This window comes from Triticum urartu, chromosome 1A (assembly GCF_056163025.1).
Source record: "Triticum urartu cultivar PI428250 chromosome 1A, HENAU_Tu73, whole genome shotgun sequence".
Classification (NCBI taxonomy): domain Eukaryota; kingdom Viridiplantae; phylum Streptophyta; class Magnoliopsida; order Poales; family Poaceae; genus Triticum; species Triticum urartu.
The window spans coordinates 17,880,597-18,024,775 of record NC_141873.1 but is presented as its reverse complement, the minus strand read 5'-3'; the positions used below and the strand labels follow the sequence as shown (position 1 = coordinate 18,024,775).

The window sequence follows — 144,179 nt, the reverse complement described above, 5'->3', positions numbered from 1 at the left end:
GTCTGCGTTGTGTGAAGTGCTCTGCTTGTTGTAATACGCACGCTAGTTACTTGGCCCTATGTGCTTCTATTCTCTTGTTGTGGTTGCATCCTGATGCAGTAATTGAGAAGAAATGGTAACGTGAGATGTGTGTGGCATGTTAAATGTGGTACGGGATGTGGATCCTGCTGAGGTGTGTAGGCCATGTACCGTAATGGAAGGCCCGGACGGCGTCCGCGTCCGCCGGTTGGAGCCGTGTCACTTCATAGGCAAGCCGACACAGCAGGCCACCGTCCCCCGTTGGCCTCTAAAAATTAACTCGGTGATTTATGTTTAATTTACTTATTTTTTGTCCTAAACACAGAGATGGTACTCTCAAAAAAACTATGGGTATTATAGAAACATTGTTTGTAGCAATTCATTGTGTTTATTAAAAAGATAGAAGTTCAGCATGTGAAACTCGCGCAGTTCAATTGTACTAAAAAGAAAAAAATAAAACAACAATAAAGTTCACTAAAAAGTGCGACTTTTCACGATGCATAAAAAATCACCGCCGGGCCTAAAAAGTGAGCTCACCTAATTATGATTGTGGTGTAGAAAACTTGGACAAAAATAATGAAATATGTTTGCAAATCAAGTCCTATTTTAAAAAAATGCATGCAAGATGTAGAATAAAAAACTGTGAGCTTAGTGATTTTGTTGTCTTTAATTTCAGCTAAAATGATACAGAAAATTTTCAACCACTCTCTCTCTCTCTCTCTAAATTTCACGTGAGAAGATCAAATATAAAAAAGCGTAAGTTCATATATAGTAAAAATGGTGCAATTAAATTTTTCAAAGTGAAAGAATACATTCTAAAAAATTGGAGAGCTCGTGAAAACAAAAACTGCCACCAGAAAAACACCACCAACAGTTCAGAAAAGCGGCTCTTATGGCGTGCACAAACACACACGCTTTGTTGATGATTTGCATATTCTCTAAAAGAAATAAAGAGAAGAACGATAAAAGTAAATGAATTATTTTATGTCTAAAAAAATAGAAGCCACTACTTCTATATGAAAAAAGTGAGCTCACCTAAAAAATCGAGAAGTTCAATAAACAATAATGAATTTTAGAAATGAAGTTCTTTGATTTTTATAAAAATCTTAGATTTTCCCTGATACTAAAGACTAAAACCACGAAGTTCCATTTAAAAAATGGAGTAGTTCAATGCATATTAAAAACTTAGTTTTTTCTCACTAATAAATAATAAAACAAAGAAGTTCAATTTTTAAAAGAAGAGCAGTTTGATATTTATTTGAACTCAGTTTTTTCCGGTTACAAAATAATAAGACCAATAAGTTCTATTAGAAATAACAAAGAAGTTCGATCTTTCTAAAAACCTCTAATTTTCACATTTCTAAAAAACACACCGAGAAGTTTAAATAAAAAAAGTTAGAGCGGTTCGATGTCTATAAAAAACTCAAATATTTTCCATTACCAAAGTGAAATAGAGAGAAGTTCAAAGTGATAACAGCCAAAAGTTCACGTATTGCACGGTGTGTGTTTTCATATGAGAAAATAGAATAAAAAGTTAAAGTGTAAAAATTTTAGTGCTAGAAGCTCAGGTGCTCAGCACGGGGAAGTTCAAAAACTTCTTGTGAGAGAGGCAATCGGCACCATATATCAGTTGTGCAACTTTGATGAACGGGTGAGAAATTACGAACAAAAAACATGGTAGAAGTTCAAGCGAAAACAGCGGGAAGTGCGATGATTATAGAAAACTTAGATTTTTCTCGTTATTGAAGAATGAAAAAAAGAAGTTCCAAAATAAAACAACAAGAAGTTCAACATTTAAAAATAGAGTGCTTCAAAATTTCATAAAAAGATTAAAGAAATAAAATCAGGAAGTCCATATTAAAAAGATGAAGAAATTCGATGATTATAGAAAACTCAGATTTTCCTCGTTATTAAAGATTGGAAACAAGAAGTTCAAAAATAAAAAACAAGAAGTTCAACTTTTAAAAATAGAGCGCTTCAACATTTTATAAAAAAGGATTAAGAAATTCAGATAAATATTTATAAAAACTCAAATATTTTCACGTAACCGAGAGAAGTTCGATTGATAACTGCCAGAAGTTCACGTACTACACGGTGTGCATTTTATATTAAAAAAAGAATACAAAAGAAAAGACTAAAAGTTTTGTTGTTATAAGTGCAACTCCTCGGTCAAAGAAAGTTAAAAAAAATATTGCCAGAGAGGTTTGTACAAAAGGAGTATCATTTGTGTAACACTGACGGAATGGATGAGGAAATTACAAACAAAAATACGTCACAGAAGTTCAACGTGAAAACAGCATGAAGTTCAACTACTGCGCTGAATGAATTTCAGATAAAAAACTTTTAAAACCATCGCGAGTATGAAAAAATGATCAACACGGGAAAGTTATGTGCTTACAACAGCTTTCCACCGGTATATCACTTGCTCAATTCTGGTGAGTGGATGGAGAGTTACGAGCAGTGGATGGAGACCTACGAACAAAAAAATCACGTGAAAAACAGAGTGAAGTTCAGGTACACGCGCCGAGAAATTCAGGTTCTTCATGCGGTGCATTTTCGAAGAATCTGTTTCGCGATAAAGGCAGAACGAATGATCTCGCCATTTTCGAAATTACAGGAAAACGGATAGGAATCAGAGAAAACCATGAACATGGAAAAGTTTCGCATTTTCCGTAGTTTTTCAGAGGTATATTATTTGCCTCATTCCGATAAAGTTTGTAGAAATTACGAGAAAAATACGTTTTTAACCATTTTCCAAATTAATTAAAACCGTAAGGAATTAGGACAAACAATATATACAAAAAAGTTTTGCAATTGTTCAAGCTTTCCAACGCCATATCATTTGCCGCATTCGGACGTACGGTTAAAAAATTAGCTTAAAAATACGAACTCGGTGGAACTTGTATCAGTTTCTAAATTACTTTTAAACCGTTCAAAATTAGAAAACACTTTTAACAAAAGAAAGCAGCGCATTTTCATAAGCTTTCCAACGCCATATTATTTGCCTCAATTGGATTAGCCGTTTAGAAATGGCATCGAAAATACAAACTCGGGTGTTCCATTTGCGAAATTCTACGATTTTCCGAATTACTCTTTAACCATAGGGAATTAGAGAAAACTTTCAACATATAGAAGGAGCGGTTTTGCAGCAGCTTTCCAACACCATATTATTTGCCTCATTCCGATAAACGGTTTAAAAATGCGATCGAAAATACGATTCATGTTTTTTGTATGAAGAAAAAACGGTTTTCAAAACTGCTTTTAAACCGCTTACATTTTGCCAAAAATTTAACTTGGGTCATGACACTGATGTCCATAGCTTTCCAATGATATATCGCAAGCCCCATTTGGACACCTTTTAGCTGAAGTTCAACCTAGTACTCGGGGAAGGTCAGATGCGTTACTTGGAAAGTTCATGTTGTGATCAGAATGTTATTCTGATCCCGTGACCAAAGAGCTTTGCCATCAGCCAACAGACGGCAAATATGCCACGTGTTAGTTGCCTGTGCAACCTAGGGCAATAGGCTGGCTATTTGGATGCTTTGTCGTCTGCTGGCAGACGGAAAAGACCATTGTATTTTTGCCGTCAGCCAGCAGACGGCAAAGAAATCAAATGGGCCAGCCCCCCAGGTGCTGCCACGTGGACCGCTATGTCGTCCGCTGGCAGACGGCAAATTTGCAAAGGTCTTTGCCGTCTGCCAGCAGACGACAAAGCACGCCATTAACCCACTAACGGCCTATAGCTGACACATGTGCCGTCCAGTTACTTTGCCGTCCGCCAGCTGACAACAAAGATGCCTTTGCCATAGCTCATTTATCTGGACCTGTTGCCGTCTGCTGGCGGATGGCAAAGGCCTTTGCCGTCTGCCAGCTATGCCTTTGCTGTCCGCCATGGCTGACGACAAAGTTCCTGATTCCTATAGTGCAAGTGTGACTATCTATAGACCCTCCTAAGGGCACACGATTGTAGCTGGGAAAATAAGCTACTCGTCATCATTGATGTCTTGGTAGAAACCACCTGTAGTGTTGGGGAACTCCTATGCAATAGTTTAATTAAGAAAACATGAGTACGAAGGTACTCAGCAACACGTACATCAGAACTAACTACATATGCATCATTATCAAAAGAGTGCTGTGGAGTTTAGCTGCAACAAGCCAACTTTGACTAAGTGACTATCTTGTACTACGACTACCAGTATTTTCTTTATGGTGAGACAACGCACACAGATCCACCAGCTAGCACTATAGAAAAAAGACACATCCGTGACATTTTGGCCCGAACGATAAGTTTTTCTGTCATGCTTATGACACTTCTATGACGACAATTGTGACAAATACACATATCATCATAGATGTGGTGGGCTCCTACTTCTATGACAAAAATCATGACAGAAAATGGGTTTTTCGTCCTAGACGAGCCGGAGACGCGCCTGCATGACATTCTTTGGGCCGTCCATGATGGAAAAAAATCATGGTAGAAGCGAGAGCGAGGAAAATATCAGGGAGTTCCCGGTTACGATGGATGGTCAGGGCCGAGCGATGCACTGTCGCTTGCGTGTTTCTCTCTTATGTGTGTGTGCGAGGGCATTGGCTAACTGAATCCGAGCGATTACACTAGCTACGTTACTGAACCCGAGCGATCGATCCCTTAACAGAACCCAAACGATTCATTCGCTGCTTACTGAATCCAAGCGAGTCCTTCGCTGCTGCTAACTGAACCCGAGCGATGGATCGCTACTGCTGCTTACTGAAGCCGATCAAGCCCACATGCGAAACGTAGCCAACCGGTATTGGGTTGCCTCTCGAGGAACAGTGACCGTTGGTACCGTGCGTGCGGTGCATAGAACGAGGCGAGACGTGGTGAGTTGAGCCGGTTGGTTGGCTTTGGATGAACAGTTCCCGGTGGGGGTTGGATGAACAAAACCCCGTGGTAGTAGGCGGTTGCCGCTGGATGAACATGACCCCGATGAGGCTGCACACCCTAGCCGGTTGGGGGTGGATGAACAGGACCCCGTGGAGGCTCTATGAATAGTAGGCAGTGGATCCTGGAGGATGACGGTGGATAAACAGTACCCCGTGAAGGCTGGAGCGAGAGGCAGTAGACAGTGGATGAACAGTAGCCAGTGGAGTCCCGTTTTACGGTACGCCACACCCCTCACAATGAACAGGACCCGTTTCAACCGTAGGTACACAAGATCCCTCCCGATCAACAGGACCCCATTTCAACCGTAGACACTCGAACAGAAGTCCGTTTTTTCAGTTAGGCTCCATGTGTTTTCGAGTTTGATATATCTAGCGCCTGCCTTTTCAAGGAAGAATGGTTCAAATGACCAATGGGTTCTGCGACCAGATGAAGTCACTTTCATTGGTGTACTCTGCGCGTGTACCCGTTTAGGTCTCCTGGATGCCGGGAAGGTATATTTCAACCAGATGACCACGACGTACAGTCTCAGGCCAACATTCGCACACTATTGGTGCATGGCGAATCTGTATGTGAGTGTTTGCCTTTTGGAAGAAGTAGAGGGCCTCTTGAAGAGCGTGCCAGAGGAGCTGAAGGCACGTGCATTGGGTGGTTTGCTCGGGCTGTGCCGGTTCAGAGGGGAATGGAAACTTGGGGAACGTATAGCCCTCAGGTTGATCGAGCTGGAACCAAGCAACTGTGCTCACTATGCTCTGTTGTGTAGTGTATATGCTTCGGCGGGAAGATGGGAAGATACTCACAGGGTGAAGGCTATCATAAAGGAAAGCGATGAGAGGTTCAGTCCTGGACACCGTCTTGTGGATCTAAATGAGATTGCTAACGAATTCAAAACTAGGGAGAGGCAACCTGAGAACCAGGAAATATATGTTATCCTGGATGACTTGGTGTCAAAGCTGCAGTTTACAAGCAGAGAAGATGAGCAAACTGAACCAGGGATAAAATAGTGCAGTATACGAGCTGCACGGGTTTTGAGCAGGCAGGCAGGAGGCAGCTAGCTGAAACAGTAAGCTATGTTGTGACCCCACATGTAAGACACAGGGTTGCAAGAAGTGTATTCCCCAGGTGTACAAGCCGTTTAAGATTCTCGAGTCGGAAATGTTTGAGATGATATGTTGCATATACAGATGCATACAAGTGACACTCCACACACAGTCCATATAAGAAACTCAGGGTGCCCTGTTCTTCATGAAAATCCTCTGACAGCATGGTTCTGCCTGGGAGGATAATAAGATCGAGCACTTGAGATATATTACCAAAATGACTGTGTTGCCGCATCTCTGCTGGTTCGTGTGGATGGAGGGTACAAGTTTGGGTATACTGGGGATGAAGGCAACAGAGCTGAAGGGCTGGCCTGTAGTTATTTGGTGAGCACAAAATATTGGTCATACATTTGGCACAGGATGAAGGTTGCAACCATGAGATTTTCTTTTGCCTTTCTCCCATACTGACAGTTGACTGGAATTAGTGCAAGGCAAGTTTAAGAGAAGCCAAGTCTTGTGTAGAGTATCTTACCCTTTTTTCCTACACCTTTATATGGTCAGCTTGTCAGGCCAATGTCTCCTGATGAAATTTTGATAATGATTCCATTCGAATTTTGGTCATACTTTTGGCATAAGATGAAGGGTGCGGCCACGGGAGTTTCTTTTGCCTTTTTCCTGCACTGAAGTTGACTGTAATTGGCACTAGGCAAGTTCAAGAGAAGTCAAGTCTTGCGTAGTTTTTTTTCTTATTACACTTTCTTATGGTCAGCTGGTCAGGTCAATGTCTCCTGATGAAATTTTCATAATGATGCCATTCAAGCCCTTGTTGTAGAAGTAGCAAATAACTGAATACATGGATTCATTGTAGTTCTGTTGTTGATGGACAACTTAAGTTAATGATTGATAATACCAGTGCACAAAACCACCATTGCACCGATATGGAACCTGAATGTTAGTATCTTTTTAGCATTTGCTTTCTACAGCTCTTTTTAGCTTTTAATTAGTGACTACTTGAATGCCTACACACTAGTAGAAAAACGACCTAATGTGAAGCACGTTAGTACTGGTTCGTGGCGAACCTCTAGTACCGGTTCGTGCCACGAACCGCTACTAAAAAGGTTGTGGCACGCCGTGGTCCGGCTGGGGCCCCACCAGCACCTTTAGTACCGGTTCATACCACAAACCGGTACTAGACGTTTTTAGTTGTAGCCGGTTTTTAGTCACACCTCGCTCCGCTAACAGAGATTTTACCACCTTAAATATGTTACTTCTCAAACTATCATAACCACTTGGTCTTCATTGAACTCTATGTGTAAAATGTGTGGCCACAATATGAGTTTTCTCCGGTTTCTAAACCAGTGAGGACTCATATTGTCAATTCAGATTGTACACAAAAAGATCATTGATGATCAATGTATTTTTGATGTATTTCTCTATAAAGAAATATAAGAGCATTTAGATCACTATTTTAGTAATCTGAATGCTCTTATATTTCTTTATAGAGGGGATATATTTTTATATTTTTACGAATCGGTGCAAAAAAGTAGAGATGGTTACGGCAAAAATAGATGCACTTTGTGTACAAACTGGACACTCTCTTTCGAAGTATCAGGGTTTCGGATGAAAACTCATCTGTTACACCGGCTATTCAAAATTTTAATTAATTATTACAACTCCAGACTTTTTTTGCGTTCATTATGCACCATTCAAAGCCACATCATCAACTTTCAACCCTTTCTGACATAATTTGATATTTTTGATGCATTTACTGATTTGTTTTGAGCTAAATGACCCTGAAATTGAAAAGCACTACAAATAAACTCTGAAAAGGTTGAAACTTGGCATGGTATCATCATTTCACTCACATGGCATGTGCAAAAAAGTAGAGATGGTTAGGGCAAAAACTGGATGCACTTCGTGTACAAACTGGACACTCTCTTTCGAAGTACCAGGGTTTCGGACGAAAACTCATCTGTTACAAAGGCACTTCATTATTTTAAACTTATTACAACTCCGGACTTTTTGTGCGTTCATTATGCATCATTCAACGCCACATCGTCAACTTTCAACCCTTTCTGACATAACTTGATATTTTTGATGCATTTACTGATTTGTTTTGAACTAAATGACCCTAAAATTGAAAAACACTATAAATGAACTCTGAAAAGGTTGAAACTTGGCATGGTATCATCATTTCACCCACATGGCATGTGCAAAAAATTAGAGATGGTTACGGCAAAAACTGAATGCACTTCGTGTACAAACTGGACACTCTCTTTCGAAGTATCAGAGTTTCGGACAAAAAATCATCTGTTACACCGGCTATTCAAAATTTTAATAACTTATTACAACTCCAGACTTTTTGTGCATTCATTATGCACCATTCAGAAATCCGTGCACCCTCTTCATTCTACACCATGTTGTCGCCTTGAGCCAATGTAGCAGCGTTGCCGCTCGCTCCGGCTTCGTCATTTGTCGGTCCCTCTTATGAGGGTATTTTTACCCCCATTCGAGGGTTTTCTCCCCTATGTCCGGTGCTTTTGTATTTCTATGAGAAGAAATATGGCACCCACGATTCCTAGTAGTAAGTCGTCGGCATATCGCGCGTAACAAATCCTTATTAATGAGGAATGGCTTTTAAAGGGGGCTAGCTTACGGGCCCGGCCTCTCTCTGAATTGATAACTAGTATCGCCTCCCCGCCCAGCTCTATCAGCAGGCCCCTTCTTTTGCAATACTTAAGAAGGTCTCTCATGGCCAAATTCTTATTAAAGCCTTCTCTACCATTGATTTCAGCCTTCGGGGTCAACCCAGCGGCTAGGGAAGGGGAGCTTGAGGACGTCGGGGTCCTCGTCCAGCCAGTGTGTGACGAGGTCGAGGGCACATGCCATCGAAACGGTCGGTTCTTCTTCTTCGGTGGCGGCACCCCTCTTCCCGTCGGGGTTTTCTCCACGGCCGGCGTATGCTCCACCGGCACCCCCACAGTAAGCTCATCTAATCTCCCCTTGCTTCATAGTTAGGTTTCTTAGGGTAGATTAGATTGTGGACATCGGATTTGATTCGATTCGATTCGAGCGGACTCGATCCGAATCCATTGTTTTGGGGATGAATCTGTGTGCATGCCTATCATGTTGATGTTGTTTTTGCCTATCATGTTGGTGTTGTTTGTGATGTTTGTGTTGAATGCTAGTGTTAGATTAGATTGATGACGGTGAATGCTAGTGTGTTCACTCCAAATGGTACTGTTGATGATGTTCTTAGTATTGTTTTGCTGTTGTTAGTGATCTTCTTAGCATTTGTTTTGCTGTTGTTAGTATTGTTCTTCATGTTGTTACTGCCATATTGTTAGTTTGTTCACTCCACATTGTTCATGCTGCTGTTCTTAGCATTGTTCTTAGTGTGTGTGTTGTTCTGTTGTTGCTCTTCTTGTGTATGTTAGTGATGTCTTCATAAGATGATCAACATAGTGTGTATGTTATGCAAGTGTGTTGCATGTTATTCTTGATGTTGTTAGGCTACTTGAATGCATGATCAACATAGGACATTGCATGTGCATGCTAGTAGGACATACTTGGAGGCCAAAAATAGTAGTAGGACATACATGATTAGAGTAGGACAATGAATTTGGCATGTGCACTTGGAATGATATGTTAGCACTAATCATTGTTTGCTCTGATCATTGTTTGCTCTTATCATTTTTAGATCTGGCCATTGTTTGCATTGATCACTATTAGCACTGATCAGTGTTAACTTTGATCGGTGATCACTGATGATTGCTAGCTCTGATTAGTGGTATTTGCACTGCCAATGATCATCTCTCATTGTTGCTTACCGTCGTCCACCATGATGACAAGATAATGAAGACGGAGTGGGACAGAGCCGGCCGAGGAGCACATGTCATTGTCGGCGCAGAGGGTGCGAAGGACCTCATCCCCATGAACCAGTGGCTAAAGAGGGTGGTGGTTCCTGGCAGGGTGGAGTACATGAGCATATTGTTGGAAATATGCCCTAGAGGCAATAATAAATTGATTATTATTATATTTCCTTGTTCTTGATAATCGTTTATTATCCATGCTATAATTGTATTGATAGGAAACTCAGATACATGTGTGGATACATAGACAACATCATGTCCCTAGTAAGCCTCTAGTTGACTAGCTCGTTGCTCAACAGATGGTTACGGTTTCCTGACCATGGACATTGGATGTCGTTGATAAGGGGATCACATCATTAGGAGAATGATGTGATGGACAAGACCCAATCCTAAGCTTAGCACTAGATCATGTAGTTCGTATGCTAAAGCTTTTCTAATGTCAAGTATCATTTCCTTAGACCATGAGATTGTGCAACTCCCGGATACCGTAGGAGTGCTTTGGGTGTGCCAAACGTCACAACGTAACTGGGTGGCTATAAAGGTACACTACAGGTATCTCCGAAAGTGTCTGTTGGGTTGGCACGAATCGAGACTGGGATTTGTCACTCCGTGTGACAGAGAGGTATCTCTGGGCCCACTCGGTAGGACATCATCATAATGTGCACAATGTGATCAAGGAGTTGATCACGGGATGATGTGTTATGGAACGAGTAAAGAGACTTGCCGGTAACGAGATTGAACAAGGTATCGGGATACCAACGATCGAATCTCGGGCAAGTATCGTACCGCTAGACAAAGGGAATTGTATACGGGATTGATTAAGTCCTTGACATCGTGGTTCATCCAATGAGATCATCGTGGAACATGTGGGAGCCAACATGGGTATCCAGATCCCACTGTTGGTTATTGACCGGAGAGTCATCTCGGTCATGTCTGCATGTCTCCCGAACCCGTAGGGTCTACACACTTAAGGTTCGGTGACGCTAGGGTTATAGAGATATAAGTATGCGGTAACCCGAAAGTTGTTCGGAGTCCCGGATGAGATCCCGAACATCACGAGGAGTTCCGAAATGTTCCGGAGGTAAAGAATTATATATAGGAAGTGCTATTTCGGCCATCGGGACAAGTTTCGGGGTCACCGGTATTGTACCGGGACCACCGGAAGGGTCCCGGGGGTCCACCGGGTGGGGCCACCTGCCCCGGGGGGCCACATGGGCTGTAGGGGGTGCGCCTTGGCCTATATGGGCCAAGGGCACCAGCCCCAAGAGGCCCATGCACCAAAGGGACAAGAGGAGGGGAGAGTCCTAAAGGGGGAAGGCACCTCCGAGGTGCCTTGGGGAGGATGGACTCCTTCCCCCCTTGGCCGCACCCTTCCTTGGAGGAAGGGGCAAGGCTGCGCCCTCCCCCTCTCCCTTGGCCCTATATATAGTGGGGGAAAGGGAGGGCAACCATACCTAAGTCCTGGCGCCTCCCTCTCCCTCCCATGACACATATTCCTCCTCCCCCAGCGCTTGGTGAAGCCCTGTTGGAATCCCGCTACTTCCACCACCACGCCGTCGTGCTGCTGGATCTCCATCAACCTCTCCTTTCCCCTTGCTGGATCAAGAAGGAGGAGACGTCGCTGCTCCGTACGTGTGTTGAACGCGGAGGTGCCGTCCGTTCGGCGCTAGGATCATCGGTGATTTGGATCACGACGAGTACGACTCCATCAACCCCGTTCTCTTGAACGCTTCCGCGCACGATCTACAAGGGTATGTAGATCCACTCCTCCCTCTTTGCTAGATGACTCCATAGATTGATCTTGGTGACACGTAGGAAAATTTTGAATTTATGCTACGTTCCCCAACAGTGGTATCAGAGCTAGGTCTATGCGTAGTTTCTATGCACGAGTAGAACACAAAGTAGTTGTGGGCGTTGATTTTGTTCAATATGCTTGCCGTTACTAGTCTTATCTTGATTCGGCGGCATCGTGGGATGAAGCGGCCCGGACCGACCTTACACGTACTCTTACGTGAGACTGGTTCCACCGACTAACATGCACTAGTTGCATAAGGTGGCTAGCGGGTGTCTGTCTCTCCCACTTTAGTCGGATCGGATTCGATGAAAAGGGTCCTTATGAAGGGTAAATAGCAATTGGCATATCACGTTGTGGTTTTTGCGTAGGTAAGAAACGTTCTTGCTAGAAACCCATAGCAGCCACGTAAAACATGCAAACAACAATTAGAGGACGTCTAACTTGTTTTTGCAGGGTATGCTATGTGATGTGATATGGCCAAAAGGATGTGATGAATGATATATGTGATGTATGAGATTGATCATGTTCTTGTAATAGGAATCACGACTTGCATGTCGATGAGTATGACAACCGGCAGGAGCCATAGGAGTTGTCTTTATTTATTGTATGACCTACGTGTCAACATAAACGTCATGTAATTACTTTACTGCTAACCGTTAGCTGTAGTAGTAGAAGTAATAATTGGCGAGACAACTTCATGGAGACACGATGATGGAGATCATGATGATGGAGATCATGGTGTCATGCCGGTGACGATGATGATCATGGAGCCCTGAAGATGGAGATCAAAATGAGCAATATGATATTGGCCATATCATGTCACTATTTGATTGCATGTGATGTTTATCATGTTTATACATCTTATTTTCTTAGAACGACGGCGGTAGTAAATAATATGATCCCTCATAATAATTTCAAGAAAGTGTTTCCCTAACTGTGCACCGTTGCGACAGTTCGTTGTTTCAAAGCACCACGTGATGATCGGGTGTTTGATTCGGACGTTCACATACAACGGGTGTAAGACAGATTTACACATGCAAACACTTAGGTTGACTTGACGAGCCTAGCATGTACAGACATGGCCTCGGAACACAGAAGACCGAAAGGTCGAGCATGAGTCGTATGGTAGATACGATCAACATGAAGATGTTCACCGATGTTGACTAGTCCGTCTCACGTGATGATCGGACACGGCCTAGTTGACTCGGATCATGTAATCACTTAGATGACTAGAGGGATGTCTATCTGAGTGGGAGTTCATAAGATGAACTTAATTATCCTGAACATAGTCAAAAGGTCTTCGCAAATTATCTCGTGGCTCACGTTTCTGTTCTACTGTTTAGATATGTTCCTAGAGAAAATTTAGTTGAAAGTTGATAGTAGAAATTATGCGGACTAGGTCCGTAGACTGAGGATTGTCCTCATTGCTTCATAGAAGGCTTATTTCCTTAATGCACCGCTCAGTGTGCTGAACCTCGAACGTTGTCTGTGGATGTTGCGAACATCTGACATACACATTTTGATAACTACGTGATAGTTCAGTTAAATGGTTTAGAGTTGAGGCACCGAAGACGTTTTGAAACGTCGCGAAACATATGAGATGTTTTGAGGGCTGAAATTGGGATTTCAGGCTCGTGCCCACGTCAAGAGGTATAAGACCTCCGACGATTTTCTTAGCCCGCAAACTAAGGGAGAAAAACTCAATTGTTGAGCTTGTGCTCAGATTGTCTGAGTACAACAATCATTTGAATCGAGTGGGAGTTGATCTTCCAGATGAGATAGTGATGTTTCTCTGAAGTCATTACCACCAAGCTGCTAGAGCTTCGTGATGAACTATAATATATGAGGGACATATATGATGATCCTTGAGTTATTCGCGATGTTTGACACCACAAAAGTAGAAATCAAGAAGGAGCATCAAATTGTTGATGGTTGATGAAACCACTAGTTTCAAGAAGGGCAAGGGCACGAAGGGATACTTCATGAAACGGCAATTCAGCTGCTGCTCTAGTGAAGAAACCCAAGGTTGAACCCAAACCCGAGACTAAGTTCTTCTGTAATAAGGGGAACAGCCACTGGAGCAGAATTACCCTAGATACTTGGTAGATGAGAAGGCTGGCAAGGTCGATAGAAGTATATTGGATATACATTGTGTTAATGTGTACTTTACTAGTACTCCTAGTAGCACCAGGGTATTAGATACTGATTCGGTTGCTAAGTGTTAGTAACTCAAAATAAAAGCTACGGAATAAACGGAGACTAGCTAAAGGTGAGATGATGATATGTGTTGGAAGTGTTTCCGATGTTGATGTGATCAAGCATCGCACGCTCCCTCTACCATCGAGATTGGTGTTTGCGTTGAGCATAGACATGATTGGATTATGTCTATCGCAATACGGTTATTCATTTAAAGAGAATAATGGTTACTCTGTTTATTTGAATAATACCTTCAATGATCTTACACCTGAAATGAATGGTTTATTGAATCTCGATCGTAGTTATACACATGTTCATGCCAAAAGATAGTAATGATAGTACCACCTACTTGTGGCACTGCCACGTAAGTCATATCGGTATAAAACGCATGAAGAAGCTCCATGTTGATGGATCTTTGGGCTCACTCGTTTTTGAAAAGTTTGAGGCATGCGAACCATGTCTATTGGTGTATATGCATGAAGAAACTCCATGCAAATGGACCGTTTGGACTCACTTGATTTCGAATCACTTGAGACATGCAAATCATACCACATGGGCAAGATGACTGAAAGCCTCGTTTTCAGTAAAATGGAACTAGAAAGCAACTTGTTGGAAGTAATACATTTTGATGTGTGCAATCCAATGAGTGCTGAGGCGTGTAGTGGATATCGTTATGTTCTTAATTCACAGATGATTTGAGTAGATGTTGAGTATATTTACTTGATGAATCACGAGTCTGAATTATTGAAAGGTTCAAGTAATTTCAGGGTGAAGTTGAAAGATCGTCATGACAAGAGGATAAAAGATCTATGATATGATCATAGAGATGAATATCTGAATTACGAGTTTGGCACAGAATTAAGACATTGTCACTAGTGCAGAACCGGGCAATAGCACCGGTTCGTAAGGCCCTTTAGTGCCGGTTCAGGAACTGGCACTAAAGTTTCGGCACTAAAGCCCCCCCCCTTTAGTACCGGTTCAGCACGAACCGGTGCTAAAGGGGTACCACGTGGCATGAGCCAGCTCCGGGGGCCGGGAGCCCTTTAGTACCGGTTGGTAACACCAACCGGTACTAAATGGTTGTGGGTTTTTGTTTTATTTTGTATTTTTCAATTAAATTTGTGTTATCAATTTAATTTAGGATTGTTTTACGTTATAATGAGTTGTAGTCGTCATCATCATCATCATCATCGCATATTAATAAATAAATAAATAAACTCTAGCTAGCTAAAAATCATCGTAGTCGTCTAATTACCACTATTTAATCATCATAGTCATTACCGCTAGCTATGTAATCATCATCAACGTTGGCTAGCTTAAAGAGGAAACATTCACTTTGTAACAGAAGCAAAGAGATATCATCAAGTTCAACATAATCATCACCAACATCGAAGTTCAGGACACGGATCCATGAGACAAGTACTAATTAAGAGCATGAAGTAGTAGCTACTGATCCTGCTGCTCCCTCTCAGGTAGAATAGCATAGAACATGTATAGCTCTCCTGATTCATCATACTGGAGCATGCAGATGAATCTGTCTCCTAATCTTGGGTTGCGCTTCTCCTTACTGCCCCCTAGTACTTCTCTGCGATCGTTAACAATTTTGCTCCAATCTTTCACTATTAAGCATTCTTCGCTTTCAGAAATCCTGAATGCACTCATGTGCAATGTAGGAAATCTTGGTCGTAAGCTAACCATTGACATGCGACCTTTTGTCTCGATCCACTGAGGCACAACTGTCATCGGAAGTCCCTGTTGAACAACATCGTATAGTAATTAATATACTAAGCAATGAAAGTTTTAGCTTCAAAAATAATGTATGCAAAAGATGCACTAATTAAGGACAAATATTTAAAATCTTACCATCTTTTGATTATAGATGTGACCGTAGTTCAATACGATCACCATTGGTCGCACGTTTTGAGTACTAACATTTCTAAGTTTAGGAAAAAAATTTCTTGACAGTATTAAGATCCTCAAGCCATGAAACATAATGACTTATCTCCTCGCAGTTTAGTTGAGCCCCGGGGCAGTAGTAGGTCCTGTCTACCAAGCGCCGGACATGTTTGCTTGCACCGAAATAAGCTGACAATACAAATTAGTTGTCAACTATTTTTGAATAAACTGTATGAAAGACATAAACATATGCATGCATGGTTGAGAAAAACTCACCAAATGGTAGAACTGGAGGCGTTTGCACATCGACCCATATGTCTATATTACCTTCAATATCATCTTCCAGACGAATATCAAAGGTGATAACCATATCAGGCTCAAATGCATAAGCCTTGCATAGTGCTTGCCAAGTTTTGCATTCAAAATGGGTGTATGTGTCTCCATTATATAATTTGACGTTGAAAGTATACCCATGCTCCGTCTTCAAATAAACTCTCTTTACCTCCATATCATCTATAACACTAAAACCTATCTTATCCAAGACAAAAATTCTTGCATGGCAGGGGATGCGCTAGTAGAATAGTGAAAATTTAAAATTATAAGTTGAAGCAAATGAAGCATAAGTTGTGCATTCAAATAATAATTGACAAAGTGACTTACTGTATCAACTTCAAATGTCTCATCCAGCTTGATGCTGAAGCGCCTACCATCAACAAGGAAATTTTGGTCGCACAGGCCGCGCTGGTCTTCACAGTGTTCGCACATAATAAAATATTTTTCGTTGTTAGATGACATTTCCTATGTTCATATAGGTGAAACATTAAACACCTATATCTAGCCAAATATATATTCATCTAACATTTGACATTAATATATCTAACTATATATTCAATTGACATTACTATATATTTAACTTTTCTATCTAATTCATCTAACATTCGACATTAATCTAACATTTATATAAACTCAAAATATATAAAAAATTAAATAAACAGAAAAACTCATTAACAAATAATATTTTAATTAGATCATCAAATCTCATATACCTAAATTTTCTTACTAAAAATAAACTAGTTATATTAATTATTCAACTAGTTCTAATCTCATATACCTAAATTTTCTTACTAAAAATAAACTAGTTATATTAATTATTCAACTAGTTCTAATCTCTAGTTCGACAATTTTTCTATCTAGCTAGCTAATTCATCTAACATTCGACATTAATCTAACATTCGATCATCTAATTAACTTTTCTAAAAAACAGAAAATAAGTAAAAAAAAAGTGTGTGTGTGTATGTGTGTGTATGCATGTGTGTGTATATATACGTATATGTGTGTACGTACGTATGTGTGTATGTGTGTGTGTATGCGTGTGTGTGTGGTATATGTGTGTGTGTGTGCGGCCCTACGCCGCCGCCCCGTACGTACGAGCGGGGGCGCCGGTGTGTGTGTATGTGTGTGTGTGTATGTGTGTGTATGTATGTGTGTGCGCGGGAGCGAGAGAGAGACGTACGGCCGCGGCGATGACGACGGACGGCGGCGGCGTTCGGGGCGGCAGCGCGAGACGACGACGACGACGGGCGGCGGCGGGGACAGCGACGATGACGACGGACGACGGTACGGGCGACGGGCGGCGACGACGGGATCGAGCGGCGCGCGCCGCGGAGGTTGGAGACGAAGTGGGGAGATGAAACTGAAATTTTCGTAAGTGCTATATATATAGGACGGGCCTTTAGTACCGGTTGGTGGCTCCAACCGGTACTAAAGGCCCCCCTTTAGTACCGGTTGGTGGCTCCAACCGGTACTAAAAGCCTTCGTTTCCCGCCGCTTGGCCTGGCGAAAATAGGCCTTTAGTACCGGTTGGAGCCACCAACCGGTACTAAAGGGGTGTGCGCTGCCAGGCGAGGGGCGCAGAAGTTTAGTCCCACCTCGCTAGCCGAAGGGCGCTCACACCTGCTTATAAGCCCCGCCGCCGCTGCTGTCTCGAGCTCCTCTCTAAAGCAAGCCTTCTGGGCCTACCTCTGCTACTCTGCCCTGTGGGGCCTATTGGGCTTGCGGGCCTGCATCCTGGCCCAACAACAGGTTGGGTTTCTAGTCGTATGCAGGCCGCTGTGGCCCGGTAGGTGGGCTTTTTTCATTTAGTTTTTTTCTTTTCTGCTTTATTTATTTTGTTTTATTTATTTTTAGTTGTTTTTTTGCTGTATTTAGAGTTTCTTTGTGAATATTTTTGATAGTTTTTAGAAACTTTCAGTTAGTGCCGGTACTTTTTTAATTTAAATAGTTTAAATTTTGAATTATTTGAAATTTGTGTGAATCACTAGTTTGTGAATAACTTAACTTTAAAAATACATTTTTCAGTGATTCTTTTTTCTTATGTTTAATATTAGTGTGTTTTATCATTATATTCAATTTGGTAATGCTTAAGTTATTTAAAAAATGAAATGCCTTTGTAACGGATGAGTTTTCGTCCGAAACCCTGATACTTCGAAACAGATTGTCCATTTTGTACACGAAGTGCATCCAGTTTTTGCGGTAACCCTCTCTACTTTTTTGCACATGCTATGTGGGTGAAATTATGATACCATGCCAACTTTCATCCTTTTCTGAGTTCATTTGAAATGCTTTTCAATTTCAGGGTCATTTAGCTGAAAAAAATCAGTAAATGCATGAAAGAATTTGCTTGCACATAAAATTTCTTCGCGTTTCAAATGCCAAAACACATAACTAGCTACCCTAAATATTACAGAGATTCCCTCCTGGGTGTGAAACACAGAAGAAAGTGATGATAGTTAAGCCGATCACATCCCAGATCTTTGGGTGTGAAACTTTTTCTTCGCGTGTGTCCAGTTTTTGCCGTGACCCTCTCTACTCTTTCGCGCATGCTATGCGGGTGATATGATGATACCATGCCAAGTTTCAACATTTTCAGGATTCATTTTGTAGTGATTTTCAATTTCACGGTCATTTAGCTCTCTAAACAATTAGGTAAATGACCGAAAAACAACAAATGATGTCAGAACATGTTGGAAATTGATGACGTCGCTTTAAATGTTGCATACTAAACACAAAAGAAGTCCGGAGTTCAAATAAGTTTAAAAAACATTGAAGTGGCCATGTAACAGATAAGTTCTCGTCCGAAACCCTGATACTCGGAAAGAGTATGTCCAGTTTGTACACGAAGTGCGTCCAGTTTTTGCCGTGACCCTCTCTACTCTTCCGCGCATGCTATGCGGGTGATATGATGATACCATGCCAAGTTTCAACATTTTCAGGATTCATTTTGTAGTGATTTTCAATTTCACGGTCATTTAGCTCTCTAAACAATTAGGTAAATGACCGAAAAACAACAAATGATGTCAGAACATGTTGGAAATTGATGACGTCGCTTTAAATGTTGCATACTAAACACAAAAGAAGTCCGGAGTTCAAATAAGTTTAAAAAACATTGAAGTGGCCATGTAACAGATAAGTTCTCGTCCGAAACCCTGATACTCGGAAAGAGTATGTCCAGTTTGTACACGAAGTGCGTCCAGTTTTTGCCGTGACCCTCTCTACTCTTTCGTGCATGCTATGCGGGTGATATGATGATACCATGTCAAGTTTCAACATTTTCAAGATTCATTTTGTAGTGATTTTCAATTTCACGGTCATTTAGCTCTCTAAACAATTAGGTAAATGACTGAAAAACAACAAATGATGTCAGAGCATGTTGGAAATTGATGACGTCGCTTTAAATGCTGCATACTGAACACAAAAGAAGTCCGGAGTTTAAATAAGTTATTAAAAATAAAAAAGAGGTGCAATGCTGGTTAATTTGCTTCAAGCCATTCGGAATAGTATAGATTGCACTAAGCCACTGCACATAGCTCAGTGCAATCTATGCTATTCCGCAAGGCTTGAAGCTAATCAACATGTAGGTGAGCATTGCAACTCTTCGTCATTGTCTGTGCACTCACGGCTTATAAACCGCTCATACTGCCTCTCTCTTGGCGAGGTGGGACTAAAAACAGCTTGCCATAACCTCATTAGTACCGGTTCGTGGTACGAACTGGCACTAAATGGTGATGGTGGGGCCATAGCCTGACCGCAGGCTGACACAGCCTCTTTAGTACCGGTTCGTGGCATGAACCGGTACTAAAGGTTTGCCATGAACCGGTACTATTGATCGCCGCCACGAACCGGCACTAATGTACACATTAGTGCCGGCTCTAATGCAAACCGGCACTAATGTGCTTCACGTTTGACCCTTTTTCTACTAGTGTGTGGAAATTGTTTCACAACTGATACAGCCTGGAACACCATAGTATGGTGTGTCCGAACATCATAACTGCACCATATTGGATATAGTGCATACCATGATGTCTCTTATCGAATTACCACAATAATGGGTTAGGCATTGGAGACAACCACATTCACTTTAAATAGGGCACCACATATTTCCGATGAGATGACACCGTATGAACTATGGTTTAGAGAAACCTAAGCTGTCATTTCTTAAAAGTGTGGGGCTGCGACGCTTATGTGAAAAAGTTTCAGGCTGATAAGCTCGAACCCAAAGTGGATAAATGCATCTTCATAGGACACCCAAAATAGTTGGGTATACCTCCTGTCTCAGATTCGAAAGCAATAAGGGATTGTTTCTAGAATCGGCTCCTTTCTCGAGGAAAAGTTTCTCTCGAAAGAATTGAGTGGGAGGATGGTGGAGGCTTGATGAGGTTATTGAACCGTCTCTTCAACTAGTGTGTGGAAGGGCACAGGAAGTTGTTCCTGTGGCACCTACACCAATTGAAGTGGAAGCTTATGATAGTGATCATGAAACTTCAGATCAAGTCACTACCAAACCTCGTGGGATGACAAGGATGCGTACTGCTTCAAAGTGGTACATAATCCTGTCTTGGAAGTCATGTTGCTAGACAACAATGAACCTACGAGCTATGGAGAAGCGATGGTGGGCCTGGATTCCGATAAATGGCTCGAGGCCATAAAATCCGAGAGAGGATCCATGTATGAAAACAAAGTGTAGACTTTGGCAGAACGGCTCGATGGTCATAAGGCTATTGAGTACATATGGATTTTAAAAGGAAGACGGACAATGATGGTAAATGTCACCATTAAGAAAGCTCGACTTGTCGTTAAGATGTTTTCCGACAAGTTCAAGGAGTTGACTACGATGAGACTTTCTCACTCGTAGCGATGCTAAGAGTCTGTTGGAATTATATTAGCGATTACTGCATTATTTATGAAATCTTGCAGATAGGATGTCAAAACATTGTTTCCTCGATGATTTTCTTGAGGAAAGGTTGTATGTGATACAACCGGAAGGTTTTGTCAATCCTGAAAGATGCTAATAGGTATGCAAAGCTCCAGCAATCCTTCTAAGGACTGGAGTAAGCATCTCGGAGTTGGAATGTATGCTTTGATGAGATGATCAAAGATTTTGGGTGTATACAAAGTTTATGAGAAACTTGTATTTCCAAAGAAGTGAGTGGGAGCACTATAGAATTTCTGATGAATATATGTTGTTGACATGTTGTTGATCGGAAATGATGTAGAATTTCTAGAAAGCATACAGAGTTATTTGAAAAGTGTTTTTAATGGAAAGCCTGGATTAAGCTACTTGAACGTTGAGCATCAAGATCTATAAGGATAGATCAAAACGCTTAATGGTACTTTCAAATGAGCACATACCTTGACATGATCTTGAAGGTGTTCAAGATGGATCAGTCAAAGAAGGAGTTCTTACCTGAGTTGTAAGGTATGAAGTTAAGACTTAAAGCTCGACCACGGCAGAATAGAGAGAAAGGACGAAGGTCGTCCCCTATGCTAAAGACATAGGCCCTACAGTATGCTATGCTGTGTACCGCACCTGAAATGTGCCTTGCCATGAGTCAGTCAAGGGGTACAAGAGTGATCCAAGAATGGGTCACAAGACAGCGGTCAAAGTTATCCTTAGTAACTAGTGGACTAAGGAATTTTCTCGATTATGGAGGTGGTAAAAGAGTTCGTCGTATAGGGTTACGCCGATGCAAACTTTGACACTAATCCAGATTATTCTGAGTAGTAAACTGGATTCGTATAGTAGAACAGTTATTTGGAATAGCTCCAAATAGAACGTGGTAGCTGCATCTAGGAGATGACATAGAGATTTGTGAATTACATACGGATCTGAATGTTTCAGACCCGTTGACTATAATATCTCTCACAAGCATAACATGATCAAACCCAGAACTCATCGAGTGTTAATCACATGGTAAATGTGAACTAGATTATTGACTCTAGTAAACTCTTTGGGTGTTAGTCACATGGGGATGTGACCTTGAGTGTTAATCACATATCGATGTGAACTAGATTATTGACTCTAGTGCAAGTGGGAGACTGTTGGAAATATGCCCTAGAGGCAATAATAAATTGATTATTATTATATTTCCTTGTTCTTGATAATCGTTTATTATCCATGCTATAATTGTATTGATAGGAAACTCAGATACATGTGTGGATACATAGACAACATCATGTCCCTAGTAAGCCTCTAGTTGACTAGCTCGTTGATCAACAGATGGTTACGGTTTCCTGACCATGGACATTGGATGTCGTTGATAACGGGATCACATCATTAGGAGAATGATGTGATGGACAAGACCCAATCCTAAGCATAGCACTAGATCGTGTAGTTCGTATGCTAAAGCTTTTCTAATGTCAAGTATCATTTCCTTAGACCATGAGATTGTGCAACTCCCGGATACCGTAGGAGTGCTTTGGGTGTGCCAAACGTCACAACGTAACTGGGTGGCTATAAAGGTACACTACAGGTATCTCCGAAAGTGTCTGTTGGGTTGGCACGAATCGAGACTGGGATTTGTCACTCCGTGTGACGGAGAGGTATCTCTGGGCCCACTCGGTAGGACATCATCATAATGTGCACAATGTGATCAAGGAGTTGATCACGGGATGATGTGTTACGGAACGAGTAAAGAGACTTGCCGGTAACAAGATTGAACAAGGTATCGGGATACCAACGATCGAATCTCGGGCAAGTATCGTACCGCTAGACAAAGGGAATTGTATACGGGATTGATTAAGTCCTTGACATCGTGGTTCATCCGATGAGATCATCGTGGAACATGTGGGAGCCAACATGGGTATCCAGATCCCACTGTTGGTTATTGACCGGAGAGTCATCTCGGTCATGTCTGCATCTCGGTCATGACCTCCTAGTCTTCAGGCTCTCCGGGATTGGGCTGAAGGTGCAGATCTTCAACGCCAACAACTCCAACATCTGCAAGGTCCGGTGCTCCAAGCACATATGCGTCGGCGACATCACGCATGCCATTTAGTTTGTCTGTCTAAACTATGAACCGAAGTAGTTCAGGCCTGAACTAAAGTACTTTGTTGTGAACATGTCTATATTTTTTCCAGGGACTAGCACCCCTAGGGTCCAGCAGGGGCATGGGATGCCTTGCTGTTTAAACTTATGCCTAGTAGTTTTCTTATGCTACTTATGCCTAGCTTAGCTGTCTGTTTTCATGTTTTTTGCTTTGTTCTTCTGTTGTTGTTCTTGTCTTGATCATCCTTTGTGTTGTGTGTTGTCAAATGGGTGGTAAGTCCACCACGGGGTGAGCAAACCAAGTGCTTGCACACATCCAAATAGTTGTGCTTTGCATCTGCTCACACCTAAAGCACAAACACATGCAAACAAACAATTTGCACCCATATGGGCCTCGATGCAATGCAGGCAACCAATCAACATGCAGATGTTGTTTTTTTGCCTATATATGCTCAGCTAGACCCAACTGGGACAAGCATGCAAATTTCTCCCCCTTTTGTCATCAAATGACCAAAAGGAGACAATGCTGAGAACTAATGCCGCTGAAGAAAATCATCTTCATGAAGGTGGAGGAGCGTCAGCGTCAGTGTTGGGGGTTGTGTGAACCAACATGGCCTGAAGTAGTGTCCTTAAGGTTCTCAAATTCATCATTAGTGTGCAATGAGGAATATGATTCAGGAACAAGTGGAGGAACTATGCATTTCCTGAACTTCTTCTTGGGCGTATGTGACCAATCGAAGTCTTGTTGAAATTTCAACCCCACATGTCTTCATCTGATTTGAGGTGAGAGAGGATGGCCAAGATGCAGTCTAATATCTCATGGGCATAGTAATGGTTCTTTACTAAGTTCTGCGTCATAGTCATGTTATGAAGAATTGCTCCAAACTGACGCTTAACTCAGTCATGATTCTTGTAAACCTTCTCATACAGACTGATAAGTAGCTCTCTGTTAGTCATCACACAAGGAGCTTCAGCTTAAGGAATTTGCTCTGAAGAATGGAGCCCCAGTGTTCTGGATGTGTTATCTTCTCATGTAGACTGAGAGGCTGGTTGACAAAATTGACCATCCAATGGATGAAGACCTTCAACAATCACAGTCTTTCCCTTGCCCGGGACTGAAGCAATTGTGTTTTGAATAACTTCCATGTGTGGCATGAAGCTTATGATTCTTCTTGTCAGCCAGATAGTTGATATGCATGATCTTTACCTGATGAATCTCATGATCCAGGGTGCATAAGGCTTCAATTAAAATGCTTTCTGGGTAGCATTCACCAAGTTGCGGATGAAGAAATCATAAGTGCCAAACGGGATAGAATGACTAATGCTAAAAAAGCACATTCTTCATAATTCCCACAACTTCATCAACATCTGAGTTGTAGCCTTTGATGGGGCAGAGGGTCTTGGCAAAAATGAGACAGAGAGTCTACGTCATATATGGCAAATTTCTCACCAAAATTTTTGGTCCCCCAGGATCAGCAGAGGGGGATACATGCTTCATCAACGATTGCATCATCTCATCCTTGAGGGGTTCAACCACAAACAGATTAGTAGAATCTTCACGTGGAACTTGAAGAGAAGTGCGCCGAAGCAATTCCATTGCTGATGCCTTGTAATGTGTCGTTCCTGTCATCCAATCTAGTGCCCACGAAGTATAATCATCTGGGTCGCCAGAGATGTGATGTGTTGCATGGAATTGGATGATGACTTCTTCATTCCAATCGCAAATTTCAGAACAAAAGCTCAGAATGCCCGCTTCATATAGGCTTTGAAGAACTGATGTGAAGCATTTGATGGACTCCATATCCACATGAGGAATATGCCGATGACAAATAACCTGATTCTTCTGACACAAAACCGAGGCATAATAATTCAGCTGTGATTTGTCCAGAAATTATTCCGCCGGTGGGCTGAGTCATATGGTGATTCACCAACGAAGAAATTCTTCTCAACATAGAAGTCTTCACCCTTGAAGGCTGGCCTTTTGCCAGTTTTCTGGCCAGTCTGCCTTGGAAGGAAGGATTTGGGTTGAATGGTGACAATCTTCTCCCCTTTTCCTTTTTGTTTTGTTAAAATACATGTCGATTTTTTTTCACATGTGTTGTATATAGTTCGTATTATGCTGAACATTTTTTATGCACGTTGAATACTCTTCAAAGCCATGATGGGATTTTTTAAAATACATGTTCAAACATTTTAGGAATACTTGTTAAGTACTTTTAAAATACACGTTTAAGAATTTTCGAGTGCACATTGAACATTTCTTGAACACTTGTTAAACATTCTTCAAGTAGACCTTCAACATATTTGTAAAATACACGATGAATTATTTTCATATACACCTTGTACATTTTTCCAGTACACTTTGTATAATCTTTGTATACACACAAACGTTTTTTTCATACATGCTGAACATTTTGCAATACGTGATGAACATTTTAATGACATACATATTTGAACATGTGACCATTTTTAAATGAAACGAACATTTTTTAAATGGATTTATTTATTGTAAATTCATGAAAAGATTTTTTTTACACAGAATGAACATTTTATAATGAGTTATTTTTTCTTGAAATGCATGGATATTTTTAAAACAACGAGAACATTATTTTTACAGTCCATGAACATTTGTACAACTAGGTGAAACCCCGCACGTTGTTGCGGGAATATTCTACAATATATTCTAATGAGATTTGCTTATATGTAACATGAAGATTTGGAATAATATGACAACTAAAATAAAAAATACAAATGGTTTATTGTGTAAAATTATTGTATAATTATAAATATTTACTAAATATGAAGAAAATGAAATTTCCATGCATGTTTGCATGTTGAGGTAGCTTTTACTTATGCATGGGTGCATGCTAAGGTGGGCTTTTTTCCATCCTTGTTGAATCGTGAGGTGGCATGCTTGTATGTTGAGAGAAATAGATTAGTCGAGGCTAGCTATTTAGATATAGAAGATATGCAGTGAATGTTTTCTGAAAACAAAACAAAATAAATTGAACATATAATATTAATATTGTAAGCATTTTCAAAATATCAATATGTAAAAAAAGAAAACAAAAGGCCTCCCTTTGGAAAGAGAAAAAAAAGGCTTGTCTATATATGTCTCGCAGCAATCGAGATAAAGCCACACCCCGCATTAATTTTCAAAGTGTCGGCCCTTCGTACTGGGAGCTCTCGACCCACATAGCAAACGTACTTAACGAGCGCTCTAGCTGGTTCGTGAGCTGCTATTTAGCACTGCAAGCGCTGGGAAGAGGGGTAAACACTTTCCGCACACTAGAGAGGCGTTTTGACACATGGGAGCGCGCATTCCTGGTTGCAAAAAAAGAATTTGGCGCGTACATCTCGGTATTGTACATGCTTACAAAGTTATTTCACGAAAAACTGACAACTTATGTGTCGCGTGTGAAAAAGAAAAAATCCGATGTCAAAAATGTTTTTTCACAAGACATGTTTTGTCTTTTTACACAAAACACAAAAAATGTCGGTTTTCTCTAGATGTATGTGCCAAAATTTTATTTGAATTTTTCTCACACTTTGATTTTTTTTTTCACGTGCAGGAGCGCACCCTCCCGGGAGCACCAACGGATTTCTGCACGCCGCCAGGGCTATATCCCGCTGGGACCTCCTATATGCCGCTCATTGTGGCAAAGAGTCGGGGTTTCACATAGGGCGGCTCACCTGGACCGGCTCATTTGTTCAAACACGCGACTTCGACATGGGTTGCGCACCGTACTAGCCACTGCGACAGACAAGTTCTGGTGTTAGATAGGCAGCATGTCGCTTAAAGAAGTAAATGACTGCGGCAAAACTTCGGGCAGCGCAAATTCCCATAAACACAAGTTTATATGTGAGGGATTGAATTGAGGTCCTCTTGCTAGTGAACAACGCCGCTAGCCAGCATCATTACTTTGATTACGTGTATAAAATGGCACACCGTGTGTATGAACTATAAGCCGCAAACGTGATTTTCTTTTTGAAAAAAGTAAAAAAAAATTATCACAAAAAATTTCAACTGTCTGAAATTTTTATAAAAATTCGAACATTTTTTGAAACCCAGACATTTTTATTAAAAGGAACCAATTTCAAAGGGAGAATTTCTTTAAAACTATGAAATAATTTTTGAAAATGCAAATATGTTTGAAAAACCAGAACAACAATAAATAATGAAATTTATTTTCAGATTAAAAATAAATTTATGAAAATATGAACAATTTTCGAAATTCCCTGAATAATTTTTGAAATCACGAACACATTTTGAACACATAATTTTTTTTATTCGTGAACATATTGAAAAATTGAAAATTCCTAATATTTTTTCAACTTGTGAAAAAACTCAAAGGCGAACATTTTTTCACATCCCTGGAACATTTTTTTATTTTACAAACAATTTTTAAAAACATGAATATTTTCTGAATTGGCAATAATCGTTTTGCAAGTAGGAACATCTTTTGAAATTCTCAAACATTTTCCGAATTTGTTAAAAAATGTAAAGTGCAAAAAATTATAAAACTTGAAATTCTAATTTTTTTGAATTTCGAACATTTTTAGTAAAGTTTCTGAATATTTCAAAACAAGAACATTTTAGAAAAAATGAGAAATGTTTTAAAAATGCCTACATTTTAAAATTTCTGAAGATTTGTTTAAAAATAAAAATAACATCAAAATGGAAAGAAAAACGAAAACGAAAAAAAAATAATGGATAGAAAAGAAAAAAGAAACCTGTGTAAAAAAGAAAGAAAAAGACATGAAATTGGTTCAGGAACCGGCTATTATTGTAGCCCGTTCTTCACTGGTAATTAGGCCGGTCTGTGCGAATTACGACAATCTACAATAGAATGCTGCAGATAGGATTTTCCTGTCCGGTACTGATTTGTATTTTTTTAAGGCATGGTACCGATACCGATTCCTATTAGAAATCGTCTACCGACCAGTGCATTCACTTTCTGCCGCTTGTACGTCGCTGTAGTTCCCTCGCTCGCTCAAGTTTTTTCTTCCTTTTTCTTTTTCTTTGCTTATACTTTTTTTTGTTTCTTTCTTGGTTGTCTTCGTATTCCTCCGTTTTCTTCACTTTAATTTTTGATTCTATGTTGGTTTTAATTGGTTTTCCTTTTGAAGACACTCTATTTTTTGTGAGCGCACAATGTGCACTTTATAGCATACACGTGAAACACTTTTTTGATACACTTTGGACATTTTCTAATGTTTTTATTTACTGAATAAAGGGTGACGTTCTTGAAATACATGTTGTACGTAATTTTATTGCCAATAATTTTCGTAAACTTCTCGGCAGAAAAATACATTATTTAAACTACACGAACATTGTTTTACATTATGTAATTTTTAAACTCTTGATAGAAATTTTGTTACATATTTTACAATTTTCATGAAATTGTCACAAATGCATTTTTTAAACTCGCTGACGTACAGTTTTTCAATGTACAAAATAATTTTATTGAATTATTGTGTGCACTTTTTTAAGGGTATACGAACATTTTTTTAATGTGTGAGGTTTTTAAAATGTCATAAAGAATTCAGACACAAGATTAACATTTTTCTATACAAATTCATATAAAGTATTTATTATAATGTATTTTTAAAATACTTCGATATAAACATTGTACAAAAGCATCAGTATGACGCGGCCATGCAGTTACCTGGTTGGGCCATCTTACTCGAGAGCAAAGACAAGGAGTGTCCTCCCATCTGCGACCTTATGGATCGGCCTATGTGCGGGTTGGGATACCCGCTTTTTTTCATTTCGATTTTTTACCATTTTCTTTTTTTTCACAAGAAAATAGTTCAGGATTTTAAAAACTTCCTATTTTTAAAACAGATTACGAACTAGGAGAATTGTAAAATATTCGTGAATTTCATTATAATTTACATTTTGAAAACAGCTGAATTTTGAAACATTGTACAAAATTCATAAAATGTTCATGAATAAATAGAAATGATCAAAAACCAAATATTTTGAAAAATGTTCAACACTTCATAATTGTCCCCAAAATAAAAAGAATCATCAGTTAAAAAAACTATTTTTGATTCAAAACATGGTCATGAATTCTAATAAGTGTTCTTCAAATAGAAAAACTATGCATGAAATTCAAAATTGTTCCCAAGTTTCGATAAATGTGTGAATATTCATGACTTTGAAAAAAATCGTCTTGCCAAAACAGGTCACGATTTTGTAAATATTGTTCATGAATTTGAAAATCTTCATGATCACAAAAATATATTCGTGTATTCAGAAAACGTTCATATTTTCAAAAAATATACACGAATTTGTAAACCGAATTGCGCAAATGTTCAGCATTTCAAAATGGTCAAATCTTTTAAACAATGTATTTGTATTCAAAAAATGTACATGATTTCAAAAAAATAGTTTCCTGATTCGTGAATTGGAAAAATGTTTATTATTTGAAAAATATTTTCTTGAATTAAACAAATGTTCATAATTTCACAAAATGATGACGAATTTGGAATGTGTTCGCATAGTGAAAAAGGAAAAGAAAAGACATATAAAAGATAGAGTAGAAAGGAAAAAAAATAAGGAATTCGATAACTGCCACACGTGTGGGTGTTAAGAAATCTGCCCACACGTTTTGTGTGGTGCCTAAGAGGACCAGCCCACATGTCTGTGTGTGGGCAAAACAATTAGCGCCCACACGCCTTTTTTGTTTCCTCCCGGCCCTTCTTACACGCGTGCATGTGGGCGAAATAGATAACGCCCACACGCACGGTACGTCAGGCCTCGTACCTCGTGGTCTCGCACGCCCCACGTGACACGCACGCCGCGCAGTTGCCATGGGCCGGACCCTCGTCCATGTTCGTTTAAGTGCAGTTGCCATGGCCATGTCGCTGAACTACGGTTGCCATGTCGGACAACTACAATTGCCATGTTTGCTCAACTGCAGTTGCCATCTTAGGTCAAAGTTCCAGATTGCCATTTTTTGGACAACTACAGCTGTTGCCATGTGTGGTCTGGTCTACTGCAGTTGCCATGATTTCAAAATTTTAGGAGTTGCCACCTACTAACACTAGGCAGTTTGCCATGTAGCGCTACAAAAAAGGCATGGCAAAAACATGTTCGGGTAAAAGAGAGAGTTGCCATGTGCTCACAAGCACGCTAGGGCAGTTGCCATTTAAAAAAAAAGAGTTGCCATCTGCTTACGTGCACGCTAGGGCAGTTTACCATGTACCATGCAAAACATATGGCGACTGACATGTTCAGGTAAAAAAAGAGAGAGTTGCCATCTGCTTGCAATCATACTAGAGTTGTTGCCATGTACAACACTAGGCAGTTGCCATGTAGCGCTACAAAAAAAGGCATGGCAAAAAACATGTTCGGGTAAAAGAGAGAGTTGCCATGTGTGCTCACAAGCACGCTAGGGCAGTTGCCATTTAAAAAAAAGGAGTTGCCATATGCTTACGTGCACGCTAGGGCAGTTTGCCATGTACCATGCAAAACATATGGCAACTGACATGTTTGGGTAAAAAAAAGAGAGAGTTGCCATCTGCTTGCAATCATATTAGGGCAGTTGCCATGCGCCATGTACACTGCAAAACGCCTGGCAACTGGTAACTTGGGTGTGGGAGAGGAGGCGGGAGTGTGGGCGAGATCGCAAACGCCCACACACCAGCCTTTATGCGTGACTGAAAACTGGTGTGTGAGCGAACTGTTAAACGCCCACACATCGGCCCCTCCGCGTGGTAAAACGGATGCGTGGGTGACCTCTTTCTCACACACCACACATGTGAGTTGTTCTACGTGGCATACAAAATCAGCTAATTCGTGCCAAGATTCGTGCAGAAGTTACTGGACGGTGATGGAGGCGTGTGGACGAGTTGGTTAACGCCCACACGTGTGCGCGTTAACATTTTTGAAAAATAAAAAAAAGATAAAGGGGAAAGAAAGGAAAAAAGGGGAAAGAAACAAAAAGAAACAAAAAAAATTACAGAATAGATGAAGAAATGGTAATAGTAGAATAAAACTAAAAGAAAACACTAGAACAACAACAACAACAAAGGAAAAACGAGTTCTAGATTTCGTTTTTATTGTCTTTCCTTTTCTAGGTTTTTAATAATTTAGGATTTTAAAGATGTTTCAAATTTCAAGAAAATTATGACTTTTGGAAACAAATCTTCGATAAAATCTTCATGAATTCATAAAATGTTCGCAAAATCAAAAATTGTTCATGGATCCAAAAAAAAGTTAGCATTATCTATAGAAGTTTCTGAATTTGAAAATCGATCAGGATTTCTTAAAATGTTTAAGAATTTAAAAATATTTTGAAATGAAAAAACATACTTTATACTCAGATTTATTAGAAAATATCTCTGAATTTGGAATTTCTTTCCCAAATTTGAAACAAGATCATCGATAAAAAATTTATTCACTAAAGAAAATGATGCATTGAAAAATGTTTGTAAATGAAAAAAATGTCTGTAAATTTCAATGTTTTTGCCAAATTCTTAAAAAATTATCTAATTTCAAAAATGTTCATGACTTTCGAGAATTTCTTTCACAATTTCAAACAATGGTCGCCAATTTTGAAGTTGTTTACGGTATAAAAAATTGTTCAAGAATGTAAAAAACAAATGTCAGTATTTCTAATTAAAAAAAATTATAACTATAAAGATGTTCGCAAGATGAAAAATGGTATTAAAAACCAGAGGAAAGAAAGAAAAATAGAAAATAAAATAAGGAAAATCCAAAGGAAAAAAAGAAAAAAATGGTTCCGGGAAGGTTCAAGATCCTTCCCAATACCGGTGGAAATAGTATTAATGGGCTGGCCCATACAGAGGACTTGCACATGGGAGGCTACGCGCCAGGTTGCTATTTGGTGACCGACGTGGCAAATAATACTGGCGAGCTGGTTCGGGTTTTCATGATTGCGGACATAAAACGTGCAAAGCGATCGCTCTAGTTGGCTTCTCCAGTTTCCCTTATAAAACACATCCCTTTTAATTTTACGCTACTAAACATTGAAAAGGAGCGTAATCTCTGAAAAATGAAAATCTTTCTAAATTTTTACGGCCCCATTTACGACAGAATCAGACATTTACTTTCTATACGGAAATGTGTAATTTATTAGATTTTGGAGAAATAGACTAATTTGTTAAAAATTAAGGACGTCTTTTTGAACCATATATTTTTTAACTTTTAACCATTTACTCTCAAAGGGAACTATTTTAAAAATTGTGACATTTTCTGAAACTTAGGTATGGTTTTAAGTAATATGATTTTTGTTGAAAATACAAATATTTTTAAAAAGCGAACAGTTTTTTAAAATGTTCAAATTTTCTTTAAAAAGGTTAGCATATTTTGAAACTCAAACTTTTCTAACTAAATAGAAAATATTTATAAAAAGTCCAATATGTTCCCAAAGTTTCGTAAAAACTTTAAGACTTGTAGTTTTTTTGAAAACATGAACATTTTTCAATCTAACAATTTTTGAAAAACTAAATTATTTTGTAATATGAGATCATTTAATGAAATAGTGAATGTTTTTTATAAATTTTAAAAAACCTTTTTTGAATGGGAAAATTTGTGGAAATTTTTGTGAAAAGGAAAAGAAAAAACACAAAAAAACCAGCAACTGATAAACAGTTTAAATAGAAAAAGGAAACGGAATAAACAGGCCAGGATCATTGTAGGAGGTTCCCAAAATCGAAACCCTGTGTATACTGCTATTGTGCGGACCCATCATGATCATTAGATATGTTTCCTCTGTACGTTTGGGTGGCATTTTGCCGTGACGAGCAACAAATGGGAATCGCGGTCAGGCCACCTGTCTTGTCCGCAATCGCCAGTGCTATATCTTTTTTTTTACATCCCTGGACAGTTTAGCTAGAAGCATATAGCACTGCCGATTTTTACAACTCAAATGATCCACAAGGACTTTATCAACTTAAATGATTTTTACATCCCTGGCCAGTTTAGCTAGAAGGAAACTAAGAACGTCTTGGAACAACATTTAGAAGTATTCTAGTCATACCAGCGTTGAGAAGCTTGGAGATCCAAGCGATCCATTTGTTAGGGAAGCCTTGGGTTTGTAGAATTTTGTGGAGGGAGGGCCAGTAGACTGAGTCGAAAGCTTTTCTAAAGTCTAGTTTGATGACACTGGTGGATTGTTTTGTTTTGGCACAACAGACCGAGTCAAAAGCTTTTCCAATTTCGTGCTATAGTTTGGCCAAGATTTGGCGTGCCCATACAAAATGCGCTATGCATTCTACAACCAGATTCTCAAGTTGACATATTGCCAAGCATATGTCACTATATCGGACATGAGACTCATTCAGTCATTGGTGCTAGCAAGTTACATCTGGTTTTGCCGGATGACAGATAAACTTATATAAATTCTGCATATCAGCTTTTTTCTTTTGAGACACAGACAACTCTGCATATCAGCTACAAGGAGAAGATGAGCCCAGCTAGCATTAGAGAAATAATTGGCCCACACATCGGAAGGCCTACATCACAAATGCTTCTCACCATGCCTACTCTGATGTTGCTGTTGACAACATAACTATGGATGAGAACTACAACAGCGCACCACATAATCAGTCGTGAGTCTGCCATGTGGAGATTGGTGTGGGCATTATCAACACCAGTGTGGGGTGTACAAGTAATCAAATATATCATCTTTGTACTAATAAACAAGGCTGTGTTGTTGCATATCTCTCACCATAGTTATCCTTGAGCACATGATGTCCATAGAAAAGGACAAACTTAGATGGCGACATCTCAAACTATATCGTGTGGAGAGATGCTCAAAGCTGCGGACAGTCTCATTGCTAACTACGACTACGATACCGACAAGTAATTTTGAAATGCTTGGACACCGGAAGACTCGCCCTTCCATCCATTGGCGAAGGCAGATCTGATGCTAACCACTCGATCTTACAATAATTTGGGCAGGTCGATGAAGCTATCATCGGACACATCAGCCAAATATTATATCCGCAAGGTGCCATGTGCCCATGTGGTCGGTGCCGTCCGGCATATCTAAACGAGCGCTGCTATACACACGACATGTGTAGCCGAACTTTGGACGATCCTATTGATCAAACCGTGCATACATGGCACAAGGTGGAGCGCATCCGCTGGATCAAGCATCGTCCACTCATCGTGCAATGAGCATCGGCTGCACAGTAGTTCCGTATCTAAACCAAACGATGCGAATCAACTGTCATGGAATAACAATATCTGGCAGCTAGTTTGCATCACCATGAAAGAACCGAATCCATATACAATCCATGTAAAAGAACATAGAGTTGTCTACGTATACAAGCAAGTGTGCCGTGACACATCCACACATGCAACAACGGCAATCACAATTTACATAGAACAAACGTTTCTTTTATTCAAAATCGAATCTACATAGAACAAAAAGATGTCATATCACTACATATGCTGCCTTGTGCCCTGCTATAAGCCGAGTGTTAATTTACCGGCCGCTTGGTTTATAGCAGTGTAACCTGGTAGGCAACCCTAAAACACATGATAACAACAGGACCCTCGGCTTACAGCACCTTACACCTAGGGCGGCGGAAAAATGCTCGGCTTACACAAGGATCTCGACATACTCCTCGAAAAACACTCGACTTATACTCCATGCTCGGCAAACTACCTTGCCACATGGCCATGCTCCCGCACACTTGACAGCTCTGTGACGGCAGGCCATATAAGCCAAGAGCCCTCTAACGGCTCACTCGCGTATATTTTCTTTTTCTTTTTTAGATGCTCTTAAGTAAGCCAAGTACTTGATATATATAACAATGAGCTACAGTTGCTATTTTATTCATTCCACACCTTTAATTTGATACAACACATGGTATTTTCTTTAGGCTTTTGTGTTTCTTCATTGCATTTTATTTCCATTCCCTCTCTTTCTCGCTCATTCTCTCCCACCAAGTTTTCGTCACCCTTTCTATCCCCTAAATTTTCTGCTATATCTCTTTACAGCTACTTTGCCACTTTAAAGATGTGGTATTGCCTTTGTACTCTTCACGCCACCCCAGTGTACCCATGTTAGGACCCCATACAAAAAAGAGAAGTTACTCACACTATTTTTTATCCAAAGGGGTGATTCCATGTAGACCTTCATCTTTGTTTGTGTTATAATAGGTTATATGATCATTATAAACCAAAAATAGGCCAAGCACTTATAGGAATTGGGTCGGTAGCACCACAGGGGGAATGCTCCAGTTTGTGAAGGAGGTGCCACTTGAAAGTTGTGTACTAACATTTTACTCATCCCACCACCCTTGTATACCCATGGTAGGACCCCATACTAAAGGGGGGCTGGTTCCAACACTTCCTCAAACAATTTTGCGCCCCTCCCCTCTCCAGCGGGGCCTGCGTCGTCTAGTCCTAGTTTTTTATTCGAAATGGGCAACTCCTTGTGAGATTTACTCCTTGATTGTGTTTGAGTAGGTCATACGATCATGACAAACCCAAAGAGGGGACTAGTCCTAGCATTAGCTGGCTCGGCTACTCAAGAAGGGGGCATGTTCACACAAAGCCGTGGATCTTCGTCTGGGATGTTCCAGTTCGTGAAATAGGTGCCACTTCAAAGTTGTGTATTGAAGTTTTACTCATCCCACCACCCTTGCATATCCATAGTCGGACCCCATGCAAAAGGGAGCCTGGATCTGACACTCCCTCTCGTGCCACCCTCTCCGCTTGGTCCCGTGTCATCTAGGCCTAGCTTTTATTTAAAAGGGGCTGCCCCTTGTGAGATTTACTCCTTGATTATGTTTGAGTAGGCCACAAGATCATGACATACCCAAATAGGGGCCTATTCCTAGCATAAGCTACCGCCAATACCATTGGTACGGTGGCAAACGTGGTCGGAAGTACTAGAAGGGAGTTCAAACAAACGGGTTACCCAGGTTCAGGCCCTCATGGTGACACAACACCGTGGAAGTCACATCAAGCCACATCCGAGGCTCTCTTGGTCACCATTGGGGTACCATCCAAGACCAATGCAACTGATGGTCCGGTTGTATTGGTCAAGTCAACCATGCACCACCGAGTGGAATGCCCAACACGGAGTATGGGCCTATCATCCAATACCTATTTAAGAAACTCAACAAGAAGTGCGGTCACAAGCCCTCCACATTGCACCATTGCTACAAAGAACTGTGTCAATGAGGTGGATTAGGAGAAACTCCGAGACCGCACTGAAGAGATCAAGGTTAAACATACCCAGTGATGAAGATGGCGGGGAGGATGAAAATCCCAACAAGAGGTCAGATGGTAACAAGATTGCAAAAGAGAGGAAGAGGAGAGGAGCCTTTGATGGCACCTAAAAAGAAGAGCTCGTGGCCATGATTGAGGCCCAGAAAGCCTTGGTAGCTGTACACAAAGAAGAGAATGTTGCAAGATGGAATGAGCTCAAGATCTTGGAGGACGAAATGGAGGCCAAAGTTGGCGGCAAAAGAGAGAAAGTTCAAGGCGGAGGAGCATAGGATTGCACTCGAGGAGAAGAGGCTTGTGAAAGAGAGGAATGTCGAAGAACATGCTATCATGTTCATGAACCCAACCACAATGGATGACACAGCAAAAGAGTTTTGGGAGCTCACTCGTGGAAAGATCTTGACCCAAACAAAGGTCTTCCTTTGGAATGATGGTGGTGCCGTGTGGATGGTGGTGGTGGTCTTGGATATGTTGATGGACAAGGAGGAGATGGTGGTGGTGGCCGTGTGGAACGTGGTAGACTTGGAGGTGGTCATGCTTTGTTTGGTGACGATGGTGTTTGTTTTCGTATTGCATGCCTTTGGTTGGGCTTGATCCACGACATAAGACATGCTATGTTGTGGTGATTTTGGATCAAACTTGATCGATGTGGTGCCTATTGGATGAACTATTTGCAAGTTTTATTTGAATTGCTCTATCCATGCAACTATATGCGTGTTCATGGTTTATTCGTTGTGCATGTTTAGTTTGAATTATCTGAAGATCAAATAGTGGGTGATAGTTTGAAATGTATGTGGCAAGGCCAAAGGAATTGAGAAAAAAATATCCTCTAAAGATACTTGGCCATATCCTTCTCTAAATTATAGTGGATTGGTTAGAGATGCTCTAAGACGAGGGGGGAGAGGATTTTCTAGGAGAGAAGTGCTATACACACGACAGACTACGGATGATGCACGCACAATGGTTAAATCTGGCCGGACATATGTGTGATTGAGCAAGTCATAGGCCACTGGATTGTTGCATCGTCCATAAATCGTGCACTTGTATCGTGCATGGAGCAGTTTCGTTTCTAGGAGAACCGATTTCTACCGGGTTGTGGGATGCCGCCAATTTCATTTGGGGATGTGTGCATGGATTACTCTACTATTGCTATGCCATGTATTGTCTGACACACATATATCATACTACCTTCTCTCTCCATCAATCCGGCTAACTTTCTTACCCAACTCTGTGACGTGTGGGACAGCTAGCGAGGAGGTCACACAACAGAGTGACTAGTGGGTATGTTTGAAGTAAAAAGGTAGTATTACACCCCTCCCACCCATGCTTTTTAGTGTGATTATATTGTTTGTATCAATTATATCTTTTGAATAAAATATCGATTGACAAACCATTTGGATATTAGTACTCATGGTATTTACATTTTCAAAACAAGATCAATTGTGGACATGTTTGAAGTTATTTTAAAATTCAATTATTGTTTTCGTTGCATGTTTTTACTGCTTTTTCATTCCGGGTATCAGTATTGTTTCATTCAGGTTTCATTCTAGTTTTGGAGTTTGAAATCAATTTTCATACTATCATTTTGTAAAATTATCTTTCATGGTTGGGCTGAGTTCTAGAAGTGTTCTTTTCACTTTTTTTCCTATACGATTTCATTTTTGTGTCATTGCTATTTTACATGTTTTCATTTTTTTCATGCATTCCCTTTTGCACGTTTTCTTCATTGTTTTATTCCATAATTCATTAGTGTTTCATCTGGGTTTTGATATAAGTTTAATTATGGTAATTTTTTTTGCATGTTTTCATTATTGGTTCATTCCGGTTTAGTTAATGTATCATCTCATATTTCATATAAGTTTTATTATTGTATCAACATTTGAATTTAAACTGGTTCGAAACATGTTGAGGATTGGTCTCGTTTTAAAGCTTTAAATGTCATGAAACCAAATCTGCAAACGGATTGTAATGGGATCATTGGTTCGGAAGTTAGAAGTGGTACAGATTGTAGAGTCAACTAAAAGTATTGGTGGATGTACGTGGGGTGAAAGAATAAACTATGTTAAATGCAATAAAGTCCTATGGCTAAACAGTGCCTGGGTCCCAGCAAAAAAGAAAGAAAAATCCCATGTGATAAAGGAAATTATGAGTATGTGTACGTGGACAGATGGCACACAATAATTGGCTGGCAGGACCTCGGTAGAACCCGGTTCCGCTAGTTCGGATCTTGTATGTAGTCCTCAGTGAGATTCACCTGCTGACTGTTTATTAGGCTACAGAAGTTTCAGCTCATTACTTGAGAATTCAGAGCCTTGGAAGCCACAACTGCAAACGGAATAACAGCAATAAAAGCGTACACATGGGTAAACAAAGAAGCAAAATCAGCAGCTTTGACCATGGCACTGGGCGCAGGCGTCTTGTGCGTCAAGAGTCTCCATCCGAGGCCTGCGGTGGCAGCTGCGCCGCTGAAGAGCACGAACGCAGAGGCGTAGCTGCTGACTGGAGTGTTACTGCTGGCCGCCAAGACAACCAAGAAGCCCGCAAAGGTGACCTTGGTCAGCTCCATGGACGCCGGCTTAACATCTTCGCCCACGTTCTGCTGGAAAAGAGTTGCGAATATCCATGCGAAAAATGAAACCAGCGGCATAACCCACACTAGCAACGCCAGCTCTCCCAGCAAGGCAGCCGTGAAGAAGAAGACGTTGAGGGCGAACGCGAAGGCCAGACCCAAGTTGAGAACCTCGACGATGTTGCACGCGTCGTTGCTTTCCTCTTGTGTTGTGGTTGGAGGCACCGTGGCCAACAGCATGATGAATACGCCCGTCAGGCAAGTGCAGAAGCTCAGCGGAAGCGACGCAACAAGCAGTCCTGGTGGTGCGTCGCTGCTGCTCGGTAGCTCTAACGCCGCCAGGCCTTCCAACCCCAGAAACAGAAGCGCAGTGACAGCGGCTGCGAAATCGATCGAGTTTTCCAGCCTAGCTTGTTGATATTCCGTGTACAGCTGTGCATCCTCATTACGGCCATTCCGCCTGGTCTTGTTGTAGCACCACAAGATTGCAAATGTGTAGGGAAAGAGAACAAGCATGTAACTGAGGTTTTCCAGATCGATAAGAAGTATGATGCCATAGACCAGGACCGTCAGCAGAAGGGCGCAGAGGTGGATGAGCAACTTCGAGGCCACAAACAGGAAGTCCGCGACGAACGTGTGTGTTAGCTTCGCTAACGAGAGGCAGATGAAGGGTAGTAAACCGGCTTCCAGAATGGAGGTGACTAGTGTAGAGATGCTGAATCGTACGAACCCGTCTCCCTCGTTCTTCACGTCGACCTTCTTCAGTGAGATGGCAAGAAGAACCGGGCATACCATTATCACGGCACCTTCGGTGAAGGCTCGCACCCGGTTCTTCATGGGGTCCTGGTGCACAACAAATACAGCGTGAAAAAAATTAGAAGAACAGCTTCAATCTTGATGAGCTCGAAGAGAAGATTAGAAGAGCAAAATAAACGCGACAAAAAGCACACCCACGATGAACTATGCATCAATTCAATTCATTCAAACAAGGCTGAATAAAAAGGAAACCAAATATGCTTCAAGACTGGATTCTTACCATGTGCTGGTCACTTCTGTTTAATTCAACCGAGGAAGTCCCTAGCAAAGATTTTATCCCCCTCCATTATTAGCAACCAAGTATGATGATAGCACATATATAGCCTCAAGCCAACAGAAATTACAAGGAAATTACCCTGCCGGAAGCTGGCCGCCCTTCCAGAAGCTTCACTGCATCTGCAGGTACAACACAGAAATCCTAGCGTAGGGACTGCCGGTCCCGTCTAAACTATTTGGCGGAATGGAAACTGAGCAACCTAACATGCTGCCCAGAAGATATCATGGGTTCATGGATGAGCGCCTACTTGAGTGCACGGCCAGGTCAAGTCAATCTGGTTAAGTCAGGCTGCATTTTTTTTTGCTTGTCTCCTTGCTCAGTTAGGCTAGTCATAGTGGGAGTAACTTAGCTAGTAACATAGCACACTTCGAGAAAATTCTGCTTATGTAGCAAGTAATTAATGAGAGGTGGTAACATAATATGTTACTGTAACATAGCGCTTCCAAGACAAGATGAGTCTATGAGCTAATAAATGAAGTCATCTATGATACTACTATTATGTTACTTTGCATTATGAAGGTAGTAACTTAGACTAGTGTCATATGCATGACACTAGTCTAAGTTACTCCCCACTATGACCAGCCTTAACAATTCAACCAAAAAAAAAAAAACCGAAGGTACATTGCAAGTGTGGTCCTCTGTCCAACAACTCTCAGATTACTTGTACAGTTGTACCTGCTTCACGCGGTTGTTGCTGGCCGGTTCCAACTTCCAAGGGCATCTCTAGCCAATCTCTCAAATTGGCATCTTTTGAGGAGATAAAATGCACCTAACCGAAGTCTCAAAACAATAGCTCCTCAAAAAATTTAATTAATTCCTAAAAGGTATCTTTTTGGCCTCAAAACTGAGGGAGCTTTGCTGTTTGCCGGCTTCCGGGCACTCTGGTGGTATTTTTATTGGTGCGAAATTGGACTCCTTTGATTTTATTGCGTTTGAGCATGGTATCTTCTGGGCTAGCATGGTGGTGCTACACAGAAGTCCCAATGTTTTGTGGGAGCTTATGGTGGATTATGGCCCGGCGGACCATTTCCTTTCCTCGCTATTCTTGGATGAGCTCACGGCCAAAATTGATTCTTGCACCCCTCCCCTGCTGATTGGCGGCGATTTTAACTTGCTCAGGTCCCCAGGTGACAAAAATACTTTGAATTTTTCTTGGCCCTTGGCGGATGCATTTAATTATTTTATTGTGGATTGTGCTCTTCGTGAGATTCCCAGGACCGGCTCACGTTTTACTTGGTCTAACCACCAGTCCAATCCTATCCGCTCTGTCTTGGACTGCGTTTTTACTTCCTCCTCGTGGGACACTCTTTTCCCGGTGCCTCTCTCTCTGCCCTGCCTCATGTGGGATCAGACCATTCCCCTTTCACCCTCGATTTGGGTGTATTTGCTTCATCTAAGGCTTCCAGGTTTCGATTTGACACCTCTTGGCTGCTGGTTGATGGTTTTCCTGACCCGGTGGCTGGGAAAATTGTCTTCCTTCTTAACTCTAGAGAGAGGTCATTTGGGCCTATGGATGATTGAAATTTTTGTTCTTATCAACTTCGGAAATTTCTCAAAGGTTGGGGCCATAATTGTGCAGCTGAAGACTGGAAAGAAAAACGTGATCTGCTGGGCCAGGTGTTTGCGATGGATGCGGTCGCTGATGCCTCCGGGCTGTCTGCCATGAGATGGCAGCCGCGTTACGACCTTGAGGCTCTCCTCATGAAGCTCCACCATCAGGCTGAGGTTTATTGGAGGCAGCGTGACACGATTAATTGGTCCCTGATAGGGGATTCTCTTACTGTCTATTTCTTTGCTATTGCTAATGGTAGACGTCGCCGGTGCTCGATTGATAGTTTGTTGATTAATGGTGTGCATGTGGTTGACCCTAGCCTCATACTTGAGCACGTGCATGATTTCTTCGCTTCCTTGCTTGCTGCCAAGCCGACTTCTAGTCTTTTGGTTTCTCCCAACTTGTGGGATTTGTGCAGACGTGTGTCTGATGAGGAAAATCTCGCTCTCTCGCTTCCTCTTTCGGTGGAGGAAATTGAGTTGGCGATCAATTCTGCTAACATGAACTCTGCTTCGGGTCCAGATGGTTTCTCGATCCCTTTCTTCCAGAGATTTTGGCTGGCTTTGCGTTCTATGGTGTGTGCTGTAATTCAAGGGTTTTGTTTGGGGACTGTGGATATCTCCAGACTTAACTATGCTATCTTGTTTCTCATCCCAAAGGTCAAGGGTGTAGATTTGATATCTCAGTTCCACCCGATCGCCCTGATTAATAATTTTGCCAAGTTTCCGGCCAAAGGGTTTGCGGCTAGGCTTTCTCCTGTTGCCCATCGTACTATTAATCCTACTCAATGTGCCTTCATTAAGGGCAAATACATTATTGATGGTATTCTTTGTTTGCATGAGATTGTGCATGATCTCAGGATTAGAGGGTCTCGTGCCATTATTCTTAAGCTTGATTATGAGAAAGCTTATGACTCCGTTAGTTGGGATTTTCGTAGACAAGTTCTCCTTGCTAAGGGGTTTGAGGTTGCGTACGTGCATCGGGTGATGCAACTTGTCTCCGGTGGTCATACTACAGTTGCAGTGAATGGTAATATTAGTAAAATATTTGTCAACGACGGGGGCCTACGGATGGGCGGTCCGTCTTCACCCTTCCTCTTTAATTTTGTGGCAGATTCCTAATCCTGTATGTTGGAGCGGGCTGCCTCCGCTGGTCACATTTCACCTATTATATCCCACCTGCTGCCGCAGGGTATCACCCATCTCCAATATGTTGATGATATGACTATTATGGTTGAGCTGAATGATGCTTGTGTTGCCCATCTCAAATTTATTCTGTTATGCTTTGAGGCCTTGTCGGGGCTCGAAATTAATTTCTCTAAGTCTGAGGTGATTGTAACTAGTGTGTCTGATGATGAGGCCCTGATGGTTTCTCGGCTCCTCAACTACAGTCTAGGTTCCTTTCCTTTCAAATACCTCGGTCTCCCCATCTCTCCGTTCCATTTATGTGCAGAAGAGTTTGAACATCTTGTTACTAAAGTGGGCAATAGGGTCATGGCGTGGCATGGCAAGTACAACACGTCTGCTGGGAAGGTTTTCCTTATTAATGCGTGTCTTTCTTCTCTTCCCATGCTCACCATGGGCTTCTATAGGCTCTCCCACGGCACTCATGATGGTTTTGATAAGCATAGAGGACCTTTTTCTAAAATGTTGCTGATAACAAGCGCAAGTATAGGTTTGTGAAGTGGAAAATCGTCTGCAGACCCAAAAACCTTGGGGTGTTGGCCATTTTGAACACTGCGATAATGAACAAATGTTTGATTATCAAGTGGTGGTGAAGGATTATGACATCTTCTTCCAGTACCCTTTGGTTTGATCTCTTGAAAGCTAAGTATTTTCCTTCTAGCAGTCCCATCTTTGCATCGGCGGCTCGGGGATCCCAGTTTTGGAAAGGCTTGGTCAGAGTTCATGACCTGTTTGATGAGCACGTTAAGTTCGTTGTGGGGTATGGTGCCTCCACTCGCTTTTGGTTGGATTGGTGTTCTGGCGGCTTTTCTTTAGCCTCTGCTTTTCCTGTGTTGTTTTCTTACTGTTCGAACTCGGAGCTCTCCCGTAATAACTGGGACCTGGGCCTCGGGAGACCCCTCTCCCCTGCAGAGTTGGGAGACTGGCATCGCCTTGCTGCTTTGTTCCCTGTGCTCTCAGAGGAGGAGGATACTATGGTCTGGCCCCACGTAGCTTCTAGGAAGTTTTCTATCGAGTCTTTGTATTCTTGACTTATATCTGGGCCCCCCTACTTCTAAATATAAGTTTATTTGGGCGGCCAAGGTCCCTCCCAAGATTAAAATTTTCCTTTGACAGGCATTCAGGGGCGGGCTACCTTCGGCTGACCAGATCCATAAATGGAATGGGCCTAGTTCTGAGCATTGTGCTCTTTGCTCTCAGTTGGAAGATGCCAACCATATTTTGTTTGGCTGTGTGCTGGCCAAGTTGGCCTGGTGTTGTGTTCGTTCTTGGTTACAAGTTACCCGAGCCCCCAATTCATTTGCTGAACTCCGTTTGCTTTCTTCTAATCTCCGGGGTGTTTCTAAGAGACTTTTTTGGGCGGGCTTTAGCGTCCTTTGCTGGGCTCTTTGGATTACTAGGAACAAGTTCACCATTGAGGGTGTATTCCCTAACAAACCTGTCGATTTCCTGTTTAAAATGTGTATCGTCTTGCAACAGTGGAAATTGTTGACTAGTCGGCTGATCGAGACGATGTGGAGGTGATGATCACTAAAGTTCGGGCTTCTGCCAACCTGTTATCCTCTCTAGCTGCTGAGGCCCCTGCGTAATGGCGTCGTCCTTTTCTCTTCTTAGGAGTAGGTTGTTGGCCTGCGCTCCTCTTCTTATGTTATCTGGGCCTGCATGCCTTTCGAATTCTCTGCCTGTGTGCCACTGGTTGTAGGCCTGATACTCTGGTATGCCTTCTGTGTTGGGTTCGGTTTGTTATGGTTGTTACTCTGCCTTGTGTCTTTATTTATAAAGTCGGGCGTATGCCTTCCCTCTAAAAAAACTGAGGGAGCTATACCAATTCCCCTCCAATTCCTAGCTAGCACTTGTTGAAAAAAATCAACAAAACAACCGGCATGGCGGCTAATTGACTTTCCACTGCTATAAATTCGTACTGGCGACTAACCCAGACCATATCTCTTCCTTGTCGCCACCTATTTTTCGGAAAAGTCTCCACCTGAAATTACCCCCCCCCCCCCCCGATTCGCCATGATCGTCGCCCAAAAGTCTCGCCATCGTCGATTCGCTCGAATCTTTGTCGTCGCCATTGTGAGGCTGCTCCTCACCCATCGCTATGGCTACTCATGGCAACACTTCTTTTCTGGTTGTCATGCGGGGAGCCACCTCCTAGGTAAGGGAGGTAGAGGAGGTGCAATACCACACAGGCACCGAATCGTGGGAGGAGGAGAAGGGAGGGGGGAGCAGCATCACGTCGTTGCGATAGTGCCTGACAATGGGGTAGTGGTGCTTCTCAAACCATGGGAGGAGGAGGAGGATACAGAGGTGGAGCAACCTCACATCGGGGTGAGTGACGGCGGCGTAGTGGTGCCTCTCAAACCATGGGAGGAGGAGGAGAATGAGAAGGAAGAGGGGGAGCAGCCTTACGTGTTATGGCGGTACATATCGTACCACGCAGTAGTGCTCCTCCAACCATGGGAGGAGGAGCGGGAGAAGGGAGAGGGGAGCAACATCACATCGGCGTGATGGTGCATGACATCCGCTTAGTGGTGCCCCTCCAACCATGGGAGGAGGAGGAGGAGGGATTGTAGAGGGAAGTAGCCTCACATCGGTGCGATGGTGCATGGCATCGGCATAGTGGTGCTTGTCCAACCATGAGAGGAGAAGGAGGATGAGAAGGGAGGGGGGAGCTTCACGTTGTTGCGGCGGCGCATGCCATCGGCATAGTGGTGCTCTTCCAACCGTGGGAGGAGGAGGAGGAGAAGGGATAGGGGAGTAGCCTCACGACGGTGCGATGGTGCATGGCAGCGGCATACTGGTTCCCCTCCAACCATGAGAGGAGGAGGGAGGATAAGGGAAAGGGGAACAGCCTCAGGGCGGTGAATGACAATGGCGTAGTGGTGCCCCACCAACCATGGGAGGAGGAGGAGGAGGAGAAGGGAGAGGGCAGCAACTTCACTTTGGTGTGACGGTGCATGACATCGGCGTAGTTGTGCCCCTCCAACCATGTGATGAGGAGGAGAAGGGAGAGGGGGTGTAGCATCATGTTCATGTGATGGTGCAAGACAGAGCGGTATTGTGGTGGCCCTTCAACCATGTGAGGAGGAGGAGGAGAAGGTAAAGGGAGAGAAGCCTCACGCCAGTGTTGAGGTGCATGATAGCGACATGGTGGTTCCCCTCAACCATGGTAGGAGGAGGAGCATTATGATGTCGAGTTAACACTCACCTATAAGAAAGTCGACGTTGCGATCGTTGCCGCCCTTCTTGTTGATGTGAGTATAGTGACGGAGCACCACGTTGCAGAGGCACAACTCGCCTCTTTGCATAGTGCATTGCCACCGCCGCTCGTTGTCACGAATCTCTATAATGACGAAAATGCTGAAGTCGATCAGCTATAAAAAATACGCCCACTACGCAAGGCATCAGCCTTCGACTGGTAATTAGTGATAAACCATGATGTCGGCTCCGATAAACCACACGCCCCTTTAGTACCTTTTACCTTTCAAAACCTTTCTTGTGCTCTATTGGCCATGCCGTCGGGGATGTGGCCAAGAACGGCGAGACCGAATGCCTCGAGTTTGTGATATTAACGCATCTTGCGAGACCTAGCAATGCCCAACTTGTCTCGTTTGGACAGCGGTTCATGTCTCTTCCACTCTTGCCCTGTCGCCTTCAGATGGCTCACAAGACTAACTCTCCACAACCTTGCATTTGGAGACTCGGATGTCCCCAATCTCCTCAATGCTTGTGATAAGCTTCAGTTTCTTAACTTGAGATGCTGCAAATGGGTCGGAAATCTGTCCTCAGCATAGATGCCCCGTGCTCAGAGCTCCAGAAACTCGAACTATTTTGCCTTGAGTGCGTGCGGGTTGATCTAGTAACTCTTCCTAAACTGAAGCAAGTGCTCTTTGATACCTGGTGGGGTGTATGTAACCACACCTGTGTGTTGTGGCTTTGTTCCCCAACTTGAAAAAGTAAGCCTCGCCTCTGCTGCCCTGTCTGGGCAGAAGCCATTCACGTTGACCAAGTGTTTATCCAGTAGTAGTACAAGAAGCCTCTCGACTTTGTGTCTGGATTTTTGCTCTCAGATGGTATTTTTCTACTGCTACAATTCCCTCTGCGTCTATGCCTTGTCCATTTATCATTTCAATGCAAATGCATATATACACATTGCATCGCTTCATGTCTCATGCTCCATAATTATTTTTTTCTGAAGATATGGATTCAACCGGAAGATCCTAAACAGCTCAAACGTATATTCAGTAGCCTTAGAGATGTGTATATCTACAATGTGTTTGCTGAGTGTGACTTGAATTGGACTTTCTTTATCCTTGAAGCTGCACCTTCGCTGAAGAACTTCTACGTAAGTCTGTTAATTAAGGTCTTCATTCCCAGCATGCCACTACCGCTGGGAATTTCTTTTTTAATTAAGGTCTTCATTCCCAGCATGCCACTAGCGCTGTTAATTAAGGCCTTCGCTCGGTCATGTGCTTTGGCTGCAATTTATATTTTGGCGACAAACAGGGGAAGATATTATCAAAGGGAAAGGAAAGACGAGGTAAATCGCTTGCTCTATGTATCTCGTTATGCACCCGTGGATTATCCCAACTTTAGTTGTGTTGGTATATGCGCTAGATTTGATGTTTTGGGCTAATGCTTTCAGCCAAGGAGAGATCAGGAATCGAAGCCACATGTTTGGTCAACAAACTGGAAGGTGCAAATTAAACTCTTTTACACCCAAATCACATGATATTTGCTTCTGTTTTTTCACGAATTACTGTGCCATGCATACTTTAGATCAGCATACTTATTATTTCCTCCGCAGCCTTGTCTGGTTCAGTTGCAAGATTTTACCCAATCAAGAATTCAAGATATACCCTTCTCAGTTCCGGGTGACAAGATGGTAGTAGCCAGAGGCATAATGGTAGTCACAGATGTTGATAAGCATGACATTGCGTTATAAATGGTCAAGGCACAACATACTACTGATCTCACGAGGGACTAGCCATAACCTCATTCCTTGTTGTTGACTTTCTTAACTTGAGATGCTGCAAATGGGTCGGAAATCTGTCCTCAGCATAGATGCCCCGTGCTCAGAGCTCCAGAAACTCGAACTATTTTGCCTTGAGTGCGTGCGGGTTGATCTAGTAACTCTTCCTAAACTGAAGCAAGTGCTCTTTGATACCTGGTGGGGTGTATGTAACCACACCTGTGTGTTGTGGCTTTGTTCCCCAACTTGAAAAAGTAAGCCTCGCCTCTGCTGCCCTGTCTGGGCAGAAGCCATTCACGTTGACCAAGTGTTTATCCAGTAGTAGTACAAGAAGCCTCTCGACTTTGTGTCTGGATTTTTGCTCTCAGATGGTATTTTTCTACTGCTACAATTCCCTCTGCGTCTATGCCTTGTCCATTTATCATTTCAATGCAAATGCATATATACACATTGCATCGCTTCATGTCTCATGCTCCATAATTATTTTTTGCTGCAGATATGGATTCAACCGGAAGATCCTAAACAGCTCAAACGTATATTCAGTAGCCTTAGAGATGTGTATATCTACAACGTGTTTGCTGAGTGTGACTTGAATTGGACTTTCTTTATCCTTGAAGCTGCACCTTCGCTGAAGAACTTCTACGTAAGTCTGTTAATTAAGGTCTTCATTCCCAGCATGCCACTAGCGCTGGGAATTTCTTTTTTAATTAAGGTCTTCATTCCCAGCATGCCACTAGCTCTGTTAATTAAGGCCTTCGCTGATGAATTGGACTTTCTTTTTTAGTATGATATGTTTATGCATTTTCAGCACTAACTATATACCAGCATGTCACTAGCGCTGTTTTGTCACCAATAATAAAGATGAGAGGAGGAATGTGCAAGTGTAAATAGTTAGGTTTATTCCAAGCAAAATCACTTTCGGAAAATAAGTTGGTTGTATTGCACAAGCTAGAACACAAGGCAAACCCACTTAGTCACTCACATCTTCAACGTATGGTACTACAAAATATGCAACTCGTTAAATGATATTAATGACAACGCAATACAAAAAATGAGAAAATGCAGAAACTCTTAAGCATGAATTTTGTAGGGAGAGAATTTCCACACAAGATAATGTTAGAATTCTCCAAACCTATACAGATCAATCTGTAATTGCACAGGTACCATACAACTTCATTCCTGTATCAGAGAGTAGTATGCAAATTCCTCTAAAACCATATGAGGAATTTGAACTAGAACCATGACACTTATTTTGGATCGGAGGGAGTAATATGAAGCTTGATGCCTGTTTTTGAATAGTAGTACATTTACTTGTTAGTTTTAAGTTTTTGTTGCTACTGGTCTGTCGCTGTACTGCATCTTGAAAACTAATCTCTACTCCTAATAGAGCAGTCCGTACGTCGTTCGTTCGTTCGTTCGTCTCTCCCCTCCCATCGATCGATAGGATCCTCTCGATCCGTCCCACCGATTTTTCTCCTATCCTACCGATTTTCTCTCCCCCGCGACTTTTTTTTCTTATTTCTTTTTTACATAGTCGGGAGCCTCTCTATCTGTCACCTCTCCCCTCACACGAGCAAACCGACCTCCCACCGTGTGTAACCCTAGATGGCCGCCAGCGATGGTGCCTCCCTCTCCCTCGATCCTCAACCTCCTAGCAGGCCAGTCATCATCGTCGCGTCGGTCCTCCAACTCATCCTCCTCCTTTTTGCCATCCTCGCCTCTCGGCCGCATCGGTGTGGATCGGATCCAGGATCAGACACGCCATGACCGGAGGTAAGCGCGGGCGGCGATGTGTAGAGCACTAGCGTGCTTGTTCTTATTTCTCAAGCAAGCTTTTGATGAAGATGGACATGGCATCATCTATCTTTGAAGATGGACAGGGCATCGGAGGCTTTCAACTCGCATCCATGGCTTCTCTGGTACCTACAGCTCGGTCATGTGCTTCGGCTGCAATTTATATTTTGGCGACAAACAGGGGAAGATATTATCAAAGGGAAAGGAAAGACGAGGTAAATCGCTTGCTCTATGTATCTCGTTGTGCACCCGTGGATTATCCCAGCTTTAGTTGTGTTGGTATATGCGCTAGATTTGATGTTTTGGGCTAATGCTTTCAGCCAAGGAGAGATCAGGAATCGAAGCCACATGTTTGGTCAACAAACTGGAAGGTGCAAATTAAACTCTTTTACACCCAAATCACATGATATTTGCTTCTGTTTTTTCACGAATTACTGTGCCATGCATACTTTAGATCAGCATACTTATTATTTCCTCCGCAGCCTTGTCCGGTTCAGTTGCAAGCTTTTACCCAATCAAGAATTCAAGATATACCCTTCTCAGTTCCGGGTGACAAGATGGTAGTAGCCAGAGGCATAATGGTAGTCACGGATGTTGATAAGCATGACATTGCCTTATAAATGGTCAAGGCACAACATACTACTGATCTCACGAGGGACTAGCCATAACCTCATTCCTTGTTGTTGACTTTCTGCAGGTTTGGCTTATAATTTTCGTTTCAACATTTAGTGATATTTTGTTTGTTCTACTGCTTGACCATTTTGTATTTTTTTCCTTCAGATACCAATCTTATTTCATGTTGTTTGAGGTACAGAGTATGCCTTTTTACTGAAATTTTCATATAACATACCCTTTTCCTTTTCCAATTATGCCAGAAATGTTGTCAATATCCTTAATCCAAGTCATATCTGTTGTTTGTGTGGTTGACATAAAAATTGCTTGCGTCATATATATGACTCCAATTCACTGTGAAGTTGGAGGTCGCGTGCATTTTCTATACGGTTGAGGAGGTTCAACCCCCTTTCTAATTCACCTTAACTCTATCAGTTGTCTGGTTTTTCGTTTCTACTTATTCCTTGTTTGCATTGATCGGATGCCTATGTCGAAGAACAACCCCCCCTTTCTTGAACTCACACCTGCATATCGTTTTGCATTAGAACAACCGAGCAAGATGTCTTTGATGTATGTTTTTCTCAGGTCAATTTTGAGACTTCTGTGCGCCTAGGTTTGATGTTTGGTGATGGGAAGAGGGGGAGCAAATTACAGGTGCATATTATTTAGTATGATTCCTTTCTCTAAAGTCAGGTGCATTCGACACTCAATGGTTTAAGGTTAGGTACCATCAGTTGGCTTCTTATTGCATTCAATTTTTTAAAGCTTTATTGGATTCCGTATCGAGAACATATTGGTGACATTTCTTTGGTGTTTTTTGCTTCTGGCCTTATCTCAAAAAAAATTCCATTGTTACTCATATATTCAGGTGTATGCGTCTCGTTTACAATGGGTATATTGATTGTGAACCACGCGGATAGTTTTAGCCCGGTTTTGCAGTAATTAATCATGCAATTTCCTACTTCTTAATTAGTGGATTAAGCCCATGGGGCTTCGATTTCGAAACACGAGAAGCCCCTTGATGGAGTGCTTGCCACTATGCGACTATGCGTGCGGCCAGGCTGTTGAGATGGAGTGCCTGCCGTGTTGTGCTTTCCCTGCCGGAGTAGTCGGGAGCTGGACAGGGTTGGGGTTGACTTTGACGCCACCGAACTCCGGCTTCCAGCGCACCTGTTCGGCGTGTAGGATGGACATGGAGGCTCGGAGGTGGGGTTACCTTCTCTTGGAACTTTTGACTTCTCGCGTGATTCCGCACTGGTCAAGCCCTTATAGCAGGCTCCATGGTGATGCGAAAGCAACACATTCACAGGGAGATGAGATGACGGAATGTGGCCCAGTCATTCTACATGTTGTTCATGTGCTAGCTTTGTTGTGTGGGTAAGAGCTACTCCTACTAATGGAGCAGTCCGTACGTCGTTCATTCGTTCGTTCGTCGCTCCCCTCCCATCGATCGATAGGATCCCCTCGATCCGTCCCACCGATTTTTCTCCTATCCTACCGGTTTTCTCTCCCCGCGACTTTTTTTTCTTATTTCTTTTTTACATAGTCGGGAGCCTCTCTATCTGTCACCTCTCCCCTCACACGAGCAAACCGACCTCCCACCGTGTGTAACCCTAGATGGCCGCCAGCGATGGTGCCTCCCTCTCCCTCGATCCTCAACCACTAGTGCAGAACCGGGCAATAACACCGGTTTGTAAGGCCCTTTAGTGCCGGTTTGGTAACCGGCGCTAAAATGTAGGCACTAAAGGCCCCCCCCTTTAGTACCGGTTCAGCGCGAACCGGTGCTAAAGGGCAACCACGTGGCACGAGCCAGCTTCGGGGGCAGGGAGCCCTTTAGTACCGGTTGGTGTCACCAACCGGTATTAAAATGTTGGGGGGGGGGGGTTTGGGTTTATGATTTCTTTTTCATTTTAATTTTGTGTTTTCCATTTAATTCTTTTTCGTTTGCTGATATTTTACGATACTACATATTGTACACGTTATGCATATATATAAATAGAATTTCTAGTACAACCGATCATAATATATATATATATATATATATATCATCGAATGTCTCACAACCATAATTAATTAATTCATATATATATATATATATATATATATATATATATATATATATATATATAATTTCTCCTAATTGGTGCCTTCGGAGCCAGTGGCATTAGCCTAGCTAATTGGTGCCTTCGGAGCACGATAACAATTGGAAGTGGTTCATGGGGGCGGTAGCGGGTAATAGTATTCTCCTTTGGGATCTATGACCTGGTCGAGCAAAAATCCCGCTATTTCCTCTTGAATTGCTTCTATGCGGTCCTGTGCTAGGAGCTTGTTGTTGGGGAACGTTGCAGAAAACAAAATTTTTCCTACTCGTTTCACCAAGATCCATCTAGGAGTTCATCTAGCAACGAGTGATCGGATTGCATCTACATACCTTTGTAGATCACACGCGGAAGCGTTCAAAGAACGGGGATGAGGAAGGCGTACTCGACGTGATCCAAATCACCGATGACCAAGCGCCGAACGGACGACACCTCCGCGTTCAACACACGTACGGGACGGGAGACGTCTCCTCCTTCTTGATCCAGCAAGAGGGAAGGAGAGGTTGATGAAGATCCAGCAGCACGACGGCGTGGTGGTGGATGCAGGGCGTCACAGTAGCAGGGCTTCGCCTATACTACGAGAGGGAGACGTAACGGGGAGAGAGGGAGGCGCCAGGGGCTGGGGTCTGAAGTCCCTCCTCTCCCCCACTATATATAGGGGTGCTAGGGGGGGGCGCCGGCCCTAGTAGATGGAATCTACTGGGGGGGGCGGCGGCCTAGGGTGGGGGGCTTGCCCCCCAAGCAAGGGGGCGCCCCCTCTAGGGTTTCCCCTCAACCCTAGCCGCATGGGCCCTAGGGGTGTGTGGCGCCCCAGCCCACTTTGGGCTGGGTTCCCTCCCACTTCAGCCCATGGGGCCCCCCCGGGATAGGTGGCCCCACCCGGTGGACCCCCGGGACCCTTCCGGTGGTCCCGGTACAATACCGGTGACCCCGAAACTTGTCCCGATGGCCGAAACAGCACTTCCTATATATAATTCTTTACCTCCGGACCATTCCGGAACTCCTCGTGACGTCCGGGATCTCATCCGGGACTCCGAACAACATTCGGGTTACTGCATATACATATCTTCACAACCCTAGCGTCACCGAACCTTAAGTGTGTAGACCCTACGGGTTCGGGAGACAAGCAGACATGACCGAGACTACTCTCCGCTCAATAACCAACAGCGGGATCTGGATACCCATGTTGGCTCCCACATGCTCCACGATGATCTCATCGGATGAACCATGATGTCGAGGATTCAATCAACCCCGTATGCAATTCCCTTTGTCAATCGATATGTTACTTGCCCGAGATTCGATCGTCGGTATCCCAATACCTCGTTCAATCTCGTTACCGGCAAGTCACTTTACTCGTACCGTAATGCATGATCCCGTGACCAGACACTTGGTCACTTTGAGCTCATTATGATGATGTATTACCAAGTGGGCCCAGTGACACCTCTTCGTCATACGGAGTGACAAATCCTAGTCTTGATCCATGTCAACCCAACAAACACTTTCGGAGATACCCGTAGTCTACCTTTATAGTCACCCAGTTACGTTGTGACGTTTGGTATACCCAAAGTACTCCTACGGTATCCGGGAGTTACACGATCTCATGGTCTAAGGAAAAGATACTTTGACATTGGAAAACTCTAGCAAACGAGCTATACGATCTTGTGCTATGTTTAGGATTGGGTCTTGTCCATCTCATCATTCTCCTAATGATGTGATCTCGTTATCAATGACATCCAATGTCCATAGTCAGGAAACCATGACTATCTGTTGATCAACGAGCTAGTCAACTAGAGGCTTACTAGGGACATGTTGGTGTCTGTTATTCACACATGTATTACGATTTCCGGATAATACAATTATAGCATGAATAAAGACAATTATCATGAACAAGGAAATATAATAATAATGCTTTTATTATTGCCTCTAGGGCACATTTCCAACAGTCTTCCACTTGCACTAGAGTCAATAATCTAATTACATTGTGATGAATCGAACACCCATGGAATTCTGGTGTTGATCATGTTTTGCTCTAGGGAGAGGTTTAGTCAACGGATCCGCTACATTCGGGTCCGTATGTACTTTACAAATCTCTATGTCTCCATCTTGAACATTTTCACGAATGGAGTTGAAGCGACGCTTGATGTGCCTTGTCTTCTTGTGAAACCTGGGCTCCTTGGCAAGAGCAATAGCTCCAGTGTTGTCACAGAAGAGCTTGATCGGCCCCGACGCATTGGGTATGACTCCTAGGTCGGTGATGAACTCCTTCACCCATATTGCTTCATGTGCTGCCTCCGAGGCTGCCATGTACTCCGCTTCACATGTAGATCCCGCCACGACGCTTTGCTTGCAACTGCACCAGCTTACTGCCCTACCGTTCAAAATATACACGTATCCGGTTTGTGACTTAGAGTCATCCAGATCTGTGTCGAAGCTAGCGTCGACGTAACCCTTTACGACGAGCTCTTCGTCACCTCCATAAACGAGAAACATTTCCTTAGTCTTTTTTAGGTACTTCAGGATATTCTTGACCGCTGTCCAGTGTTCCTTGCCGGGATTACTTTGGTACCTTCCTACCAAACTTACGGCAAGGTTTACATCAGGTCTGGTACACAACATGGCATACATAATAGAACCTATGGCTGATGCATAGGGGATGACGCTCATCTCTTCTATATCTTCTGCCGTGGTCGGACATTGAGCTGAGCTCAATTTCATACCTTGTAACACAGGTAAGAACCCCTTCTTAGATTGATCCATATTGAACTTCTTCAATATCTTATCAAGGTATGTGCTCTGTGAAAGACCTATGAGGAGTCTTGATCTATCTCTATAGATTTTGATGCCTAATATATAAGCAGCTTCTCCAAGGTCCTTCATTGAAAAACTCTTATTCAAGTAGGCCTTGATGCTGTCCAAGAGTTCTATATCATTTCCCATCAAAAGTATGTCATCTACATATAATATGAGAAATGCTACAGAGCTCCCACTCACTTTCTTGTAAAGGCAGGCTTCTCCATAAGTCTGCGTAAACCCAAACGCTTTGATCATCTCATCAAAGCGAATGTTCCAACTCCGAGATGCTTGCACCAGCCCATAAATCGAGCGTTGGAGCTTGCACACCTTGTCAGCATTCTTAGGATCGACAAAACCTTCCGGCTGCATCATATACAATTCTTCCTTAAGGAAACCATTAAGGAATGCCGTTTTGACGTCCATTTGCCATATCTCATAATCATAGAATGCGGCAATTGCTAACATGATTCGGACGGACTTTAGCTTCGCTACCGGTGAGAAAGTCTCATCGTAGTCAACCCCTTGAACTTGTCGATAACCCTTAGCGACAAGTCGAGCTTTATAGATGGTCACATTACCATCCGCGTCTGTCTTCTTCTTAAAGATCCATTTATTTTCTATGGCTCGCCGTTCAACGGGCAAGTCAGTCAAAGTCCATACTTCGTTTTCATACATGGATCCTATCTCGGATTTCATGGCTTCTAGCCATTTTTCGGAATCCGGGCCCGCCATCGCTTCTTCATAGTTCGAAGGTTCACCGTTGTCTAACAACATGATTTCCAAGACAGGGTTGCCGTACCACTCTGGTGCGGAACGTGTCCTTGTGGACCTTCGAATTTCAGTAGGAGTTTGATCAGAAGTATCTTGATCATTATCATTAACTTCCTCTCTAGTCGCTGCAGGCACCTCAGGAACATTCTCTTGAGTTGCGCCATTTTCCGGTTCAAGAGGTAATACTTCATCAAGCTCTACTTTCCTTCCACTTACTTCTTTCGAGAGAAACTCTTTCTCCAGAAAGAGTCCGTTCTTGGCAACAAAGATCTTGCCTTCGGATCTTAGGTAGAAGGTATACCCAATAGTTTCTTTAGGGTATCCTATGAAGACGCATTTTTCCGACTTGGGTTCGAGCTTCTCAGGTTGAAGTTTCTTGACATAAGCATCGCATCCCCAAACTTTTAGAAACGACAGCTTAGGTTTCTTCCCAAACCATAATTCATACGGTGTCGTCTCAACGGATTTCGACGGAGCCCTATTTAAAGTGAATGCGGCAGTCTCTAAAGCATAGCCCCAAAAAGATAGCGGTAAATCGGTAAGAGACATCATAGATCGCACCATATCTAATAGAGTGCGATTATGACGTTCGGACACACCGTTACGCTGAGGTGTTCCAGGCGGCGTGAGTTGTGAAACTATTCCACATTTTCTTAAGTGTGTGCCAAATTCGTGACTCAAGTATTCTCCTCCACGATCTGATCGTAGAAACTTGATTTTCCTGTCACGTTGATTTTCAACCTCACTCTAAAATTCCTTGAACTTTTCAAAGGTTTTAGACTTGTGTTTCATTAAGTAGACATACCCATATCTACTCAAGTCATCAGTGAGGGTGAGAACATAACGATAGCCACCGCGAGCCTCAACACTCATTGGACCGCACACATCAGTATGTATGATTTCCAACAAGTTGGTTGCTCGCTCCATTGTTCCTGAGAATGGAGTCTTGGTCATTTTACCCATGAGGCATGGTTCGCACGTGTCAAATGATTCATAATCAAGAGACTCTAAAAGTCCATCTGCATGGAGCTTCTTCATGCGTTTGACACCTATGTGACCAAGGCGGCAGTGCCATAAGTATGTGGGACTATCATTATCAACCTTACATCTTTTGGTACTCACACTATGAATATGTGTAGCAATACGCTCGAGATTCATTAAGAATAAACCATTTACCATAGGAGCATGACCATAAAACATCTCTCATATAAATGGAACAACCATTATTCTCGGATTTAAATGAGTAGCCATCTCGAATTAAACGAGATCCCGATACAATGTTCATGCTCAAAGCTGGCACTAAATAACAATTATTGAGGTTTAAAACTAATCCCGTAGGTAAATGTAGAGGCAGCGTGCCGACGGCGATCACATCGACCTTGGAACCATTCCCGACGCGCATCGTCACCTCGTCCTTTGCCAGTCTCCGTTTATTCCGCAGCTCCTGCTGTGAGTTACAAATGTGAGCAACGGCACCGGTATCAAATACCCAGGAGTTACTACGAGTACTGGTAAGGTACACATCAATTACATGTATATCAAATATACCTTTGGTGTTGCCGGACTTCTTGTCCGCTAAGTATTTGGGGCAGTTCCGCTTCCAGTGACCCTTCCCTTTGCAATAAAAGCACTCTGTCTCAGGCTTGGGTCCATTCTTTGACTTCTTCCCGGCAGCTTGCTTGCCGGGCGCGGAAACTTCCTTGCCGTCCTTCTTGAAGTTCTTTTTACCCTTGCCCTTCTTGAACTTAGTGGTTTTATTGACCATCAACACTTGATGTTCCTTCTTGACTTCTACCTCCGCTGATTTCAGCATTGAGAACAACTCAGGAATGGTCTTTTGCATCCCCTACATGTTGAAGTTCATCACAAAGCTCTTGTAGCTTGGTGGAAGCGACTGGAGGATTCTGTCAATGACCGCATCATCCGGGAGATTAACTCCCAGCTGAGACAAGCGGTTATGTAACCCAGACATAGTGAGTATGTGCTCACTGACAGAACTATTTTCCTCCATCTTACAGCTGAAGAACTTATCGGAGACTTCATATCTCTCGATCCGGGCATGAGCTTGAAAAACCATTTTCAGCTCTTCGAACATCTCGTATGCTCCATGTCTCTCAAAACGCTTTTGGAGCCCCGGCTCTAAGCTGTAAAGCATGCCGCACTGAACGAGGGAGTAGTCGTCAACACGTGTCTGCCAAGCGTTCATAACATCTTGGTTCTGTGGGACGGGAGCTTCCCCTAGCGGTGCTTGTAGGACATAATCTTTCTTGGCAGCTATGAGGATGATCCTCAGGTTCCGGACCCAGTCCGTATAGTTGCTGCCATCGTCTTTCAGCTTGGTTTTCTCTAGGAACGCGTTGAAGTTGAGGACTACGTTGGCCATTTGATCTACAAGACATATTGTAAAATATTTTAGACTAAGTTCATGATAATTAAGTTCATCTAATCAAATTATTAATGAACTCCCACTTAGATAGACATCCCTCTTCTAGTCATCTAAGTATAACATGATCCGAGTTAACTAGACCGTGTCCGATCATCACGTGAGACGGACTAGTCAATGTCGGTGAACATCTTCATGTTGATCGTATCTTCTATACGACTCATGCTCGACCTTTCGGTCTTCTGTGTTCCGAGGCCATGTCTGTACATGCTAGGCTCGTCAAGTTAACCCTAAGTGTTTTGCATGTGTAAAACTGTCTTACACCCGTTGTATGTGAACGTAAGGATCTATCACACCCGATCATCACGGCGTGCTTCGAAACGACAAACTTTAGCAACGGTGCACAGTTAGGGGAGAACACTTCTTGAAATTGTTATGAGGGATCATCTTATTTACTACCGTCGTTCTAAGTAAACAAGATGCAAAACATGATAAACATCACATGCAATCAAATAATAAACGTGACATGATATGGCCAATATCACATAGCTCCTTTGATCTCCATCTTGGGGCTCCATGATCATCTTGTCACCGGCTTGACACCATGATCTCCATCATCATGATCTCCATCATCGTGTCTCCATGAAGTTGCTCGCCAACTATTACTTCTACTACTATGGCTAACGCGTTTAGCAATAAAGTAAGTAATTTACATGGCGTTTCTCAATGACACGCAGGTCATATAAAAGAATAAAGACAACTCCTATGGCTCCTGCCGGTTTTCATACTCATCGACATGCAAGTCGTGATTCCTATTACAATAGCATGAACATCTCATACATCACATATAGATCATTCATCATTCATCACAACTTTGGCCATATCATATCACAAACCACTTGCTGCAAAAACAAGTTAGACGTCCTCTAATTGTCGTTGCAAGTTTTACATGGCTGAATTAGGGTTCTAGCAAGAACGTCTTCTTACCTACGTTAAAGCCACAACGTGATTTGTCAACTTCTATTTACCCTTCATAAGGACCCTGTTCATCGAATCCGCTCCAACTAAAGTGGGAGAGACAGACACCCGCCAGCCACCTTATGCAACTAGTGCATGTTAGTTGGTGGAACCGGTCTCACGTAAGCGTACGTGTAAGGTTGGTCCGGGCCGCTTCATCCCACAATGCCACTGAAGCAAGAAAAGACTAGTAGCGGCAAGAAAGTTGACAAATCTACGCCCACAACAAATTGTGTTCTACTCGCGCAAGAAGAACTACGCATAGACCTAGCTCATGATGCCACTGTTGGGGAACGTTGCAGAAAACAAACTTTTTCCTACTCGTTTCACCAAGATCCATCTAGGAGTTCATCTAGCAACGAGTGATCGGATTGCATCTACATACCTTTGTAGATCACGCGCGGAAGCGTTCAAAGAACGGGGATGAGGAAGGCGTACTCGACGTGATCCAAATCACCGATGACCAAGCGCCGAACGGACGACACCTCCGTGTTCAACACACATACGGGACGGGAGACGTCTCCTCCTTCTTGATCTAGCAAGAGGGAAGGAGAGGTTGATGAAGATCCAGCAGCACGACGGCGTGGTGGTGGATGCAGGGCGTCACAGTAGCAGGGCTTCGTCTATACTACGAGAGGGAGACGTAACGGGGAGAGAGGGAGGCGCCAGGGGCTGGGGTCTGAAGTCCCTCCTCTCCCCCACTATATATAGGGGTAGTAGATTCTACTAGGGGGGGCGGTGGCCTAGGGTGGGGGGCTTGCCCCCCAAGCAAGGGGGCGCCCCCTCTAGGGTTTCCCCTCAACCCTAGCCGCATAGGCCCTAGGGGTGTGTGGCGCCCCAGCCCACTTTGGGCTGGGTTCCCTCCCACTTCAGCCCATGGGCCCCCCCGGGATAGGTGGCCCCACCCGGTGGACCCCCGGGACCCTTCCGGTGGTCCCGGTACAATACCGGTGACCCCGAAACTTGTCCCGATGGCCGAAACAGCACTTCCTATATATAATTCTTTACCTCCGGACCATTCCGGAACTCCTTGTGACGTCCGGGATCTCATCCGGGACTCCGAACAACATTCGGGTTACTGCATATACATATCTTCACAACCCTAGCGTCACCGAACCTTAAGTGTGTAGACCCTATGGGTTTGGGAGACAAGCAGACATGACCGAGACTACTCTCCGCTCAGTAACCAACAGCGGGATCTGGATACCCATGTTCGCTCCCACATGCTCCACGATGATCTCATCGGATGAACCACGATGTCGAGGATTCAATCAACCCCGTATGCAATTCCCTTTGTCAATCGATATGTTACTTGCCCGAGATTCGATCGTCGGTATCCCAATACCTCGTTCAATCTCGTTACCGGCAAGTCACTTTACTCGTACCATAATGCATGATCCCGTGACCAGACACTTGGTCACTTTGAGCTCATTATGATGATGTATTACCGAGTGGGCCCAGTGATACCTCTCCGTCATACGGAGTGACAAATCCCAGTCTTGATCCATGTCAACCCAACAAACACTTTTGGAGATACCCGTAGTCTACCTTTATAGTCACCCAGTTACGTTGTGACGTTTGGTATACCCAAAGTACTCCTACGGTATCCGGGAGTTACACGATCTCATGGTCTAAGGAAAAGATACTTTGACATTGGAAAACTCTAGCAAACGAACTATACGATCTTGTGCTATGTTTAGGATTCGGACTTGTCCATCTCATCATTCTCCTAATGATGTGATCTCGTTATCAGTGACATCCAATGTCCATAGTCAGGAAACCATGACTATCTGTTGATCAACGAGCTAGTCAACTAGAGGCTTACTAGGGACATGTTGGTGTCTGTTATTCACACATGTATTACGATTTCCGGATAATACAATTATAGCATGAATAAAGACAATTATCATGAACAAGGAAATATAATAATAATGCTTTTATTATTGCCTCTAGGGCACATTTCCAACACTTGTCCCGCACCTCTTTGAACTGTTAAGAAGGAGATCAATATGCATGTGTATTAGTTGTGTGACTAGATATCGATAATGGTGTAAAAATTGTGAATAGTGTTTTGACAATCAATATCGTACCCACTCCTGTCTTTGAGATTTGCTCCTTTCGGACGCCATCATGCGAATGTTCTCGCAAACGTAGTATGCACATAGATCATTCCCCGGCGCCTGCTTCAGGGCCTTTACGAGAATGGAATTTTGATCAGATAATAATTAATCAATCATGATAATTAAAGAGATGGCAGCTAGCTAGTACTACTTAATTACTTACCTTGGGTCGATACCATTTCAGACTTTGTTTCCATGGGCCTGGAGTGACCCTGATGAATGAATAAATGGGTTATTAAATAGTTGTTATCAGGAAATGACGAACTAATTAAATAGGCCGAGATATAGTTAATAATGATTGAAATTACCTGTTGACTATCCCCTTTACGATGCTGTAGTCACTTGCTTTCTTAAGTAGCGAGTCTAGTACTTCAACTGTTCTTTCATCAACTTTAATGATTAACAAGATCCAGTGAAATCTGCATGCGCACACGTTTGCATGTCTTAATTAAGCGGGCATATATATGTAAGCAAAAACATGTAGCTATAGCTAGTAGGAAAAAACAGAATTTGTAGTACAAGATAGTGTGACTCACTAGAAGTTGTAAGGAAGTAGTATATCTTCATTGTATTTGAGTTCCTTGAAGAACTGTAGCATGCTTTCCTCTACACATTTTGCGTGATATGGATCTATTTTCCATGTGTATTCATTAATGGTATTTGGGTCAACGAACCCAATGCCATAGCGTCCACCTTTTTTCATTTCATAAATCTTCATCCTGCATAATACCACAGAAAAGAATATAGTGAGGATAATCTCTACTCCTAATGTCTCAGTTGGTAGGTCGCGTTCCGGGTTTAATTTTCGTCCCACCTCACCCGGTCTTTTTTGGTACTTCCTCCCACCTCACACTGAGCCGCCATGAACCAAAAAAACCTCGTACTAAGGCTCCCACCCGCCCTCACGCACCCATCTACAAAGCAAAGGAAAAAAACCTACGAAAATTAACCAACGAAAAAAACCCTACGAAAATTAACCAGCAAAAAAACCTAAACCAATCGCACGCACGACTCTCCTGCCCTCCACTCGCACGCCCGACTCTCCTGCCCTCCACTCGCACCCGACTCACTGCCCTCGTTCGCGGCCGCCCTCCATCCCTTCGCCGCCGCCAAGACCCCGCCGGATCTCACCACCGCCGATCTCCTCGAGAAGACCCTGTCGGATCTCACCGTCGCCGATCTCCTCGAGAAGACCCTGCCGGATCTCACCGCCGTCGACCTCCTCGCGAAGATCCCGCCGGATCTCGCTGCCGCCGTAACTCCATAAAGCCGCCGCCGCCGATCCCCTCCAGAAAACCCCGTCGATCCCCTCCGGAAGACCCCGTCGGATCTTGCGTCGGGGCCACGGTTCTGGATCGCCGTCGCAGGGCGGTTTCAACCAGAGGTATGGATAGGAGAAAACTCAAACGCAGGGCTGTTTCAATCATAGGTATAGCAGAGCGGTTTCAACCCCATGTATTAACATCATGATGGATCTAGCCGGCGGCCTTGAGGAGAGGAGCTCGACGAGCGGGCAGGGTGACCCCGTGCCTTGGAGACGGCGACCCTCAACCCCTTGCTGCTGTGGTGCACTGGGCACATCTGTGACGAGGAGGAGGCGAGCCACAATTCATCACCTTCCTCGTCTCTCTCATGGCTGTGCACAAGGTAAACCTCATTTGCCCCCCATCTTCTACTCCAGATCAATGGGCAAGCCTGGGCACGTCTGAACTGTGCACACCTTTTGTGAATTTTTACTAGGCCTCTATATGTGCTTCAGATTATGTAGTTTGCAGTCTTGACTCCTCTACATTAACGTTTTTTATGGTCTTCTCATCATTGTCAGGATGTCCGCACCCCGAGCCGAGCTCTGTTTGACCGGAGGACAAGCAGAGGAAAGGCGAACAGGGGTGATGACGTGGCTCCTAAGCAAGGTGAACATCGCCTTTAAGGCGAGCGGTGGCGGTATCTCCCTTACAACCGCACTTCATTTCTTACATTGTTTGCTCCTCTTATCAAGGGCACATCGGTCAGATGCATCCTTGAAAAAAGGGTACATTGATCAAGTTGTTTCCTGATGTTTGCACTCGCTGCTTTATAGTGTATTTTTTTCATATGATTTTGGATATTTTGTTTCTGTACTGTACCTTAGTTTGGAATTTATTTTGTAGGCACCTTATCTTGGGCCCCTACAATAAGTAAACTCAACATGCGTGATTCTGATTAGAGGCAACCGGATCGTTATTGAACATATTGATGATTCCTGTTGTGTATTCTCAAGGAATGGTCAGGTTTAGTACTGTAACTATTTTCTTATCAAATATATTTGGGTGGTGCTCAAAATGCAGAGCTGAAAAGCAAGAAACGTAAAGCCACCTCTGAAGATAAGTTCACCATGCCTCCCAGAGTGTCACCCCGCTTCGTTGAACTTAATGGAATAAGATCAGATCAGAATAACCTTTGTAAACTAGGCAACTGAATCATTTCATTGCTGCTTGTCCATGTAACGAAGAACTATCATTTGGGTACCAAGTTCCACTACAGGCCAGGAAAATTTCTTATAACTTCAAAACGGCAAGGGATGCACCATTGTCTTCAGGTCTGGTATGTATATTTAATCAATCAAAACAAAAGTTTTTGATAATAATCAAGAATGATGAAATTTTGGACTTTAGACTATATCAGTGACAATTTTCATGATAAATTATAGAAAGTTTGTATCTAGGGGATATCTTCATGTCGACTTACGTTTAATATTAGGATATGTCCCCTCATGTGCCAGTTTTGAGATATCTTAGAAGTTCACGATCTGGTTTTAGTTCCTGCATCTTTTTCCACCTTTCTGTAGAGATTTCAGTAAAACTTAAATGTCTAGATGCATATAAGCTTGTGAGTTAATTAATGCTAACTTGATGGTCCAAACTAAATTCTGCAAATATGACCATGACAGAAAGATAAATGGAGGTTTAGAGGCAGAGTGGATGCCTGCACCAACTTTATAGGTTGAACTACGTTTTGCTAGATGACTCAAATTTCAGAACACGCGCATTATTTTTTGGGAATGCAGTTAACAACAGAATCAAGTCAAGATGAAAAATGGAGAACTGTTCAATATTGAGTTTAATTCCTTTCTTGCAGAGCACCAGAGATGAGTGAGGAGATTATTAAATATTGAATATAATTCCTTTCTTGTATCCATGGTCGATCTATTGTACTCTGTCGTTTGCCTTAGTGAGAACGACACTGCTCTATCGCTTGCTTATTTAAGATCATGGTAATCATTTTGCTAGCCTATGTGTATTCTAATTTTCTCCCCTTACTGTTGCAGCCTTGCAGGTTGGAGTGCAGCTTTCAGATATCTTTATTTCCTTGGGATAGTTGGAATGGAATACTATGACTAGATATACAATGGTATTGTTATCAGTGTTCGGCCTTCAATGATTTCGGTGCAGCATGTCTAGACCATCAACGGCAATTTGAGCTCCTTAGTGAAGTAGGTTTGTAAGGCATTGCTTCAACTCAAGAAAATCAATGGCCACAATTGGGAAGTTGACTGACAATCCAAAGAGAGTGCCAATTTTCAATCTCGTGTTTAGGTGCTTACATCAATCTCGTGCATAGTCTCGATCACCACCACCGGGGCAGCTACTTCTGCTGGCAGGGGCTGGGCGCTGCCGTGAGGATGCTATCACCCATGCGCGCAGTGATGGGATGGTGGCCGAAGAAGGCCGTCTTCTGGGGAGCCACGCGCTGGCCGCCATCTCCACCCGCGGCCACACCAATAAGACAGGTGATTTTAGGGTTGGTTCTGTCTAAAACCAAGCTGGCAGGTGAGCCAAATCAATCATTTCACGGTTCTTAAACAGTACATAACATAATGCTAATTGTGTGTTTTTCAGTAATATGCAGAGAAGGTTCGCCTGACATAATGACCAACGAGAGCAAGTTGTTTTTTCTTGATGAAAATGATAGCTACCACTTGATGAGATTTAGCAATACAAGCATTTCCTCTAATTTTATTTGTAGGTAATCCTTTAAGCTCCAAGGAAATAGCTGAATGTCACTACCAAATTAAATTACCTTTGTACAGAAAATACGTGGAGTTATGTGATATGCAAGTGAGCAGCTCTCTCACCAACGAGTTAATAACATTAAAATAGGTAGCAGTACCAATTTTTCCCAGTAAAAGTGATTTTTTGTTTTCTTCATTCAATTAACCATCGTTTTGATCGATGATGCATAATAGAAATATGCATTCCTTTACTGTTTTTTCTCCATAAGATCCTTTTATCACTCATTACAATTTTGCAAGTTCTTGCCATACCCGAAGCTTCCATTATCGCTGACTTCGCCGGAATGCCTGCACCCATGTTCCAGGTGCCAATAATGAATCCTGTGTTTAGGTGCTTCTACATGAATCCCGTGCATAGTCTCGATCACCACCACTGGGGCAGCTACTTCTGCTGGCAGTAGCACTTTCCTCTGACATGTGTTTTTTTGTCGTTGTGTGCTTCTACATTAATCCTGGGTCGTTGTATTTAGGTTCTCTAAGGCCTAAACTGTGTCTTTTCTTCATTGTATGTGTTACAACTCGTTTTACTGTACTAATTTATTCAGTTGCACCAATACAAGGTGTGGAGAGTTTGGGTTCGGAAGGTAGTTAGCCTACAAGAGAAGGGGGTTTAGTATTTTCTTGATGGCACATGTTGGAAGGTGCCATCTTTATTTCTCTTATCTTATGGGTTTCCTCACAATTGTTTTCTTACAATGTGCACAATTTTGCAACAATAAACATTGGCTGGGTATATACACTTGAATAGATGATCTGGTTACATAGCATGCACCCCGAGGGGTTTCAGGAATTATGATGTGTTGGTTTTATTGGTTGAAACCATTAATGGTTGTCTGAGTTACTGGACTAGGACTGTTTGGGCATGAATTGTGTGCTCTATAACTCCTTCCTATTGGATATTTTTGCTCTCCTTATTGCACATGTTCCTGAGAAAAGTGAAGTACTTATGTCGATAAGATGTTGATTCTCAAAACTCTTAACATCTTATAGTGTATCGGTAGTGTTAAAACAAAAATAGCGATTACTTTTCTTGTGTTATCATCTATTGTGTTTCTTCTGTCCTTGATTCCAAAGGAACTGTAGTAATTACTTTGCCTAAAGTTTGTGTTATTTCCATTTACGATGTGTTCAACTCAATTGTGTTACTAAAATACTTTTATCGGCGGATATTTATCAAGAAGTAACATGTCACCACTTTGAATACAACCTTAGTTTTACATGCATTAGTTTTCTAATTAAATGTTGTCGTTGTAAGCATCAAAACTATCTTCTAGATTCACAACTTATGCTTATGCCTCCGTTTAAAAAAAACTAGCTTCTACAGTCACAGCCTTGCTGGGAGCCAGGGTGAGAAACTAAATGTCAACATGGTTGTGCAGGTCTGCAGGAGGCGCCTTTGAGAACTGGATCAGCTACTCGAGCTTCATTGTCAGCGAAGTCTCCACTGGGTTGCCCAGATCTGTCCTGAATTGCTTCATTGATGACAATTTGGAGAAGGCTCCGCTGACACTTACAAAGGATGTTTTCCTTTGTTGGAAAGACGAGGATACGCTGGAGATAGACATGGGGTGGTAAGAAAATGATGAGTTCCTGATGATATTATGCTTGCTGGTCTAAACCTACATGTATTATGTCAGTTTGTTGTTAAGAGTATCTTGAAAATATAAAGCTACTGGGTGGCCAGACATTCTATACTATCGTCTTTCCAAGAGCCCACATTTCTGCATGTATATATTTGTTGTACAGCCTATGCTGGTTTGCCTACAATAATTATCAGAAGGTAATATGCAGCAACCAAATTCTCTCGGTCGACGTTGATTTTGTCATGTTGTTAAGCAAACCCTGCGTACCATATTCCTCAAAAGGTGAAGAGGACGGGAAGACACATGTGCTAAAGCAAAAAAAAAAAACAGTATATTTAGGATCTACCCCTTAGCTTAATTTACAAGTTGTGTGAGCCTGCTCATATATCGATATTGATTCAGCAATTCGCAGGATAGCATGAAACCTATTCTTTTATTCTGCTAGAATTGACTAACCAGCATTAAAATTCGTAATTGTAACCAAATTACGTATGTGTTCCTATAAAAAAAGAGAGAGAACAATGCATTTCAGCATGTATGTCTCGGCTCCTATAAAAAAGAGAGAGAACAATGCATTTCAGCATGTATGTCTCAGTGTGGCGTGCTGTAGCGGATCACAATATTCTTCTAGGTACGTATGATAAGTTGCACAAGCATCTTTGTATTGTTTTTCGCATATATCTTTGTTTTCTTCTACTGTAATGTCGTCGGTAACTGTTTGCTCTATTTCTTTCCTATCTGCAGTGCACTTCTCTTTTGATTCCATGCTTCAATCAAATCAAATTGACGTCATTAGTGGATTGCATGCTGATTTTTTGTTTTTCTTTCATGGAAGTAATTAGGGGATTGTGATACAGTCTCCAGTCTCACGACTGATACTCTCAGTCGATTCTATATTAGTGTAGTGGTGGTTGTGCGGTGGAGGTGGGGCTTCATCCTTCAGGAAAATCATGCAACATGGATCTGGTCTGATCCAGATAGATGTGGCGCTGGCAGCCCGTCCGGCGGCGAGGGCTGAGGCCAACAGGGGCTGTGTGCGGCCGGCGCTGGCGTGGATCGGTGGGCAGTGCTGGTGGCGTGGCTGAGGTGGTGGAGGTGCGTGCACGTCCTGGAGTCCGGTCGGGCCTTCCTCCCCGGCTTCTGGACGACAGCGTGCGGCGCGGGCGGGCTTCTCTTGTGCCCATCTTTGGTGGTGATGGCGGTGGATCTACCCCCTCTTCGGCGGACATGTGGCTGTTGGTGGCCTCTCGCCAGTCCGCGCCAGTAGCCGTGGTGGGGTGAAGCAGGGGTGCTTCGGGGGGAGGGGGAAGTCGGTAGGATGGGGGCTCTGCTGTTGTTGAGTCGCCTGTCGCCGACGTAGGGGGTGCCGGTCATGGTTGTGTGCCGGTCCTTCCCCTTCCCCTTTTCCTCAGCCTGGTGCTTTCTGGCGATGCTTGAGGTTGGACGGTCGTTGTCGGTTCCAGCGGTGGTTGGATTTGGAGAAGCTATTGAAAGCCACCCCCTTTGATGTTCTCAGGGTGGTCTGGGTACAAGGTGGCGGCCCTGGCAGTGGGAGGCGTGTTGATCTTGGGCGGATTTGCGCGGCTCAGGAGAGGGAGAGCAGACAAGGCTGCTCGGGCGGCATGGATGCGGGTGGTTGGCGGAGCGGGGGTGTGACGGAGGGGGTCGGAGCACCAGGGTACATCACTTGCCCAATCTTTGTACTAGCCATCGGCGGTGGCGTCCACAGACGTTGTTTCCCCCTTGTAGGGTCCGCCGTGGTGCTCTCAATCCCTTTGTGTTACGCCGAGTGAAAACTTGATCCACGGGATCAGATGATGGCGGCTATCAGTGGTCCCGCCCTTCTTGGAGGCACCATTTTGGAGTCCCCGCTCCGGCGTTGGCTGCCTCACCTCTCCTTGGTGGATCACTCATGTGGTGGTCCGTCGGCTAGAAGCGGTTCTTCTTTGCTCATTCGTAGTATGCTTGGTAGTCACTGGGGTGGTTTGTCGGCACCTTTGTATCTTGCTTTGGGTGTGTGTTGAGTGCGGTGGTGGTGTGTGTTTGTATCGGTCTTATCGGATGTATACAGTGATTGTTGCTTTATAATGTAAAGCAGGGGGCGTTTTCGTCATTAGGGGATTGTGTCATGGAGAAATAGAGGGGTCTAGAAAGAAAGAGGGAGCGGGGGTGGGAAATAGAAGGGTATGGATAGAGATGGAGGGTGGTAGACAGAGTGGGGAACGAGATAAGATATGCATTATATTCATAGGTGCAATCAGATGAAAACAAATTAAAAGGCCCGTGGCAACGCACAGGCATTTTACTAGTTACATGTAATGATTGATCAAAATGATCAGCTAGCTTGAGACTTAAATTACAGAAAGAAATCACTTACAGACAATAGCGACTGACGATAGATTTGTCGAGTGCGTCTTTATTGTATAGCTGAAAAAGTTCTGAATACTCAACGACCACAACTTTCTTATGGTAGTAATGCTCCTCGTTGACATTCACCATGAGGGACTCTCGATTGGAAATCTTGGTAATGTCCATGTACCATTGATGCAATGCATACATTCTCGTTGGGAGCTTATTGACCTCCTCTGGCTCGACCAAAGGTTGGCCCCAGGCATATTTCCGTTTTATTTCCTCCTCTCTAGTCGGAGACATGGGCTCGATATCGAGGAGTTGACGGAAATATGCCCTAGAGGCAATAATAAAGTTATTATTTATTTCCTTATATATCATGATAAAAGTTTATTATTCATGCTAGAATTGTATTAACCGGAAACATAATACATGTGTGAATACATAGACAAACAGAGTGTCACTAGTATGCCTCTACTAGACTAGCTTGTTAATCAAAGATGGTTATGTTTCCTAATCATGGACAAAGAGTTGTCATTTGATTAATAGGATCACATCATTAGATGAATGATCTGATTGACATGACCCATTCCATTAGCTTAGCACCCGATCGTTTAGTATGTTGCTATTGCTTTCTTCATAACTTATACATGTTCCTATGACTATGAGATTATGCAACTCCCGTTTGCCGGAGGAACACTTTGTGTGCTACCAAACGTCACAACGTAACTGGGTGATTATAAAGGAGCTCTACAGGTGTCTCCAAAGGTACATGTTGGGTTGACGTATTTCGAGATTAGGATTTGTCACTCCGATTGTCGGAGAGGTATCTCTGGGCCCTCTCGGTAATGCACATCACTTAAGCCTTGCAAGCATTGCAACTAATGAGTTAGTTGCGGGATGATGTATTACAGAACGAGTAAAGAGACTTGCCGGTAATAAGATTGAACTAGGTATGGGATACCGACGATCGAATCTCGGGCAAGTAACATACCGATGACAAAGGGAACAACGTATGTTGTTATGCGGTCTGACCGATAGAAGATCTTCGTAGAATATGTAGGAGCCAATATGAGCATCCAGGTTCCGCTATTGGTTATTGACCGGAGACGTGTCTTGGTCATGTCTACATTGTTCTCGAACCCGTAGGGTCTGCACGCTTAAGGTTACGATGACAGTTATATTATGAGTTTATGCATTTTGATGTACCGAAGGTTGTTCGGAGTCCCGGATGTGATCACGGACATGACGAGGAGTCTCGAAATGGTCGAGACATAAAGATTGATATATTGGAAGCCTATGTTTGGATATCGGAAGTGTTCCGGGTCAAATCGGGATTTTACCGGAGTACCGGGAGGTTACCGGAACCCCCCGGGAGGTATATGGGCCTTAGTGGGCCTTAGTGAAAGAGAGGAGAGGTGGCCAGAGATGGGCCGTGCGCCCCTCCCCCCCTTGGTCCGAATTGGACAAGGAGAGGGGGCCGGCCCCCCTTCCTCCTCTCTCTCCTATTCCCCCCCCTCCACGAATCCTATTCCAACTAGGAAAGGGGGGAGTCCTACTCCCAGAGGGAGTAGGACTCTCTCCTAGCGCGCCTCTCCTGGCCGGCCGGCCCCCCTCCCTTGAACCTTTATATACGGAGGTAGGGGCACCCCCTAGACACACAAGTTGATCCACGTGATCATATTCTTAGCCGTGTGCGGTGCCCCCTTCCACCATAGTCCTCGATAATATTGTAGCGGTGCTTAGGCGAAGCCCTGCGACGGTAGTACATCAAGATCGTCACCACGCCGTCGTGCTGACGGAACTCTTGCCCGACACTTTGCTGGATCGGAGTCCGGGGATCATCATCGAGCTGAACGTGTGCTAGAACTCGGAGGTGCCGTAGTTTCGGTGCTTGATCGGTCGGGCCGTGGAGACGTACGACTACATCAACCAAACGCTTCCGTTGTCGATCTACAAGGGTATGTAGATCATACTCTCCCCTCTCGTTGCTATGCATCACCATGATCTTGCGTGTGTGTAGAATTTTTTTTGAAATTACTACGAAACCCAACAGTGGCATCAGAGCCTAGGTTTGATATGTTGATGTTATATGCACGAGTAGAACACAAGTGAGTTGTGGGCGATATAAGTCATACTGCTTACCAGCATGTCATACTTTGGTTCGGCGGTATTGTTGGACGAAGCGGCCCGGACCGACATTACGCGTACGCTTACGCGAGACCGGTTCTCCCGACGTGCTTTGCACATAGGTGGCTTGCGGGTGACAGTTTCTCCAACTTTAGTTGAACCGAGTGTGGCTACGCCCGGTCCTTGCGAAGGTTAAAGCAACACCAACTTGACAAACTATCGTTGTGGTTTTGATGCGTAGGTAAGATTGGTTCTTGCTTAAAGCCCGTAGCAGCCACGTAAAACATGCAACAACAAAGTAGAGGACGTCTAACTTGTTTTTGCAGGGCATGTTGTGATGTGATATGGTTAAGACATGATGCTAAATTTTATTGTATGAGATGATCATGTTTTGTAACCGAGTTATCGGCAACTGGCAGGAGCCATATGGTTGTCGCTTTATTGGATGCAATGCAATCACGCTGTAATGCTTTACTTTATCACTAAGAGGTAGCGATAGTCGTGGAAGCATAAGATTGGCGAGATGATAACGATAGTACGATGGAGATCAAGGTGTCGCGCCGGTGACGATGGTGATCACGACGGTGCTTCGGAGATGGAGATCACAAGCACAAGATGATGATGGCCATATCATATCACTTATATTGTTTGCATGTGATGTTTATCTTTTATGCATCTTATCTTGCTTTGATTGACGGTAGCATTATAAGATGATCTCTCACTAAATTTCAAGATAAAAGTGTTCTCCCTGAGTATGCACTGTTGCCAAAGTTCGTCATGCCCAGACACCACGTGATGATCGGGTGTGATAAGCTCTACGTCCATCTACAACGGGTGCAAGCCAGTTTTGCACACGCAGAATACTCAGGTTAAACTTGACGAGCCTAGCATATGCAGATATGGCCTCGGAACACTGAGATCGAAAGATCGAGCGTGAATCATATAGTAGATATGATCAACATAACGATGTTCACCATTGAAAACTACTCCATTTCACGTGATGATCGGTTATGGTTTAGTTGATTTGGATCACGTGATCACTTAGATGATTAGAGGGATGTCTATCTAAGTGGGAGTTTAAATAATATGATTAATTGAACCTAAATTTATCATGAACTTAGTACCTGATAGTATCTTGCTTGTTTATGTATGATTGTAGATAAATGGCCCGTGCTGTTATTCCATTGAATTTTAATGCGTTCCTTGAGAAAGCAAAGTTGAAAGATGATGGTAGCAATTACACGGACTGGGTCCGTAACTTGAGGATTATCCTCATTGCTGCACAGAAGAATTACGTCCTGGAAGCACCGCTAGGTGCCAGGTCTGCTGCTGGAGCAACACCAGATGTTGTGAACGTCTGGTAGAGCAAAGCTGATGACAACTCGATAGTTCAGTGTGCCATGCTTTACGGCTTAGAATCGGGACTTCAATGACGTTTTGAACGTCATGGAGCATATGAGATGTTCCAGGAGTTGAAGTTAATATTTCAAGAAAATGCCCGGATTGAGAGATATGAAGTCTCCAATAAATTCTATAGCTGCAAGATGGAGGAGAACAGTTCTGTCAGTGAGCATATACTCAAAATGTCTGGGTATAATAATCACTTGATTCAGATGGGAGTTAATCTTCCAGATGATTGCGTCATTGACAGAATTCTCCAATCACTGCCACCAAGCTACAAGAGCTTTGTGATGAACTATAATATGCAAGGGATGAATAAGACTATTCCCGAGCTCTTCGCAATGCTGAAAGCTGCGGAGGTAGAAATCAAGAAGGAGCATCAAGTGTTGATGGTCAACAAGACCACTGGTTTCAAGAAAAAGGGCAAAGGGAAGAAGAAGGGGAACTTCAAGAAGAAAAGCAAGCAAGTTGCTGATCAGGAGAAGAAACCCAAATCTGGACCTAAGCCTGAAATTGAGTGCTTCTACTGCAAGCAGACTGGTCACTGGAAGCGGAACTGCCCCAAGTATTTGGCGGATAAGAAGGATGGCAAGGTGAACAAAGGTATATGTGATATACATGTTATTGATGTGTACCTTACTAGAGCTCGCAGTAGCACCTGGGTATTTGATACTAGTTCTGTTGCTAATATTTGCAACTCGAAACAGGGACTACGGATTAAGCGAACACTGGCAAAGGACGAGGTGACAATGCACGCAGGAAATGGTTCTAAAGTCGATGTGATCACGGTCGGCACGCTACCTCTACATCTACCTTCGAGATTAATATTAGACCTAAATAATTGTTATTTGGTGCCAGCGTTGAGCATGAACATTATATCTGGATCTTGTTTAATGCGAGACGGTTATTCATTTAAATCAGAGAATAATGGTTGCTCTATTTATATGAGTAATATCTTTTATGGTCATGCACCTTTGAAGAGTGGTCTATTTTTGATGAATCTCGATAGTAGTAACACACATATTCATAATGTTGAAGCCAAAAGATGCAGAGTTGATAATGATAGTGCAACTTATTTGTGGCACTGCCGTTTAGGTCATATCAGTGTAAAGCGCATGAAGAAACTCCATACGGATGGACTTTTGGAACCTCTTGATTATGAATCACTTGGTACTTGCGAACCATGCCTTATGGGCAAGATGACTAAAACACCGTTCTCCAGTACAATGGAGAGAGCAACAGATTTGTTAGAAATCATACATACAGATGTATGTGGTCCGATGAATGTTGAGGCTCGTGGCGGATATCGTTATTTTCTCACCTTCATAGATGATTTAAGCAGATATGGGTATATCTACTTAATGAAGCATAAGTCTGAAACATTTGAAAAGTTCAAAGAATTTCAGAGTGAAGTTGAAAATCATCGTAACAAGAAAATAAAGTTTCTGCGATCTGATCGTGGAGGAGAATATTTGAGTTACGATTTTGGTCTACATCTGAAACAATGCGGAATAGTTTCGCAACTCACGCCACCCGGAACACCTCAGCGTAATGGTGTGTCCGAACGTCGTAATCGTACTTTACTTGATATGGTGCGATCTATGATGTATCTTACAAATTTACCGCTATCATTTTGGGGTTATGCTTTAGAGACGGCCGCATTCACGTTAAATAGGGCACCATCAAAATCCGTTGAGACGACACCTTGTGAACTGTGGTTTGGCAAGAAACCAAAGTTGTCGTTTCTTAAAGTTTGGGGCTGCGATGCTTATGTGAAAAAGCTTCAACCTGATAAGCTCGAACCCAAATCGGAGAAATGTGTCTTCATAGGATACCCAAAGGAGACTGTTGGGTACACCTTCTATCACAGATCCGAAGGCAAGACATTCGTTGAATGGATCCTTTCTAGAGAAGGAGTTTCTCTCGAAAGAAGTGAGTGGGAGGAAAGTAGAACTTGACGAGGTAACTATACCTGCTCCCTTATTGGAAAGTAGTACATCACAGAAAACTGTTTCTGTGACACCTGCACCAATTAGTGAGGAAGCTAATGATAATGATCATGAAACTTCAGAACAAGATACTACTGAACCTCGTAGATCAACCAGAGTGAGATCCGCACCAGAGTGGTATGGTAATCCTGTTCTGGAAATCATGCTACTAGATCATGATGAACCTACGAACTATGAAGAAGCAATGGTGAGCCCAGATTCCGTAAAATGGCTTGAAGCCATGAAATCTGAGATGGGATCCATGTATGAGAACAAAGTATGGACTTTGGTTGACTTGCCCGATGATCGGCAAGCAATTGAGAATAAATGGATCTTCAAGAAGAAGACTGACACTGACGGTAATATTACTGTCTACAAAGGTCGACTTGTCGCAAAAGGTTTTCGACAAGTTCAAGGGGTTGACTACGATGAGACCTTCTCACCCGTAGCGATGCTTAAGTCTGTCCGAATCATGTTAGCAATTGCCGCATTTTATGATTATGAAATTTGGCAGATGGATGTCAAAACTGCATTCCTGAATGGATTTCTGGAAGAAGAGTTGTATATGATGCAACCGGAAGGTTTTGTCGAACCAAAGGGAGCTAACAAAGTGTGCAAGCTCCAGCGATCCATTTATGGACTGGTGCAAGCCTCTCGGAGTTGGAATAAACGCTTTGATAGTGTGATCAAAGCATTTGGTTTTATACAGACTTTTGGAGAAGCCTGTATTTACAAGAAAGTGAGTGGGAGCTCTGTAGCATTTCTGATATTATATGTGGATGACATATTACTGATAGGAAATGATATACAATTTCTGGATAGCATAAAGGGATATTTGAATAAGAGTTTTTCAATGAAAGACCTCGGTGAAGCTGCTTACATATTAGGCATAAAGATCTATAGAGATAGATCAAGACGCTTAATTGGACTTTCACAAAGCACATACCTTGACAAGATTTTGAAGAAGTTCAAAATGGATCAAGCAAAGAAAGGGTTCTTGCCTGTGTTACAAGGTGTGAAGTTGAGTCAGACTCAATGCTCGACCACTGCAGAAGATAGAGAGAAAATGAAAGATGTTCCCTATGTGTCAGCCATAGGCTCTATCATGTATGGAATGCTGTGTACCAGACCTGATGTGTGCCTTGCTATAAGTCTAGCAGGGAGGTACCAAAGTAATCCAGGAGTGGATCACTGGACAGCGGTCAAGAACATCCTAAAGTACCTGAAAAGGACTAAGGATATGTTTCTTGTATATGGAGGTGACAAAGAGCTCATCGTAAACGGTTACGTTGATGCAAGCTTTGACACTGATCCGGACGATTCTAAATCGCAAACCGGATACGTGTTTACATTAAATAGTGGAGCTGTCAGTTGGTGCAGTTCTAAACAGAGCGTCGTGGTGGGATCTACGTGTGAAGCGGAATACATAGCTGCTTCGGAAGCAGCGAATGAAGGAGTCTGGATGAAGGAGTTCATATCCGATCTAGGTGTCATACCTAGTGCATCGGGTCCAATGAAAATCTTTTGTGACAATACTGGTGCAATTGCCTTGGCAAAGGAATCCAGATTTCACAAGAGAACCTGAAAGTGCGTTATATCGACTAGAGGGGGGTGAATAGGCGATTTTTATGAAAGTCTTCAAAACTTGGGAGTTATGAAGACAAACAGTGAAGATTATGCCTATTACTATGCAGCGGAAGTTAGATTACACTAGGCCAGCCATGGTCATGTATTCAATAGAGTGAAAGCACAGTGACAAACAACTTCAGTGTAATAAGGATCAAGTAGGAAGAAGTTATGAAGCCAAACAGATTATGCATTCACGTTGTGAAGACAAATGATAAAGCAAGCACGCAATGACTTCACAATGAGTAACAGCAAGAGAAGGAAGTGAAGATGAAACCAGTGACTCGTTGAAGACAATGATATGTTGGACCAGTTCCAGTTGCTGTGACAACTGTACGTCTGGTTGGAGCGGCTAGGTATTTAAACCTTAGGACACACAGTCCCGGACACCCAGTCCTGAACACACAGTTCAGGACACCAAGTCCTCACCGTAATCTCCTTGAGCTAAGGTCACTTAGTCCTCGCCCAATCACTCTGGTAAGTCTTCAAGGTAGACTCCCAAACCTTCACAGACTTCGTTCACTGGCAATCCACAATGTATCTTGGATGCTTTGAACGCGACGCCTAACCGTCTGGAGGATTCACAGTCCTCAAGTGTAATAAGTCTTCAGATCACACAGACAAGAAGACTTAAGTGATGCCCAATTTACTCTGGCTCTGGGTGGTTAGGGCTTTTCTCCTCACTAGGAATTTTCTCTCAAAGGCTTCGAGGTGGGTTGCTCTCAAACGACAAAAGCCGTGCACTGAAATCTGAGCAGCCAACTGTTTATGGTTGTGGGGGTGGGCTATTTATAGCCACTTGGCAACCCGACCTGATTTGTCCGAAATGACCCTGGGTCACTAAGGAACTGACACGTGTCTCAACGGTCAGATTTCGAACTCTCATGGCAACTTTACTTGGGCTACAAGCAAAGCTGACTTGTCCGGCTCTGGACAAGATTTGCTCCCATTGTCTTCACTCGAAGACATAGGTTTTTGATTTAGGCATCACTTAAGTCATTCTGACTTGTTCTCCTGGACCCCACTTAACAGTACGGTGGTTCCTATGACTCAACAAAAATAAAAAGAACTACGAAAGATCTAAGTCTTCGAGTTCCATAGGCTTCATAACGTGTCTTCTGTTGTCATAGTCTTCAATGTGAATATCTTCATATACCACCTTTGACTTCAATGTCTTCATTCATTTTTAGGGGTCATCTCTGGTAGTAAACCGAATCTATGAGGGACTTCTACCTGTGTTTTCCTGCAATTCTCACAAACACATTAGTCCCTCAACTAGGTTTGTCGTCAATACTCCAAAACCAACTAGGGGTGGCACTAGATGCACTTACAATCTCCCCCTTTTTGGTGATTGATGACAAACTAGTTGAAGTTTTCAACGGGGAATATAAAGTGTGAAGTCTGTAAAGGAATTGTCATCATAAGTTGCAAGTGCTCCCCCTGAAGATGTGCATATAAGTTAATTTGCTTTTGGAATGCAAATGCACATGGCAGGTTGTACTTGTGGAGATCAGCTTCAGCTTATGATGACAATCTACTATGCATGTGAAAGTATATGAAGATAATAACATGCATAATGGAAAATGGACGTCTGCAGAATGAGATGAGTGCGGAATTTATCGTCGCACATGCGGAATTTATCTTCGCAAAAGGAGTGGTAAAACAAGTAGCAGACGACCATCAAGTTTTAGTGTTTACAACTCAAAAGAACCAAATGAAGCAAAACAAGAGTTGCAAACACGAAGCAAGTATAACAAAACAAGGCACCCGCCCATATTGACCCGCTTGAAGACTATAAACATCATATGCTTCTCCCCCTTTTGTCAGGAATGACCAAAAAGGTTTGAAGACATAGAGTTTTCTACGCGTTCCCAGGCGCAGCAGGGTCGGTGGAGTTGTTTGGCGGTGCTGAGCTTTGAGGTGCTGAAGCGGGTGGTGGTGAAGTAGCATCATCATCTTCATCAATGATCCTCGCAGTGACGGTGGCAGCAGATGAGGAATACTCAGAGTCTTCAAGTGACGGTGTGTTGCGCATCACAGCCCTCCTAGGAGGTGTGGTGTCAAATTTGAAGCGCTCTGTGAAGCCATCCTCTTCAAGTTCAGCTTTAGTGCAGATCATTGAGAGCCCTTTCCACGTACGACGGCAAGTCTCATGAGTAACGAAGGCATTCTTGGTGGCCAGGTTTCGAAGACGATTGACATCCACCAAGAGGCTCTTCATCTGACGTTTCAGCCAGTCGTGATGCCTATCTTGCTTTTGGTGAAGGGCCACAAGAAGCTCTCGGTCAGTGAGGACACGAGCACGCTTCTTGGGTCTTGGAGCGTTTGTGCTATCTGTGGCTTCAGTTGATGCTGGTGCACGTGTAGTGCCAGCCATCGGATAGACCCTGGACATGGCTTCAACGCCTTCAACATTCTGCGTGAAGCTCTGGTGTTCGGCATTCTGAAGACTTATTGGTTGCTTGGCAGGCTCAGGGTATATTGCTTCAGCAGAGATATCCACATCTGGCAGGAAGATGCGATGGTTTCGGGTTGAGGGCTGATACGAAATTGTAGAGTGCAGTTTGATCAGCCTCATCACCCAAGGGGCATAGATTTTTAGACCAAATAAGTCCGAGCCTGATGCAACAAGTTGTCGTATGAAAAGATCCTGTGCATTGAAGCATTTGCCATGCATGATATAGAATATGAGAGTCTTCATTGCACCCTCAATCTTGGCATGTGGAGAGTGTCCCTTAATGGGCCAGAGAGTCCGCCGGATAATATGATATATGGTCCTGGGCAGGTACTCTAGGTCTTCAACGAAGAACTCAGTTGGATAGGGTGCATCTTGAGGCAATGGCTTCATCATTGAGAGCATCTGACTCATATTGGGTTCAGGTCTCTGAAATATGCTCTCAATAGCTTCAGAATGAAGTTGACACCCTTCCTCGAAGAATTCGCCTGGAGTGGGCAGGCCAGTGAGCTCAATGATATTGAATGCATTGGCTTCATGATGGACATTTCCGGTCATCCACTCCAGGATCCAAGTCTTAGGATCTCTGTTGTAGCCTTTGATGTGGAGAGTGGCATAAAACTGAAGCAGAAGCTCTTCGTTCCAGTGCTCTTCATCAGTCACGAACGGCAGCAGACCCACTTGCCTGAAGCAGTCCAAAGCTTCCTCAAGACATGGCAGACCAGCAATAGCTTCAACCTCAAGGCGCTTGTGTGGGAAGATGCGACCTTGGTTGTATAAGATGCAAGAATAATAGCTGCGCTGTGAATAGCTCCAGAACCTGTCTGATTCAATCCTTTCCCTTGAATAGGGGTTCTTGGAGCTATCGAAAAATGTGTTGTCTGCCTTGAAGCTGTTTACATCAAAGGAGCCAGGTGCTGATGCAGGACCTGGGAACCTTGGAAGCCTTGGGACTGGCTTCTGGACATGAGGCCTGTGCTCTATGTGATAGTCAAATTGTGGACCTGCAGCAGACTCAGGAACTGAAGTGTCTGGCTCAGTGGATTCGCTGTCCACTGAAGCATTTGGTGGGGCGGGCTCCACATTGGCTTCAGTGTTAGTAGTTTGAGGGACATCTTCAGGCACGTTCTCTTGGGGAACTGCATCTTGATGGAGCGAGGGAGTGAGTTCTGGAGGTGCTTCTTCATTGTCTTCGGCTGATGCAGCCAAAATTTCTGCAGACTGGACTTGAGGCCGTGGACCTTTGCGAAGCCTACAGAACGCAGACGACGCTTGTAGTGTCGGAGTGAGCTGGGCCTGAATGTCTTCTTCCTCCTGAGGGCGGTCCGCCCATGACTCATCTTGTGCCATTGGCGTCAGAGGATGACCAATGCTGATGGGTTCGCTTGTTTCAAGCTGAGGAAGGGCTGCATCACCTTGCACATTGTCCTGATGACCAATGTCTTCAGCAGCTAGTGGGTCGGCTGCTGGAATATCTTCAGCGTCAGGTGCCTCTGTGGGAGCAGGCTCATGAACTGTTAGTCTTCTTTCTGCATTGGGGTGAATGACAGAAAGGGGTTCAACCATCAAGGGCTCTGTGGGAGCAGCCCTAGATTTCTTAGTCTTGCACTTCTTTTTACTGGGGGCAGAAGGAGAGGCTTCAGAGCTCTTCCTTTTTCTGGCTTCAGCTTCTGCAGCTCTTGTCTTCTTTAGCTCTGAAGCTGTTGACCGGCTCTTTGGCTTCGAGCCAGTCGTGGCGGTTGGGAAGACAATGGAGGTGGCTGCTTGTCTTGATGCCTCTGGTTCACTCACAGCAGGCTGCTTCTTCTTCTTTGCGGCCATCTTGGGGTCGATGCCTGGACGCCCAAGTGCCTTGCGCTTTTCAGCCTCGTTGTAGGCTTGAACACATTTGTCAGCCAATGACTTCATCCTTTCACGCGAGCCTTGAGCTTCAGCACGCTTATTCAGAAAGTTTTCTTTGAGATCATGCAGCATGATTTTGAAGCTTCTCACTTCCTGCACGCTGAGACTGGCCATGTGCTTCTTGAATTGAGCTTTTTCATGATCAATTTTCTGCTTCAGCTCAACAATGCGCTGAGCAATGGCCAGTTCTGAAGCAATTGCGCCTTGGAAGGCGACGCTGAGTCCAACAGGCAGCTGCAGATCATTGAAGCTTATATCTGGTGTGTCAAACCATTCATCGATGAAGCTGTGGATGATGGCGACATCAAATAGAGGCAGATTGTTGAAGATTTCCGCTTCCTCCTTGCTTTTGATGAGCTGTTCTAGTGCGTCATCGCCCAGATCTTCATCGCTTGATAGATCAATGGCTTCACTGCGCAGAATGGCAGCAGCAGTGAGCTCTTTGCCTGTGTGTTGCTGGGGCTCCTTATCCTTCAGGGGCTTGGAGATGCGAGATACATCTTCAGACTGCACACTGACTTCAGGAGGTGCAGTTTTTAATGGCTTCGCCCTTGAGATTTTTGAGGCAGGAGCCGGCTTCGAAGCTTTTGGTTTCTTTGTCTGCTTTGGCTTCGGCACAGCAGGAGCTTCATCAGACTCAGAATCAGCTGGAGGGTCATTCACAGCAGTCCCTTGGACTAAGATGTGGGTGATCAGGCCCTGAAGATTGGCAAACGGACCGATGATATTGGGTTCCGCGTCGCGTGTGCCGTCTGCCCTTGGTGAGGAGGGACCAGGATTGAAGTCAAGCCCAAATTTCTTCTTGTTTAGCTTCGCAGACTGTTGAGAAAACTGAAAGTTGCGTTTGAAGAGATTGTCGTCACGACACCAGAGAAGTGACGACGGATGTGCATCATCAGGCTGTGGTCCTCGGACCATGCATGGGTAGAAGCCTTGAGCAATGGCTTCATCTCTGGTTCTGGGTACAAGGTTCTTGTATAAGATATCCCCCCATGGACTCTTGATTGCATTCTTTTCAGCATACTCCTGGGTGACGAAGCGGTATTTGAACCACTGTTCTGCCCAATAGCGTCGAATCCATTGGATTCGGGTTTTGCGCTACCCATAGCTCTCTTCTGGATCTGTTTTGTACATTTCTGCCAAGTCTTCAGGCAGATCCTTGGAAGTTCCCTCACGTCTCTGTCTGCCCCCCTTTCTTGCTGCTGCAACTGAAGCCATAAACTTTAACTTGAAAGGCTTTAAAACTTTCAAAGGCTTCAAAGTCTTTCTTTTTCTGGACAAACAGGAACTGACTTCAGGAGAGTTTATGTGATGCTGTAGGAATTCTGCAAATGAATGCAGACTATGAGAACCGAAGGATTCTCCCACGGACATGTACCTGTGACAGCATTAAGGTGCGAGGGAAGGGGAAGAGGTCATATGCATTCTCAGAAGGTTTTGAAGATTAATCAGTTTAGAAGATATTGACCTCATTGTGCGAAGACATTCACTTATAGATAAGAAGTTGGTTCCAGATTTGTACGAACCCATAGATCAGTACAAGTGAGGAATCTAACTACTTTATGAAGCACAAGTGAATATACTAGGCATGTTATGAGATGCAGCGAGAGATCTAACTGGTGTGAAGAGAAACTTCTTATGGTTGAAAGTGATAGAACCAAGAGATCAAAAGAGGCTGTAAAAAGAAGTTTTATTTACCACACTGGAACTGCTAGACGGAAGGAAGTTGATGCCGAGCAGTTCAGTCCTCCGTGCCCTAACTTGGCGACGGAAAACACCTACGGCGATGGCGGAGAGGACGATGTCCGCGGTCGGCGTGAGGACGGCGTTGGAGAGGTTGCGGCAGCGAAGCGCTTCGTCTCCGGCGTCGTCGAGTGCTAGCGGTGGCGCTAGGGTTCGTGCGAGGATGGAAGAAGGAGATAATGACTGCGGTAAGTGTGAATTTATAGACTCAGAGGCGGCACTGTGCTATTACGCAGGTGCCCCTGGCGGTTCGCATTTGAGTCACGCGTGGCCAGTTAGCGGAAGTTTGGGGTTTGTTCCACGTCCCATGCACGCCTAAATTGTCGGGCGGTCGTTCCTACTTCTCCGGATCTTATGTGGAGGAATGAGCATTAAAAACGGACTTTTATGGTTGTCTCTATGTCTTCAGCTGACAAGGACACAGTGAAGACATTCGACAGTTTCAACAGAATGCATATGACTTGGAGAGATAGAGTTTGAGATAGAAAGCATAGAGAGGTTAGGGTCCGATCACATTCACTTAGTTCAAAAGATTCAACCAAGAAGACATAGCTATAAGTGAATGCTGTAGAGGACAGAACACTTAGAGCATATATATATATAATCATCGTAGTGAAGATAATCATGAAGACATGTTAAGTTCGAAGCCAAACCAATGTGAAGATATTGCAAGGTAACGCCATGAGTTAAACACTTCAAAATGGAACGTTTGGTGGTGGCATTACCCACCGTATAGGAAGTATTAGACCCAGACACGGCGCACAATTATTGTGGCGCTCCGAAGTCAAATTCCACATTAATGTATTCACACTTAGAATGTATGTCTTCATTGATTGAAGATATACTTTACTTTGTGCGTTGTACATCTAAGTCATCAATATGCATAAGTGTTAGGATGTGTGCCTGATCACAGGACATTTGAGGATTCCAAGATATTTAGCTCACACCGTAACTTGCAAAACCTCTTCTCATCCAAGGGCTTGGTGAAGATATCTGCCAATTGCTCTTCAGTGTTGACGTGTATGATATCAATGTCTTCCTTCACAACATGATCTCTGAGAAAGTGATGGCGAATTTCAATGTGCTTTGTCTTCGAGTGCTGAACTGGGTTGTTGGCAATCTTGATGGCGCTTTCGTTGTCGCAGTAAAGTGGCACTTGCTTCAGATGAATGCCATAATCCTTGAGTGTTTGCTTCATCCATAGAATCTGAGCGCAGCAAGATCCAGCAGCAATGTATTCAGATTCAGCAGTGGAGAGAGATACACAGTTCTGCTTCTTTGAAGACCAACATACAAGTGATCGTCCCAGAAAGTGACATGTGCCTGATGTAGACTTGCGATCAACTTTTTCACCAGCATAATCAGCATCTGAAAATCCAACCAAATCAAACTCTGAGCCCTTTGGATACCATAATCCTAGAGTTGGGGTGTGAGCCAAATATCGAGCAATTCGCTTCACAGCTAAGTGATGCGACTCCTTTGGTGCCGCTTGAAATCGAGCACACATGCAAACACTAAGCATGATATCTAGCCTAGATGCACATAAATAAAGCAAAGACCCAATCATGGAGCGGTATACCTTTTGATCGAACTCTTTACCATTGTCGTCAGGACCTAGATGATGTTTGGCCGGCATTGGTGTTGTGAAGCCTTTCCAGTCTTGCATACCGAACTTCTTCAGGCAATCTTTGAGATGCTTCTCTTGAGATATGAAGATGCCATTGCGCTGTTGTCGGATTTGAAGACCAAGAAAGAACTTCAGCTCCCCCATCATGGACATCTGATATTGCTCTTGCATCATATATCCAAACTCTTCACTGTACTTCCGATTGGTGCAGCCGAAGATAATGTCATCCACATATATTTGGCACACAAACAGTTCACCATCGTATGTCTTCGTGAAAAGAGTGGGATCCAGGGAACCAGGTATGAAGCCTTTGCTCTTCAGAAAGTACTTGAGTGTATCATACCAGGCCCTAGGGGCTTGTTTGAGGCCATACAGTGCCTTGTTGAGCTTGTATACCATATCAGGATGTTTTGGATTTTCAAAACCTGGTGGTTGTGCAACATACACTTCTTCTTCAATCTTGCCATTGAGAAAGGCACTTTTCACATCCATTTGATATAGAAGTATGTTATGATGATTTGCATAGGCCAGCAGTATGCGTATGGCTTCAAGCCTAGCCACAGGAGCAAAAGTTTCATCGAAGTCAATGCCCTCTACTTGAGTATATCCTTGAGCAACGAGACGAGCTTTGTTTCTGACAACTTGACCATGCTCATCTTGCTTGTTGCGATATATCCATTTGGTGCCTATTATGTTGTGCTTCCGTGGATCGGGACGCTTAACCAGTTCCCATACATTATTCAGCTCAAACTGTTGAAGCTCTTCTTGCATAGCTTGAATCCATTCAGGTTCCATGAAGGCTTCTTCAACTTTCTTGGGTTCAGATATTGAGACGAATGCGAAATGCCCACAGAAGTTTGCTAGCTGAGTTGCCCTTGAACGAGTGAGTGGACCAGGTGCATTGATGCTGTCAAGTATTCTGTCAATCTGCACTTCATTTGCAACACGAGGATGTATAGGGCGAAGACTTTGCTCTTGCTGATCTGCGTTGTTGTTTGGAGGAATGTCTTCATGCTGAGCATTGTCTTCATGTTGATCAGGTGCTGAGATGATGAGTTCTTCTTCAGGATGAGCTTCAGAAGGCATAATCTCTCCAGTTCCCATAAGCTTGATTGATTCACTAGCTGGGACTTCATCTAGCACATTTGGCAGTTGCTCTCTTTGTGAACCATTTGTTTCATCAAACCGCACATCCACTGTTTCGACCACTTTGTAATGGAAGAGATTGAAGACTCTGTAGGAGTGTGAATCCTTTCCATATCCAAGCATAAAGCCCTCATGTGCTTTTGGTGCAAACTTTGAGGTGTGATGTGGGTCCTTGATCCAGCACTTTGCGCCAAATACTCTGAAGTAACTGACATTTGGCTTCTTGCCAGTTAGGAGTTCATAAGATGTCTTGTTCAAAAGCTTGTGAAGATAAACACGATTGATTGTATGGCATGCAGTATCAATGGCTTCAGTCCAGAATTTTCTTGGAATCTTGTATTCATCTAGCATTGTTCTGGCCATTTCAATGAGTGTTCTGTTCTTGCATTCGACAACGCCATTCTGCTGTGGCGTGTACGGAGCTGAGAATTCATGTGTGATGCCCAAGGTATCAAGATATGTATCAAGGCCAGTGTTCTTGAATTCAGTGCCATTGTCACTTCTAATGTGCTTTATCTTGGCGCCAAAATTGTTCATAGCTCGATTGGCGAAGCATCTGAAGACATCCTGCACTTCAGTCTTGTAAAGGATTATGTGTACCCAAGTATATCTAGAGTAATCATCAACAATGACGAAGCCATAGAGGCAAGAAGTAGTAGTAAAAGTTGAGTAGTGAGTGGGACCGAAAAGATCCATGTGGAGCAGTTCGAAGGGTTGTGTAGTAGTCATGATTGTCTTCGAAGGATGTTTTTCCCTTGTCATCTTCCCTGCTTCACAGGCACCGCATAAATGATCTTTCTTGAACTTGACGCCCTCGATGCCTATGACATGCTTCTTCTTCGCAAGGGTGTGGAGGTTCCTCATGCTAGCATGCCCAAGCCTCCGATGCCAAAGCCATCATTCTGAAGCTTTTGCAAGAAGGCATACCGCAAGTTGTGGTCCTGCTGAGAAATCTACCACGTACAAATCACCTTTCCGATACCCTTCAAACACTAGAGATTTGTCAGATTCCATTAGCACCAGGCAGCGATATTTTCCAAACATTACAATCATATTCAGATCGCAAAGCATTTAGACAGACATTAAGTTGAAGCCAAGGGATTCAACAAGCATGACTTTATCCATGTGTTGATCCTTTGAGATTGCAACTCTACCTAGACCCAATACCTTACTTTTACCAGTGTCAGCAAATGTGATGTGGCTCTTGTCGGATGGACGTAATGTTGAGTCCATAAGAAGGCTTCTTCTGCCAGTCATGTGATTTGTACACCCACTGTCAATAATCCATTCTGAAGATTTTGAAGTCGCTGGTGTCGTACCCTACAGTACAGTTAGGGGGATAGGCTTCACGAAGAGAATTGTGAAGCATAAACATTTGACGAACCAGTGGGTTATGAAGACTTAAATCTAGATTAGGACTAATAGGGAGAGTAGCATGCGATTCAGGAACGAAGTACATATTGATCCCATTCGGGCATTTTATCTTGCGCCCTACAAGATTTTTAAGGTCCCCAGCAATAGCATTAGAAGATTTTGTTTTTCTGCTGGAGACCTTTCCCTGCAAAAGAGAGTTAAGCTTTCTTAACCACCCACATCTTCAAGGGTGGCTTAGAAGCAATAAGTCTAAGTGCAGCATCTGAGAATTTTGGCTTTGAAGCCTTAGCAAACAGTCTAGCAGGTGGACAATAATACTTATAGGAATAAGCAGAATAATTTTTGGTCACATGAACACGGTTCGATGAACCGCTCTCATACTCATGTGCCTGAGAATGGTTTCCCTGCAAAACATTTGTGTTAGTGTGACTCAGGTGAGTCCTCTGTTTGTATGAAGCCATTGGACCGTATGAAGCCTTTGGTCTGAGATTTGTCTTCTTCAAGTGAGGTGTCATGAAGACATTCACAGGAAGATTTTCCAGACACTTTTTGGAAACCCAGATCTTCTTCATAGGCGGTCCATTCCTGCAGTTAGTACCAATGTACCTGGCAAACACTTCACCATTCTAATTCTTAAACAGTTTATAGTTTGCATCAAAGGATTCATCAATGATAATGGGGTTAGCACAAGTGAAGCTAGATAAGTTGGATGGATCTGCTGAAAGTTCCTTTGCAGCAACCCATGTGGTTTTGGGGTACTGCTCAGGTTTCCAGTAAGAGCCATCTGCATTGATTTTCCTCACAAATCCAACACCCTCTTTCCTAGGGTTTCGATTCAGGATCTGCTTCTTGAGGACATCACATAGTGTCTGATGTCCTTTAAGACTTTTGTACATCCCTGTTTCAAGCAATGTCTTCAACATAGCATTCTCATCAGCAATAGCAGTGGTATCCTCAGCAGAGGGGTTAGTTACCACGTCAACAGTTGAAGATATTGCAACAGCAGTAGAAGTGGAACATTCAGCAACAGAATTAGCATTATCACGCTCAATGCATTTAAGACATGGTGGTTCAAATCCTTCCTGAGCGGGACTGATCTGTTCGGAGCGAAGTGACTCGTTTTCCTTTTGAAGATCTTCATGAGCCACCCTCAATTTCTCAAGTTCTTGCTTCCTTTGAAGATAATCATAGGAAAGCTTTTCATGAGTTGTTGAGAGAGTATCATGACGATCTTCAAGTTCCTGATACTTAACGTGAAGGTTTTTTATGTCTTCAATTAAGGATTCAGATCGAGTTATTTCAGCACCCAACAGATCATCGCTTCTGTCTAACAATTTTTGAATATGTTCCATAGCTTTCTGTTGTTCAGTTGCAATTTTAGCAAGTGTTTTGTAGCTAGGTTTTGAATCACATTCAGAGTCATCGTCACTAGATGTTTCATAGCGAGCAGTGCGTGTGTTTACCTTGGCACCGCGTGCCATGAAGCAGTAGGTAGGAGTGGAGTCGTTCTTGTCATTTGCGTTGGTGTCGGTGATGCAGTCATTATCTTCAGTGTTGAAGATGGATTTGGCGACGTATGCTGTAGCCAGACTCGCAATGCCAGAATCAGACTCCTCCTCAGACTCCACCTCTGCCTCCTCAGATGCGGACTCCTCCTCTGAATCCATCTCCTTTCCAACAAACGCACGTGCCTTGCCAGATGAGCTCTTCTTGTGTGATGAAGACTTTGATGAAGACTTGGAAGAAGACTTTGAGTATTTCTTCTTCTTCTTGTCGTCACAATCATATTCCTTGCTCTTCTTCTTCCTTCTGTTCTCATTGTCCCACTGTGGACACTCAGAGATGAAGTGTCCAGTTTTCTTGCACTTGTGACATGTTTTCTTCTTGTAGTCATGAGCAGAAGCTTCATCATTCCTTGAGCTTGATCGTGAAGATTTTCTGAAGCCTTTCTTCTTGGTGAATTTTTGGAACTTCTTCACTAGCATTGCAAGTTCTCTTCCAATGTCTTCAGGATCATCAGAACTGCAGTCAGATTCTTCTTCAGATGAGGAGACATCTTTTGCCTTCAAGGCGCGAGTTCGCCCATAGTTTGGACCGTAGATATCTCTTTTCTCAGAAAGCTGAAACTCGTGTGTGTTGAGCCTCTCAAGTATGTCAGACGGATCGAGTGTCTTGAAATCAGGATGTTCTTGAATCATCAGGGCCAGGATGTCAAACGAACTATCAAGTGATCTCAGCAGCGTTTTGACGATTTCATGTTTGGTGATTTCAGTGGCGCCGAGGGCTTGAAGCTCATTTGTGATGTCAGTGAGTCTATCAAATGTGTGCTGGACATTCTCATTGTCATTTCGCTTGAAGCGGTTGAAAAGATTGCGAAGGACACTGATTCGTTGATCTCTCTGGGTTGAGATGCCTTCATTGACCTTGGAGAGCCAGTCCCAGACCAGTTTGGATGTCTTCAAGGCACTCACACGGCCATACTGTCCTTTGGTTAGATGACCACAGATGATGTTCTTGGCAGTAGAGTCCAGTTGAACGAATTTCTTGACATCAGCAGCAGTGACACCTTCTCCAGCCTTGGGAACGCCGTTCTCGACGACATACCATAGGTCGACGTCAATGGCTTCAAGATGCATGCGCATCTTATTCTTCTAGTAGGGATATTCAGTTCCATCGAAGACGGGGCACGCAGCGGAGACTTTGATTATCCCTGCAGTCGACATAGCTAAAACTCCCGGTGGTTAAACCGAATCACACAGAACAAGAGAGCACCTTGCTCTAATACCAATTGAAAGTGCGTTATATCGACTAGAGGGGGGGTGAATAGGCAATTTTTATGTAAGTCTTCAAAACTTGGGAGTTATGAAGACAAACAGTGAAGATTATGCCTATTACTATGCAGCGGAAGTTAGATTACACTAGGCCAGCCATGGTCATGTATTCAATAGAGTGAAAGCATAGTGACAAACAGCTTCAGTGTAATAAGGATCAAGTAGGAAGAAGTTATGAAGCCAAACAGATTATGCATTCACGTTGTGAAGACAAATGATAAAGCAAGCACGCAATGACTTCACAATGAGTAACAGCAAGAGAAGGAAGTGAAGATGAAACCAGTGACTCGTTGAAGACAATGATATGTTGGACCAGTTCCAGTTGCTGTGACAACTGTACGTCTGGTTGGAGCGGCTAGGTATTTAAACCTTAGGACACACAGTCCCGGACACCCAGTCCTGAACACACAGTTCAGGACACCAAGTCCTCACCGTAATCTCCTTGAGCTAAGGTCACTTAGTCCTCGCCCAATCGCTCTGGTAAGTCTTCAAGGTAGACTCCCAAACCTTCACAGACTTCGTTCACTGGCAATCCACAATGTCTCTTGGATGCTTTGAACGCGACGCCTAACCGTCTGGAGGATTCACAGTCCTCAAGTGTAATAAGTCTTCAGATCACACAGACAAGAAGACTTAAGTGATGCCCAATTTACTCTGGCTCTGGGTGGTTAGGGCTTTTCTCCTCACTAGGAATTTTCTCTCAAAGGCTTCGAGGTGGGTTGCTCTCAAACGACAAAAGCCGTGCACTGAAATCTGAGCAGCCAACTGTTTATGGTTGTGGGGGTGGGCTATTTATAGCCACTTGGCAACCCGACCTGATTTGTCCGAAATGACCCTGGGTCACTAAGGAACTGACACGTGTCTCAACGGTCAGATTTCGAACTCTCATGGCAACTTTACTTGGGCTACAAGCAAAGCTGACTTGTCCGGCTCTGGACAAGATTTGCTCCCATTGTCTTCACTCGAAGACATAGGTTTTTGATTTAGGCATCACTTAAGTCATTCTGACTTGTTCTCCTGGACCCCACTTAACAGTACGGTGGTTCCTATGACTCAACAAAAATAAAAAGAACTACGAAAGATCTAAGTCTTCGAGTTCCATAGGCTTCATAACGTGTCTTCTGTTGTCATAGTCTTCAATGTGAATATCTTCATATACCACCTTTGACTTCAATGTCTTTATTCATTTTTAGGGGTCATCTCTGGTAGTAAACCGAATCTATGAGGGACTTCTACCTGTGTTTTCCTGCAATTCTCACAAACACATTAGTCCCTCAACTAGGTTTGTCGTCAATACTCCAAAACCAACTAGGGGTGGCACTAGATGCACTTACAATCTCCCCCTTTTTGGTGATTGATGACAAACTAGTTGAAGTTTTCAACGGGGAATATAAAGTGTGAAGTCTGTAAAGGAATTGTCATCATAAGTTGCAAGTGCTCCCCCTGAAGATGTGCATATAAGTTAATTTGCTTTTGGAATGCAAATGCACATGGCAGGTTGTACTTGTGGAGATCAGCTTCAGCTTATGATGACAATCTACTATGCATGTGAAAGTATATGAAGATAATAACATGCATAATGGAAAATGGACGTCTGCAGAATGAGATGAGTGCGGAATTTATCGTCGCACATGCGGAATTTATCTTCGCAAAAGGAGTGGTAAAACAAGTAGCAGACGACCATCAAGTTTTAGTGTTTACAACTCAAAAGAACCAAATGAAGCAAAACAAGAGTTGCAAACACGAAGCAAGTATAACAAAACAAGGCACCCGCCCATATTGACCCGCTTGAAGACTATAAACATCATATGCTTCTCCCCCTTTTGTCAGGAATGACCAAAAAGGTTTGAAGACATAGAGTTTTCTACGCGTTCCCAGGCGCAGCAGGGTCGGTGGAGTTGTTTGGCGGTGCTGAGCTTTGAGGTGCTGAAGCGGGTGGTGGTGAAGTAGCATCATCATCTTCATCAATGATCCTCGCAGTGACGGTGGCAGCAGATGAGGAATACTCAGAGTCTTCAAGTGACGGTGTGTTGCGCATCACAGCCCTCCTAGGAGGTGTGGTGTCAAATTTGAAGCGCTCTGTGAAGCCATCCTCTTCAAGTTCAGCTTTAGTGCAGATCATTGAGAGCCCTTTCCACGTACGACGGCAAGTCTCATGAGTAACGAAGGCATTCTTGGTGGCCAGGTTTCGAAGACGATTGACATCCACCAAGAGGCTCTTCATCTGACGTTTCAGCCAGTCGTGATGCCTATCTTGCTTTTGGTGAAGGGCCACAAGAAGCTCTCGGTCAGTGAGGACACGAGCACGCTTCTTGGGTCTTGGAGCGTTTGTGCTATCTGTGGCTTCAGTTGATGCTGGTGCACGTGTAGTGCCAGCCATCGGATAGACCCTGGACATGGCTTCAACGCCTTCAACATTCTGCGTGAAGCTCTGGTGTTCGGCATTCTGAAGACTTATTGGTTGCTTGGCAGGCTCAGGGTATATTGCTTCAGCAGAGATATCCACATCTGGCAGGAAGATGCGATGGTTTCGGGTTGAGGGCTGATACGAAATTGTAGAGTGCAGTTTGATCAGCCTCATCACCCAAGGGGCATAGATTTTTAGACCAAATAAGTCCGAGCCTGATGCAACAAGTTGTCGTATGAAAAGATCCTGTGCATTGAAGCATTTGCCATGCATGATATAGAATATGAGAGTCTTCATTGCACCCTCAATCTTGGCATGTGGAGAGTGTCCCTTAATGGGCCAGAGAGTCCGCCGGATAATATGATATATGGTCCTGGGCAGGTACTCTAGGTCTTCAACGAAGAACTCAGTTGGATAGGGTGCATCTTGAGGCAATGGCTTCATCATTGAGAGCATCTGACTCATATTGGGTTCAGGTCTCTGAAATATGCTCTCAATAGCTTCAGAATGAAGTTGACACCCTTCCTCGAAGAATTCGCCTGGAGTGGGCAGGCCAGTGAGCTCAATGATATTGAATGCATTGGCTTCATGATGGACATTTCCGGTCATCCACTCCAGGATCCAAGTCTTAGGATCTCTGTTGTAGCCTTTGATGTGGAGAGTGGCATAAAACTGAAGCAGAAGCTCTTCGTTCCAGTGCTCTTCATCAGTCACGAACGGCAGCAGACCCACTTGCCTGAAGCAGTCCAAAGCTTCCTCAAGACATGGCAGACCAGCAATAGCTTCAACCTCAAGGCGCTTGTGTGGGAAGATGCGACCTTGGTTGTATAAGATGCAAGAATAATAGCTGCGCTGTGAATAGCTCCAGAACCTGTCTGATTCAATCCTTTCCCTTGAATAGGGGTTCTTGGAGCTATCGAAAAATGTGTTGTCTGCCTTGAAGCTGTTTACATCAAAGGAGCCAGGTGCTGATGCAGGACCTGGGAACCTTGGAAGCCTTGGGACTGGCTTCTGGACATGAGGCCTGTGCTCTATGTGATAGTCAAATTGTGGACCTGCAGCAGACTCAGGAACTGAAGTGTCTGGCTCAGTGGATTCGCTGTCCACTGAAGCATTTGGTGGGGCGGGCTCCACATTGGCTTCAGTGTTAGTAGTTTGAGGGACATCTTCAGGCACGTTCTCTTGGGGAACTGCATCTTGATGGAGCGAGGGAGTGAGTTCTGGAGGTGCTTCTTCATTGTCTTCGGCTGATGCAGCCAAAATTTCTGCAGACTGGACTTGAGGCCGTGGACCTTTGCGAAGCCTACAGAACGCAGACGACGCTTGTAGTGTCGGAGTGAGCTGGGCCTGAATGTCTTCTTCCTCCTGAGGGCGGTCCGCCCATGACTCATCTTGTGCCATTGGCGTCAGAGGACGACCAATGCTGATGGGTTCGCTTGTTTCAAGCTGAGGAAGGGCTGCATCACCTTGCACATTGTCCTGATGACCAATGTCTTCAGCAGCTAGTGGGTCGGCTGCTGGAATATCTTCAGCGTCAGGTGCCTCTGTGGGAGCAGGCTCATGAACTGTTAGTCTTCTTTCTGCATTGGGGTGAATGACAGAAAGGGGTTCAACCATCAAGGGCTCTGTGGGAGCAGCCCTAGATTTCTTAGTCTTGCACTTCTTTTTACTGGGGGCAGAAGGAGAGGCTTCAGAGCTCTTCCTTTTTCTGGCTTCAGCTTCTGCAGCTCTTGTCTTCTTTAGCTCTGAAGCTGTTGACCGGCTCTTTGGCTTCGAGCCAGTCGTGGCGGTTGGGAAGACAATGGAGGTGGCTGCTTGTCTTGATGCCTCTGGTTCACTCACAGCAGGCTGCTTCTTCTTCTTTGCGGCCATCTTGGGGTCGATGCCTGGACGCCCAAGTGCCTTGCGCTTTTCAGCCTCGTTGTAGGCTTGAACACATTTGTCAGCCAATGACTTCATCCTTTCACGCGAGCCTTGAGCTTCAGCATGCTTCTTCAGAAAGTTTTCTTTGAGATCATGCAGCATGATTTTGAAGCTTCTCACTTCCTGCACGCTGAGACTGGCCATGTGCTTCTTGAATTGAGCTTTTTCATGATCAATTTTCTGCTTCAGCTCAACAATGCGCTGAGCAATGGCCAGTTCTGAAGCAATTGCGCCTTGGAAGGCGACGCTGAGTCCAACAGGCAGCTGCAGATCATTGAAGCTTATATCTGGTGTGTCAAACCATTCATCGATGAAGCTGTGGATGATGGCGACATCAAATAGAGGCAGATTGTTGAAGATTTCCGCTTCCTCCTTGCTTTTGATGAGCTGTTCTAGTGCGTCATCGCCCAGATCTTCATCGCTTGATAGATCAATGGCTTCACTGCGCAGAATGGCAGCAGCAGTGAGCTCTTTGCCTGTGTGTTGCTGGGGCTCCTTATCCTTCAGGGGCTTGGAGATGCGAGATACATCTTCAGACTGCACACTGACTTCAGGAGGTGCAGTTTTTAATGGCTTCGCCCTTGAGATTTTTGAGGCAGGAGCCGGCTTCGAAGCTTTTGGTTTCTTTGTCTGCTTTGGCTTCGGCACAGCAGGAGCTTCATCAGACTCAGAATCAGCTGGAGGGTCATTCACAGCAGTCCCTTGGACTAAGATGTGGGTGATCAGGCCCTGAAGATTGGCAAACGGACCGATGATATTGGGTTCCGCGTCGCGTGTGCCGTCTGCCCTTGGTGAGGAGGGACCAGGATTGAAGTCAAGCCCAAATTTCTTCTTGTTTAGCTTCGCAGACTGTTGAGAAAACTGAAAGTTGCGTTTGAAGAGATTGTCGTCACGACACCAGAGAAGTGACGACGGATGTGCATCATCAGGCTGTGGTCCTCGGACCATGCATGGGTAGAAGCCTTGAGCAATGGCTTCATCTCTGGTTCTGGGTACAAGGTTCTTGTATAAGATATCCCCCCATGGACTCTTGATTGCATTCTTTTCAGCATACTCCTGGGTGACGAAGCGGTATTTGAACCACTGTTCTGCCCAATAGCGTCGAATCCATTGGATTCGGGTTTTGCGCTACCCATAGCTCTCTTCTGGATCTGTTTTGTACATTTCTGCCAAGTCTTCAGGCAGATCCTTGGAAGTTCCCTCACGTCTCTGTCTGCCCCCCTTTCTTGCTGCTGCAACTGAAGCCATAAACTTTAACTTGAAAGGCTTTAAAACTTTCAAAGGCTTCAAAGTCTTTCTTTTTCTGGACAAACAGGAACTGACTTCAGGAGAGTTTATGTGATGCTGTAGGAATTCTGCAAATGAATGCAGACTATGAGAACCGAAGGATTCTCCCACGGACATGTACCTGTGACAGCATTAAGGTGCGAGGGAAGGGGAAGAGGTCATATGCATTCTCAGAAGGTTTTGAAGATTAATCAGTTTAGAAGATATTGACCTCATTGTGCGAAGACATTCACTTATAGATAAGAAGTTGGTTCCAGATTTGTACGAACCCATAGATCAGTACAAGTGAGGAATCTAACTACTTTATGAAGCACAAGTGAATATACTAGGCATGTTATGAGATGCAGCGAGAGATCTAACTGGTGTGAAGAGAAACTTCTTATGGTTGAAAGTGATAGAACCAAGAGATCAAAAGAGGCTGTAAAAAGAAGTTTTATTTACCACACTGGAACTGCTAGACGGAAGGAAGTTGATGCCGAGCAGTTCAGTCCTCCGTGCCCTAACTTGGCGACGGAAAACACCTACGGCGATGGCGGAGAGGACGATGTCCGCGGTCGGCGTGAGGACGGCGTTGGAGAGGTTGCGGCAGCGAAGCGCTTCGTCTCCGGCGTCGTCGAGTGCTAGCGGTGGCGCTAGGGTTCGTGCGAGGATGGAAGAAGGAGATAATGACTGCGGTAAGTGTGAATTTATAGACTCAGAGGCGGCACTGTGCTATTACGCAGGTGCCCCTGGCGGTTCGCATTTGAGTCACGCGTGGCCAGTTAGCGGAAGTTTGGGGTTTGTTCCACGTCCCATGCACGCCTAAATTGTCGGGCGGTCGTTCCTACTTCTCCGGATCTTATGTGGAGGAATGAGCATTAAAAACGGACTTTTATGGTTGTCTCTATGTCTTCAGCTGACAAGGACACAGTGAAGACATTCGACAGTTTCAACAGAATGCATATGACTTGGAGAGATAGAGTTTGAGATAGAAAGCATAGAGAGGTTAGGGTCCGATCACATTCACTTAGTTCAAAAGATTCAACCAAGAAGACATAGCTATAAGTGAATGCTGTAGAGGACAGAACACTTAGAGCATATATATATATAATCATCGTAGTGAAGATAATCATGAAGACATGTTAAGTTCGAAGCCAAACCAATGTGAAGATATTGCAAGGTAACGCCATGAGTTAAACACTTCAAAATGGAACGTTTGGTGGTGGCATTACCCACCGTATAGGAAGTATTAGACCCAGACACGGCGCACAATTATTGTGGCGCTCCGAAGTCAAATTCCACATTAATGTATTCACACTTAGAATGTATGTCTTCATTGATTGAAGATATACTTTACTTTGTGCGTTGTACATCTAAGTCATCAATATGCATAAGTGTTAGGATGTGTGCCTGATCACAGGACATTTGAGGATTCCAAGATATTTAGCTCACACCGTAACTTGCAAAACCTCTTCTCATCCAAGGGCTTGGTGAAGATATCTGCCAATTGCTCTTCAGTGTTGACGTGTATGATATCAATGTCTTCCTTCACAACATGATCTCTGAGAAAGTGATGGCGAATTTCAATGTGCTTTGTCTTCGAGTGCTGAACTGGGTTGTTGGCAATCTTGATGGCGCTTTCGTTGTCGCAGTAAAGTGGCACTTGCTTCAGATGAATGCCATAATCCTTGAGTGTTTGCTTCATCCATAGAATCTGAGCGCAGCAAGATCCAGCAGCAATGTATTCAGATTCAGCAGTGGAGAGAGATACACAGTTCTGCTTCTTTGAAGACCAACATACAAGTGATCGTCCCAGAAAGTGACATGTGCCTGATGTAGACTTGCGATCAACTTTGTCACCAGCATAATCAGCATCTGAAAATCCAACCAAATCAAACTCTGAGCCCTTTGGATACCATAATCCTAGAGTTGGGGTGTGAGCCAAATATCGAGCAATTCGCTTCACAGCTAAGTGATGCGACTCCTTTGGTGCCGCTTGAAATCGAGCACACATGCAAACACTAAGCATGATATCTAGCCTAGATGCACATAAATAAAGCAAAGACCCAATCATGGAGCGGTATACCTTTTGATCGAACTCTTTACCATTGTCGTCAGGACCTAGATGATGTTTGGCCGGCATTGGTGTTGTGAAGCCTTTCCAGTCTTGCATACCGAACTTCTTCAGGCAATCTTTGAGATGCTTCTCTTGAGATATGAAGATGCCATTGCGCTGTTGTCGGATTTGAAGACCAAGAAAGAACTTCAGCTCCCCCATCATGGACATCTGATATTGCTCTTGCATCATATATCCAAACTCTTCACTGTACTTCCGATTGGTGCAGCCGAAGATAATGTCATCCACATATATTTGGCACACAAACAGTTCACCATCGTATGTCTTCGTGAAAAGAGTGGGATCCAGGGAACCAGGTATGAAGCCTTTGCTCTTCAGAAAGTACTTGAGTGTATCATACCAGGCCCTAGGGGCTTGTTTGAGGCCATACAGTGCCTTGTTGAGCTTGTATACCATATCAGGATGTTTTGGATTTTCAAAACCTGGTGGTTGTGCAACATACACTTCTTCTTCAATCTTGCCATTGAGAAAGGCACTTTTCACATCCATTTGATATAGAAGTATGTTATGATGATTTGCATAGGCCAGCAGTATGCGTATGGCTTCAAGCCTAGCCACAGGAGCAAAAGTTTCATCGAAGTCAATGCCCTCTACTTGAGTATATCCTTGAGCAACGAGACGAGCTTTGTTTCTGACAACTTGACCATGCTCATCTTGCTTGTTGCGATATATCCATTTGGTGCCTATTATGTTGTGCTTCCGTGGATCGGGACGCTTAACCAGTTCCCATACATTATTCAGCTCAAACTGTTGAAGCTCTTCTTGCATAGCTTGAATCCATTCAGGTTCCATGAAGGCTTCTTCAACTTTCTTGGGTTCAGATATTGAGACGAATGCGAAATGCCCACAGAAGTTTGCTAGCTGAGTTGCCCTTGAACGAGTGAGTGGACCAGGTGCATTGATGCTGTCAAGTATTCTGTCAATCTGCACTTCATTTGCAACACGAGGATGTATAGGGCGAAGACTTTGCTCTTGCTGATCTGCGTTGTTGTTTGGAGGAATGTCTTCATGCTGAGCATTGTCTTCATGTTGATCAGGTGCTGAGATGATGAGTTCTTCTTCAGGATGAGCTTCAGAAGGCATAATCTCTCCAGTTCCCATAAGCTTGATTGATTCACTAGCTGGGACTTCATCTAGCACATTTGGCAGTTGCTCTCTTTGTGAACCATTTGTTTCATCAAACCGCACATCCACTGTTTCGACCACTTTGTAATGGAAGAGATTGAAGACTCTGTAGGAGTGTGAATCCTTTCCATATCCAAGCATAAAGCCCTCATGTGCTTTTGGTGCAAACTTTGAGGTGTGATGTGGGTCCTTGATCCAGCACTTTGCGCCAAATACTCTGAAGTAACTGACATTTGGCTTCTTGCCAGTTAGGAGTTCATAAGATGTCTTGTTCAAAAGCTTGTGAAGATAAACACGATTGATTGTATGGCATGCAGTATCAATGGCTTCAGTCCAGAATTTTCTTGGAATCTTGTATTCATCTAGCATTGTTCTGGCCATTTCAATGAGTGTTCTGTTCTTGCATTCGACAACGCCATTCTGCTGTGGCGTGTACGGAGCTGAGAATTCATGTGTGATGCCCAAGGTATCAAGATATGTATCAAGGCCAGTGTTCTTGAATTCAGTGCCATTGTCACTTCTAATGTGCTTTATCTTGGCGCCAAAATTGTTCATAGCTCGATTGGCGAAGCATCTGAAGACATCCTGCACTTCAGTCTTGTAAAGGATTATGTGTACCCAAGTATATCTAGAGTAATCATCAACAATGACGAAGCCATAGAGGCAAGAAGTAGTAGTAAAAGTTGAGTAGTGAGTGGGACCGAAAAGATCCATGTGGAGCAGTTCGAAGGGTTGTGTAGTAGTCATGATTGTCTTCGAAGGATGTTTTTCCCTTGTCATCTTCCCTGCTTCACAGGCACCGCATAAATGATCTTTCTTGAACTTGACGCCCTCGATGCCTATGACATGCTTCTTCTTCGCAAGGGTGTGGAGGTTCCTCATGCTAGCATGCCCAAGCCTCCGATGCCAAAGCCATCATTCTGAAGCTTTTGCAAGAAGGCATACCGCAAGTTGTGGTCCTGCTGAGAAATCTACCACGTACAAATCACCTTTCCGATACCCTTCAAACACTAGAGATTTGTCAGATTCCATTAGCACCAGGCAGCGATATTTTCCAAACATTACAATCATATTCAGATCGCAAAGCATTTAGACAGACATTAAGTTGAAGCCAAGGGATTCAACAAGCATGACTTTATCCATGTGTTGATCCTTTGAGATTGCAACTCTACCTAGACCCAATACCTTACTTTTACCAGTGTCAGCAAATGTGATGTGGCTCTTGTCGGATGGACGTAATGTTGAGTCCATAAGAAGGCTTCTTCTGCCAGTCATGTGATTTGTACACCCACTGTCAATAATCCATTCTGAAGATTTTGAAGTCGCTGGTGTCGTACCCTACAGTACAGTTAGGGGGATAGGCTTCACGAAGAGAATTGTGAAGCATAAACATTTGACGAACCAGTGGGTTATGAAGACTTAAATCTAGATTAGGACTAATAGGGAGAGTAGCATGCGATTCAGGAACGAAGTACATATTGATCCCATTCGGGCATTTTATCTTGCGCCCTACAAGATTTTTAAGGTCCCCAGCAATAGCATTAGAAGATTTTGTTTTTCTGCTGGAGACCTTTCCCTGCAAAAGAGAGTTAAGCTTTCTTAACCACCCACATCTTCAAGGGTGGCTTAGAAGCAATAAGTCTAAGTGCAGCATCTGAGAATTTTGGCTTTGAAGCCTTAGCAAACAGTCTAGCAGGTGGACAATAATACTTATAGGAATAAGCAGAATAATTTTTGGTCACATGAACACGGTTCGATGAACCGCTCTCATACTCATGTGCCTGAGAATGGTTTCCCTGCAAAACATTTGTGTTAGTGTGACTCAGGTGAGTCCTCTGTTTGTATGAAGCCATTGGACCGTATGAAGCCTTTGGTCTGAGATTTGTCTTCTTCAAGTGAGGTGTCATGAAGACATTCACAGGAAGATTTTCCAGACACTTTTTGGAAACCCAGATCTTCTTCATAGGCGGTCCATTCCTGCAGTTAGTACCAATGTACCTGGCAAACACTTCACCATTCTAATTCTTAAACAGTTTATAGTTTGCATCAAAGGATTCATCAATGATAATGGGGTTAGCACAAGTGAAGCTAGATAAGTTGGATGGATCTGCTGAAAGTTCCTTTGCAGCAACCCATGTGGTTTTGGGGTACTGCTCAGGTTTCCAGTAAGAGCCATCTGCATTGATTTTCCTCACAAATCCAACACCCTCTTTCCTAGGGTTTCGATTCAGGATCTGCTTCTTGAGGACATCACATAGTGTCTGATGTCCTTTAAGACTTTTGTACATCCCTGTTTCAAGCAATGTCTTCAACATAGCATTCTCATCAGCAATAGCAGTGGTATCCTCAGCAGAGGGGTTAGTTACCACGTCAACAGTTGAAGATATTGCAACAGCAGTAGAAGTGGAACATTCAGCAACAGAATTAGCATTATCACGCTCAATGCATTTAAGACATGGTGGTTCAAATCCTTCCTGAGCGGGACTGATCTGTTCGGAGCGAAGTGACTCGTTTTCCTTTTGAAGATCTTCATGAGCCACCCTCAATTTCTCAAGTTCTTGCTTCCTTTGAAGATAATCATAGGAAAGCTTTTCATGAGTTGTTGAGAGAGTATCATGACGATCTTCAAGTTCCTGATACTTAACGTGAAGGTTTTTTATGTCTTCAATTAAGGATTCAGATCGAGTTATTTCAGCACCCAACAGATCATCGCTTCTGTCTAACAATTTTTGAATATGTTCCATAGCTTTCTGTTGTTCAGTTGCAATTTTAGCAAGTGTTTTGTAGCTAGGTTTTGAATCACATTCAGAGTCATCGTCACTAGATGTTTCATAGCGAGCAGTGCGTGTGTTTACCTTGGCACCGCGTGCCATGAAGCAGTAGGTAGGAGTGGAGTCGTTCTTGTCATTTGCGTTGGTGTCGGTGATGCAGTCATTATCTTCAGTGTTGAAGATGGATTTGGCGACGTATGCTGTAGCCAGACTCGCAATGCCAGAATCAGACTCCTCCTCAGACTCCACCTCTGCCTCCTCAGATGCGGACTCCTCCTCTGAATCCATCTCCTTTCCAACAAACGCACGTGCCTTGCCAGATGAGCTCTTCTTGTGTGATGAAGACTTTGATGAAGACTTGGAAGAAGACTTTGAGTATTTCTTCTTCTTCTTGTCGTCACAATCATATTCCTTGCTCTTCTTCTTCCTTCTGTTCTCATTGTCCCACTGTGGACACTCAGAGATGAAGTGTCCAGTTTTCTTGCACTTGTGACATGTTTTCTTCTTGTAGTCATGAGCAGAAGCTTCATCATTCCTTGAGCTTGATCGTGAAGATTTTCTGAAGCCTTTCTTCTTGGTGAATTTTTGGAACTTCTTCACTAGCATTGCAAGTTCTCTTCCAATGTCTTCAGGATCATCAGAACTGCAGTCAGATTCTTCTTCAGATGAGGAGACATCTTTTGCCTTCAAGGCGCGAGTTCGCCCATAGTTTGGACCGTAGATATCTCTTTTCTCAGAAAGCTGAAACTCGTGTGTGTTGAGCCTCTCAAGTATGTCAGACGGATCGAGTGTCTTGAAATCAGGATGTTCTTGAATCATCAGGGCCAGGATGTCAAACGAACTATCAAGTGATCTCAGCAGCGTTTTGACGATTTCATGTTTGGTGATTTCAGTGGCGCCGAGGGCTTGAAGCTCATTTGTGATGTCAGTGAGTCTATCAAATGTGTGCTGGACATTCTCATTGTCATTTCGCTTGAAGCGGTTGAAAAGATTGCGAAGGACACTGATTCGTTGATCTCTCTGGGTTGAGATGCCTTCATTGACCTTGGAGAGCCAGTCCCAGACCAGTTTGGATGTCTTCAAGGCACTCACACGGCCATACTGTCCTTTGGTTAGATGACCACAGATGATGTTCTTGGCAGTAGAGTCCAGTTGAACGAATTTCTTGACATCAGCAGCAGTGACACCTTCTCCAGCCTTGGGAACGCCGTTCTCGACGACATACCATAGGTCGACGTCAATGGCTTCAAGATGCATGCGCATCTTATTCTTCTAGTAGGGATATTCAGTTCCATCGAAGACGGGGCACGCAGCGGAGACTTTGATTATCCCTGCAGTCGACATAGCTAAAACTCCCGGTGGTTAAACCGAATCACACAGAACAAGAGAGCACCTTGCTCTAATACCAATTGAAAGTGCGTTATATCGACTAGAGGGGGGGTGAATAGGCAATTTTTATGTAAGTCTTCAAAACTTGGGAGTTATGAAGACAAACAGTGAAGATTATGCCTATTACTATGCAGCGGAAGTTAGATTACACTAGGCCAGCCATGGTCATGTATTCAATAGAGTGAAAGCATAGTGACAAACAGCTTCAGTGTAATAAGGATCAAGTAGGAAGAAGTTATGAAGCCAAACAGATTATGCATTCACGTTGTGAAGACAAATGATAAAGCAAGCACGCAATGACTTCACAATGAGTAACAGCAAGAGAAGGAAGTGAAGATGAAACCAGTGACTCGTTGAAGACAATGATATGTTGGACCAGTTCCAGTTGCTGTGACAACTGTACGTCTGGTTGGAGCGGCTAGGTATTTAAACCTTAGGACACACAGTCCCGGACACCCAGTCCTGAACACACAGTTCAGGACACCAAGTCCTCACCGTAATCTCCTTGAGCTAAGGTCACTTAGTCCTCGCCCAATCGCTCTGGTAAGTCTTCAAGGTAGACTCCCAAACCTTCACAGACTTCGTTCACTGGCAATCCACAATGTCTCTTGGATGCTTTGAACGCGACGCCTAACCGTCTGGAGGATTCACAGTCCTCAAGTGTAATAAGTCTTCAGATCACACAGACAAGAAGACTTAAGTGATGCCCAATTTACTCTGGCTCTGGGTGGTTAGGGCTTTTCTCCTCACTAGGAATTTTCTCTCAAAGGCTTCGAGGTGGGTTGCTCTCAAACGACAAAAGCCGTGCACTGAAATCTGAGCAGCCAACTGTTTATGGTTGTGGGGGTGGGCTATTTATAGCCACTTGGCAACCCGACCTGATTTGTCCGAAATGACCCTGGGTCACTAAGGAACTGACACGTGTCTCAACGGTCAGATTTCGAACTCTCATGGCAACTTTACTTGGGCTACAAGCAAAGCTGACTTGTCCGGCTCTGGACAAGATTTGCTCTCATTGTCTTCACTCGAAGACATAGGTTTTTGATTTAGGCATCACTTAAGTCATTCTGACTTGTTCTCCTGGACCCCACTTAATAGTACGGTGGTTCCTATGACTCAACAAAAATAAAAAGAACTACGAAAGATCTAAGTCTTCGAGTTCCATAGGCTTCATAACATGTCTTCTGTTGTCATAGTCTTCAATGTGAATATCTTCATATACCACCTTTGACTTCAATGTCTTCATTCATTTTTAGGGGTCATCTCTGGTAGTAAACCAAATCTATGAGGGACTTCTACCTATGTTTTCCTGCAATTCTCACAAACACATTAGTCCCTCAACTAGGTTTGTCGTCAATACTCCAAAACCAACTAGGGGTGGCACTAGATGCACTTACAGAACCAAGCACATCAAGAGACGCTTCAATTCCATCCGGGATCTAGTCCAGGTGGGAGACATAGAGATTTGCAAGATACATACGGATCTGAATGTAGCAGACCCGTTGACTAAGCCTCTTCCACGAGCAAAACATGATCAACACCAAGGCTCCATGGGTGTTCGAATCATTACTGTGTATTCTAGATTATTGACTCTAGTGCAAGTGGGAGACTGAAGGAAATATGCCCTAGAGGCAATAATAAAGTTATTATTTATTTCCTTATATATCATGATAAAAGTTTATTATTCATGCTAGAATTGTATTAACCAGAAACATAATACATGTGTGAATACATAGACAAACAGAGTGTCACTAGTATGCCTCTACTAGACTAGCTTGTTATTCAAAGATGGTTATGTTTCCTAACCATGGACAAAGAGTTGTCATTTGATTAACAGGATCACATCATTAGATGAATGATCTGATTGACATGACCCATTCCATTAGCTTAGCACCCGATCGTTTAGTATGTTGCTATTGCTTTCTTCATAACTTATACATGTTCCTATGACTATGAGATTATGCAACTCCCGTTTGCCGGAGGAACACTTTGTGTGCTACCAAACGTCACAACGTAACTGGGTGATTATAAAGGAGCTCTACATGTGTCTCCAAAGGTACATGTTGGGTTGACGTATTTCGAGATTAGGATTTGTCACTCCGATTGTCGGAGAGGTATCTCTGGGCCCTCTCGGTAATGCACATCACTTAAGCCTTGCAAGCATTGCAACTAATGAGTTAGTTGCGGGATGATGTATTACAGAACGAGTAAAGAGACTTGCCGGTAACAAGATTGAACTAGGTATGGGATACCGACGATCGAATCTCGGGCAAGTAACATACCAATGACAAAGGGAACAACGTATGTTGTTATGCGGTCTGACCGATAAAAGATCTTCGTAGAATATGTAGGAGCCAATATGAGCATTCAGGTTCCGCTATTGGTTATTGACTGGAGACGTGTCTCGGTCATGTCTACATTGTTCTCGAACCCGTAGGGTCCGCACGCTTAAGGTTACGATGACATTTATATTATGAGTTTATCCATTTTGATGTACCGAAGGTTGTTCGGAGTCCTGGATGTGATCACGGACATGACGAGGAGTCTCGAAATGGTCGAGACATAAAGATTGATATATTGGAAGCCTATGTTTGGATATCGGAACTGTTCCGGGTGAAATCGGGATTTTACCGGAACCCCCCGGGAGGTATATGGGCCTTAGTGGGCCTTAGTGGAAGAGAGGAGAGGTGGCCAGAGATGGGCCGCACGCCCCTACCCCCCTTGGTCCGAATTGGACAAGGAGAGGGGGCCGGCCCCCCTTCCTCCTCTCTCTCCTCTTTCCCCCCCTCCACGAATCCTATTCCAACTAGGAAAGGGGGGGGGAGTCCTACTCCCAGAGGGAGTAGGACTCCTCCTGACGCGCCTCTCCTGGCCGGCCGGCCCCCCGTCCCTTGAACCTTTATATACGGAGGTAGGGGCAACCTCTAGACACACAAGTTGATCCACGTGATCATATTCTTAGCCGTGTGCAGTGCCCCCTTCCACCATAGTCCTCGATAATATTGTAGCGGTGCTTAGGCGAAGCCCTGCGACGGTAGTACATCAAGATCGTCACCACGCCATCGTGCTGACAGAACTCTTCCCCGACACTTTGCTGGATCGGAGTCCGGGGATTGTCATCGAGCTGAACGTGTGCTAGAACTCGGAGGTGCCGTAGTTTCGGTGCTTGATCGGTCGGGCCGTGGAGACGTACGACTACATCAACCAAACGCTTCCGTTGTCGATCTACAAGGGTACGTAGATCATACTCTCCCCTCTCGTTGCTATGCATCACCATGATCTTGCATGTGCGTAGGAATTTTTTTGAAATTACTACGAAACCCAACAGGAGTTGTCCAACAGTGATCCCGATCGATTCAGCCTGCGCAATATGCTCCTCGGTTATTACCACATCGCCCAGCCCGGGAACGTTAACGGTTTGCCCACAATAATATTGGGCGCGCCTACTCTCATGTGTTGTTGGCACAACAAGCGAGGGGATTGATTGCCGCCTGTTCTCCCAGCTGGGGAACGATTTTACCGCAATTTTTGCCAGCTGATTTGCTCGAGCTCGAGCTCGCCTCTTTCTGTATACGTGCTCGATTTAACTTCCTGAGGTGGCGCTCATAGTCCGTGTCAACAGGCTTGGGAGCTGGTGGTCTAGCCATACGAATGAAGTGGTCAATCTTTTCCACATGCACTTTCTCCCTTGGCGGCGGTGGCGGTTTCGGTGCAAAATGGGCTTCCACCTCGGCCTTCGATATGGCTACGTTTTCCTCCTCGGACTTGTCGTAAGGCCTCTACGGAAGAGGCGCGAGGTTTGGACCATATTGAAATCGCTTGCCTCCGCCTGTACCTGCAGTACTACCTCGACTTGTACCGCTACGCACCATAGCTGAGGCGGCTCTCTTCCGTGATTGCTGAGGCGGCGAAGACAGCTGACGTGGCTGAGTTGGAGGAGGAGGAGTGGCCTGAAGCTGTGCCGGACTTGGAGGGGGAGTGGCCTGAAGCTGTGCCGAACTTGGAGGAGGAGTGGCCTGACGCTTTGCCGGACTTGGAGGAGGAGTGGCCTGAAGCTGTGCTGGACTTGGAGGAGGAGTGGCTTGACGCGTTGGTGGACTTGGAGGAGCGGGAGTCAACTTTTTGTTCGGGCCTCGTTTCGTCCTATTGCCTGAAGATTTGCTCGATCCGGATGGCTGAAAGAAGAAAGATCGATTCGTTAATATATCTTCAAGTCATTTAAAACATGTGATGATCACCAGATGCCTGCTTATATAAATATATATACCTCGCCGGTCTTTGTTGTTTCAAGATGAACATTTTCTTCGTCATGTTCATAGTTCACGACTTCATCAATTCGGTCGTCGCGACCGAATATCATATCACCCTCCCGGTGTTGTTTAGATATTCGGAGCCGTCATAATCTTCTTCATTCTGATCATCATCTGGCCCGCGAAGATTGCGTATGATATTGAACAGGGCCTCTTCTCCCTCTCTGCCGGTATTGTCCGCCATAGGTTTTGTCTAACTAATCCAAAAGAAATTGATATTGAACAGGGCCTCTTCTCCCTCTCTGCCGGTATTGTCCGCCATAGGTTTTGTCTAACTAATCCAAAAGAAATATATTCAAATTACAATGCATGGATGCAATCAATTAATAAGGAAAAACTGAATCAATCATATACATAATAAGCATCATCGAATATAATCTCGAATACGTCGTCTCGAATAATAGATATAATCTCGAATACATCGTCTCGAATAATAGATATAATCTCGAATACATCGTCTCGAATAATAGATATAATCTCGAATACATCGTCTCGAATAATATATAATCTCGAATACATCGTCTCGAATATTATATATCGAGTACATCACTGGCTAGGTAGCTAATAAAGATCGAATACTACAGAAGAATATAGGACACTCGCGATTCCTGTGGCGCAGGCGGTGGACACCCAAAAAGAAGGAACCCTCACATGATCATAGCTGAAGTGAGATCCCTGAAGAAACTGCCAGGTATTGGAGAACCTGCCGCCCTCTAACGCAACCATGTAGCGATGGACGTGCTCGTCCTCCTCCCTGACACGGCGACGTACCACCTCCGGCGGGGCCGGCTCCCTCCGCACCGAAACTGGCCCACGCGAACGCCACCAAACGAGATCAGGGTCGACGACGGGACCCGGGGCCGGGTTCCTTATCAAGCGGCGCGCCCCTCCAGGCAGCACCTCCCAGTGCCAGCCCGGCGGAGCCCAGTCCCGGACATGGGTCAGCCGGACGTCGTCGCGGACGGGTCGACGGCGAGGATGCGGGCCGGGCATCATCGAGAACAAATACTAGCTATATGCCCGCAAAAGTAACATTTTTTTAATGATTGGATTTTGATAACTAAAATTTCTAACATTTCTATATAACTAATATTCCTATAACATTTCTAACAATGCTATATAACTAAAATTTCTATAACATTTATAATATTTCTATAACTAAAAAACAGAAAAAAGATTATAACATTTATATATATATAACTAACATTTGTATAACATTTCTAATATTTCTATAACTAAAAAAAAGAAAAATTTCTAACTTCTTTATAACTATTTCTATAACTAAAAAATAGAAAATTTCTAACTATTCTAACTATTTTATAACTATTTCTATAACTAAAAAACAGAAAAATTTCTAACAACTCTAACATTTCTATAACATTTCTAACAATGCTATATAACTAACTATTTCTATAACTAAAAAAAGAAAAATTTCTAACAATGCTATGTGTGTGTGTGTGTGCTCACCGGCGAGGCGAGAGGCGACGGGGGGCGGCGATGGGGACGGCGACGGGCGCAGCGACGACGAGGATGGCGACGACGGGGACAGGGACGGGGCGGCGACGACGGGGACGGGCCGGGGCGCGCGGCGACAACGGGGACGGGGCGGCGATGACGGGGATGGGGACGACGCGGGAAGGGTCGGGACGGCGCGGCGGTGATGACGGGGACGATGGGGACGGGGACGATGGGGCGGCGACGACGGGGAGGGGGGCGGCGACGAGGGTTATGGAGACGGGGCGGCGGGCGACGGGGCAGAGGAGAAGAACTAGAGGAGAAACTGAAATTTTTGAAATGTTTAATTATATAGGATGGACCTTTAGTACCGGTTGGAGCCACCAACCGGTACTAAAGGCCTGTTTTGGCCAGGCCAACCGGCGGGAACCGCACCCCTTTAGTGCCGGGTGGTGGCTCCAACCGGTACTAAAGGCCCCCCCCCCCTTTAGTACCGGTTGGTGCTACCACTCGGCACTAAAGGGGGTGCGCTAGCGCAGGCGCGGTACGAAATGTTTAGTCCCACCTCGCTAGTCGAGGGGCGTCCGCACTGGTTTATAGGCCCCAGTGCGGTAGCTCCCTCGAGCTCCTCTCCAAAGCAGGCCTACTGGGCCTAAATGTTCTGTGCTGCCCTGTGGGCCTACTGGGCCTTTGCGGGCCTGCATCCTGGCCCAACAACAGGTTGGGTTTCTAGTCGTATGCAGGCCGCTGTGGCACAGTAGGTGGGCTTTTTTTTTCTTTATTTATTTTTGTTTGAGTTGTTTTTTTGCTGTATTTAGAGTTTTTTTGTGAATATTTTTGCTTTAGGTACAAAAAATTACAAACTTTATGTTAGTACCAGTAGTTTACAAATTTGAATAGTTTAAATTTTGATTTATTTGAAATTTGTGTGAATCACTAGTTTGTGAATAACTTAACTTTGTGAATAGATTTTTCAGTGATTCTTTTTCCTTATGTTTAATATTACTGTGTTTTATCATTATATTCAATTTGGTAATGCTTAGGTTATTTAAAAAAATGAAATGCCTTTTGTAACTGATGAGTTTTCGTCCAAAACCCTGATATTTCGAAAGAGATTGTCCATTTAGTACACGAAGTGCATCCAGTTTTTGCGGTAACCCTCTCTACTTTTTTGCACATGCTATGTGGGTGAAATTATGATACCATACCAACTTTCAACCTTTTCTGAGTTCATTTGAAATGCTTTTCAATTTCAGGGTCATTTAGCTTTAAAAAATCAGTAAAGGCATGAAAGAATTTGTTTGCACATAAAATTTCTTCGCGTTTCAAATGCCAAAACACATAACTACCCTAACTATTACAGAGATTCCCTCCTGGGTGTGAAACACAGAAAAAAGTGATGATAGTGAAGGCGATCACATCCCAGATCTTTGGGTGTGAAACTTTTTCTTCGCGTGTGTCCCTTTGCGCCATAACCATGGAAAATCTTCATCATTTAACGGGATGCTCGGATCAATATTCACTGTGAATGGAGCAATTTCATCAAACTTTTCATAATCTTCTGACATGTCTGTCTTGTCATCCACTCCCACGATGTTTCTCTTCCCAGAAAGAACTATGTGCCGCTTTGGCTCATCGTATGATGCATTCGCTTCCTTATCTTTTCTTTTTCTTGGCTTGGTAGACATGTCCTTCACATAGAAAACCTGTGCCACATCATTGGCTAGGACGAATGGTTTGTCTGCATATGCAAGATTGTTGAGATCCACTGTTGTCATTCCGTACTGCGGGTCTTCCGTTACTCCGTCTCGTGTCATATTGACCCATTTGCACCGAAACAAAGGGACCTTCAAACCACGTCGATAGTCAAGTTCCCATATGTCCTGTATATAACCATAATATGTTTCCTTTCCTGTCTTGGTTTCTGCATCAAAGCGGACACCACTGTTTTGGTTGGTGCTCTTCTTATCTTGGGCGATCATGTAAAATGTATTACAATTTATCTCGTACCCTTTGAAAGTCATTATATTCGAAGATGGTAACCGGGACAGCAAGTACAAGTCATCTTCAATAGAGGTGTCATGCATGGTACGTGTCTGCAACCAGCTTCTTCCCGCATTACCGGCTCAGCTTCTTCCCTCATTCCTATATCACTGTATTCAGGGAACCCATGGCCAGGATAGCTGTCGTCGTCCTCTTCTTCTTTATTTTCTTCCATCACAACCCCTCTTTCTCCATGCTTGGTCCAAACATTATAGTGGGGCATGAAACCAGACTCAAACAGGTGGACGTGAATGGTTCTTGACGTAGAGTAATTGCAACCATTCTTACAGCCAGCACATGGACAATGCATAAAACCATCCGCTCGCTTGTTTGCCTCAGCCGCAAGAAGAAAAGTACGCACGCCATTAATGAACTCGGGAGAGCATCGGTCATCGTACATCCATTGCCGGCTCATCTTCAATAACAGCACCGAAAACATCAAATTAATACAATACATAAAGTTCATACATAAAGAGCATACAACACTTCAATGCAACAAACAAATAACTCTCTAGCTAAAGAATTTAAATGCAACAACAAATGCGATCAAGATCGCAACTAAGGTAACAATTGATCCAACAACATAATGATACCAAGCCTCACTATGAATGGCATATTTTCTAATCTTTCTAATCTTCAAGCGCATTTTCTCCATCTTAATCTTGTGATCATCGACGACATCGGCAACATGCAACTCCAATTCCATCTTCTCCCCCTCAATTCTTTTCAATTTTTTCTTCAAATCCTCGTTTTCTCTTTCAACTAAATTTAACCTCTCGACAATAAGGTTGGTTGGAATTTCCGGTTCAACTACCTCCTACATACAAATATCTATGTCAACTTGATGGGCATAATTTGTCATAAACACGAAATGCAATGAATAGTTTTAAAAGAGAATATACCACATCTGAATCATAACCCGGACGAGGGCCGACGGGGACGGATATCAAAACCATGGCACTATGCATAACGAACAACGTATGGGTAAGATAATTATACGAGTAACTATATATCCAAATCACACAAACATCAATTTTTTATATAAAACTTCATGAACAAGAGGCTCACCACAAGGTGGTGCCGGCGACGGGACGTTGCGAGCGATCGACGGTGGTTACGACGGAGATTTAGAAGGTACTAAGTAAACCACACCTACATATGCAAAACTAAGTGTTATTTTTGACCTCAAATTGCATATAAATCAAATACTAGCATATATATATATATATATATATATATATATATATATATATATATATAATTCCTCCCAAATTACTAAACTCAAAAATCAATCACTATATAAAGCATTGCACGAGCTAATCTAGCAATGAGAGATGAAAGGAAAGAGTTGCTAACCTTTGTGATCATTTGAATGGATGGGGGCCTTCAAATCTTGGGCAAAATGTGTGATGAGCTTGAGAGAAAGAGGGGAAAGAACAGAGAGGAGAGGGGAAAGGGGAAGAACAGAGCGAGCTCGGGTGGACGAAGGGTCTATGTAGGATGATCTTTAGTACCGGTTCGTGATACGACCCGGTACTAAAGGTGCTGGAGGGGCTCCGGACTGACAACATCCTGCCACCACTCAGTTTAGTACCGGTTCGTGGCACGAACCGGTGCTAAAGGTTCGCCACGAACCGGTACTAATGAGAGCGGCCCGGCTAGCCGTTGGAACCGGCACTAATGTGTACATTAGTGCCGGCTCAAATTCAAACCGGCACTAATGTGCTTCACGTTTGACCCTTTTTCTACTAGTGAACCTCCCAGCAGGCCAATCATCATCGTCACGTCGGTCCTCCAACTCATCCTCCTCCTTTTTGCCATCCTCGCCTCTCGGCCGCATCGGTGTGGATCGGATCCAGGATCAGATACGCCATGACCGGAGGTAAGCGCGGGCGGCGATGTGTAGAGCACTAGCGTGCTTGTTCTTATTTCTCAAGCAAGCTTTTGATGAAGATGGACAGGGCATCGTCTATCTTTGTTGATCTGCGCATCGGAGGCTTTCAACTCGCATCCATGGCTTCTCTTGTACCTACAGCTCGGTCATGTGCTTCGGCTGCAATTTATATTTTGGCGACAAACAGGGGAAGATATTATCAAAGGGAAAGGAAAGACGAGGTAAATCGCTTGCTCTATGTATCTCGTTGTGCACCCATGGATTATCCCAACTTTAGTTGTGTTGGTATACGCGCTAGATTTGATGTTTTGGGCTAATGCTTTCAGCCAAGGAGAGATCAGGAATCGAAGCCACATGTTTGGTCAACAAACTGGAAGGTGCAAATTAAACTCTTTTACACCCAAATCACATGATATTTGCTTCTGTTTTTTCACGAATTACTGTGCCATGCATACTTTAGATCAGCATACTTATTATTTCCTCCGCAGCCTTGTCCGGTTCAGTTTTAAGCTTTTACCCAATCAAGAATTCAAGATATACCCTTCTCAGTTCTGGGTGACAAGATGGTCGTAGCCAGAGGCATAATGGTAGTCACGGATGTTGATAAGCATGACATTGCGTTATAAATGGTCAAGGCACAACATACTACTGATCTCACGAGGGACTAGCCATAACCTCATTCCTTGTTGTTGACTTTCTGCAGGTTTGGCTTAGAATTTTCGTTTCAACATTTAGTGATATTTTGTTTGTTCTACTGCTTGACCATTTTGTATTTTTTTTCCTTCAGATACCAGTCTTATTTCATGTTGTTTGAGGTACATAGTATGCCTTTTTACTGAAATTTTCATATAACATACCCTTTTCCTTTTCCAATTATGCCAGAAATGTTGTCAATATCCTTAATCCAAGTCATATCTGTTGTTTGTGTGGTTGACATAAAAATTGCTTGCGTCATATATATGACTCCAATTCACTGTGAAGTTGGAGGTCGCGTGCATTTTCTATACGGTTGAGGAGGTTCAACCCCCTTTCTAATTCACCTTAACTCTATCAGTTGTCTGGTTTTTCGTTTCTACTTATTCCTTGTTTGCATTGATCGGATGCCTATGTCGAAGAACAACCCCCCCTTTCTTGAACTCACACCTGCATATCGTTTTGCATTAGAACAACCCACCAAGATGTCTTTGATGTATGTTTTTCTCAGGTCAATTTTGAGACTTCTGTGCGCCTAGGTTTGATGTTTGGTGATGGGAAGAGGGGGAGCAAATTACAGGTGCATATTATTTAGTATGATTCCTTTCTCTAAAGTTAGGTGCATTCGACACTCAATGGTTTAAGGTTAGGTACCATCAGTTGGCTTCTTATTGCATTCAATTTTTTAAAGCTTTATTGGATTCTGTATCGTGAACATATTGGTGACATTTCTTTGGTGTTTTTTGCTTCTGGCCTTATCTCCAAAAAAAATTTCCACTGTTACTCATAAATTCAGGTGTATGCGTCTCGTTTACAATGGGTATATTGATTGTGAACCACACGGATAGTTTTAGCCCGGTTTTGCAGTAATTAATCATGCAATTTCCTACTTCTTAATTAGTGGATTAAGCCCATGGGGCTCCGATTTCGAAACACGAGAAGCCCCTTGATGGAGTGCTTGCCACTGTGCGACTATGCGTGCGGCCAGGCTGTTGAGATGGAGTGGCCGCCGTGTCGTGCTTTCCCTGCCGGAGTAGTCGGGAGCTGGACAGGGTTGGGGTTGACTTTGACGCCACCGAACTCCGGCTTCCAGCGCACCTGTTCGGCGTGTAGGATGGACATGGAGTCTCGGAGGTGGGGTTACCTTCTCTTGGAACTTTTGACTTCTTGCGTGATTCCGCACTGGTCAAGCCCTTACAGTAGGCTCCATGGTGATGCGAAAGCAACACATTCACAGGGAGATGAGATGACGGAATGTGGCCCAGTCATTCTACATGTTGTTCATGTGCTAGCTTTGTTGTGTGGGTAAGAGAGAGATCATTGGTTGATTGGGAATGGTTCTGTTGTTGCTAGAAATGAGAGAGGAGGAGGAGATGGCGGGTGCTACTAGCCCACTACTATTGGTGAGAGAAAAATGTTGAGATTGGGATTAGGGGATGGTTTTTCTGTTGCTAGAGAAGTGCTGATTTTGCCGCTTGCTTCCTGCTTATGGCACTCCTGATTGTCAGAGATTGAGGGAAAGAGCAGAGACAGCAGAGAGAATTGTGTCACAAAGACTATTAACTCGTTCTCCAGATGAGCTTAATACAACTAAAAAATTACCTAGCTGTATCAACGAGGTCATCCATGTTCAGATTTTGTGCACGTCTTAAATGATTTTTTAACGTTAAAGGTGATCGCGGCCTTCTTTTAAATGTTTTATCTAGATAAAGCAAAAATGAGTGTGTCTAGATTAGTGATATTTTCTTACGGGCACCTGCAAGATTTACATGAAAATGTTTTCCTATGGCCGCTCAATTCTTTTGATTGATGTCGTAATTGAGGCGTCTATCACCATGAACTGTCCTATGTTCTTTAATGGTATTAAGCTATGAGCTACCCTATATTTCAAAGAGTTCATGAGTTGCGTATGACCATGAGACTCAAATTACATGATGCATGATATTCCACAATTTATATTTTGTCCATGCTGTATGTCCATGGAAATGTTTTATACATTAGTATCTAACATAATTACATAAATGGCTATAGACGGGGAGGGAGGGAGACGAGATGGGGGCGTTGGCGGCGAGAGAGGGGCTGCGGGCGAGTGCGTCCACCGGCGAGGGAGGGGCGACTTTTATAGCGGCTGGGGTGGCAAACATGTCTAGGGTTTTGGCGGGAGGGGGGCGCGTCGCCGTACTGCGCCGCCCATGAAAAATCAATGGCAGGCCAACCGGCGGCAGCCTTGGCATTGATCCCCCGCGGAAAAACGAGGCGATGAGGAAGACGAGACGAGGCTGGTCGATGACTCAGCGGCCCCACTAGGCTTTCGCGCCAAAAACGCTTCCACCGGCGCCCCCCAGCGCCAAATTTGGGTCTAACTGGCGAAAATTGGGCTTCTTGAGGCGCGACTGGGCCGTTTTTTTAGCGTCGGCGATAAAAAAGGGCCTTGGGGGGGGGGGATGTTGGGGGCGCGAGTGAAGATGCTCTAAGATAGGAAGGTAGTTATGGCCCTTGTCCCTTGATGCAATCATTGGCTAACTTAGAACACGAGTTGGTGGATTTGTGATAGGAGTGAGGGTTGAGAGTGAGCGGGATGGGGGTTCGGAATTGGCCCATTCAGTTATGGCGGTCTGAGCGGAATAATTTTCCTACTTTGAAGATGTAGAAAATTACATTTCATTAGAGATGGCTTTGGCTCGAGCGACAAATGTCTCGCTACAAATCGTGTGTTGGAAATAGCATGACGGATATTCGAACAACTATATTTCTCTCCCACATATGTGCTGGATTTGGGGGAGCCCGGACCATCTAGATGATTGGATTTGAGGAGCCTGCTAGGCACCCGTTTGATGTCCGAACATGCACGAACGTACGAGGGAGAAATGAACTTCAACCTTGGAGGCGATCTTAATTATTTGTTTAATTCATTTATATACGCATTGTGTAGCCTGTAGCAACGCACGGGCATTCTACTAGTATTGAAGTTGATGCTCAGTTTAAATGTAATATTTGTCGTTTCTTTTGTTGTTGGGTCCATGCAGTTATCTCGACACTCTTGTGAACCCAACAAGTTTGACGATATTGCCAAGAAGACCAACTTCTTTTTGAATTTTAAGGGGGGGGGGGGGGGGTAGAACTCCCCCGCCTGAATCACTTTTTATTAACCAGGGGACCGAACAGCTTCATACCACAGGATCATTACAAAGGAAAGAGAGAGAGAGAGAGAGAGAGAGAGAGAGAGAGGTGGGGTGTGGGGGGGGGGCTATATCACAAGTTTCCCAAGCCACACATCAACATGCTGGTCATCATCAGCACAGAATCTCCCTCGCTAGAGCACGGCATCGTCCCGGCATCGCTTCATAGTGACCGCCAGAGAGGGGGAGTCTTCACGGAAGACCAACTTGGTGTGGAAAACACCCAGTTTCAAGCATTTGAACTTGAAGCTGCTGTTCATGAAAGGGTTTTCGGAGGATGAAAAGGTGATGAACTATATAAGGCTTGTCATGAAAAGATATGTGGGCTTGAAGAGAATCGAACTGCATGATAAAGATCCATGTGAGGAGTGCAAAGCCATAGCCCCCGAGTGTTTAAGGTTTCCTGTGGATGAATCTAGCAAGCGTCGGATTAAGGAGAAACTCACATCTGGGTTCTCCGCAGATGGGGAGATAATAATGGGATGATGCATACAATCAAGCAGTGCGCAGAACCAAGTCAGTTGCTTAGAAGGCCCATTAGCAATGGATATATATATATATATATATATATATATATATATATATATATATATATATATATATATATAGGACGGCAGTTTGGGACACCTAGGTGCCCAGGCTCCTTGCCCTTCCACCGTTCAATTGCTTTTAGATGTGTGCTATTGCAACGGGTATGTGTATTAATACATTAATCGCTAATTGGATACCCTAAATAAGGCTCATGCACACCATGCATTGGAACAATTCTGTAGTGGAAAAAAGGAAAGAGAATAACATGCATGGCGATGTTGCATATTTGGAGTCATTAATAGAAATAGGAGAGAGAAATCAGAAATAAATGCCTCATGATTTGTATACATTCATGTTCTCAGGTATATGGAGATATTTTTTCGTGCTTGTATTAATAGGAGGGATAAGGTATTGTTGTGTCGGACGTATTTTTTCAATATTATCTAATTTAAACAAATGGTAGTAATGTGTTCAAGGAGAATAATTCATAGTTCACATATTAAACAAAATATCTCATGCATATCCATAAATTTCACATACCCACAGTTGTCTCATGGCAGAAACATTTTCCGCTTTTAGTATTAGATACCTATTAGAAAACTACCGAACAAAAATGCAATGCGTTCTTTGTCACGTTAGAAAAGCATTCCACGGAATCGAATACCCACAAATATTTTGAAATATTGTGGGTATGTCATATCCAATGCATTTTACATTATAAAAGTAAATAAGTGTGACATACCAATAAACCATATTCCAAAAGAATATACCAATGATATGTGACATAGCTAGCAATAATATACCACAAAAAAATAAATAGTTGCCATATTTAAAATATATGACAAGAAAACTAGCAAAACTAGCAAAACTATCGACATGTCTAGAAATTATTAAACAACACAATAAATAAATAATGATATAACCATCAGTTCTTTATACACAGTAGAGAGTATGTGATACGTACGATGAATATATCATACAAAAAATGGCTATCCAATAATTAGGATATAGTGTCCATTTTTTTGCGGGAATAGAATATTACGTCCATACAAAAACTTGCGGCTCAATGTAAATATTTTAAGAATTGAAGGTATCATATACCCACACATGTTTAAGACCTTTAAGAAAATTACAAGGTATTATATACCCACAGTATGAGACCATACGTATGTGTGTATATAACTTTTTCATCGAGCCCAACATCATGTATCTCCACTAGTTCTTCATACATAGTGGAGAGTATGTAATACCTATGTATATCCTTTGAGCCCAACGTACCATGTATCTCCATCAGTACTCCATATGTATGTCCTTTGATTTTGCATATTTCTTTGGTATATCATTTCTATCTACCGTACCTTAGGTATATCAAGCATGTCGTCTGTACTAAGGTATATATTTTTATTTTGGAAAGAATAAAGAACGATCATGAATGGAAGCGAATTTATGGATGTATGTATTGTTTGGAAACAAATGCATGCGCGCTAGTATCACATATGGAAAATCTTGTATGCAAAATTTAATGGGTTTGAATCCACGAGGCATTAATGAAAAACCAGCTAGGTGCCCAGGCACCTAGGTGCCCCAAACATTTTACCTATATATATATAGTAGGTGCGCAGAACCAAGTCATTTTGCTGGAACCGTATCAATGTTTTGCTGGAACCATGTTTTTTTGCTAGAAACCATACAAACCAGGCAGGGACAAGATGTTAGCGATGGTGTGACGGCAGCGAGGTGCAGGAAGCGCGTGAGATGCGGTGAGCGACCGGAGGTGGGTCGGCGTGCTGCTTGGTCAAAGGGATAAGAATGGAACGGCTCAGAGGGCACCAATCCGTCAGCTAGCGCGCGACCGGCTGAAACATTGGGCCGGTGCCCAAAATAAAATTCATTTTCTAAGGACTACCCTTCCAAACAGTAAATGAACGGCCGGTTGTGGAAAGTGCACAAAAAGTTGTAAGTATTAATAAAAAAACATGTGTCCATGTGTTGCTACAGAACGGAGCAACAAAACATATGCCTTTTTATTTAAAAACTGTTTTAAAATTGAACATTACAAGTTAAAAAAAACAATATTGACACCAAATATACTTTTCAAAGTGTTAACTAAGATTTGGTTCACAAGGGACCTATCCAAAATGCTAAACAAGCTTCTTAATTTTACTCCAAAATTCCCTTGGTAACCTTGAATTTCAGCCTTGTCTTCTTCCTCGTTGCCTGAACCTCGTCATTCTCTGGCTCACACAAAGGATAGTTGAAGATATATGTGTCACATCCCAAATCCCAAAATCTCTGAATTTTTGAATGTGAATTATATAAATAGGGTTAATTAAAGTTTTGCTTGTTTTGCTTGAGTGTAGCGAATTTTGACTGGAATTTGAAGCTTTTGGCGTTTAAATTAATATTGAAATTGAGAGAAAATAAGCGACTGCTCCAAATATTCATTTTGATTTTATTTGGAGTTCAAAATCATTTTGGGAATGATTGAGAACACTAAATTTATTTTTAGGGGATATTTATAATGCCCAACATAAAGTTTATAAATTTATTATATGAATTTAATTGAATATTTGGGCTGGAAATATATTCCCTAAGTTGTTGGACTTTCTGGAATTTTGTAGAATTCCTGTTGATATTTTAATAAAATCCGAAATCAAATAGGAAACTAAAATAGGGAAATAGAATGCAATTCCCTAAAGCCCAGCCCGCGCGAGTGGACCATACCTATTCATTGCCAACGCACACAACTTAGCAGTAGCTGAAGCTCACCCTGGCCCAAATCACCGCGGCCCCCTCTCTCTGGCAAGCGGGACCCATCGGTCAGGAAGTCGTTGCTAACCTCCCGACGCGCAGGCATGTGTAACCGCCGGCGACTAGGTTGCCGACAACCCTACGCCCGAGCCCAATCGACTGAATTGCTGTCTCCCATAAATAACCTTAGCACATCTACTTTTTTCCTTTGCTTCCCCTCGCTATTTCTACTAGGCCGTTGTGATTGAAGTTTCTCCATGTTGTCTCTGTCTCTGGCATTGACGACAAATTCTGAAGACACAGACTATCGTTAGCTCCGCATACCCATATCGAAAATCCTGGCTCCGCACGTCCATCGCTTCTTCTTAGCACACCTGGGATGAAGGCCGAGCAGCGCCGTAACAACATCCTTGATTTTGATGATGTAAGGACGACATAGACCGTGCCTTAATCTCTATTGGGACCGCCGCGCCAACGCGCTTCCTATTGTCCCTTTAAGAAAAAAACAAGGAGCCCTGGAACGACCACACAACACTGTCTTCGCTTGAGCTCGTGGTTACATCAGGCAACATCGGCGAGCTTTCGCCATTGCCATCCGTCCTCCTCGAGCCCGAACACGTGCACCATGAGCTCTATCCACCATAAAACACATGTGTACACCATCCAGCAATGAATGTATAGGCAAAATAAATAAATGAAATAGAAAAATAATATGATTTTGAACTCCAAATATTTCGGCCCTTTGGACCAACAACAATATTGTAAATAATCAAATGAATGGTGATTTGGTAATATACATTCATTGTCTAAGAAATTGAGAAAAGTATGTTTTTTGTCTCTCCGGTTTACCAGAAGTCTACATGTAGTCTCTCAAGATTTTTAGGGCAACATTCCGTCCCTCACTTCTCAAAACCAAATAATTTTGTCCAAAACCGGATTCGAGGGGAAAATCGGTCATCTGCCCTAGCTAACTTCCATTGTTGGATTGTGTATAATCTAATCGAAAAGTTAAAAAGGTGTCGCTCCCGTACCCCTTCGCTCATGCCTCATGCGAGAGCTGAATTAGGGTTTCCCTTCATCTCACTGGCACCGCAGCCGGCCCGCCTTGTCTCTTTGGTCCCTGGACCATGGAGGCACAGGTGAATCCCGGCCCTTGCCAGTGGGAGGGGGCTTTGTTTTTATGTGTGTTTGAGTTTTGTTAGGGTTTGTGCCATGCTCAGGAAGGCGAGGCGGAGACTTCTTGAAGATGAAATAAGACTCTCTCCGCCTAGCCCCCATTCTGGTGATGCTTCTAGAGTTGTCGGAGGGCGTGTGGAGATGTGTCACCGATAGATCTCGTTGGATCCGGTCAAAGGATCGAAGTATTCTCTTCAAAGTCAACCGATTTTTTCTGTGGAAAATATTATGTTTTTTAAATTGTTATGTACAACTAAAATGACTAGCTGAAATATTAACCAAAAGGTAAATATTTGGGTACCGACAAAAACTATTGAAATTCAGTGAATTTCATCAAAGTCTCAGCAAAAGTGAAAACCTACTCCCAACTCCCAAGGCGGTTGCTATCCTCTTAGTACCCTTGTAGGAAGAGGGGGAACCCTAATGTAATACTCTAGCAGTCTAAAACGACTGGTGCACATAATTGACCACGATTCTCTCAAAAACATTCGTGATACACGGAATACAAAATGCATGGAAGATTAATGCCAATCATACGCATCACCCGAGATCGACACCAGCGTGCACGTACGATGTACGTCAGACAGACAGCTCAGCCGGCCGCTGCTGGGTTGCACCGGCGACGATGACGTCAGCGCGGCACAGCAGGCACGTGGCTAGTTGGTGCAGCCACTAGTCGACGCAGCCCGCGTGGAACAGGTGCCCGCATGCCGGCAGCCGATGTACCTTCTCCCCGACGAGCAGCGACGCGAGGCAAATGGTGCACTCCTCTGCCGCAGCGGTCCCTTCACAACTAAGATCGCCCTGGGGGGCCTGCTGGGGTTGCGAGTGCATATGCTCTTAGGTTTCGGTGTTGATGGTACCATCGGTGCCGGGACAGGGGCCTCGAAAGATAACTTTACCCGACCGACATGGTACACGATGGCGGCTGCAGTGTATTTCGTGGTTAGATGTTGATAAAAAAAATGGTGGTCCCTTCACAACTTCACCACTTCGAATTTCAGTTACCAACCTTCAGTGAATTTTAGTGATTTTGGTTTGTTCAAAGGACCGAAGCATTCTCTTCAAATTCAACCTATTTTTTTGTGGAAAATATTATGATTTTTTGAGTTCCTATGTACATAAAACTAAAATGACTAGCTGAAATATTTTGATCAAAAGTTAAATATTTCAGTGCCGCAGAATTTATTAAAATTCAGTGAATTTCATCAAAGTCCCACAAAAATGAAAACCTACTCGCAAGGCTGCTGCTATCCTCTTAGTACCCTGGTAGGAACAGGGGGAATCCTAATGGAATATTCATGTTTTGGCTGTCTAAAACAAAAGGTGCACACACAATTGACCACGATTCTCTCCAAAACATTCATGATTGTTAGAAGGGAAAGAGAGGATTGGTGGAATAGTTCTTGTTGTATTGCTTGAGCCTCGTGGGCATATATATAGGAGTACATGATCTACTTAGAGTACAAGGTAAGCCAGAATATTTCCTAGTCTAACCTATGTTTCCTAATACAATCACGTTACTCAACATCCCCCCGCAGTCACAATGATAGCGATGCAGACGGTGAGACTGGAGAAGAATCCGAAGGCAAGCCAACGGACACCCCCCCACAGTCGTAACGGTCGACGCATATCGGAGTCGTGGCTAGAGTGGCAACCGACGAGGTTGCTCAAGCAAGGCGGTAGCCCTTTGTGCCGTTTGTCGATGTAGCCGAGAACATATGTGGTGGAGCCGTGGTCGACGTAGCCGTGCGAAGAATGCCGTGGTCGATGTCGGGTCGGGGTAGCCGACGTCGAGGATGTCGCCGTGGAGCCGCGGGCGCAAGAGGGCGCCGAGTTAGCATGGGCGCAGTGGTGTCGAAGTAGGGGTGCGCCGGGAAGAAAATGTTATTGACGACGCGTCGCGGCGGGTTTGCCAAGCCCGGGGACACATCGTGGACGAAGGCACGCACCGGTGTTACCAGCACCGGGCATGCATAGACGGACGAAGACGAAGTTGATGAAGCGCCGACCAGGTTTGCCAGGCCGAGGGACACGTCGTGGATGAAGGCACGCATCGGTGTTGCCAGCACCGGGAATGCGTAGACGAGGGACCTGCACGAGCTGTACACCATGTCGGAGAAGTCGGAGGGGCCAGTAGAGAAGAACTCGACGACGATTGCGGCGTCCATCGGCGCGGGCCGATGTCACCAACAATGGTCGGAGTAGACGAAGTGGCCGGGGTAGATGACGGCGACGCTGTCGATGGGCTGGTGCTTGGATGAAGACAAAGGGGGTGGACGGGCGACGGCGGTGGCCAAAGAAGAGCGGCGGCAACGGCTAGGTTAGGAGTGCGGCGGCGGTGCTCGAAGTAGGCGAAGAACCCTGATAGCGTGACGAAGACCGGCACGGACGGTGGCATTCCCGCACCAAGGAAGACGGCGCGGCGCATACCACGGGAAGTCGACGCATGGTGACGGCGGAGCGGACCGCAGTGCTACGACCCGAAGGGGCGACGCTGCGGCGGCAGGCGGTTCGGGGCGACGGCGGCAACACCTCGGGGCGGCGGCGGGGACCGCGGGCCTCGACGCTGCGGCCCGAAGGGGTGACGCAACGGCGGTTTGCGAGTCGGTGCAGCTGCGTGGACGGCCTCAGGGCGGCAGCGGGGACCGCGTATCGCGACACTACGGTCCGAAGGGACGACGCAGCGGCGACGCACAAGTCGATGCAGCTGCGAGGAGAACCACGGGGCGGCGGCGCTGCGGCCCGACGGGGCGACGCAGCGGTAGCCCGATGCTCGATCGGTGGAGAGGCCCGCTGAACTCGGGGACGATCTTCACGGGACCCGCGGAGGCATGCGTAACCGACGGGCCAGGTCGGTCGCGCGGCGTAGATGAGGCGGATCACGGCGGCGAGCGGGTGATCGAGCCGATCGCACGTGAGGTCGGGGACGCTGCTCGGTTGAGGCGTGGTGGCGGCGGAGTCCGAGATGAAGCCGCCGCCGACGGACGGCGTGGGACGTCATGCGGACGAGCTTGTCAGCACCGGCACCCGGGATGCCAAAGCAACGCCGACGCCCGGGCAGCGAGGCCCGAGCGACCAACGGAGCAGCGGTGCCCGAGTTGAGGTAGCCAACGAGCCTGACGCAGCCGTCCCGACGCAGCCAAGGACGAGGCCGATGAGGTAGACCGCCGGGCCGCCGGGTGATGTGGATCGATGGACAGGCCGGCGCGCGAGCGACCGCTATGATTGGCCGTCGCATGGCGCGAGGCCGCCGGGTTGGGGCGATGCAGGTGTCCCGGTCGGAGCAGGGCGGTGGCGGCCGGCGCAGGGCGACGCGCGGACTGACGCGCAGACGGCAGCTGGCCTTGACGGGCCGCCTTGGTGCTCGTGGCCGCCGGGTCGGAGGAGAGGTCGGCTGGTCACGCCGGGGTCAGAGTAGAGGCGTTCGGGGTCAACGGCGGCAGTGGGCGGCGTTCGGAGTCAATCCGATGAAAATGATATGTGCCTTGTGGATATACGCATCACAAACTTTATACTCAGAAAAGTCCAATGTTTCCACTCTCATTGAAAGAAATGAGATATTTAAATCGCTAGACGCGGTGAGGTATTTGTTGGCTCAACTCGAGTCATATTTACTATCCCTGTGGGTACTCAAGTAAGGTCAGGATGCTTTATTGCTTCCCAGGTTTAATTCGTACCCTACTAAACTATAAAGGTATCTGTCAAAATAGTTTCTATAACGAAACTTATGGTGACAACAAAGAGAAATAACTTCTCTTTACCGTATGCAACGGATATGGCAAGCACATTCCCTGTGTATCATCTGGATTGTACTACACATACGACACAACCCGTAGCACATGTTGTGTACGAGAGAGTTTTCCAGAGTGTCTTGTACATGACAAACTTGGCATACTCGCCTTGGTCATCGAGACATTGGGTTGAAACAGAAATTATCAACAATTCCAATAGTTTATGATTATTATATATGATGCTAAATTCTAATAACATTTGGATGTTATGTGCACTGCAAGTGACACAGGGAAGCTAATCTTAAGACTCGCACACCTCAAAGTCTACGCTAAACCACTCAGACTCCTTGAATGCATCAAGTCGAGGTAAGTGGCTCTTCCCAGCCATTGAGTAGACTATTCAGGTATCCATGGTTCTAAAAGACATATCTACATGATGGTCTTAAGTGTGTGCTTTATTCACACCAAACCATTGGCCATTATCCTGACATCGATTTCAAGCAAATCGAATGGATAACATTGCAGAATTCTCCTTGAGGGCCTTCTCTATAGCCTTTCGATTGAAGTTTAGCAATTTGTCCTAATGTCTAGACTCAAAATGGTTTGGTAGAATCATATCCAAAGAGTTAAGCTCATTGCATTATCTTTACTTTGGAATTGCAACTTACCAACTTTATTTTAGAGTCATGCAGTTTTACACGCTCATGACAGAACTGCATAATATTATTCCCCTCTATCTTTGATATGTGGATATCTACCAAGTATTTCCTATCTGCGGTAATTCGGTTGCATACCGGTATCACCACCCAGCATACATCATTGGCCCCTCAACATATAGTTGGGATCTATGTGAGGAATAATTCTATTTCTGTCAATACCTCAAGCCCCTCGCATGAGGAGTTATTCAAGGCCAGTATGCTGATTCAATGAGGAACATTTCCAGGCATTAGGGGGAGATTTCAAGTACCATAAAGAATGCCAGGAAATTAGTTGAATGTTCAACACATTTCGGCCTCAAATCCACATACTCAAAGAGCTGAACCATGCGTTCAGAAGATTTGCAACACATTGCAAATAACCTGCCAGATTCATTTACTGACTATAAAGGTGTCACACAATCCTACAATCCTGCAAAAGTATACCTGAAAGAGTGGAGATACCAATAAAATCCACTCCACTCCCCGTTCAAAGCAACAGGGGGAGATGTATGGCAGAAATACATCAGGATTCAGCTTCTCACAAGCAAGGATATCAAGGCCCGTGAATCCGTAAATGCAAGTCAACTTTATGTTGACAGACACCTAATGGGTAGTATACACCCACACTATTAGGGAAATGATTTTTAACGACGGTATATGTGGTCGCTAAAAGTCATATTGTGGTCGTTAAAGATCATTAACGACCACAATATGGTGGTCGTGATAGGCCCCATCGTTAAAAGTATTTTTCCGGTCGTTATTCTTGTAACGACGGGATGGTGTGTTGTCGTTAATCATGAGGCAAAAATGACCACATTTCTAGTATCAACGACCACTTTTGTCCTCGTTAATAATTTTACCGTGGTGGAAAAATTATCATTAATGGACACCTCATATTATTGATGTCCGTTTTCTTTACTACGATTTGGTTAATTTTTAGCTACAACTGGTTTTTAAAATGGTGATCACTTTTTTTTGTAGAACTTCATGTTCAACAACCTTTAGAATCGTTGACGACCACTCTATGTATCATAGAACATTTGAAGATTGGCATAGAAATCAATATAGCCACAAAAATTTGAATAATGAAAGAATATATGCACTTTTTTATTAATAGAAATAATATAACGTAACAGAATTCTGAATACAATACTGAAATTATATATCAATTAAGAAATATGAGTCAAAATCTCTCTATAGATGACCAATGTCATTCCTCATCTCTAATTGTAAAACGAGAAAACTAAAAAAAATATTAATCTTCGGTCGAGGCACGCCATCATTGTTGGCATGGATGTTTGCTTTGGCGATTCCAATGCCTCCTCGTGCTTCTATATCTTATGGTAGACCATCAAATCTAAAAAACATTGAATAATTTATAAAAGTCAGTCCATGTAAATAAATTCGTAAGAAAGTGTATGAGAACAACTTACTTGAGCTTGCTGGCTTTCACGAGGGTTGCTACTTAGTTAAGCCCGCTTTTTCCCTGCAAAAGTAAAGTGGAATTACAGGTAGAAAGAAATTAGTTCTAGTTCATAAGGTGCTTGTGTACGCGCAATGCCAACAAGTTCCAAATTTCTAACCATGGTAACCCCTTGTGTTAGTTCAAGCTAGATGCAGGTAGTTTTAGTATTAATCAGAACAAAAAATATTTTAAAACCATATGGTAAGCACAGAGCCATGGACGTGTTAGTTCAATATCTCACATAATGATATACATGAGTATTTGAATAAAATCATGGTCTAACCGGATAGATCAGTAGAGTAATGAACTCTAAAGGATGACTAGACTAGTACAACAACCAAAGCAGAATGAAACAAAAGTAAAAAACCACCGACCATGAATCCTTTCACATGCTAATGCCCTTTTGTTGATTAAAATCATTGACAAACAGAGGCAAAATACTGGCCTGTATATCAACCCACAGGCAACAGAAACTGTACGAATAGCAGCTACACGTCCCAAAATTACCTCGCTTGTGCAGACTACATCATGCGCGTGCCGTGGTCAAGGAAGACAGCAAGGTGCAGGCTGCAGTGTGGGTGTGCCGGGGTCGAGGCGGTCGATCGACAAGGTGCTGGCTGCGGCAAGGCGCACCGACGTTGGGGCAACTGGTATGATGCAGGCTGCAGCGAGGAGCGCTAGGGTCCAGAGGCGCAGGTGACCATGAGGTAGATGGGATCGATGGAGGCGCCGATGATTAAACAAGGAAGGAGAGGAAAAAGAGGCACATCGGGATGAGATCCTAACAGATTTGTTTTTTTCTTGTTACACGCAGGGTTATCGGATTGATCTTATCAACAGTATGCGCCAGGACTTCTGGAAAATCCAGCTTGTGTTACGGAGGAGAGATAAAAGGGGGTGAGTTAGATTGTTCTGTGTACAAATATTGATCACAAGGATAAGTGGATAACGACCGCACACGTGCTGGTGTTTGTTAAAGGTATTTCGTAGCCCGATTACAGTGTGCGGGGACTCTCTCACATTTTCAACGACCAACAGTTTATCATCATCGTCGTTTATGCTAGTGTTTCTAGTAGTGCCAGTGGACAGGAAACCTCCACCAACCTAAGTCATAGTTCACACAATGACCGGGACATAGGAATACCCGACTCAATCGCATTGGGAAATCGCGAGCAGTCAGTATGGGTAACGATATTTTCATCAACTATATATTGATATATAGATTCTGGAGAATCATATAACCGGAAGTCTACAATTCGACATACATTTCTCAACTAGATTGCAAAACCTTTCAAATTATTCAGATCCAAAGACCATGGCCATGAGAAAGTGTGAACAACACTCGGACTGAACTCAAGCAAAGGGTATAATCTAGGTAAGAAATGATCTTGCTCACTAGTGGGAAGGTATTCATAAGCAATACCTGCACCAGTTTTTCTTCTGGAAACAGAATTGAGAACAATGAGGTGGTGAAACAAAGAGCAAGTATTGTAGCACATGGGTTCACGCAGATACCCAACTATTCTCTAGAGGTGGAATCTCTTTCCGATAACTTATATTACTGGCAGTACAAACTCATCTATCTTTGCAGTTGATAGATGTAGTGATCACATATCCATGGGATCACTAGATTCAGATATATATGGTTGATTCTTGATGGAATCTCAATTCTGAATCGAAGTACAAAATGCAACATACATTGTGTAAAATCAATAAGTCACCATATGACTTATTATTGTTGGGTTTCGTAGTAATTTCAAAAATTTTCTTACGCACACGCAAGATCATGTGATGCATAGCAACGAGAGGGGAGAGTGTTGTCTACGTACCCATGCAGACCGACTGCGGAAGCGTTGACACAACGTAGAGGAAGTAGTCGTACGTCTTCACGATCCAACCGATCAAGCACCGAAACTACGGCACCTCCGAGTTCGAGCACACGTTCAGCTCGATGACGATCCCCGGAATCGGATCCAGCAAAGTGTCGGGGATGAGTTCCGTCAGTACGACGGTGTGGTGACGATCTTGATGTACTACAGCAGCAGGGCTTCGCCTAAACTCCGCTACAGTATTATCGAGGACTATGGTGGCTGGGGGCACCGCACACGGCTAAGGAATAGATCACGTGGATCAACTTGTGTGTTCTAGGGTGCCTCTGCCTCAGTATATAAAGGACTAGAGGGGGGAGGCTGGCCGGCCAAGGTGTGGCGCGCCAGGAGAGTCCTACTCCCTCTGGGAGTAGGATTCCCCCCCCCCCAATCCTAGTTGGAATAGGATTCGCGGAGGGGGAAAAGAGAGAGAGGGGGCCGGCCACCTCTCCTAGTCCTAATAGGACTAGGGGAAGGGGGAGGCGCGCAGCCCATGAAGGGCTGCCTCTTCTCTTTTCCACTAAGACCCATCATGGCCCATTTAGCTCTCGGGGGGGGGGGGGGGGGTTCCGATAACCTCCCGGTACTCCGGTAAAATCCCGATTTCACCCGGAACACTTCCGATGTCCAAATATAGGCTTCCAATATATCAATCTTTATGTCTCGACCATTTCGAAACTCCTCGTCATGTCCGTGATCACATCCGGGACTCTGAACAACCTTCGGTACATCAAAATGCATAAACTCATAATATAACTGTCATCGTAACCTTAAGCGTGCGGACCCTACGGCTTCGAGAACAATGTAGACATGACCGAGACACGTCTCTGGTCAATAACCAATAGCGGGACCTGGATGCCCATATTGGCTCCTACATATTCTACGAAGATCTTTATCGGTCAGACCGCATAACAACATACGTTGTTCCCTTTGTCATCGGTATGTTACTTGCCCGAGATTCGATCGTCGGTATTCCAATACCTAGTTCAATCTCGTTACCGGCAAGTCTCTTTACTCGTTCTGTAATACATCATCCCACAACTAACTCATTTAGTTGCAATGCTTGCAAGGCTTAAGTGATGTGCATTACCGAGAGGGCCCAGAGATACCTCTCCGACAATCAGAGTGACAAAACCTAATCTCGAAATACGCCAACCCAACATGTACCTTTGGAGACACCTGTAGTACTCCTTTATAATCACCCAGTTACGTTGTGACGTTTGGTAGTACCCAAAGTGTTCCTCCGGTAAACGGGAGTTGCATAATCTCATAGTTATAGGAACATGTATAAGTCATGAAGAAAGCAATAGCATCATACTAAACGATCGGGTGCTAAGCTAATGGAATGGGTCATGTCAATCAGATCATTCTCTTAATGATGTGATCCCGTTAATCAAATAACAACTCATTGTTCATGGTTAGGAAACATAACCATCTTTGATTAACGAGCTAGTCAAGTAGAGGCATACTAGCGACACTTTGTTTGTCTATGTATTCACACATGTATTATGTTTCCGGTTAATACAATTCTAGCATGAATAATAAACATTTATCATGATTATAAGGAAATAAATAATAACTTTATTATTGCCTCTAGGGCATATTTCCTTCAGTCTCCCACTTGCACTAGAGTCAATAATCTAGATTATACCGTAATGATTCTAACACCCATGGAGCCTTGGTGCTGATCATGTTTTGCTCATGGAAGAGGCTTAGTCAATGGGTCTGCAACATTCAGATCCGTATGTATCTTGCAAATCTCTATGTCTCCCACCTGGACTAGATCCCGGATGGAATTGAAGCGTCTCTTGATGTGCTTGGTTCTCTTGTGAAATCTGGATTCCTTTGCCAAGGCAATTGCACCAGTATTGTCACAAAAGATTTTCATTGGACCCGATGCACTAGGTATGACACCTAGATCGGATATGAACTCCTTCATCCAGACTCCTTCATTTGCTACAACGCTTTGTTTAGAACTGCACCAACTGACAGCTCCACCATTTAATGTAAACACGTATCCGGTTTGCGAGTTAGAATCGTCCGGATCAGTGTCAAAGCTTGCATCAACGTAACCTTTTACGACGAGCTCTTTGTCACCTCCATATACGAGAAGCATATCCTTAGTCCTTTTCAGGTATTTCAGGATGTTCTTGACTGCTGTCCAGTGATCCACTCCTGGATTACTTTGGTACCTCCCTGCTAGACTTATAGCAAGGCACACATCAGGTCTGGTACACAGCATTGCATACATGATAGATCCTATCGCTGATGCATAGGGAACACCTTTCATATTCTCTCTATCTTCTGCAGAGGTCGGGCATTCAGTCTTACTCAATTTCACACCTTGTAACACAGGCAAGAATCCTTTCTTTGCTTGATCCATTTTGAACTTCTTCAAAATTTTGTCAAGGTATGTTGTTTGTGAAAGTCCAATTAAGCGTCTTGATCTATCTCTATAGATTTTAATGCCTAATATGTAAGCAGCTTCACCGAGGTCTTTCATTGAAAAACTCTTATTCAAGTATCCCTTCATGCTATCCAGAAATTCTATATCATTTCCAATTAATAGTATGTCATCCACATATAATATCAGAAATGCTAGAGAGCTCCCACTCACTTTCTTGTAAATACAGGCTTCTCCAAACGTCTGTATAAAACCAAATGCTTTGATCACACTATCAAAACGTTTATTCCAACTCCGAGAGGCTTGCACCAGTCCATAAATGGATCGCTGGAGCTTGCACACTTTGTTAGCCCCCTTTGGATCGACAAAACCTTCTGGTTGCATCATATACAACTCTTCTTCCAGAAATCCATTCAGGAATGCAGTTTTGACATCCATCTGCCAAATTTCATAATCATAAAATGCGGCAATTGCTAACATGATTCGGACAGACTTAAGCATCGCTACGGGTGAGAAGGTCTCATCGTAGTCAATCCCTTGAATTTGCCGAAAACCTTTCGCGACAAGTCGAGCTTTGTAGACAGTAATATTACCGTCAGCGTCAGTCTTTTTCTTGAAGATCCATTTATTCTCAATTGCTTGCCGATCATCAGGCAAGTCAACCAAAGTCCATACTTTGTTCTCATACATGGATCCCATCTCAGATTTCATGGCTTCAAGCCACTTTGCGGAATCTGGGCTCACCATCGCTTCTTCATAGTTCGTAGGTTCATCATGATCTAGTAGCATGACTTCCAGAACGGGATTACCGTACCACTCTGGTGCGGATCTTACTCTGGTTGATCTACGAGGTTCAGTAGTATCTTGTTCTAAAGTTTCATGATCATCATCATTAGCTTCCTCACTAACTGGTGTAGGTGTCATAGAAACAGTTTTCTGTGATGTACTACTTTCCAATAAGGGAGTAGGTACAGTTACCTCGTCAAGTTCTACTTTCCTCCCACTCACTTCTTTGGAGAGAAACTCCTTCTCCAGAAAGTTTCCGAATTTTGCGACAAAAGTCTTGCCTTCGGATCTGTGATAGAAGGTGTATCCAATAGTTTCCTTTGGATATCCTATGAAGACACATTTCTCCGATTTGGGTTCGAGCTTATTAGGTTGAAGCTTTTTCACATAAGCATCGCAGCCCCAAACTTTCAGAAACGACAACTTTGGTTTCTTGCCAAACCACAGTTCATAAGGCGTCGTCTCAACGGATTTTGATGGTGCCCTATTTAACGTGAATGTGGCCGTCTCTAGAGCGTATCCCCAAAATGATAGCGGTAAATCAGTAAGAGACATCATAGATCGCACCATATCCAGTAAAGTACGATTACGACGTTCGGACACACCATTACGCTGAGGTGTTCCGGGTGGCGTGAGTTGCGAAACTATTCCACAATTTTTCAAATGTACACCAAACTCGTAACTCAAATATTCTCCTCCACGATCAGATCGTAGAAACTTTATTTTCTTGTTACGATGATTTTCAACTTCACTCTGAAATTCCTTGAACTTTTCAAATGTTTCAGACTTATGTTTCATTAAGTAGATATACCCATATCTGCTTAAATCATCTGTGAAGGTGAGAAAATAACGATATCCGCCACGAGCCTCAATATTCATCGGACCACATACATCTGTATGTATGATTTCCAACAAATCTGTTGCTCTCTCCATAGTACCGGAGAATGGCGTTTTGGTCATCTTGCCCATGAGGCACGGTTCGCAAGTACCAAGTGATTCATAATCAAGTGGTTCCAAAAGTCCATCAGAATGGAGTTTCTTCATGCGCTTTACTCCGATATGACCTAAACGGCAGTGCCACAAATAAGTTGCACTTTCATTATCAACTCTGCATCTTTTGGCTTCAACATTATGAATATGTGTGTTACTACTATCGAGATTCAACAAGAATAGACCACTCTTCAAGGGTGCATGACCATAAAAGATATTACTCATATAAATAGAACAACCATTATTCTCTGATTTAAGTGAATAACCGTCTCGCATCAAACAAGATCCAGATATAATGTTCATGCTTAACGCTGGCACCAAATAACAATTATTTTGGTCTAATACTAATCCCGAAGGTAGATGTAGAGGTAGCGTGCCAACTGCGATCACATCGACTTTGGAACCGTTTCCCACGCGCATCGTCACCTCGTCCTTAACCAATCTTCGCTTGATCCGTAGTCCCTGTTTCGAGTTGCAAATATTAGCAACAGAACCAGTATCAAATACCCAGGTGCTACTGCGAGCATTAGTAAGGTACACATCAATAACATGTATATCACATATACCTTTGTTCACCTTGCCATTCTTCTTATCCGCCAAATACTTGGGGTAGTTCCGCTTCCAGTGACCAGTCTGCTTGCAATAGAAGCACTCAGTTTCAGGCTTAGGTCTAAGTTTGGGTTTCTTCTCTTGAGTAGCAACTTGCTTGCCGTTCTTTTTGAAGTTCCCCTTCTTCTTCCCTTTGCCCTTTTTCTCGAAACTAGTGGTCTTGTTGACCATCAACACTTGATGCTCCTTCTTGATTTCTAACTCCGCAGCTTTCAGCATCGCGAAGAGCTCGGGAATAGTCTTGTTCATCCCTTGCATATTATAGTTCATCACGAAGCTCTTGTAGCTTGGTGGCAGTGATTGAAGAATTCTATCAATGACGCAATCATCTGGAAGATTAACTCCCAATTGAATCAAGTGATTATTATACCCAGACATTTTGAGTATATGCTCACTTACAGAACTGTTCTCCTCCATCTTGCAGCTATAGAACTTATTGGAGACTTCATATCTCTCAATCCGGGCATTTGCTTGAAATATTAACTTCAACTCCTGGAACATCTCATATGCTCCATGACATTCAAAACGTCGTTGAAGTCCCGATTCTAAGCCGTAAAGCATGGCACACTGAACTATTGAGTAGTCATCAGCTTTGCTCTGCCAGACGTTCATAACATCCGGCGTTGCTCCTGCAGCAGGCCTGGCACCCAGCGGTGCTTCCAGGACGTAATTCTTCTGTGCAGCAATGAGGATAATCCTCAAGTTACGGACCCAGTCCGTGTAATTGCTACCATCATCTTTCAACTTTGCTTTCTCCAGGAATGCATTAAAATTCAATGGAACAATAGCACGAGCCATCTATCTACAATCAAACATAAACAAGCAAGATACTAATCAGGTACTAAGCTTCATGATAAATTTAAGTTCAGTTAATCAAATTTATTAAAGAACTCCCACTTAGATAGACATCCCTCTAATCCTCTAAGTGATTACGTGATCCAAATCAACTAAACCATAACCGATCATCACGTGAGATGGAGTAGTTTTCAATGGTGAACATCGTTATGTTGATCATATCTACTATATGATTCACGCTCGACCTTTCGGTCTCCGTGTTATCCTAACCTTCGGTACATCAAAATGCATAAACTCATAATATAACTGTCATCGTAACCTTAAGCGTGCGGACCCTACGGGTTCGAGAACAATGTAGACATGACCGAGACACGTCTCCGGTCAATAACCAATAGCGGGACCTGGATGCCCATATTGGCTCCTACATATTCTACGAAGATCTTTATCGGTCAGACCGCATAACAACATACGTTGTTCCCTTTGTCATCGGTATGTTACTTGCCCGAGATTCGATCGTCGGTATTCCAATACCTAGTTCAATCTCGTTACCGGCAAGTCTCTTTACTCGTTCTGTAATACATCATCCCGCAACTAACTCATTTAGTTGCAATCCTTGCAAGGCTTAAGTGATGTGCATTACCGAGAGGGCCCAGAGATACCTCTCCGACAATCGGAGTGACAAAACCTAATCTCGAAATACGCCAACCCAACATGTACCTTTGGAGACACCTGTAGTACTCCTTTATAATCACCCAGTTATGTTGTGACGTTTGGTAGTACCCAAAGTGTTCCTCCGGTAAACGGGAGTTGCATAATCTCATAGTTATAGGAACATGTATAAGTCATGAAGAAAGCAATAGCATCATACTAAACGATCGGGTGCTAAGCTAATGGAATGGGTCATGTCAATCAGATCATTCTCTTAATGATGTGATCCCGTTAATCAAATAACAACTCATTGTTCATGGTTAGGAAACATAACCATCTTTGATTAACGAGCTAGTCAAGTAGAGGCATACTAGTGACACTTTGTTTGTCTATGTATTCACACATGTATTATGTTTCCGGTTAATACAATTCTAGCATGAATAATAAATATTTATCATGATTATAAGGAAATAAATAATAACTTTATTATTGCCTCTAGGGCATATTTCCTTCAATTATTACCATCGGTACATTTGGTACAACCAACATAGTGAGTTCCTTATTCACAAGGATTACTCCTACAATGATGATTATCCATGTTTTTGCGTCTGCAATGACGACACATGTCTCTAAAAGACGGAGTTTAAAATGAAGGATTTGGGTAAACCAAAATATTGCTCGTTACTACAACTTGAGCACCTTCATTCATACATTATGGTATACTATGTTGTTTATATCCAAAATATATTGGAGAAATTCATTGTGGACCAATCTTTTCCATCTGTAACTCTCATGGTAGTTCATTCTCTAGACGTAGAGAAAGATCTATTTAGACCAAGAGTGATGGAAATGAGATATTGGGACTCAGTGTTCCATAATACCATTGGATCCACCAAACACAATTGGTTGGTACTCAAGAATATCTTTCGATATCTCCAAGGCATCAAACATCTCGTCCTGGTTTTTCAGTTTCACAGAAATGTGAACACCGATATCATTGGATACATCGATCAGATCCCTACTATGTCTAATCGTAGACAAGCTCAGTGTTCCTACTAGGTGTGGTAGCCCTATCGTGAAGAGTCTTCAAAACAGACCTCATGGCTACATCCACCAACCATTATCTCAACGATAATGTTTCTTGTGTTGCCCGAATGCAAACAGGTTACATAATAAGCAATACCACTATTTTTCATATCTTGGAAGTCAAATCATGTGACTGATTTGTTCACCGGGTCTCTACCAACTTCTATGTTTCAGAAATGTGTTCATGAAATTGGTATATGTGTTGTAAATATGCCCTAGAGGCAATAATAAAAGGATTATTATTATATTTCCTTGTTCATGATAATTGTCTTTTATTCATGCTATAATTGTGTTATCTGGAAATCGTAATACATGTGTGCATACATAGACACCAACATGTCCTAGTAAGCCTCTAGTTGAATAGCTCGTTGATCAACAGATAGTCATGGTTTCCTAACTATGGATATTGGATGTCATTGATAACGAGATCACATCATTAGAAGAATGATGTGATGGACAAGACCCAATCCTAAACATAGCACAAGATCGTATAGTTCGTTTGCTAGAGTTTTTCCAATGTCAAGTATCTTTTCCTTAGACCATGAGATCGTGTAACTCTCGGATACCGTAGGAGTGCTTTGGGTGTACCAAACGTCACAACGTAACTGGGTGACTATAAAGGTATACTACGGGTATCTCCGAAAGTGTCCGTTGGGTTGACACGGATCAACACTGGGATTTGTCACTCCGTATGACGGAGAGGTATCTCTGGGCCCACTCGGTAATGCATCATCATAATGAGCTCAAAAGTGACCAAGTGTTTGGTCACGGGATCATGCATTACGGTACGAGTAAAGTGACTTGCCGGTAACGAGATTGAACGAGGTATTGGGATACCGACGATCGAATCTCGGGCAAGTAACATACCGATTGACAAAGGGATTTGTATACGGGGTTGCTTGAATCCTCGACATCGTGGTTCATCCGATGAGATCATCGAGGAGCATGTGGGAGCCAACATGGGTATCCAGATCCCACTGTTGGTTATTGGCCGGAGAGCCGTCTCGGTCATGTCTACATGTCTCCCGAACCCGTAGGGTCTACACACTTAAGGTTCGGTGATGCTAGGGTTGTAGAGATATTAGTATGCAGTAATCCGAAAGTTGTTCGGAGTCCCCGATGAGATCCTGGACGTCACGAGGAGTTCCGGAATGGTCCGGAGGTGAAGAATTATATATAGGAAGTGCAGTTTCGGCCATCGGGAAAGATTCGGGGTCACCGGTATTGTACCGGGACCACCGGATGGGTCCCGGGGGTCCACCGGGTGGGGCCATCCATCCCGGAGCGCCCCATGGGCTGAAGTGGGGAGGGGAACCAGGCCCTGGTGGGCTGGTGCGCCCCCCCTTGGGCCCCCCCCATGCGCCTAGGGTTGGGAACCCTAGGGGAGGGGGCGCCTCCACTTGCCTTGGGGGGTACTCCACCCCCTTGGCCGCCGCCCCCCTTAGGAGATCCCATCTCCTAGGGCCAGCGCACCCCCTAGGGGGCCTATATAAAGGGGGGGGGGAGGGCACCACACCCCAAGTCTTGGCGCCTCCCTCTCCCCTGCTACACCTCTCCCTCTCGCAGAAGCTCGGCGAAACCCTGCTGCGATCACTGCTGCATCCACCACCACGCCGTCGTACTGCTGGATCTCCGTCAACCTCTCCTTCCCCCTTGCTGGATCAAGAAGGAGGAGATGTCATCCGCTCTGTACGTGTGTTGAACGCGGAGGTGCTGTCCGTTCGACACTTGGTCATCGGTGATTTGGATCACGGCAAGTACGACTCCATCATCCACGTTCTCTTGAATGCTTCCGCTCGCGATCTACAAGGGTATGTAGATGCACTCCCCTCTCGTTGCTAGAAGACTCCATAGATAGATCTTGGTGAAACGTAGAGAAAATTTTTGTTTTCTGCAACGTTCCCCAACAGTGGCATCATGAACTAGGTCTATGCGTAGTTCTCTTTGCACGAGTAGAACACAATTTGTTGTGGGCGTAGATGTTGTCAACTTTCTTGCCGCTACTAGTCTTATTTTGCTTCAGCGGTATTGTGGGATGAAGCGGCCCGGACCGACCTTACACGTACGCTTACGTGAGACAGGTTCCACCGACTGACATGCACTAGTTGCATAAGGTGGCTAGCGGGTGTCTGTCTCTCCCACTTTAGTTGGAGCGGATTCGACGAAAAGGGTCCTTATGAAGGGTAAATAGAAGTTGAGAAATCACGTTGTGGCTTTTACGTAGGTAAGAAAACGTTCTTGCTAGAACCCTATTGCAGCCACGTAAAACTTGCAACAACAATTAGAGGACGTCTAACTTGTTTTTGCAGCAAGTGTTTTGTGATGTGATATGGCCAAAGTTGTGATGAATGATGAATGATATATATGTGATGTATGAGATCATGTTCTTGTAATAGGAATCACGACTTGCATGTCGATGAGTATGACAACCGGCAGGAGCCATAGGAGTTGTCTTTATTTTTTGTATGACCTGCGTGTCATTGAGAAATGCCATGTAAATTACTTTACTTTATTGCTAAACGTGTTAGCCATAGTAGTAGAAGTAATAGTTGGCAAGCAACTTCATGGAGACACGATGATGGAGATCATGGTGTCATGCCGGTGACAAGATGATCATGGAGCCCCAAGATGGAGATCAAAGGAGCTATATGATATTGGCCATATCATGTCACTATTATTTGATTGCATGTGATGTTTATCATGTTTTTGCATCTTGTTTACTTAGAACGACGGTAGTAAATAAGATGATCCCTCATAATAATTTCAAGAAAGTGTTTCCCCTAACTGTGCGCCGTTGCGACAGTTCGTTGTTTCGAAGCACCACGTGATGATCGGGTGTGATAGATTCCAACGTTCACATACAACGGGTGTGAGACAGATTTACACATGCAAACACTTAGGTTAACTTGACGAGCCTAGCATGTACAGACATGGCCTCGGAACACAAGAGACCGAAAGGTCGAACATGAGTCGTATGAAAGATACGATCAACATGGAGATGTTCACCGATGATGACTAGTCCGTCTCACGTGATGATCGGACATGGCCTAGTCGAGTCGGATCATGTTTCACTTAGATGACTAGAGGGATGTCTAATCTGAGTGGGAGTTCATTGAATAATTTGATTAGATGAACTTAATTATCATGAACTTAGTCTAAAATCTTTACAATATGTCTTGTAGATCAAATGGCCCACGTTGTCCTCAACTTCAATGCGTTTCTAGAGAAAACCAAGCTGAAAGATGATGGCAGCAACTATACGGACTGGGTCCGGAACCTGAGGATCATCCTCGTAGCTGCCAAGAAAGATTATGTCCTAGAAGCACCGCTAGGTGACGCACCCGTCCCACAGAACCAAGACGTTATGAATGCTTGGCAGACACGTGCTGATGATTACTCCCTCATTCAGTGCGGCATGCTTTACAGCTTAGAACCGGGGCTCCAAAAGCGTTTTGAGAGACACGGAGCATATGAGATGTTCGAAGAGCTGAAAATGGTTTTTCAAGCTCATGCCCGGGTCGAGAGATATGAAGTCTCCGACAAGTTCTTCAGCTGTAAGATGGAGGAAAATAGTTCTGTCAGTGAGCACATACTCACTATGTCTGGGTTACATAACCTCTTGACTCAGCTGGGAGTTAATCTCCCGAATGACGCGGTCATTGACAGAATCCTTCAGTCGCTTCCATCGAGCTACAAGAGCTTTGTGATGAACTTCAATATGCATGGGATGGAAAAGACCATTCCTGAGGTATATTCAATGCTGAAATCAGCAGAGGTAGAAGTCAAAAAGGAACATCAAGTGTTGATGGTGAATAAAACCACTAATTTCAAGAAAGGCAAGGGTAAAAGGAACTTCAAGAAGGACGGCAAGGGAGTTCCCGCGCCCGGTAAGCAAGCTGCCGGGAAGAAGCCAAAGAATGGACCCAAGCCCGAGACTAAGTGTTTTTATTGCAAGGGAAGTGGTCACTGGAAGCGGAACTGCCCCAAATACTTAGCGGACAAGAAGGCCGGCAACACGAAAGGTATATGTGATATACATGTAATTGGTGTGTACCTTACCAGTACTCGTAGTAGCTCCTGGGTATTTGATACCGGTGCGGTTGCTCACATTTGTAACTCAAAGCAGGAGCTGCAGAATAAGCGGAGACTGGGGAAGGATGAGGTGACGATGCGCGTCGGGAATGGTTCCAAGGTCGATGTGATTGCCGTCGGCACACTACCTCTACATTTACCTACGGGATTAGTTTTAAACCTCAATAATTGTTATTTAGTCCCAGCTTTGAGCATGAACATTGTATCAGGATCTCGTTTAATTCGAGATGGCTACTCATTTAAATCCGAGAATAATGGTTGTTCTATTTATATGAGAGATATGTTTTATGGTCATGCTCCGATGGTGAATGGTTTATTCTTAATGAATCTCGAGCGTAATGCTACACATATTCATAGTGTGAATACCAAAAGATGTAAGGTTGATAATGATAGTCCCACATACTTGTGGCACTGCCGCCTTGGTCACATAGGTGTCAAACGCATGAAGAAGCTCTATGCAGATGGACTTTTAGAGTCTCTTGATTACGAATCATTTGATACATGCGAACCATGCCTCATGGTTAAGATGACCAAGACTCCGTTCTCAGGAACAATGGAGCGAGCAACCAACTTATTGGAAATCATACATACTGATGTGTGCGGTCCAATGAGTGTTGAGGCTCGCGGTGGCTATCGTTATGTTCTCACCCTCACTGATGACTTGAGTAGATATGGGTATGTCTAATTAATGAAACACAAGTCTGAGACCTTTGAAAAGTTCAAGGAATTTCAGAGTGAGGTTGAGAATCAATGTGACAGGAAAATCAAGTTCTTGCGATCAGATCGTGGGGGAGAATACTTGAGTCACGAATTTGGCACACACTTAAGAAAATATGGAATAGTTTCATAACTCACGCCGCCTGGAACACCTCAGCGTAATGGTGTGTTTGAACGTCGTAATCGCACTCTATTAGATATGGTGCGATCTATGATGTCTCTTACCGATTTACCGCTATCATTTTGGGGCTATGATTTAGAGACTGCCGCATTCACTTTAAATAGGGCTCCGTCGAAATCCGTTGAGACGACACCGTATGAATTATGGTTTGGGAAGAAACCTAAGCTGTCGTTTTTAAAAGTTTGGGGATGCGATGCTTATGTCAAGAAACTTCAACCTGAAAAGCTCGAACCCAAGTCGGAAAAATGCGTCTTCATAGGATACCCTAAAGAAACTATTGGGTATACCTTCTACCTCAGATCCGAAGGCAAGATCTTTGTTGCCAAGAATGGATCCTTTCTAGAGAAAGAGTTTCTCTCGAAAGAAGTTAGTGGGAGGAAAGTAGAACTTGATGAAGTATTACCTCTTGAACCGGAAAGTGGCGCAACTCAGGAAATTGTTCCTGAGGTGCCTGCACCGACTAGAGAGGAAGTTAATGATGATGATCATGAAACTTCAGATCAAGTTGCTACTGAACTTTGTAGGTCCACAAGGACACGTTCCGCACCAGAGTGGTACGACAACCCTGTCTTGGAAATCATGTTGTTAGACAACGGTGAACCTTCGAACTATGAAGAAGCGATGGCGGGACCGGATTCTGACAAATGGCTGGAAGCCATGAAATCCGAGATAGGATCCATGTATGAAAACGAAGTATGGACTTTGACTGACTTGCCCGATGATCGGCGAGCCATAGAAAATAAATGGATCTTTAATAAGAAGACAGACGCGGATGGTAATGTGACCATCTATAAAGCTAGGCTTGTCGCTAAGGGTTATCGACAAGTTCAAGGGGTTGACTACGATGAGACTTTCTCTCCCGTAGCAAAGCTGAAGTCCGTCCGAATCATGTTAGCAATTGCCGCATACTATGATTATGAGATATGGCAAATGGACGTCAAAATGGCATTCCTTAACGGTTATCTTAAGGAAGAACTGTATATGATGCAGCCGGAAGGTTTTGTCGACCCTAAAAATACTAACAAGGTATGCAAGATCCAGCGATCCATTTATGGGCTGGTGCAAGCATCTCGGAGTTGGAACATTCGCTTTGATGAGATGATCAAAGCGTTTGGGTTTATGCAGAATTATGGAGAAGCCTGCGTTTACAAGAAAGTGAGTGGGAGCTCTGTAGCATTTCTCATATTATATGTAGATGACATACTTTTGATGGGAAATGATATAGAACTTTTGGACAGCATTAAGGCCTACTTGAATAAGAGTTTTTCAATGAAGGACCTTGGAGAAGCTGCTTATATATTAGGCATCAAGATCTATAGAGATAGATCAAGACGCCTCATAGGTCTTTCACAAAGCACATACCTTGATAAGATATTGAAGAAGTTCAATATGGATCAGTCTAAGAAGGGGTTCTTGCCTGTGTTGCAAGGTGTGAAATTGAGCTCAGCTCAATGTCCGACCACGGCAGAAGATATAGAAGAGATGAGTGTCATCCCCTATGCCTCAGCCATAGGGTCTATTATGTATGCCATGCTGTGTACCAGACCTGATGTAAACCTTGCCGTAAGTTTGGTAGGAAGGCACCAAAGTAATCCCGGCAAGGAACACTGGACAGCGGTCAAGAATATCCTGAAGTACCTGAAAAGGACTAAGGACATGTTTCTCGTTTATGGAGGTGACGAAGAGCTCGTCGTAAAGGGTTACATCGATGCTAGCTTCGACACAGATCTGGATGACTCTAAGTCACAAACCGGATACGTGTATATGTTGAATGGTGGAGCAGTAAGCTGGTGCAGCTGCAAGCAGAGCGTCGTGGCGGGATCTACATGTGAAGCGGAGTACATGGCAGCCTCGGAGGCAGCGCATGAAGCAATTTGGGTGAAGGAGTTCATCACCGACCTAGGAGTCATACCCTTGGCCGCCGCCCCCCTTAGGAGATCCCATCTCCTAGGGCCGGCGCACCCCCTAGGGGGCCTATATAAAGGGGGGGGGGAGGGAGGGCACCACACCCCAAGTCTTGGCGCCTCCCTCTCCCTTGCTACACCTCTCCCTCTCGCAGAAGCTCGGCGAAACCCTGCTGCGATCACTGCTGCATCCACCACCACGCCGTCGTACTGCTGGATCTCCGTCAACCTCTCCTTCCCCCTTGCTGGATCAAGAAGGAGGAGACGTCATCCGCTCCGTACGTGTGTTGAACGCGGAGGTGCCGTCCGTTCGACACTTGGTCATCGGTGATTTGGATCACGGCGAGTACGACTCCATCATCCACGTTCTCTTGAACGCTTCCGCTCGCGATCTACAAGGGTATGTAGATGCACTCCCCTCTCATTGCTAGAAGACTCCATAGATAGATCTTGGTGAAACGTAAAGAAAAATTTTGTTTTCTGCAACGTTCCCCAACAATATGATGACTTCGAAATATGCAAGAGTCAGGGGGAGTATCTTCCTGAATTGTTCATGTTAAAAGCATCATATTATACTCTTTTTCCCTTCATGAGTTTACTTTATAGGTTCTCATAAAGGTTTTTAATGAGGTAATATCAACACAAGACCATATGTCATATTTTCTGAAAACCGGGGTTTTTAAGAAAGTATATACGACATACTTATTGTCCTTTAATTCTATGGATTTTTCTCATATTGAGTTAAACAGACAATAATCATTATAAGTTGTGGCATTTTTCTCCTTATTTTTCCTACTAGGTTTGAAGGAGTTTTGGCAACATATCAAACACCTCTATCCTCATTTTTTTTCCCACAGGGTTTTGAAGGAAACTTTATCAAGATGATGTCTGCTCACAAGATCAAGCATTGATTAAGGAGAGTGTTAGAATTAATTAACCATGTGTTAATTATGGGATTAATCCCTGCTTGTACTAACCACAGGCAGTTGTAAAACTGCGGTGTCGGTTCCTGCCGAACAGGCACCTCCTTTGAATAGACACCTTTTCCAATAGTGTCCTTTCCCTTGTATAAATAGCAGATGCCATCTAGTAAAGAAGATAGTTGATTCATTTTCCTCTCAACAAAAACGAAATAGTAGAGTGGAGAAAACCTTGCGCTATATTCTGCCGAATGGGAACGTGAGCTTTTGTTGTGATGTTGGGACTGGCTTATAAAGTGGGAACGCTGTAGGCGACTAGGGCATCTAGCTCGCTACAGGCGACACATAGTGCCACTCTTTTGCTGCATGCAAAATATTCATACCATTCCAAAATATATCCATGACATTTTCAAAATATTCGTACATATTTAAAAAATGTTCATGAAAATTTTGAAAAATATTTATTTATCGTAAAAAATTGTCCACCAAACGTTTAAAAACGTTCAGTAGAAATTACAAAAATGATCATGACATTTTAGAAAAAAATGTTTACACGTTTGGAAAAAATGTTCTTGATGTTTTTAAAACATTGTATACAGCATAGAAAATGTTTACATAATTTTGAGAAAATGTTGCGTATCATCCAAAAAAATGTTGAGCATGTATTTATAAAATGTTTAGCACGTATTCGAGAATGTTCAAACTTATATTTTAAAAAATATTCATAATGCATTTGAAAAATGTTCAACGTGTATCAAAGAATGTTCCACATGCATAGAAAAA

General features: G+C 43.7%; 4 protein-coding genes and 1 long non-coding RNA gene across 5 annotated transcripts in view; 4 read left to right on the top strand and 1 right to left on the bottom strand.

The window, feature by feature from the left end:
- Window positions 1-5,943, top strand: part of LOC125532538 (pentatricopeptide repeat-containing protein At4g14820-like) — a 7,543-nt gene extending 1,600 nt beyond the window's left edge. Inside the window, exon 2 of the mRNA XM_087534914.1 lies at window positions 5,331-5,943. Within this exon, the coding sequence (XP_087391040.1) occupies window positions 5,331-5,943 (613 nt within the window). The remainder of the gene's footprint in view (window positions 1-5,330) is intronic.
- Window positions 5,944-38,390: 32,447 nt separating this feature from the next.
- Window positions 38,391-40,179, bottom strand: LOC125537056 (uncharacterized). The gene is made up of 3 exons (XM_087541640.1): window positions 40,022-40,179; window positions 39,887-39,927; window positions 38,391-39,693 (listed from the first exon to the last, which is right to left on the bottom strand). Exons 2-3 carry the CDS (start codon window positions 39,887-39,889, stop codon window positions 38,566-38,568), a joined length of 1,131 nt encoding a protein of 376 aa, XP_087397766.1. The 5' UTR covers window positions 39,890-39,927; window positions 40,022-40,179; the 3' UTR covers window positions 38,391-38,565.
- Window positions 40,180-47,762: 7,583 nt separating this feature from the next.
- Window positions 47,763-116,527, top strand: LOC147988481 (uncharacterized). The gene is made up of 3 exons (XM_087541546.1): window positions 47,763-48,297; window positions 115,889-115,935; window positions 116,239-116,527. Exons 1-3 carry the CDS (start codon window positions 48,124-48,126, stop codon window positions 116,525-116,527), a joined length of 510 nt encoding a protein of 169 aa, XP_087397672.1. The 5' UTR covers window positions 47,763-48,123.
- LOC147988483 (uncharacterized) lies at window positions 49,452-50,305 on the top strand. Its single transcript, XR_015615417.1, has 3 exons — window positions 49,452-49,663; window positions 49,769-49,819; window positions 49,931-50,305. It is a non-coding gene; the product is annotated as an uncharacterized LOC147988483 (long non-coding RNA).
- Window positions 63,379-67,080, top strand: LOC147988482 (uncharacterized). Its single transcript, XM_087544420.1, has 4 exons — window positions 63,379-63,826; window positions 64,551-65,052; window positions 65,122-65,248; window positions 66,674-67,080. The coding sequence occupies exons 2-4, from the start codon at window positions 64,905-64,907 to the stop codon at window positions 66,867-66,869; spliced, it is 471 nt and encodes a 156-aa protein (XP_087400546.1). The 5' UTR covers window positions 63,379-63,826; window positions 64,551-64,904; the 3' UTR covers window positions 66,870-67,080.
- Window positions 116,528-144,179: the final 27,652 nt, after the last annotated feature.

What these genes read in the sequence shown, in the direction of transcription:
- LOC147988482 (XM_087544420.1), top strand. Translation starts at nt 64,905, where the DNA reads ATGCTATCACCCATGCGCGCAGTGATGGGATGGTGGCCGAAGAAGGCC. An exon ending in GTCTAAAACCAAGCTGGCAG is followed by an intron (nt 65,053 to 65,121) that starts GTGAGCCAAATC and finishes TGTGTTTTTCAG; the next exon opens with TAATATGCAGAGAAGGTTCG. An exon ending in TCCTCTAATTTTATTTGTAG is followed by an intron (nt 65,249 to 66,673) that starts GTAATCCTTTAA and finishes ATGGTTGTGCAG; the next exon opens with GTCTGCAGGAGGCGCCTTTG.
- LOC147988481 (XM_087541546.1), top strand. Translation starts at nt 48,124, where the DNA reads ATGCTCCATAATTATTTTTTGCTGCAGATATGGATTCAACCGGAAGAT. An exon ending in CTTCGCTGAAGAACTTCTAC is followed by an intron (nt 48,298 to 115,888) that starts GTAAGTCTGTTA and finishes GGGTCCATGCAG; the next exon opens with TTATCTCGACACTCTTGTGA. An exon ending in AAGTTTGACGATATTGCCAA is followed by an intron (nt 115,936 to 116,238) that starts GAAGACCAACTT and finishes GGAGTCTTCACG; the next exon opens with GAAGACCAACTTGGTGTGGA.